Below are 144,179 nucleotides of genomic sequence, written 5' to 3' on the forward strand. Positions count from 1 at the left end.
AGTTTGTACCAAACAATTGATGTTTCCACCAAAGGATATGAATTTAATTACTTCTTTTTTTACAAGGGGAGTTTGTAATTTGTAAGAATAATAGTATTTTTTCTGTTTAACTAAAGACCAAGGTCTCTAACAGCATTAGCTCCATTACAACACCCGTAGTAATTGTGTTGTTTTTTTGTTAACGCGAAAGAAAAAATCAACTTTGCATGCTAATATGATCTGGTAGGTGGAATCTTTAATTTGATCTTCGAATTTACTGATGCGACTAATTCGAATGTCATCCATAATAGCATCTGATGTTTGCAGGTTAAAGTATGATTTTTATTTATTTTGTCTTTTCAGCTGTTAAAGTATGACTTTCAACTTCCCTAAGGGAGTTTTTCGTGACTTGGGAGTTCAAGAATACATACAAATTAAATTACTATATAAAAGTAAGGCATTCAACATATTGTGTCTGAAGGCTGTTGTTTTCGTTGTCTGAATTAATTAAAATTTGTATGGTTTAATTTATCGTGGAATATATATATATATATATATATATATATATATATATATATATATATATATATATATATATATATATATTGTATACGGGTGAAACCGGGCCAATGGGATACCCCGGTTTCCAATAAGGTAAATCGAGCAAGAGATGTGATGATAAGGAACCGGAATCGAGGCAAGGTTCTCATCGAGCCGGGATCTGGGGGCACAACACCCACCCTCGGGAATATCGGGACCATGACCCCGGGATCGGCCCAAATCCCAAAAGACTTCAGAGAGCGTTGTCAGGCAACCGAGCACGATTAACAGAAAGTCGTGATATCTGTGACCAGTCGGGTATCACGGCGTGAATCTCGACACATACCAGCGAAAATTTGGTGATTAGTTAAACGAAAGATTTTTACCTTTTATGGAATTGTACCTAGGGTAGGACTCCCCTACTATATAATGGGGGGTCTGATTATTCATTAGACACACTGTAACACGTATATCAAGGTAATATACTATTATTTTCTGTATTATTCAAAGTTCTTATTCCAATTCATCAGTGCTTAGTCATTGTGAGTCCGACATCGAGGGCAAATATTTCATTAAGGCTATCGTTAAGTCCAGAATCACTCTCTTCAAGTGGTTTGATAATTGTTTACCTCCTTTATCTCTTTAATCTAACGCAATTTATCGTTTGTATCGAATTAATCCACATATCCTTAAAACCACAAACAAATTTAATTGTTATTCATTTTTTAGGGTAAACAGTTTGGCGCCCACTATGGGGCTAAGGATAATAGTGGCAGTTTGATACAAATTTTCATAACACACCCTATTTTATACTTGTTCTTTGAAGTCTTTAATTTCAGGTCAAAGTTTAAAATGTCGAACTCCCAATCTACCCCTTTGAACATGGATGTTAAGTCTGGCCACTATGACGAGAACAACAATGTGGTACCCGGTAATGAGGTGCCCCCTGTCGACCTCAACGGAGTTCCGGCCGCGGACCCGATCTACGCTAACTCACATGTGGCCATCAATGCAAACTTGCCTACCGATCCTGAGAACATCCATGAGGGAGTCCGATCGTGTGATGACCCAAAATATCATCTTTAAATTTAATAAGTAATTCTGTGTTCTAAGACCTCGAAAAGCACCATGTATCATTCCTCAACTTGCGTGCGCAGTCCGTACAATTTTTCAGAAAGTTTTTACATGAAAAATGGATTAAAATATAAAATAGAGCTTTAAAACTTAATTGAGTTGACTTTGGTCAATATTTGGAGCAAACGGACCTGGATCAGTATTTTGACAATTTTAGTAGGTCTGTATCGTGATTTGGGACTTGGTCGTATGCCCAGAATCGAATTCCGAGGTCCCTAACCCAAGATATGAAATTTTGATGAAAAACTAAAAGCTTGAAAGCTTAATGATTTTTAAGAAATTACTGATATTGGATTTATTGACCTCGGGTCCGTATTTTAGTTTCGGAGCCCGGTATAGGTCCACTATAATATTTATGACTTATCTGTCGAATTTGGTGAGAATCAGAGTTGATTTGACGTGATTCGGATGTCCGGTTGTAAAAATAAAAGTTTTAAAGTTTTTTTCAAAATTTCCTTTGATTTGGTGTCTGATTCGTAGTTATTGGTGTTATTTTGGCGATTTGATTGCGCGAGCAAGTTCGTATGATGTTTTAGGACTTATGTGCATGTTTGGTTTGGAGCCCCGAGGGTTCGGGTTGGTTTCGGGTGATTAACGGACCATTTTTGGACTTGGAAAAAACTGCAGAAATCTGCTTCTGGTATTCTTCTTCGCGTTTGCGAGAGGGGGCTCGTGTTCGCGAAGAAGAAACTGGAGGCAGATGGAAATTACTCTTCCCGTTCGCGAAGAGGGGGCCGCGTTCGCGAAAGGAAGAGGGCAGTGTTCATCGCGAATGCGTGGAAGCGTTTGCGTTCGCGTAGAAGGCAAGGCCTGGCCGGGCACCAAGCGATAAAGCTTCGCGTTCGCGTAAGGTGTATCGCGTTCGCGAAGGCCAAATTTGGCAAGGCTTCAAGTCCGCGACATTGCCTTCGTGTTCGCAAAGAGCAAAGTTTTGGCTGCACAAAAATGTGCTTCGCGAACACAAGGCACTGACCGCATTCGCGAAGGGTAAAAATCCCAGAAACAGAACTTAAGTTCTGAAAAATGGGATTCGTCCCATTTTCAACCCTCTTCTATTTTTGAGCTCGGGTAAGGCGATTTTTGGGAGATTTTTACGGAAAAATATTGGGGTAAGTGTTCCTTATCCTATATTAGTTATATTTCATGATTCCATACTCATTTTCATCATGAATCCGTGATTTAGGGAAGAAAAATCAGATATTTATAAAATCTTTCAAAAACGAAAAATTTAGATTTGAAGGTCCATTTGACATCGGAATTGGATAATTTTTATATGGTTGGACTCGTCTCGGAATGGGTGTTCGAATTTCGTAAGTTTTTCTTAGATTTGAGATGTGGGTCCCACTGCCGAATATTTTAATAAATTTGGATTTTTATTCCGAAAATTTATAAATTCATATGAAATTAATTCCTATGATTTGTATTGAGTATAGCGAATTGTTTGTGAATAGATTTGAAGCTTTTGGAGACAAATTTAAAAGGAAAAGTTGTGGTCGAGTAATTGATTGGAATTTGCAAAGTGAGATAAGTATCGTGGTTAACCCTTACTTGAGGGAATAGAACCCTTAAATTATTTGTTATGTGAATTGCATGTGAACGACGTATAGGCGAGGTGACAAGTGTCTATACGTCATCAAATTAATTGTTTGCCTGCTTACTTGAAAAATCATAAATTATTTTAAATCATGAATTAATTATTATAATAATTGTTTCTCTCCTATTCTTTGTCAAATATTAATTCTTGAATTCCTACATTAATTGTTACATGCTATTTGAATTATGTGCCTTAATTGTTATTTGACATTTAGCATATTAAATATTAAACTGCATATTTTCTATCTGATTTCCATAATAATTTGCTATTTGCCTTTGTTTGTTTCATAATTAAATCATAATTATTGTATGCTTGTTGTCTTATAATTTTATATTAATTGTTGCATTTATTGGAGAAATTTCTTCTATAAGAATTGGTAAATGAATATATTGGAGGATCGGGTTGCACGCCACAATAAAATTAATTATAATGAATATATTGGAGGATCGGGTTGCACGCCGCAACAAAATTAATTATAATGAATATATTGGAGGATCGGGTTGCATGCCACAACAGAATTAATTATAATGAATATATTGGAGGATCGGGTTGCACGCCGCAACGAACTTATTAAAAAGTCCATATTGGAGGATCGGGTTGAAAGCTGCAACAGAATTATTTAAAAGTCGACATACATATATATATATTGGGGGATCGGGTTGCACGCCGCAACAGACTTGATTAAAATGAATATATTGGAGGAGCGGGTTGCATGCCGCAACAGAACTGAATGTGAATATATTGTGAGAGCGGGTTGCACGCTGCAACAGAATTGAATGTGAATATATTGTGAGAGCGGGTTGCATGCTGTAACAGAATTGATGGAAATGATAATTGGTTATGACTGTTGAGTTGGCTTCAGTTATTATAAATGAGTTACCTGATTTATTTCTATTATTTTTGTTGTTACCAATATTGCGTACAGGTAATATAAGTGACCCGCCTTAGCCTCATCACTACTTTGTCGAGGTTAGGCTCAACACTTACCAGTACATGGGGTCGGTTGTACTGATACTACACTCTGCACTTCTTGTGCAGATTTTGGAGTTGGTCCCAGCGGCGTACCATAGACTTGCTCGGATTTCAGCTACTCAGAGGAGACTTGAGGTATAACTGCACGGCGTTCGCAGTTCTGAAGTCCCCGTCTACTTTAATTTAGTTGTGTATTTGTTTCAGACAACTTTATTTTATTCAGACCTTTATTTGTATTTATTCTAGAAGCTCGTGCACTTGTGACACCAATTCTGGGATGGTATTTAGACACCGTTATTTTTATGGATTATTCACTATATTTTAGACCTTACTTCCGTATTTATTTCTTTGTTATTAATAAATTTAAAGATTGTTTAAAAATTGGTTAATATTATTATAACATTGGCTTACCTAGTAAGTGAAATGTTAGGCGTCATCACAATCTGAAGGTGGGGATTTTGGGTCATGACAGTTGGTATAAGAGCACTAGGTTACATAGGTCTCACGAGTTACGAGCAAGCTTAGTAGAGTGTGAAGGATCGGTACAGAGACGTCTCTACTTATCTCTCAGAGGCTATGAAGTTTAGGAACAATATCACTTCTTTCTTATTATGTCATGCGATTTTATTCTATCATCGATGATTGAACCATTCTATGCTTATTCTCTCGCAGATGGTGAGAACACGTAATACCTCTACCGATGGACAGGGACCAGAGCCCCCGGTGGCAACTATGGCCAGGGTAGAGGTCGAGGTCGTGCTAGAGGCCGAGGTAGAGCTCAGTCCGGAGCTCGAGCAGCTGCACTTGTTGTAGAACCTCAAGTGGACCTTTAGGAGGAGGTTCCAGTTTAGAATGTACCAGCTGGACCAGTTCAGGTCCCGGAAGGATTCATAGCTACTCCAGTGCTTCAGGATGCTCTAGTCCGTTTGGTGAGTCTTATGGAGGGCGTGGCCTAGAATGGTACATTTTCAGTGGCACCAGCCGTCTCACAGGATGTGGGAGGAGCACAAACTCCCATTACTCCCGCTCCGGAGTAGATGGCTCCCCAGAATCAGGCTCTAGCAGCTCCTCCAGTTGGGGTAGTTTAGCCAGTTGTTACGGCACAGACCGGTGATAGGCCCGCCATGTCTTTTAAGGCCTTATTAAGACTGGATAAGTTTACTAAGCTCTTTCCAGTTCAATTCAGTGGTACACCTTCTGAGGACCCACATGATTATCTTGAACGCTGCCATGAGGTGCTGCAGAATATGGGTATAGTTGAGACCAATGGGCTGATTTTGCTGTATTTCAGATGACGGGTTCCGCCAGGAGGTGGTGGAGGGATTATACATTGACCCGACCAGTCGGAGCGCCTGCACTTACCTAGGAGCAGTTCTCTCAGTTATTTCTGGAGAAGTTCCTCCCTATCACACTGAGAGAGGAATTCCGCAAGCAATTTGAGCGTCTACAACATGGCAGTATGACTGTTACTCAGTATGAGTCCCGTTTTGTGGATTTGGCCCGTCATGCTCTCCTTTTACTACCTACGGAGGGAGAGAGAGTGAGGAGGTTTATTGAGGGACTCACTCACCCTATCAGACTTCGGATGGCCAAGGAGACCGGAAGTGAGATTTCTTTTCAGGCGGCTGCTAATGTCGCAAGGAGGATCGAGATGGTTCTTGCACAAGAGAGAGGGCAGAGGTCTGATAAGAGGCCTCGTCAGTTCTGTGGTTTCGGTGGTGCCTCATCTGGAGGCAGGGGTAATTTTGGTAGGGGTCATCCTCCCAAACCGATTCATTCAGCACTTCATGCATCTCCCGGTGCTTCAGGGAGTCACTGTCCTATTATGCCTTACTCTGGGCAGCCAGTATTCAGTGCACATTCAACTCCTATCAGTGCATCACCACTCCAAAGTTACTACATCGGTTGGGTGTTATGAGTGTGGGAACATTGGTCACATCAGTAGCCACGGCATCAGGATGGGTGTTATGAGTGTGGAAATATTGGTCACATCAGGAGTTATTGCCCTAGATTGGCGAGTAACAAATCTCGACAAGATTCTCATGCCATCATACCGGCACCGGTTGCTCCACCGCCTGCTCAGGTAGCTAAAGGTAGGGGTCAGGCAGCTAGAGGTGGAGGTCAGGCCATTAGAGGTGGAGGTCAAAATGTTAGAGGTGGAGGCCAGCCAGCTAGAGGACGTCCCAGGGACGCAGTTCAGAGTGGTGGGGCCCAGCCCCGATTTTATGCTTTTTCAACTAGGCCTGAGGCCGAGTCATCTGATGCTGTGATCACAGGTATTATTCCAGTTTTTCATAGAGATGCTTCAGTTCTATTTGATCCAGGATCTACTTATTCCTATGTGTCCTCCTATTTTGCTTCATATTTGGTTGTGCCTTTTGATTCTCTGAGTGCTTTTATTTTTGTATCTACACCGGTGGGAGACTCTGTTGTATTAGATCATGTCTATCGTTCGTGTGTGGTTACTATTGGTAATCTTGAGACTAGTGTGGATCTTCTACTTCTTGATATGGTAGATTTTGATGTCATCTTGGGTATGGATTGGTTGTCCCCTTATCATGCTATATTGGATTGTCATGCCAAGACAGTGACCCTAGCTATGCCGGGGTTACCTCAGTTAGAGTGGAAAGGAACTCCTGGTCATTTTGCCAGCAGGGTTATTTCTTATATGAAAGCTCGGCGTATGGTAGAGAAAGGGTGTCTAGCCTATTTGGCTTATATTTGCGATCCCAGTGCGGATGTCCCTTGTATGGACTCAGTACCATTTGTTCGTGAATTTCCAGAAGTATTTCTTGTAGATTTGCCGGGGATGCCACCCAAGAGATGTTGACTTCTGTATTGATTTGGCTCCGGGCACTCAGCCCATTGCTATTCCACCATACCGTATGGCCCCTCCAGAGTTGAAAGAATTGAAAGAGCAGTTACAAGACTTGCTTGATCAGGGATTCATTAGACCCAGTGTCTCGCCCTGGGGTGCACCAGTATTATTTGTAAAGAAGAAAGATGGCTCTATGCGGATGTGTATAGATTATCGGCAGTTGAACAAGACCACTATCAAAAATAAATATCCGTTGCCAAGAATTGATGACTTATTTGATCAGTTTCAGGGTGCCAAGGTATTTTCGAAGATTGATTTGAGGTCTAGTTACCATCAGTTGAAGATTAGGGCATCTGATGTCCCTAAAATAGCTTTTCAGACTCGGTATGGGCATTACAAATTCCTAGTGATGTCATTTGTGTTGACAAATGCCCCAGCAATATTTATGGATTTGATGAATCGGGTGTTCAAGCCTTGTTTGGATTCTTTTGTGGTTGTATTCATTGATGATATCTTGAGTTACTTGTTTGGATTCTTTTGTGGTTCTATTCTTTGATGATATCTTGATTTACTCCAGCAGTTGAGAGGAGCATGAGCAGCATCTTCGAAGTGTGCTTCACACTTTGAAGAATAATCAGTTATATGCCAAGTTTTCAAAATGTGAGTTTTGGTTAGACTCAGTTGTCTTTTTAGGGCATGTTGTATCGGCAGAAGGCATAAAGGTGGATCCTAAGAAGATTGAGATTGTTCAGAATTGGCCTAGACCTACTTCAGTTACAGAGATCCGGAGTTTCCTGGGTTTAGCAGGTTATTATCGTCGGTTCGTGGAAGGGTTTTCATCTATAGCAAGCCCATTGACCAGACTGGCCTAGAAAGGTGTCCCATTCAGATGGTCAGACGAGTATGAGTTGAGTTTTCAGAAACTCAAGACTGCTTTGACTATGACGCCAGTGTTGGTATTACCCACAGGTTCAGGATTGTATACAGTATATTGTGATGCATCTCACATTGGGCTTGGTGCAGTATTAATGCAAGATGGCAGGGTAATTGCATATGTGTCGCGGTAGTTGAAGGTTCACGAGAAGAATTATCCTGTTCATGACTTAGAACTGCCAGCCATTGTTCATGCGCTGAAGATTTGGAGGCATTACCTCCACGGTGTCTCGTGTGTGGTATTTACTGATCATCGTAGCCTTCAATACCTGTTCAAACAAAAAGATCTTAATTTGAGGCAGAGAAGATGGTTGGAGTTGTTGAAAGACTATGATATCACCATTTTGTATCACCCTGGAAAGGCCAATGTGGTGGTCGATGCTTTGAGTAGAAACGCTGTGAGTATGGGCAGTCTTGCATATATTCCGGTTGGTGAGAGGCCATTAGCTGCAGATATTCAGACTTTGGCTAATTAGTTCGTGAGGTTAGATGTTTCAGAACCCAATCGGGTTCTAGCTTGCACAGTCGCTCGGTCTTCTTTATATGAGCACATCTGAGAGAGGCAGTATGATGATCCTTATTTACTTGTCCTTAAGGACACGGTGCGGCACGGTGATGCCAAACATATTGCTGTGGGGGAAGATGGGGTTCTGCGAATGCAGTGTGTGCCTAATGTGGATGGGCTTCGTGAACTAATTCTTGAAGAGGCACACAGTTCCAGGTATTCTATTCATCCAGGTACCGCCAAAATATATCAAGATTTGCTGCAACATTACTGGTGGAGGAGAATGAAAAAGGATATAGTGGCATATGTAGCTCGGTGTCTTAATTGTCAGCAAGTTAAGTACGAGCATCAGAGACATGGTGGTTTGCTTTAGAAGTTAGAAATTCCTGAGTGGAAGTGGGAGCGTATCACAATGGATTTTGTTTGGAATGACCCAACCGGTCATTTTGACTTTTAAAAACCCGTTCCCTAAAATAAAACTCCCCGAATATGCTTTTATTAATTTATGACTTGCGGGAATGGTTGGTTCGGGATTTTGAAGCGTTTGGATTGAAATCGGAACACTTGGTTCCTTAAGTTAGCCTTAAAAGGCCAAGTTTGACTTCGGTCAATATTTTGAGAAAACGACACCGGAATCGGGATTTGACGGTTCCAATAGGTTCGTATGATTATTTTGGACTTGGGCGTATGTCCGAATCGGGTTTTGGATAACCTGGGAGTGTTTTGACGCTTAATAGTAAAAATTAACTATTTGAAGGTTTAAAATTCTTTAAATTTGGTTTGGAGTAGGATTTTGAGTAATTGAAGTTCGTTTGGAATTCTGAGTTTGGAAATAGTTCCGTATAGTGATTTAAGATTTGCACGCAAAATTTCGTGTCATTCCGAGTAGTTTAAGTATATTTCGATGCATTGGAAGTAAATTGAAGAACTTGAAATTCTTAAGTTTGAATCAATTTGGTTAGGGTATGATTCTTAGATTTGATGTTGTTTTACACGTTTCGAGAGTTCGAGCAAGTCCGTTTTATGATTTCAAAGCTTTTGGTATGTTTGGGCGGGCCCGGGGGGTCCCGAGTGTTAATCGAACGAGGTTCAGACCAAGTTGGAAGTTGGGAGCCAAAACTGAGCTCCCAGCTACTGTCAGAATCGCACCTGCACTTGGCCAGCCGCAGGTGTGACACTCGCAGGTACGGTAGTAGCTCGCATGAGCGAACCTCGCAGATGTGAGTCCTTGTGCGCAGAAGCGGAAAGGGGGGAGGGGCAGTGGACCGCAGATGCGGAGAATTTGCGCACCTGCGAATGCGCAGGTGCGAAGCTTTGTGCGCAAATGCGAGAATTGGCCAGGCAAGTGGAACTCGCATTTGCGAGGACTTTCCGCAGGTGCGGAGCCGCATGTGTGTTCCAACCTCCGTAGGTGCGAAAGACCTGTTTGGCAGAAAGCTTAAAAGAACGAGAATTCACCATTTTGCCCATTTTCTTCTATTCTTGGGCGATTTTGGAGCTTTTTGAGAGTAGATTTCAACTAACAACTTGGAGGTAAGTTAATTCTACACCCCTTGAGTTAAATACATAGATTATAAGTGTAAGCACGTAATTTTTGACCATATTTTAATTTCTTATCACTTTTTCGTATGTAAATATATTTCAAGTTTATCTACATATTTTAGCCTTTATTTCACCTTTTAGTAGTTTTATTTGATAAAATTAAAAACAAAATACAAAAAAAGAGTTATATTTTTAAGATTATTAGTTTTATTTTCATTTACAAAGAAAGAAAAGTTTCAAAAAATATAGTTTTATCTAGTTTAGAACAATTTTTTAAGTTAGAGGTTTGAGTGTAGTAATTTTACCTTATTTTTTATTTATTTAGTAGTAACAATATTTTATTCTAGTATTTTTTAATTCATCTTTTGTTTAAACAAAAAAACAAAAAGAATTAAGAAGAGAACCAAACAAAAATTGCCACATGTCAAAGATTTCTCTTATCTTTAGTAACAGATTTTGGCCTCACCTGCATACTCCACACACGACACTCCACACAATTGAGAAAGATGCTTTCAACAATACACCCATATCCTAATTATTCATTCACTCCAAGCAATGACCTTACAACTATAAATACATAAGGACCTAGAGCTAAGAGAACCTGAAGTGCCGCTGCCTTCTCCAGGAGGACGCTATCTGCCTTAACAAAAAAACACCAGCGATCCCAATTAGATCTCTGGTCCTCAAATTCTTGGAAAACCCAGCCGCACCCTGCAAACAAAACAAAAACAGAAATGAGAGAAGATTGAGAGAGTCCGCTTGAGGCATTTGGAGTTGACGAGTCTGAGGTGCCGATCGAGGTCCGTTTGTGGCTTTTAGTTCTTGTTACTGCTTTGTCGCTTTTCGAACTTTCGTTGCTGCAATTGCGCATGTCATTCTTCAAACAGCAAATCAATTAAGGAATCATTTTCAAGGTCCATATCTTTTCTCCTTACTTTTACCATGCCTTTGTTGTTGATTATTATGTGATAGAATCACGTTTGAGGGGATTTGAATTCTTTACTTGGTTTTGAGTGAATCTGTCTGGTTTAGACACGCCAGATTGCGATTCGATTTTATTTTCTGATCATTGATTTGGTATTTGACTTCTTGGAGTTTTCCACATGAATATGTAGCCTATTTGGTTAATCTTCTTGTTTAAAATTCATTGTTTGAAGCCGTCCTAATTTGTTTGTTGATAAAAGATTGTTCGTGCCTCTTGAACAGGGTTTGAATTGATTGGTTTAATTTCATGTTTTATAATTATGGTTGGTAAGTTATGCTTTTACTATTTTACCTACAGTGAGGTTTCCTTTGCTGGTTGAAGGCATAATTCTTTATTCATTTAGCTAAGTCACAAATGGGGGCATAAGAGAATTCCTTCACGTATTCTTTAGAATCCAAGCCTTGAAACATAAATCCAGATTTTGATAAGTATTTTCCTTCCGTTCTTGGCGTTTGCCTCTTCTAGCTTTGTGTAAAATTTGAAGTACTCTAGTGTTCTGTCCTTTTATAAATGGTTTTAAATATGTTGAAACGCTCTGTTAAAGGAAAAGGTGTTTTCATAAGAGTATTATCTTAAGGTTTCGACGTCATATGGTTTGGAGCTTAAAATCGCAATGTCAGTGACGTTGATATGTTGATATTCATTTCTAGTCTTGAATCTTTCTTGTAGGGTAGTTTTAAAAATGGAAATTTTGTAGTTAACTTTGCCAAGGTTGTGATTATTTTCCTCGCTTTGTGTTAGCGGGTCATTACGAGAAATTTTTCAGTTGGGCATTGCCCATTCCTTGTTTGCATTTAGATATTGTATTTACGTTTTAAGTATGCCTTTTATTTGCGCCTTTATTTCTTTTGTGTTTTTGTCTGTTCTGAATGCCATGTATCACGTTGTGTGTATTTCTTTTTATTGATAAATACGGGTTATGGGGTTGGGTTTAAAAGGTCAAGAGAATTTGAGCATGATTTAGAATTTTCCTTTTTCTTTACTTCCCTATTATTTGTTTATTTTGTTATAGTGTCCCCTAGGAGCATGCTAGGTCGTTAACGCTCGGGTAGGAAAACTTTAAAATACTTTAAGCACGATTAATAATAAATCATCGTGACTATGGGTACGGTTCCCGTGGCATGGTCACGATACGTAAATCCCATTCGGGTGTGCATTTCATGTGACCTGGTTATAACTTCGAATAATAATAAAAGTTAACACATTGTAAATCGCGGATGCGTTTCACGTGGCGCGATTCGCAATGTGCACAAAAATAAACGAGTACGCGACATCGCGACTTGTTCAAATAAATTTCATAAATACTAAAAGCGATTTAAAAGTAAAGAATGCACAATATGTTTTAAACATGTATTAAATCAAATAATTAGGCCAAGTATTAATTGTTAAGCCACCGTGCTAAAATCATGGAACTCAGGAGTGCATCACACCTTCTCCCGGGTTAACAGAATTCCTTACCCGGTCTTCTATATTCGCGGACCGTAAAAATAGAGTCAATTTTCTCGATTTGGGATTTAAAATAAACCGGTGACTTGGGACACCATAAATTATTCCAAGTGGCGACTCTGAGCTAAATAAATAATTCCATTTCGATTAATGTCACTTAAATTGAAAAAACTCTCATATCCCTTCGGGAAAAAGGAGGTGTGACAATAAGCAGATTATAACTAGTAAATCTTAGAAATCAAAGATTTAGATGAAAAACCTAGATTTTATAAAAGTGAGATTTTAACCACGAAAATAGTTATGGAATTGGGTAAAATTATATATTCAAGTTTTTGTGATTATGGGTAACGTTTTCATCCGAAAATTTCAAGAATTCGAGTACGTGGGCCCGGGGTGAATTTTAGGAATTATATCATTTTGGATAGAGTAATTTATTTAATAGATGAATTTCGAATTATTGAACATATATTAATTATTTTATATAACTTTTGGATAGTTTCGGATTTTTCGGCATTGAATCAAGAATTTTACGCGACGCGATAATCGGAAAGTGGACTTTGAGACGAGGTAAGTCTCTTGTCTAATCTTGTGAGGGGAAAATTACCCCATAGGGATTAAATTGAATAATTATTGATAATTGCGGGGGCTACGTACGCACGAGGTGACGAGAGTCCGTGCGTAGCTACTATTATTGCTAAAGTCCGAGTAGTTTAGGACTCAAAGCATGAATTACTTGTGTAAATTATATTCTTTGTTTAATTAATATTATTTGATATATTTATATATATATTGTGAATTGTTAGATAAAAATATTAAAGGATGGAAAACTCATATGTTTGATTTTCTGTTTAAATTAATTAATTGTTAAAAGAAATTGTTCTTCCTCCCGAATTTATCTTATAATAAAATATACTCTCCTTCCGGAGGTACATAAGAAAATATCCTCCTTTCTTGTGGAGCGGGCCGAACGCCTCGGCAGGATAGATGCATCTATGGATCGCGCCACACGTCCTTCGGCAGTGTACACGACACTCTGGATCGGGTTGTATGTCCTCGGCAGAAATCGTGCTTAATAATAATAATTACACGATACTTTAATAGTTTATTTCAGCTTGTGAAGCTTATTGATAAATTGGAAAATCCTTGAAATTTAATGAATTATTATTCTTGCTTGTTAAAGATTTAATTGTTATTCCTGTAAATGATATTTAATTGAAAAATTAGAAATTATTTGAATTTAAGAAATTTAATTAATATATTGAGAATTGTTGCATTTGAAGGAATTTGATTATTTCCTCTGATTAAATAAATTATTTTAAATTCTGTAAATCATGCTGATTTAAATATCCTAGTTGTATTTCAATTATTATTATTGACCCATAGTAGGTGTCAAAGTCGGTCATCCCGTCTCTACCACTTCGAGATTAGGCTTGATACTTACTAGGTACACGTTGTTTACGTACTCATACTACACTTGCTGCACTTTTTGTGCAGGACATGAGACAAGTACTAGTGGAGGACCTATCGTCTTACACCCACGTTATCCAGGGGCATAGTGGTGAGCTGCCTTTCTGATCCGTTCTGCAGCTACTAGTCTCTCTCCTTGTATTTTTCATTCTGTCTATTTTTATTTCAGACAATATTTGAGGTTTTATACAGTCTACTAGATGCTTATACACTTGTGACACTAGGTCTTGGCACACATTGGTAGAATTTGGTGTTTTATTATTTTTTTGGTTTTAAATTTTGTCAATGTATGCTTAATTTATTAAGTTGGCTTGCCTAGCTGTAGTGTTGGGCGCCATCACGACCTATAGGTGAAATTGGGTCGTGACAACATGGTATCAGAGCACTAGGTTCACGTAGGTCTCATCAGTTATGAGCAGGCCTAATAGAGTCTTACGGATCGGTACGGAGAATTTGTACTTATCTTCGAGAGGCTATAGGGTGTTAGGAAATTACCTTTCTTCATATTCCATCGTGCAATTGATGTAGTTCTAAATGTCCTTCTCTTATTCTCTCTCAGATGGTGAGAACGCGCTCAAATGAGGTTCCAGACCAGGGAAGGGTTACTCCCCCAGTTGCTAGAGGCTGAGGCTGATGCTGAGGGAAGGCTCCAAACCGTGGTAGAGGGCGAGGACATCCCAGGACTGTTCCAGTTATGCCGCCAGTGGGTCCAACAGAGAACCCCATTGTTGAGGAACAGGATGAGGTGCCTGTGGCAGAGCCAGCTTCGGTGGATTTCACATCTGCACCAGGATTTCAGGATGTCATGGGTCGTACGCTGCGATTCATGGACAATATGACTCATGCCGGTTTATTTCTGGCAGACCCATGCACATCTCAGGCGGACGGGGGAGCACAGACCCCTACCGCACATGCTCATGGACAGGTAGCTGTTGTATATCAGACCCAGGGTGCACTACCCGTGGGTAGAGCCCAGCCAGTGGCAGCAGCTACACCCGAGCCCAGAAACTATTGGACCGATGGACTAGACTACATCCTCCTGTCTTTGGGGGTGAGCGACATGAGGATCCACATGACTTCATTGATCGTTGCAAGGACAGACTGCACAACATGAGGATATTGGAATCTCATGGGGTTGACTTCGCTACTTTTCAACTAGAGGGCAGAGCCCGTAGATGGTGGCAGTCTTATGTTCTTGGTAAACCAGCAGATTTTCCTCTCATGACTTAGGACAGGTTCACCAGTATCTTCCTGGACAGGTATATTCCACCCTCCCAAAGGGAAGAGTTGCGATTTCAGTTTGAGCAGCTCCAGCAGGGTCAGATGTCAGTGACTGATTATGAGGCGAGGTTTTCTGAATTACCTCGCCATACACTTATGATACTCCCTACTGAGGCGGAGAGAGTGCAGAGGTTTGTAGCCAGTTTACATACTGGTATTCAGGCCATTATGGCTCGGGGGGTTGAGATGGGTACTTCTTATGAGCGAGTTGTAGAGATAGCCCGGAGGATTGAGGGTGTACGTCAGCGGAGCATATTATGAGAGATAAGCGATTTAGGTACTCTAGAGAGTTCAGAGGTGCTCCGTTTGGGGGCAGAGGTCAGTCCGTGAGGGGGCAGTCCAGCAGACCCCGATTTCCAGCACCACCACCTCCTCGAGGTGCTCCAGTGCGACCTTATCTCAGTGCTATACCAGAGAGTTCCTACCGCCCACCAGCTATTCAGGGTCCTCCCAGTGGGTATTCAGTTCCCCAGGGCCAGACACTTAGTCAGCAGCTTATCACACCGAAGAGTTGTTACGAGTGCGGGGATCCCAGTCGCATGCGGAGGTTTTGCCTCAGGCTGCGGGGTAGACCAGTACAGCAGGGTCAACAGCCTATGCTTACCGGACCAGTTGCTCCACCAATAGTCCGACCACCAAGAGGTGGAGGACAGGTGGGTAGGGGCCATCCTAGAGGTGGAGATCAGCCAGGCGAAGGCCAGCCAGTTGGCGCTCCAGCTCGGTTCTATGCTTTTTCGGCCAGACCAGATGTAGAGGCCTCCGATGCTGTGATTACATGTATTATTTCTGTTTGCGGCAAAGATGCCTCAGTATTATTTGATCCAGGATTCACCTATTCATATGTGTCATCTCTATTTGCTCCATTCCTAGGTATTTCTCGTGAGTCCTTGAGTACTTCTGTTTATGTGTCCACTCCTGTAGGCGATTCTGGTGTTGTGAACCGTATCTACCGGTCTTGTATTATTACATTCTGTGGTTATGAAACTAGAGCAGATATCATGTTGCTCGAGATGATTGATTTTGAAATTATTCTGGGTATGGACTGGTTATCTCCATATCATGTTATTCTAGATTGCCATGCCAAAAATGTTACCTTGGCTATTCCATCTTTGCCTAAGCTGGAGTGGAAGGGCTCGTCGGTTAGTTCATTTAATCGGGTTATTTCTTTTATAAAGGCTCAACACATGGTTGAGAAGGGTTGTTTGGCTTATCTAGCCTATGTTCGGGATACTATTGTAGAGACTCCGGCTATTATTTTAGTGCCAGTAGTTCAGGAGTTTTCTGATGTATTTCCTTCAGATCTTCCAAGTATGCCACTTGATCGTGATATTAATTTTTGTATTGACTTGGCTCCAGATACCCAGCCTATATCTATCCCACCGTATCGTATGGCTCCGAAAGAATTAAAAGAACAACTTGAAGAGTTACTAGCCAAAGGGTTCGTCAGACCGAGTGTATCGCCTTGGGGTGCACCAGTATTATTTGTGAAAAAGAAGGATGGAACAATGCAGATGTGTATTGATTATCGCCAATTGAACATAGTCACTATTAAGAACAAGTACCCGTTGTCGTGTATTGATGATCTATTTGACCAGTTGCAGGGTGCTAGGGTGTTCTCTAAGATCGACTTGAGATCGGGGTATCATCAGTTAAAGATTTGAGATTCGGATGTTCCGAAAACTGCTTTCCGTACTAGATATAGTCATTATGAGTTTCTGGTAATGTCTTTCGGTTTGACTAATGCCCCGGCAGCGTTTATGGATCTGATGAACAGGGTATTCAGGCCATATATTGATTCGTTTGTCATTGTCTTCATTGATGACATTTTGATCTACTCGCGCAGTAAGGAGGAACATGAGCAGCATATGAGAGTAGTGCTTCAGACATTGTGGGAACAAAAGCCATATGCTAAGTACTCTAAATGTGAGTTCTGGCTTGAGTTTGTAGCATTTTTGGGACATATTGTATCAGGTGATGGTATTAAAGTTGATCCCAAAAAGATTGAGGCAGTTCAGAATTGGCATCGTCCCACTTTGCGACTGAGATTAGGAGTTTTCTGGATTTAGCAGGTTATTATCGTCGGTTTGTGGAAGGTTTTTCATCAATTGCAACACCTTTAACCAAATTAACCCATAAGGGTGTTCAGTTCCGATGATTCGATGATTGTGAGTCAAGATTTCAGAAGCTCAAGACAGCATTCACTACAACACCAGTGTTAGTGTTACCTTCCGGTTCGGGGATGTATATAGTGTATTGCTACGCTTCACTCGTTGGTTTGGGGTGTGTATTAATGCAGGAAGGGCGAGTTATTGCATATGCTTCACGTCAGTTGAAGCCCCACTAGCAGAATTATCCGGTACATGATTTGGAGTTAGCTGCGATTGTTCACGCCCTTAAGATTTGGAGGCATTATCTTTATGGGGTGTCCTGTGAAGTTTATACTGATCATCACAGTTTGCAGTATTTGCTCAAGCTTGAGGCAGCGCAGATGGCTGGAATTACTAAAATATTATGATATTACTATCCTATATCATCCAGGTAAAACAAATGTAGTTGCAGACGCCTTGAGTAGAAAGGCAGAGAGTATGGGTAGTTTGGCTTTCATTTCAGCAGAGGAGAGGCCATTAGCTTTGGATATTCATTCCTTGGCCAACAGACTTGTGCGGCTGGACATTTCAGAGCCCAGCTGAGTTCTTGCATGTGTTGTAGCTCAGTCTTCACTATTTGAATACATCAAGGCTCGCCAGTATGACGACCTACACTTAATGGTTCTTCGAGAAACGGTACTACGAGGTGGTGCCAAGGAAGTTACTATTGGTGCCGATGGTGTTTTGCGACTCCAGGATCGTCTGTGTGTTCCTAATATGGATGAACTAAGGAAAAAGATCCTGGATGAGGCACACAGTTCTCGGTATTCTATTCATCTAGATGCTACGAAGATGTATCGTGACTTGAGGCAGCATTATTGGTGGCGACAAATGAAAAAGGACATAGTTGAGTATGTAGCTAGGTGTCTAAATTGCCAGCTAGTTAAATATGAGCACCAAAGGCCAGGTGACCTACTTCAGCAGATGACTATACCAGAGTGGAAATGGGAACTATTTACTATGGACTTTGTAGTTGGGTTGCCGCGGACCTTGAGGAAGTTTGATGCAGTTTGGGTGATTATTGACAGGTTGACCAAGTCAGCACATTTTATTCATGTTGTGACTACGTATACTTCAGAGAGGTTGGCCCAGATTTATATTCAGGAGATAGTTCGGTTGCACGGTGTGCCAATTTCTATTATATCAGATAGAGGCCCTCAGTTTACTTCACATTTCTGGAGAGCAGTACAGAGTGAGTTGGGGACCCGTGTAGAGCTCAACACAACCTTTCATCCGCAGACCGACGGGCAGTCAGAGTGGACAGTTCAAATTTTGGAGGATATGCTCAGGGCATGTGTGATTGACTTTGGAGGTCAGTGGGATCGTTTCCTGCCTTTGGCCGAGTTTGCTTATAATAATAGTTACCAATCCAGCATTGAGATGTCTCCATTTGAGGCTTTATATGGCCATCGATGTCGTTCACCTATCGTATAGTTTGAGCCCGGTAAGGCTAAGTTATATGGTACTAATTTGGTAAAGTATGCCTTGGAAAAAGTGAAGTTGATTCAGAAGCGACTTCGTACAGCACAGTTTAGACAGAAGAGTTACGCGGATCAGAAAGTGCGTGAGTTATCCTTATGGTAGGTGAAAAGGTTTCGCCGATGAAGGGAATTATGAGATTCGGGAAGAAGGGCAAATTGAGCCCAAGGTTTATAGGCCCATTTGAGGTGTTGAGACGAGTTGGGGAGGTTGCTTATGAGCTTGTATTGCCTCCCAGTCTATCGGGAGTTTATCCGGTTTTTCATGTATCTATGCTCCGGAAGTATCATGCTGACCTATCACATGTGTTGGACTTCAGCACAGTTCAGCTAGATAAGAGTTTGGGTTATGAAGAAGAGCCATTTGCCATTGTTGATAAACAAGTTCGCCAGTTGAGGTCCAAGAGGATTTCTGCAGTAAAGGTCCAGTGGAGGGGCCAACTAGTAGAGAAAGCGACTTGGGAGGTCGAGGAGGACATGCAGAGCAAATATCCACACTTATTTAGCACTCCAGGTATTATTCTAAACCCGTTCGAGGACGAACGTTTGTTTAAGAGGTGAAGAATGTAATGACCCAACCGGTTATTTTGACTTTTAGAAATCTGTTCCCTAAAATAAAACTCCCCAAACATGCTTTTATTAATTTATGACTTGCGGGGGTGGTTCGTTCGAGATTTGGAAGCGTTTGGGTTGAAATCGGAACACTTGGTTCCTTAAGTTAGCCTTAAAAGGCCAAGTTTGACTTCTGTCAATATTTTGAGAAAACGACCCCGGAATCGGGATTTGACGGTTCCAATAGGTTTGTATGATGATTTTGGACTTGGGCGTATGTCCGAATCAGGTTTTGGATAACCCGGGAGCGTTTTTACGCTTAATAGTAAAAATCAACTATTTGGAGGTTTAAAATTCTTTAAATTTGGTTTGGAGTAGGATTTTGAGTAATTGAAGTCCGTTTAGAATTCCGAGTTTGGGAATAGTTCCGTATAGTGATTTAAGACTTGCACGCAAAATTTCATGTCATTCCGAGTAGTTTAAGTATATTTCGGCGCATTGGAAGTAAATTGAAGAACTTGAAATTCTTATGTTTGAATCAATTTGGTTTAGGGTATGATTCTTAGATTTGATATTGTTTTACACGTTCCGAGAGTTTGAGCAAGTCCGTTTTATGATTTCAAACCTGTTGGTATGTTCAGGCGGGGCCCCGAGGGTCCCGAGTGTTAATCGGACGAGGCTCAGAGCAAGTTGGAAGTTGGGAGCCAAAACTGAAGCTCCCAACTACTGTCAGAATCGCACCTGCGCTTGGCCAGTCACAGGTGAGACACTCGCAGGTGCGGTAGTAGCTCGCAGGAGCGAACCTCGCAGATGCGAGTCCTTGTGCGCAGAAGCAGAAAAAGGGGAGGGGGCAGTGGACTGTAGATGCGGAGAATTTGCGCACCTGCGAACGCGCAGGTGCGAAGCTTTGTGCGCAAATGCGAGAATTGGCCAGGCAAGTGGAACTCGCACCTGCGAGGACTTTTCGCAGGTGCGGAGCCGCAGGTGCGTTACAACCTCTGCAGATGCGAAAGACCTGTTTGGCAGAAAGCTTAAAAGAACGGGAATTCACCATTTTTGCCCATTTTCTTCCATTCTTGCGCGATTTTGGAGCTTTTTGAGAGAAGATTTCAACTAACAACTTGGAGGTAGGTTAATTCTACACCCCTTGAGTTAAATACATAGATTATAAGTAGATTATAACTAGTAAATCTTAAAAATCAAAGATTTAGATGAAAAACCTAGATTTTTATAAAAGTGAGATTTTAACCACGAAAATAGTTATGGAATTGGGTAGAAATTATATATTCAAGTTCTTGAGATTATGGGTAACGTTTTCATCCAAAAATTTTCAGAATCCGAGCATGTGGACCCGGGGTGAATTTTAGGAAATTATACCATTTTGGATTGGGTAATTTATTTAATAGATGAATTTCGAATTATTGAACATATATTAATTATTTTATATAACTTTTGGATAGTTTCGGATTTTTCGGCATTGAATTAATAATTTTATGCGACGCGATAATCGGAAAGTGGACTTTGAGACGAGGTAAGTCTCTTGTCTAATCTTGTGAGGGGAAAATTACCCCATAGGGATTAAATTGAATAATTATTGATAATTGCAGGGGCTACGTACGTACGAGGTGATGAGAGTCCGTGCGTAGCTACTATTATTGCTAAAGTCCGGGTAGTTTAGGACTCAAAGCATGAATTACTTGTGTAAATTGTATTCCTTGTTTAATTAATATTATTTGATATATTTATATATATGTTGTGAATTGTTAGATAAAAATATTAAAGGATGGGAAATTGATATGTTTGATTTTCTGTTTAAATTAATTAATTGTTAAAAGAAATTGTTCTTCCTCCCGAATTTATCTTATAATAAAATATACTCTCCTTCCGGAGGTACATAAGAAAATGTCATCCTTTCTTGTGGAGCGGGCCGAACGCCTCGGCAGGATAGATGCATCTATGGATCGTGCCGCACGTTCCTCGACAGTGTACACGACACTCTGGATCGGGCCGTACGTCCTCGGCAGAAATCGTGCTTAATAATAATAATAATTACACGATACTTTAATAGTTTATTTCAGCTTGTGAAGCTAATTGATAAATTTAAAAATCCTTGGAATTTAATGAATTATTATTCTTGCTTGTTAAAGAATTAATTGTTATTCCTGTAAATGATATTTAATTGATAAATTGGAAATTATTTGAATTTAAGGAATTTAATTAATATATTGAGAATTGTTGCATTTGAAGGAATTTGATTATTTCCTCTGATTAAATAAATTATTTTAAATTCTGTAAATCATGCTGATTTAAATATCCTAGTTGTATTTCAATTATTATTATTGACCCATAGTGGGTGTCGAAATCGGCCATCTCGTCTCTACCACTTCGAGATTAGGCTTGATACTTACTGGCTACACGTTGTTTACGTACTCATACTAAACTTGCTGCACTTTGAGGCAAGTACTAGTGGGGGATCTATCGTCTTACACCCACGTTATCCAGGGGCATAGTAGTGAGCTGCCTTTCTGATCCGTTCTGCAGCTACTAGTGTCTCTCCTTGTATTTTTCATTCTATCTATTTTTATTTCAGACAATATTTGAGATTTTGTACAATCTACTAGATGCTTATACACTTGTGACACCAGGTCTTGGCACACACATTGGTAGAATTTGATGTTTTATTATTTTCTTCGTTTTAAATTTTGTCAATGTACACTTAATTTATTAAGTTGTCTTGCCTAGCTGTAGTGTTGGGCGTCATCACGACCTATAGGTAAAATTGGGTCGTGACATTGTTGTTGGGTTCCCACGGACTCAAAGAAAATTTGACGCAGTTTGGGTCATTGTGGACAGGTTGACCAAGTCAGCATATTTCATTCCAGTGGCAGTTACCTATTCTTCAGAAAGGTTAGCTGAAATTTACATTTGTGAGATTGTCCGCCTTCACGGTGTGCCCGTGTCTATTATTTTAGATTGAGGTACGCAGTTTACCTCACATTTTTGGAGGGCTGTACAGCGTGAGTTAGGCACGCGGGTGGAGTTGAGTACAGCATTTCATCCACAGACAGACGGACAGTCAGAGCGCACTATTCAGATATTGGAAGATATGCTTCGCGCTTGTGTTATAGACTTTGGAGGTTCTTGGGATCATTTCTTGCCACTTGCGGAGTTTGCTTATAATAATAGCTACCAGTCGAGCATTCAGATGGCTCCATACGAAGCATTATACGGAAGGCGATGTCGATCGCTAATTGGTTGGTTTGAACCGGGAGAGGCTCGGTTATTGAGTATCGATTTGGTACAAGATGCCTTGGATAAGGTCAAGATTATTCAGGATCGACTTTGCACAGCTCAGTCTAGGAAAAATAGTTATGCCGACCGTAAATTTCGTGATATTGCATTCATGGTTGGAGAAAGAATATTGCTCTGAGTTTCACCTATGAAAGGTGTAATGAGGTTCGGAAAGAAGGGCAAGTTGAGCCCTAGGTATATCGGACCCTTTGAAATTCTTGAAAGGGTGGGTGAGGTAGCCTACAGGCTTGCATTACCACCTAGTTTATCAGCGGTTCATCTGATGTTCCATGTGTCTATGCTCCGAAAATATCATGGTGATCCGTCCCATATGTTAGATTTCAGCTCAGTCCAATTGGATAAAGATTTGACTTACGAGGAGGAGTCGGTGGCTATTCTAGCCCGGCAGGTCTGACAGTCAAGGTCTAAGAGTTATCCTTCAGTTCGGGTGCAATGGAGAGGTCAGCCGGTAGAGTCATCTACCTGGGAGTCCGAGTCGGACATGCGAAGTAAATATCCACACCTTTTCTCCAGCTTGGGTACTTTTTCTAACTCCGTTCGAGGACGAACGTTTGTTTTAGAGGTGGAGAATATGATGACCCAAAATATCATCTTTAAATTTAATAAGTAATTCTGTGTTCTAAGACCTCTAAAAGCACCATGTATCATTCCTCGACTTGCATGCGCAGTCCGTACAATTTTCTAGAATGTTTTTATGTGAAAAATAGATTAAAATGTGAAATAGAGCTTTAAAACTCAACTAAGTTGACTTTGGTCAACATTTTGAGCAAACGGACCCGGATCAGTGTTCTGACAATTTCGGTAGGACGGTATCGTGATTTAGGACTTGGGCGTATGTCTGGAATCGAATTCCGAGGTCCCTAGCCCGAGATATGAAATTTTGATGAAAAATTAAAAGCTTGAAAACTTAATAATTTTTAAGAAATTACTGATATTGGATTTAATGACCTCGGGTCCGTATTTTGGTTCCGGAGCCCGGTATAGGTCCACTATAATATTTATGACTTGTCTGCCGAATTTGGTGAGTATCGGAGTTGATTTGACGTGATTCGGACGTCCGGTTGTAAAAATATAAGTTTTAAATTTTTTTTGAAAATTTCCTTTGATTTGGTGTCCGATTCGTAGTTCTTGGGGGTATTTTGGCTATTTGATAGCGCGAGCAAGCTCGTATAATGTTTTAGGAATTGCGTGCATATTTGGTTAGGAGCCCTGAAGGCTTGGGTTGGTTTCGGGTGATTAACGGACCATTTTTGGACTTGGGAAAAACTGCAGAAATCTGCTTCTAGTATCCTTCTTCGCGTTCGCGAGAGGGGGCTCGCGTTCGCGTTCGCGTAGAAGAAACTGGAGGCAGATAAAAAATTACTCTTCGCACTCGCGAAGAGGGGGGCGCGTTCGCGAAGGGAAGCGGGTAGTATTCATCGCGAACGCGTAGAAGGCGAGGCCTGGCCGGGCACCAAGCGATAAAGCTTCGTGTTCGCGTAGGGTATATCACGTTCGCGAAGGCCAAATTTGGCAAGGCTTCGCGTTCGCGACATTGCCTTCGCGTTCGCGAAGAGCAAAGTTTTGGCAGCACAAAAATGTGCTTCGAGAACGCGAGGCACTGACCGCGTTCACGAAGGGTAAAAATCCCAGAAACAGAACTTAAGTTCTGAAAAATGGGATTCGTCCCATTTTCAACCCTCTTCCATTTTTGAGCTCGGGTAAGGCGATTTTTGGGCGATTTTTACGAAAAAATATTGGGGTAAGTGTTCCTTATCCTGTATTGATTATATTTCATGATTCCATACTTATTTACATCATGAATCCGTGATTTAGGGAAGAAAAATAAGATTTTTATAAAATCTTTCAAAAACGAAAAATTTAGATTTGAAGGTCCATTTGACATCGGAATTGGATGATTTTTGTATGGTTGGACTCGTCTCGAAATGGGTGTTCGGATTTCATAAGTTTTTTCGAGATTTGAGACGTGGGTCCCACTGTCGGATATTTTAATAAATTTCGAATTTTTATCCGAAAAATTTGTAAATTCATATGGAATTAATTCCTATGATTCGTATTGAGTATATCAAATTGTTTGTAAATAGATTTGAAGCTTTTGGAGATAAATTTAAAAGAAAAAGCTGTGGTCGAGTAATTGATTGAAATTTACAAAGTGAGGTAAGTGTCGTGGTTAACCTTGACTTAAGGGAATAGAACCCTTAAATTATTTGTTATGTAAATTGCATGTGAATGACGTATAGGCGAGGTGACGAGTGTCTATACGTCGTCAAATTAATTGTTTGCCTGCTTACTTGAAAAATCATAAATTATTTTAAATCATGAATTAATTATTATAATAATTATTTCTCTCCTATTCTTTGTCAAATATTAATTCTTGAATTTCTGCATTAATTGTTACATACTATTTGAATTATGTGCCTTAATTATTATTTAATATTTAGCATATTAAACTGCATATTTTCTCTCTGATTTCCATAATAATTTGCTATTTGCCTTTGTTTGTTTCATAATTAAATCATAATTATTGTATGCTTGTTGTCTTATAATTTTATATTAATTATTGCATTTATTGGGAAAATTTCTTCTATAAGAATTGGTAAATGAATATATTGGAGGATCGGGTTGCACGCCGCAACAGAATTGATTATAATGAATATATTGGAGGATCGGGTTGCACGTCGCAATAGAATTAATTATAATGAATATATTGGAGGATCGGGTTGCACGCCGCAACAGACTTATTAAAAAGTCCATATTGGAGGATCGGGTTGCACGCCGTAACATACTTATTAAAAGTCCATATTGGAGGATCGGGTTGCACGCCGCAATAAACTTATTTAAAAGTCGGCATACATATATATATTGGGGGATCGGGTTGCACGCCGCAACATACTTGATTAAAATGAATATATTGGAGGAGCGGGTCGCACGCCGCAACAGAACTGAATGTGAATATATTGTGAGAATGGGTTGCACGTTACAACAGAATTGAATGTGAATATATTGTGAGAGCGGGTTGCACGCTGCAACAGAATTGATGGAAATGATAATTGGTTATGACTGCTGAGTTGGCTTCAATTATTATAAATGAGTTACCTGATTTATTTCTATTATTGTTGTTGTTACTAATATTGCGTACAGGTAATGTAAGTGACCCGCCTTAGCCTCGTCACTACTTCGTCGAGGTTAGGCTCAGCACTTACCAGTACATGGGGTCGGTTGTACTGATACTACACTCTGCACTTCTTGTGCAGATTTTGGAGTTGGTCCCAGCGGCGTACCATAGACTTGCTCGGATTTCAACTACTCAGAGGAGACTTGAGGTATAACAGCACGGTGTTCGCAGTTCTGAAGTCCCCGTCTACTTTACTTTAGCTGTGTGTTTATTTCTTGACAGCTTTATTTTATTTAGGCCTTTATTTGTATTTATTCTAGAAGCTCGTGCGCTTGTGACACCAATTCTGGGATGGTATTTAAACACCGTTGTTTTTATGGATTATTCACTATATTACAAACCTTACTTCCGTATTTATTTATTTGTTATTAATAAATTTAAAAATTATTTAAAAATTGGTTAATATTATTCTAACATTGGCTTACCTAGCAAGTGAAATGTTAGGCGCCATCACGGTCCGAATGTGGGGATTTCAGGTCGTGACAGATCGGTAGCCTAAAATACACACGACGGTGAAGGTGATGGGATCAACTTGCGAGTGATTTTTGAAATGTTGCAGGCTCAACAATCAGCGATAGCCCAGTTGCAGCACTAGAGTCGCGCCCCTAGCAAAGTCGAGCCCGAACCATCCCGGGAAAACGCTCGCAAAAATGAACCAATCATAGTGTCACACCTCCTTTTTCCCTAGGGATAGAAAGTTTTACCAATTAAAGTGACATTATTCCCAAGTCATCGATTTATTTTAAATCCCAAATCGAGAAAATTTGACTCTGTTTAAAGCCTGCGAAAATCGTAAGACCGGTTAAGGAATTCTGTTAATCCAAGAGAAGGTGTGAGGCACTCCCGGATTTCGTAGTTTTAGCACAATCACTTTAATCATACCTGGTTTAATTAATTTGCTTAATACATATTTTTAGAACCTATGTGTATTTTACCTTTTACCGCTTTTAATTATAGAGTTATGAATTTATCTTTAAAACGGATCACATGTGCGTAGATATGTTTTATTTAGTGCGCTAAAATCATGTCACGCGTACGTGTATACAATTAATCAAGCTTTATTAATTATTAAGATTGTTTGACCAAAGTCGCGCGAGCGCGTACTTTGATTTTTTTTTTTTTTTTGGAAATCATAATTATGTCACGCGAACATATACATTATCACGATAATTGATTTAATTAAGCGCGCCTAAAGCATAGTAATCGTATTCATAATTTGTTGTTTTCCTACATTTGAAATTGTTGTGAGGCTCGAGAGTTATGAAAATTATTGGAGCTATTTAAGCAATTATCTATTATGTAAAATAGGCCAACGTACCTACTTCAAACCAAAAGTCAATAACCCAAATAGATATTAAAGGATAAGAATAAACTAAGGCCCAAATTATATCAATTCCCATAAACCCAAAAATTTGCAAAATCAACCACGATTTATCGTCCTAGGCTTCCAATGAATTCAAACACCAGCTTCTTTAATCAAACATATTCTAATGTATGAACACTAACGAGGGGAAGACGGGAAATCAACGTACGACAAATATTAAATTGTAAATAATGAACAGGAGCATAAACGTCACAAATCAAGTCATGGCATAAAATAAAAGACTAACCACTAAGACTACTAATGCGATACAAACTAACGCATAAGAGCAACAACTGATCAAACCATTTGCAAAAATATCAAGATGAGGCAAAGAAAGGAACTTTTATTTGAGCTTTTCCACTTTCAAGTTTTACAGCAAACTTGTTTAAAGCAAGACGGGATCGGCATAATAGCAAAGTTGAAAACCGACGCCCCGACTGAAACTAGATGACTTTGAACGGGAACACCACCAAGCAGAATCAACCTCGACCTCTTCGAGTAAGTATTTGGAGTTATTTTTCAGCTAGATCGGGGCTTTCTGTGAGCTTATTTTTGGTGCCTGTTTTGCTACATTTTTGGACAGCCTTTCACGACTATTTACAGAGGAAGAAGAGCTGGTTTCGTTCAAGTTTACATGGCAGCGTTTTCATGGTGTATGCGAGCTGGTTTTTGAGTGTTGAAAAGGGTTGTTCTTGGCTAGTTTCTCACGGTCACTGTTGCTGCGTTTTTTGCCACAGTTACAGCTGATTTTTGGTGGTTTAATGGAGGAGTTTTTTTATGTTGTTTCAGCTGGATTTTAGTGGTGCTCACTGCTGGTTTTAATGGAGGTTTTCAGGTGTGTTTCATGGAGAAGAAAAGGGGTAAAGTGATGGTGAGAAGACGATGGGCATAAGTGAAGGCTGAAGAACTGTGACTACTCTATTTTCTTGCTGCTGCACCGCTTTTTCTCCTAGAGCTCTAGAGTTTCTCCTCTTTAAGATGAAGCTTATATGTGGGGTGTGGGAGTTAGTATGGAACATTGGATTCTTAAGGATGGAAGGCTAAGATTAAAAGGGTCTGGTGGGTTGGGTTGATGGGTCTTGAGTTGTTCGAAATTTGGGGCTCAATTTTGGCTAAAAACATCAAAACTTGGAAAAAATTTGGGCTATGACTCAAGAATTCTAAAAATAATAAAATACTACTACTATTAATTCATGCTAATTAAATAAGATTGTTCTAATTGCAAATATACTAAAATTATACATTGAGGTAACAAATAAGACTATTTTTGTGTTCTTCTTCTTCTTTTTTCATAGAAATTATATTAAGACAAAGATAGAGATAAATATGTTAAACCATAAAAAGATATGGAATAATACTAATGACTTTAAGAAAAAATAAAAATGCATAATAGGATGAAACTATTTTTGTAGTTTTCAATTTTTATGCTTTAAAAACAAGAATTAAAATTAATAATAGAGTGAAATCCTATAGAAATAAACTCAAAGAAATATTCTAAAAGTACTAAAACTACTAAAGACAATTCTAACGTGCGGATCAAAAATTACGTGCTTATAGTAGAAAGGACGAGTGAAGTTGAACCCGGGACCAACCCCGATATCATAAAAATGCTTGAGGAACTGACAAAACGGGTAGAATCGAGAGAAAAGAAAATCGAAGCCAATGACAAAAAAGTAGAAACCTACAATTTCAAGGTCGACCAAATCTTAGGAGCACCGCCGATATTGAAGGGCCTGGATTCCAAGAAATTTATTCAAAAATCTTTCCCTCCGAGCACAGCTCCAAAGTCGACCCCAAAGAAGTTTTGCATGCCCGAAATTTCTAAGTACAACGGAACAACTGATCCAAATGAACATGTGACCTCTTACACGTGTGCCATCAAGGGGAACGACTTGTAAGATGATGAGATCGAGTTCATCCTGCTGAAAATGTTTGGAGAGACCTTGTCAAAAGGAGTTATGATATGGTATCAAAACTTACCACCAAATTCTATTGACTTGTTTGATATGTTTGCAAACGTTTTCGTGAAAGCACACGCCGGGGCTATAAAGGTCGAAACAAGGAAGTCGGACCTTTTCAAATTGAAGCAAAGAGATAATGAGATGCTCAGGGAATTCGTATCACTGTTTCAAATGGAACTAATGGACCTGCCTTCGGTCGCAGATGATTGGGTCGTTCAGTCCCTCACCCAAGGACTCAATACTCGAAGCTCATTGGCTTCACAGTAGTTGAAGCAAAATCTGATAGAATATCCGGCGATAACCTGGGCCGACGTCTATAACCGGTACCAATAAAAAATTAGGGTCGAAGATGATTAGCTTGGGGGCCCTTCCGGGTCCGTTTATCCCGTTAGAGCTAGTGACAGATCCAAAAGAGACATTGATCGTGAACCAAGATCAAATAGAGATCGGTATCAACCATACAATGGATACCAAAGAGGTAATGGGTCTAGACAAACCCCTGTGAGAAGTGAAATGAGAAGAGACCGAGGTCAAAATAACAGGGGATTCATGAGCTAAAGCGGTTTTGACAGGCCCATCGGGCCTAAGGAAGCATCGAGGTTATCGGAGTACAACTTCAACGTCGATGTTGTTGCCATCGTATCTGCCATCAGACGCATAAAATACACCAAGTGGCCTCGACCTTTACAGTACGGTCCTACCCAAAGGGACCCCAACCTAATATGTAAATATCATGGCACTCACGGCCACAGAACTGAAGACTGCCGACAACTTTGAAAGGAAATAGCCCGGTTATTCAACAACGGACACCTCCGAGAGTTCCTGAGCGATCAAGCCAAAAATTATTTCAGGAAGAGGGACTCCAATAAGCATATCGAGTAGGAGAAACCTCAGCACGTCATTAACATGATAATCGGTAGGGTCGACGTCCCTCAGGGGCCGATGTTAAATCGCACCAAAGTGTCCATCACAAGGAAAAAACAGACTCGAGATTACGTGCCAGAAGGAGCCGTATCTTTCAAAGACGAGGACGCTAAAGGCATTGTGAAACCACACAATAATGCACTGGTAATATCTGTACTCATAAATAAATTTCGTGTTGAGCGTGTGTTAATTGATCCAGGTAGTTCGACCAATATCAGTAGATCGAGGGTCGTAGAGCAGTTGGGTCTACAAGACCAAATTATGCCTGCAATCCGAGTTCTAAACGGATTCAACATGGCATGTGAGACCACTAAAGGGGAGATAACCCTTCCGGTAAATACCATCGGAACCGTTAAGGAAACAAAGTTCTACGTGATAGAAGGAGATATGAGATACAATGCTCTATTCGGGAGGCCATGGATTCACAACATGATGGCAGTACCCTCAATACTACACCAGGTGTTGAAATTCCCAACACTGGGAGGGATTAAAACAATTTATGGAGAATAACCGGACGCAAAGCAGATATTCGTGGTCGATGAGGTGGTCCTGATATCCGCACTCTTGACATCAAAGAACCCGAGTTTGATCACCAAGGAAGAAACCAAATAGCAATAACCGATGCCGGCCCCAGTTGAGCCGGAAAAGCAGGGGACGAGCGAGGATGACCACTACGGTTTTTTGAGGTTTTTCATAACCCCGACGATTCCGATGCCACCAAATCAATGGTCGAGGAGCTGGAGCAAGTCATATTGATCAAGCACCTGCCCGATCGGAAGGTATACCTGGGCACGGGGTTAAGTCCCGAGCTCAAGAAAAAACTCATTGAATTCCTTATAGCTAACATATATTGTTTCTCTTAGCCCCACCTTGACATGACAGGGATCCCGCCGGAAATAACTACTCACAAGCTGAGCCTGAATCTGAAGTTCCACCAGATCAAATGGAAAAGAAGGCCTCAGTCCGAAGTCAAGCATGCATTCATCAAAGACGAGGTATCTAAACTCCTTAAAATAGGATCTATTTGGGAAGTCAAGTACCCGGACTGGTTAGCAAACATAGTAGTAGTCCCTAAGAAGGGGAATAAACTAAGAATGTGTGTAGACTACAAAGACTTGAACGAGGCATGCCGTAAGGACTCTTTTCCTTTGCCCAATATCTATCGCATGATTGATGCGATGATCGTCCACGAGATCCTCAACTTTTGCGATGCCTATTTCGGGTACAACCAAATTCGGATAGACCCGGGCGACCAGGAAAAAACATCCTTCATCACTAAATACGGCACATATTGTTATAACATATTGCCATACCGACTAAAAAATGCCAATGCCACTTATCAACGCCTAGTAAATTGGATGTTCGAAGAGCAAATAGGAAAATCAATGGAGGTTTACATTGATGACATGTTAGTTAAGTTCCTGCGAGCAGAGGACCATTTAAAACATTTGCAGGAAAACTTCAACATATTGAAGAAATACAATATGAAGCTGAACCCGGAGATATACGCATTCGGAGTCGGGTCCGGGAAATTCCTCAGATTCATGGTGTCCAACCGGGGAATCGAGATCAATCCCGATAAGATAAAGACCATAGAGGACATTACCGTGGTGGACAATGTCAAGGCAGTTCAAAGGTTAACCGAGCGCATAGCCGCCTTGGGTCGATTCTTTTCAAGGTCCTCTGACAAGATCCATCGGTTCTTCTTGTTATTGAAGAAGAGGAATAACTTCTCATGGAGCCCGGAGTGCCAACAAGCCTTGGAAGAACTCAAGCAGTACCTTTCGAGCCCGCATTTGCTTCATACTCCGAAGGCAGACGAGCAGTTGTACCTGTACTTAGCGGTATCCGAGAGAACGGTAAGTGGAGTCTTGGTCCGGGAAGAGGAAGGTACGCAATTTACTATCTATTATGTTAGCAGGACTCTAGGCGAGGTCAAAACTAGGTATCCTAACCGGGAAAAATTGGTGCTTGCTTTGCTAAGCGCCTCTAGGAAGTTAAAACCGTATTTTCAATGCCATACCATATGCGTCGTGACTACAAACCCGCTGAGAAACATAATGCATAAACCCGATCTCTCAGGATGATTGGGCAAATGGGCCTTGGAAGTCAGCGGGTAGGATATCGAATATGGACCCCGAACTACCATCAAATCTCAAATTTTGGCGAACTTCGTGGCCGACTTCACGCCGGCCCTAATACCTGAGGTCAAAAGGGAATTGTTGTTGAACTCGGGGACTTCTTCGGGAATCTGGACCCTCTTTACGGATGGTGCCTCGAACGCAAAGGGGTCCAGACTTGGCATCGTGTTAGAACTGTAAAATTGACTAACAACGAGAATGAGTATGAGGCCATGATTGCATATATCGAACTGGCTAAAAGCCTAGGGGACAACGTGATCGAAGCTAAGTGAGGTTCCCTCCTTGTGGTGAACCAAGTCAACGGGACATTCGAAGTCAAAGAGGAGCGAATGCGAAGGTACCTGGATAAACTACATGTAACACTACATCGGTTCAAGGAGTGGACCCTGAACATGTACCTCGGGATCAAAACAGTGAAGCTGATGCTTTTGCTAACTTGGGATCATCGGTTAATGACGATGAATTCAACTCAGGAACGGTCGTACAACTCATAAAATCGGTAGTGAAAGAAGGCCACGCCGAGATAAAATCGACAAGTTTAACCTGGGACTGGAGAAACAATTATATAGATTACCTGAATACCCCAATGTTTTCATTGGATCCTAAAGAATCGAGAGCTCTGCGCACAAAGGCCGCCAGGTTCAGCCTGTCCGAATATAACACCCTATTTAGGAGAACGTTCGGTGGCCCACATGCCATATGTCTTGGACCGGGAGATACCGAATATGTCTTGAGGGAAGTTCACGAAGGCACCTGTGGGAACCATTCGGGTGCCGAATCGTTGGTTTTTAGATAATCTGAGTCGGCTACTACTGGATCGACATGAAGAATGATGCGAAGGAGTTTGTACGAAATTGCGACGGATGCCAGAGGCACGCACCGATGATTCATCAGCCCGGGGAGCTACTGCATTCGGTCTTGTCACCCTGGCCATTCATGAAATGGGGAATGGACATCGTCGGTCCCCTGCCATGGGCACCCAATAAGGATCAATTTATATTATTTATGACTGACTATTTTTCTAAATGGGTGGAAGCTCGGGCATTTGAGAATGTCAGGGACAAAGAAGTTATTGATTTTATTTGGGACAACATAATATGCCAGTTCGAAATACTAGCAGAGATCATTTGCGATAATGGGAAGCAGTTCATCAGCAGTAAGGTGAGCAAATTTTTCAAACCACAAGATCAAAAGGATCCTATCGACACCTTATCACCCTAGTGAGAACGGGCAGGCGAAGTCTACGAACAATACCATACTCCAAAACCTTAAGAAGAGATGACCGACGCCAAAGGAAAATGGAAGGAAATTTTGTCCGAAGTCCTGCGGGCATATCATACGACCTCAAAATCTAGTATCGGGGCTACTCCATTCTCGTTGGTATACGTTGTCGAAGCGCTAATACCGGTCGAAGTAGGAGAACTGAGTTTCAGGTTCCGATATGCAATCGAAGAGTTAAACGATGAGGCCATGAGCATGAGCATGAAACTATTGGACGAGAGGCGCGAGGCCGCCCTCGTCCGGTTGGCCGCCCAAAAACAATGGATCGAAAGGTATTACAACCGGAGAGAAAACCTCCAACACTTCAATATTGGGGACTTTGTGTTAAGAAGGTGACACTAAACACCCAGAACCTGAACGAAGAGAAGCCGGACCGAATTAGGAAGGTCCATATCGAATTATAGAGATTACCGGCAAAGGATCATACAAACTCGAAGTAAGGAACGGTGAGCGAATACCGAACAACTGGAACATAACCCACTTAAAATGATACTACTACTAAGGTATGACCTCATCCATTCTTTTCGTTACATATATTACGAATTGGACTGACACTTGCAGGCAACGACTAAAGAATGATGCAGCTATTAGGCCTGAAAGCACGCGTTGCACTCTTTTTTTCTTGAACCTATTTTGTCCCAAATGGGTTTTCCAGTAAGGTTTTTAACAAGGTAATAGTGGATCGTGTTAACTTAGAATTGAAGACCGGTTATGAACCACAATCGAGGGTCGCATCAACAGTACCTGAGCCCTCTCTACGATCGACCTCGAATACCAAGGGTCATCACCCTCGGATAGTGGTTTTAGCAAGGAAGGAAACTTTGTGCTTGAACAGTCTCGGCTCGGTGGATAGGATTTATTGTAAGGGCCAAATGGTCAAATGAATCGTGCCCAAATAGACCACTTAAGCCATAACATGAAGCTTGTACACATTTGCAATCTAGTGCATCGCGCACAGAAATGAAAGAAAATTTCCACCTTGCAGACACATATTTTGTCCCTTAAAACTATTACATTTTGTTTCTTAAAGGATATCGAGCCGAAGGTCTGCCTCTATCTAGATCCAAGAGATCACCCCCGCTTTGGGACTGTCGTCCAAAGAAAACTCAGACGGCTCGGTCTATCGAAGCCCGGGGGCATAGAAGCCTATTAGGCAATGCCTAAACTTAAAAGGCTACGGCCACCTCCACTCGGGGACTGTCGTCCAAGGCAAGTTCGGACGGCTCGGGCTATCAAAGCCCAAAGGTACAAAGCCTATTAGGCAATACCTGAAATTAAAAGGCTACAGTCACCCTAGAAACGGCTTGGAGACGTCTGAAACCAGTAATCAAAACATAAGGCCTTCAAAATTTCCAAACCGGTTCAAAGGCTACCATCGGCAAAACTATAATCTAAAAACATCTAAGTAAGCACTTGGGGAAAGCTTCCTGTCATACCAAGCCCCCACGAGTTTCAAACAAAATTACATCGAGAACGAGCTTTGTTCGAACCTCCTTACAAGATCTTATTACTGCGTTTTATTTCATGCTAAGGCATTTGAAATATTTGCAATCATAAAGAAGAAGCCAAAAGAAACAAACTCGAAAATTGCCAAAGGGAAGAAAAAAAGCCTTATATATATATATATTCCAATAAAGATCTTTACAAAGGCCAAACGGCCTCAACAAAATGAAAGAAAAAATCTCTAAGGCACCTAAGCCTGATCTTCACTAGAGCCCGCCTCGTCACTGAGGCCATCACGGTCTTCTCCGTCCTCGGGCTCGCCGGAGCCCTCAGGGCCTTCCTCGTCCTCGGGGTTAGCCAACTTCTTGACCTCGGTCTTGAGCCTTTTAGCATCTTCAATCTCGGCTGACAGGTCAAAACCCCGGGCATGAACCTCCTCGAGAGCCTCTCTTCGGGACTGCCACTTCACGTACTCAACAGTGATTTTCAGGCGGTCCTGGGCTACCTCAGCATCAGCTCTGTACTGGGCCACCATCTCCTCAACATCAACCCTAGTTATTTCTGACACGTACCTCGCTGATTCGAGCTCCTTGCCAAATGAATCCCGCTCCTGTACCAGAGGTCTTTAATTTGTTGAGCTCGTGCTTCAGTTTTCTCTTTTGCCACTCGGAGTTGGACCTCCACCGATGCCATCTGCTCCCGGTAAGTCTCTTTTTCCGAAGCCAATCGGTCCATTTTTCCCTTCCACTCTTCGGCCATGACCTTGACCACGTCCATCTCTCCTCGTAGTTGGTCGATCTGGTCAACCTTCTGCTGAACCTGCGGGTTTTGACCGTTAGTCGCCATGTCTAACTCGTCATCGCTAACTTCAAAGATATCACTACTAAAAATTCGGCAAAAACCGACCAAGGTCGACCGACCAACTTTGGTCGGTCAAAAAACCGACCAAAAAACCGACCAAAGTTGGTCGATTTTTCAAAATATTTTTTTTTAATTTTTTTTTTACGAAACCGACCAACTTTGGTCGGTTTTCTTTGGCGCAAAAATGCGGGAAACTATTTTTGAGTCCCGTAAAATTTATGTTTCAAGAAACCGACCAACTTTGGTCGATTTTTCAATTAAAATAAATAAAAATTAATATTAAAAAAACCGACCAAAATTGGTTGGTTAATTCGGCGGGTCATTTAAAAAAATCGACCAACTTTGGTCGGTTATTTTCGTGCGAAAATAAATTAAAGAGTATAAATCAAATAAAAGACAATCTTAAAACAAAATGTACTAATGGTCTAGTGGTAGAATAGTATCCTACCACAGTACAGACCCCGGTTCGATTCCCAGATGGTGAATTTTTTATTAGATAATTAAAATACCGACAAACTTTGGTTGGAAAAAACCGACCAACTTTGGTCGGTTTTTTGTGCATTTTTTTTTTTGAATTTAATTGACCGATCAAAGTTAGTTGGTAATTTCCGACCAACTTTGGTCGGTATTCCTTTCCGACCACAAAAATACCGTCCACATATAAATGGTTGCGTTTTGGTCGGGTTTTGGCCATTACCGACCAACGTTGGTCGGTATTTTTGGTCGGTTTTTACCGGATTTCTAGTAGTGTATTTACCCGTTCCACTAGGTCGGCATGTTCCTTCTGAGCTGCGTCCTACTCAGCCCGGAGATTGTTGGCCGGTTCTTCGCATTGCTGATTGAGAAGCTTATGCATGTCCCTCTTCTCAGCAAGTTCCTTGAAATCAGCCTTGAGCTGGTTAACCTCAGCCTGGTACCTAAGAAAGGCTTCATGATGAAGTACCAAGTCCTGCAAAAATATGAAAAGGAAAAGTCATGAGGGATATCGAAAACTAAATTCGAAGACAAAAGAGTGTAATGAAACCTTACCCGGTTCAGCGCCTGATGTACTTCGTTGAACAAGCACGGCGCATCTACCTCATTCATTTTCGCCTGATTTTCTTCGGTTACTAGGAACTGGAGGTAGATAGCTACCCCGACAGGGGCAGAAACAACCCGGGCATCCTATGGGATAGTGATGATAACTGACCACTTTCGGCTGGGATCCATGGTGGGGGCACGAAATCGGTAGATCAACTTTGGGCTCGAATTTGGCCCACAGACCTTCGAGGGTGAGCTTTTTCTCGGCACCTCTAAATCACCCAACCCGGAGGAGTCTTCTAGAGTGGTTGAGTTCACACCATCAAAAAAGCAACAGAGGGGATCGTCCGCACCATAGGCCCCTTCGTTGGATCTCTCCTTCGTCGTTTGGGCTTCATCGAACATAGACTCTGTAACGAAGGTGACCCCTAAATGTCTATAACATCAGGAGGGGCAGAGCCGGCGTCTCGAGAGGTCTCGACCCTCACTTCTGCACCAGCCTCCTAAACCTGAGGGGGATTAGCCTCCGTTGTTTCCCCCTCGGCTGCCACCCGCTCCTCGAGGACGGACGGCTCGTAGGCCACAAAAAGGTCGTCCTCCTCGGGCTCACCCCTGAGCCGATAAAGAGATCCCGAGTGAGACACTCAAGAACTGGAGTTTTCCTTTGGTTTAGGATCCAACCTTCTCCTTGGCTTCTTTTTCTCCAAGCTCGGGGAACTCAGAGCCCTCCTTCTTTTCTTCTCTCATGTTGCGGCCCCGGGCTGCCCCGAAGCAGAAAGATCAGCAGGGAGGTCTTCGCCCCCTACTAAGGGCCTAAGTTCAATGGTCTTAGGCAAGCCTGCAAAAGAGAAAAGAAGGAATGAGAACATAGTGCTGAAAAAGAAAACCTAGTGCTACTTATTTAGGAAAATAAATCTTACCGTGGGAACGGGTCTCCCAACGACCCTTCCAGAGATCTCGCCACGAGCGCTCGATATAAGGCATGTACGAACAAATAGAGAGCATTTCCAAGCAGTCAAGCAAGATTAACAGAAGGTTGTGATGTTCGTGACCAGCCGGGTATCACGGCGTGAATCTTGGCACGTGCCGGCAGAAATTTGATGATTAGTTAAACGGAAGATATTTACCTTTTATGGAATTGTACCTAGGGTAGGACTCCCCTACTATATAAAGGGGGTCTGATTATTCATTATACACACTGTAACACGCATATCAAGGCAATATACTATTATTTTCTCTGTTATTCAAAGTTTTTATTCATGTTCATCAGTACTTGGTCATTATGAGTCCTGGATCGAGGGCGGATATTTCATTAAAGTTGTCGTTAAGTCCGGAATCACCCTCCTCAAGTGGTTTTATAATTTTTTTACCTCTTTTATCTTTTTAATCTAACACAATTTATAGTTTGTATCGAATTAATCCGCGCATTCTTAAAACCACAAATAAATTTAATTGTTATTCGTTTTTTAGGGTATATATATATACACACGGGGGTTAGACCAAGCCTAGTCGCACTCAACGTCCGACTCATATGATTATTATAGATTATAAAGATTGAATAACCAATTTTTGACGTTTTCCAAAAATAACAAGCTGTAGTTAGCATCAATTGAAATTATCATTGTTAGTGCATATATTTCTGTATGTTAATTTTCTTTTCTTCACCATGAAAGGAAAAATTATTTCTTTTTGCAATGTATTTAATTGTCAATTCATTTAAATGTAAGATAGATTATTTACTATTAGAAATTACCGAATTTGCAAGGATCTTCCAACGGAGAATAATCTGCCGGAAGACCGACAAATATTTCTGACGAAAAAATGGTCATTGAAGTGAACTATTAAGCAGACATCGGAATATCCGTCATTTTCGTCATATCGTGGGTTGAAAATTTAATTCCCAACAACGAAAAGGAAAATAGGAAAATGAAATTATGAGAACAATAAGATCGACACACACAGAGGCGGATCCAGGATTTTAACACGATGGGGTATAGTATTTTGCTCAACCAATGTCCTCTAAAGACTTTTAGTATTTCGGGTGCTAAAAAATTTTAGTTAACCATTTTCAAGGTATATACATATACATATACAAAATTTTTGTCAATGGTAATCGATGGCCACTCAATATTATATATATAGGTCCGCCTATACTATTTACATAGTCGAAAACTCAAAGACGAAACAACTATATATATATATATATATATATATATATATATATATATATATATATATGTCCCCACATCATAAAGTACTACTCAAAATCTTCAATTTTACATAGAAAATGGAACCTAAAGTAAACTCAAAAATGAAGAAGTTTCTTCTAGTTATGAACTGTATATTTCTAGCTATAGGAAATTGTGGTGGCCCTTTAATCTCCCGCCTTTACTTCATCAAAGGAGGCAAAAGAATTTGGCTATCAAGTTGGTTACAAACTAGTGCTTGGCCAATTATTCTCATCCCTTTAGCCATCTCCTACTTCAATCGTTGCAAATCCCAAGGTAAAATATCAACGACAGTTGAGAATAACAATAACAACGATAACAACAATAATACAAAGTTTATTTTGATGACTCCTCGGATTTTTATAGCTGCCGTCGGGATGGGAATCCTAAGCGGAATCGACAACTATCTCTCCGCTTATGGCGTGGCGAAATTACCCGTCTCCACATCAGCACTTCTCATTGCCTCTCAACTTGCTTTCACGGCCGGCTTTGCTTTCCTTCTTGTGAAACAAAAGTTCTCTGCATACTCCATCAATTCCATTTATCTTCTGACACTTGGTGCGGTTGTATTGGCTCTCCACGCAAAAAGTGACAGGCCGAAAGGGGAGTCGAAAAAGGAGTATATTTTAGGGTTTGTCTTGACACTTGGAGCTGCAGCTTTGTATGGACTTATTTTACCTTTGTTTGAGTTGTTGTACAAAAAGGCAAAGCAAACAATCACTTACACACTTGTGTTGGAGATTCAAGCTGTGTATTGCTTTTTTGCTACTGTGGTTTGCACAATTGGGATGATAATAAACAAAGACTTTCAGGTAATCTCTCTTTTCCTCCCTCTGTAATGAATTTGAATGCTCTTCATTTACCTTCTCTCCATTTGTTGTGCATACATACCACGCAACTTCAACATAATTATTTATCATGATAATTAAGCTGTCCCAAAAATCAAATCAATCTGGCTAAGTTTATCATTTTAGTTTGTTGTGGTTGATTCTTTCTGTTTAGAAGATTTTTTTTATTAGATTTACTCCTTGAAATCATTGCAGTCTGGTTATAGATTAACCCCTTAATGGTTTCACTATTACACATAGAGACACACACAAATCCGCAAATATACAAACAGTAGCGTAAATTTAGGTATATTTGTAATTATTCAGATTAGTATATGTATGTATTGTCGAGACAATACAAATGCTTAAATTTTAGATGAATTAGTCACATAGCTTCAGTATGATATTATAGCAGTCGAGATCCTGATTCAAACATCATCTAAAAAGCGAAAAATATTTTTCACATTTTAACTTACGGAAAAAAAATCAGACTCATACATAAGAGGCTTGTTGAGATAATATTTGTTCTCTCTAATTTTGCTTTTACATGAGAGAATGTGCGCATGCATGGACATAAAATAGCCTAAATTTAGGTAATTTTTACCTAAATGTTCATATTTCTTTATTTGTATAAGATGGTTAGAAAAACCTGGTTCTCTCTCCCACATACAGACACAGAAAAACTAAACACACATGCATAATTAATTAATTAGATACACTGCCTAAGTTTAGGTAATTTGTATCTAAATGTTCATATTACTGTCTGCATAAGCTGGTAAGGGACAAAGATCTGTTGCTTTTTTGAAAATTTTGCTTTTATTTCGTTTAAATTTCTATCAAAATAAATCCATTTTATTTTTTCTCAATAATTATGATGTCGACAAGGTCCTCACCTTGGTTCTCAGGTTACCAGACATAAATGTTTATAGTTGCAAATTCGAAATACTTTGTCAGAACAATATCTCGGTGTATTTATATATATATATATATATATATATATATATATATATATATATATATATATATATATATATACACTTTGAAATAGTATATTTGCATTATCATTTAGTTTATAAACCTATACAATATATATATATATATGATATGTCAGTATTTGTGCATTTATGTGTCTGGTACGATTATATCATGAAAATTATTCTTTTTTGGACTGGTGAATAAGAAATATTTTTGGAAAAAAAAATGTTATGATTAATAATACTGGTAGCAAATCAAATAGTGTTCTAATTAAGCTTTTTGATGTTAAAGATTGATAATGATGTCTAGGTGTTGGTTGGAGGAAGTGACGTGAAATTAAAAATAATATAATCATCACGAGAACGATATATATCCATAAATTAAATGACAAAAGTCATTTTCTCCCTCTTGACTTTGAGAAACAGATATAGAAATGAATTTCTCAGAATTAAAAATCTAATTTTTCTTTCGCCTATATACCAAACGCACATAATGATAGTGATAATAATTAATCTTTAAATACATTGACTAATACATTTCACCCAAGTCCCCACCTTGAAAGTAAATCAAAGCAATCCCTAATAAAAGTAGCTTTATATCCCAAAAATGTAAGACAAAATCCGTTAGACATGCCAATATATTATTATAAGGGTGTTCCCTAATAATTACTTAAACCTGCAGGCAATGTCAAGGGAGGCAAAAGCATTTGAACTTGGAGAAGGCAGATATTATATAGTGATAGTATGGTCTGCAATTATTTGGCAATGCTTCTTCTTAGGCGCCATTGGAGTTGTCTATTCTTCTTCTTCTCTGGTTTCTGCCATTTTGATTACTGTTCTACTTCCTGTCACTGAAGTTTTAGCTGTCATTTTTTATGGCGAAAAATTCACAGCAGAAAAAGGTGTTTCTCTTGCACTTTCTATGTGGGGCTTCATTTCCTACTTCTATGGTGATATAAAAGCAAGCAAGAAAACAGAAAATCAATCTACTGATGATTGATTAAACTTCCACTCCTTGAATGAAAAGAATCATTATTGCCAAGACCAGTACTCATGAATATTGAAATTTCTTTGTACTTAATTAGTGAAGGAGGATTTAAATTATATGTATATATTTATACTGATGGTGAAAAAAAATTCCACTATCAGTAAATTTTAAATTGTGATATCAAGTTACATATCATCTTTACCATATCAAGTCATGAATATCACATCAGTTCGATATTAAAATATATATAAGTTAATTCGCACTCAGGTTAATTTGGATCAAAGCATGAAGATCAGCTGCATGCAAAATCAACAGGGAAAGCTTTGAGTTTTTGCATTAGCAAAGACGGTAAAGGACAAAGTTTATAATCAGTTGGACCGAATTGTATAGATATCTTTTCCACGCCAATGCATATTACTTAAACTTACGGACGATAAAAAATAGACTAAGGTCGGCCTTACCCTGACAACAATATATAGGTTTCAGTCTCACCATCGAAGTACGAAAATCAGAATGACTAGAGAAACACCTTTTTTCCTTTGAACTTAATTTTAATTTGTAGACTGATCATATAAAAAAATTACTCCATCAGTCATTCAAAAATAAATGCAGGTAATTGTATATACTAAAATGGTAATTTAAAATATGTTAATTGACATGTTATAACTCGTTAAATTAAAATATAACTTAAATCCAAAAATAAATTATACACTAAAATAATTGTAAAAGGAAGTAGAATAGTTATTCCTAACTTATTATAGGTATGAGGAGTCGTTATCATCGTCGTTGTAATAGAATAGTTTTAGTGCCAATTAAATAGACGAAGCACTACAATTAGTAACTCTAAAAACTTTCGGCATCTACTTCATTAACAAGAAATTCTATTTTACTTTGTACATTTCGTGATACTCTTCCATTTTCCTTAAATACTTAATTTTATTATCTCGAAAGTCAGAAGATAAATTGTACGTTTTTTCTTTTTTTTTCAAGAAGTTTCTTGGCAGTTTCTTAATTCAGCTTTATAACGTAGTATATCAACTTTTTACCACAAAGCAAAAAGGAACAACCAATGCCAAATAAATGTAGACAACTTGAAGATCGTAAACACGAATCAAGTAATCTAAATGTAGACGAAAGAATTGAATGATAAAGAAGATGACCAATCTTGAGGTCATTTTGTATAATCACTACTAAAAAATTAGGAATTAGCGACGGATAAATTATGTAGCTAAACAGTAAAATTCTTCGTTATTCCTACTTAGCGACAAATTAACGATATATTATCAAAATAATTATGTTAACTACGAGCAATATACAGACTAGCGATGAAATTCGTAGCTAATTCCAGTATTTTTAGTAGTGAATTGGCACGCCACTAGTGCAAAAACAAGTAAAGTATCGCAATCTGGATCAATCTCTAACACGTACAAGTAATGGCCTTTTAATTTGCCTTTTTAAATCAAAGTAATTAGAGAAAGAAACCCATTATGGTGAGCTAGTTAGGCCGCAAAACGTAATTACCAATTTAGGCAGTCTTGTCGTTGCATATATATGCAGCAAAGTAACTATCGAAGCCTGTTAGGACGGCATTATTGGCAATCAAAAAACCTGTGGTGAGATAAAAACGAGAGGTTAGTTTGCTATTATTGTTATTGGTATTATTATTATTATTATCGAAAACTGTTGAATTAAGACGACAGTAGTGAGACATAATGGGAGGAGCGGACATGATTGGCCAGCAGCTACCAATTTCTAATCAAGGGGTAAAATTAAATCAAAGTTAGATAGCACGTGAATATGTTGAGTTGCATAACTATTCTAGATAAATTGTGTAAGAGCTTTTTAAAAAAATTATAAGTACAGAGCGTTCTCCATTCATTTTTTTAAAAGGTTTTTGTGTTCGAGCACCGTGTTTTTACATGATATCAGAGTAACCTTTGAAAAGATTGTTTCTCACCTTAGAACAACAATGACGACCCAGTAAAATCTCACAAGTGGGATCTAAGGAGGATAGTGTGTATGTCATACTTTACCCCTACTCCGAAGGAATAGAGAGCTTGTTTTCGAGAGACTTGTTTCTCACCTTAGTAGGTCCATATTTAAATCCACGTGCGTACGCTAAAGTGGGATCAAACGATGTTGGAAAATGTTGAATTATATATATATAGTACTTTCTTAAATGCAAGTGTTCTAACTTTGTTTTCTTCTTTGAACGAGGTAAATCATATATGCTTGATGTTTTTTTTTTTTTTTTTAACTATCAACTTTCATTAATTATCAAGTAAAATATTTACAAATCCAGCTAGACTTTATATTCAATCTACTGTTCATATGACAAACACATCCACAGTAATAGAAACTATCCTATACACCTTAACTAGAAATTCTGAAATTCTGTAGAGTCATCTTAAGATTATCAGCAACACGAACATAACAGGTATAGGCTATTTCTCTAGCTACAGCATCACTTGTTTTCGCTTTCTGCATAAAAACTTTGTTGTTTCGTTCAATCCATATTGCATATATGAACTCTGTATATACCAGTATTTTTGCTTGCTTTATCTTTCCTCTTGGTTCTCTGTTCTATCCATCTTTGCATTTGCCCCCATGACATCATTGATGGCCAATCAGTTTGTATCCATGCCATTAATTTGCTCCACACTTGTCTGCTAATTTCACATTCAGCAAATGGGGTATGGGCATATTTGTTAACTGCTTCCCTTTTATATAGTACACATGTATCCATTTGATCCAAAGAGTATCTTTCTTACTATGTAATTCCCAGCAAGTTTTAGCTATATCTTCTTTGTTCCAGATCTTCAAATTTGTGAGGTTAAGACTTCCAGCTGACTTTGGCACACACATTTTACTACAAGAAACCAATGCTTTTCTAGTTATTTCATTTGCTCCTGACCAAATATAGCTTCTGCAGTAAACTTTTATGGCCTTCATCACTTTGACAGGTATTATGAACAGATGAGCCCGGTAAGATTGAACTCCAAACAGAACTGATTTCACCAACTGGACTCAACCAATATATGCTTGATGTTTAATACTTAAGAAGTATCACTATGCATCACCAGTGTCGTTAGTTTCCGTATCTTTTTTTCATGTTCTTATAGAGAGGTGGGTGGGACTCAAAAACTAAAAGAGGGTTTTAAGAAGGAAATTGTATAAGTAAACTCTACATACTTGTATAAGTCAAAATTCGTCTTCAGAATATTTAGCGTAATGTGGCATTAAAGAAAGTTATCGGTCGAGCTCGTCCAAGACGCTGCAAGGTCAATGGCCGAGGTGCCGATATGAGTCTTGGTCAAGATATCGACGGTTATCGTAATCAAGATGTCAGCAAGGGTCGAGATCGAGATCGACTACTGATGATAAGACTTGTAACGGCTAATTTGTCAAGATAGGGTATTAAAAGAGAATATTCTAGTGAATATTCCCCACATTTGTACTATTAGGGTTTCCTAGGAAAAAGGTCTCATATATATAGAAAGAGGGGACAATGATAGAGGCATGTAATATTGATTCTGATAAGAACACTTTTGAGAAGAGGACTTTCCCTCTGGCAAAAACATAAATATTACATTTTTACGAAGATTCTTGTTCATATTGTTCCCCACTTTTCATAAGATCCGAGGACCGTTCATGTGAATCTTGGATCTATCTGTCATTCATCATTGTCAGACAAAATATTCGCCCAACTCATCCATTATTGGGTGAATCATTCTCTCTATTTACTTAAACGTCATTCATTGACATTTATTGTAGGATATATCTCCCTTAATGCTCCTGCTTTAAGAGAATTCAATATTTATTGTCACCAACCACATACGGAATCTGTCTCATCTAATATACATCTTTGTGCTTAACATTTAGAGTTATTATCCTTAACTAGATCTAACCCCTCATTATATAAATTTAATATTTTAGCCAGAAATTATACTTTTTGGTCAAACTATTTGGCGCTGTCTGTGGGGATTTTCTAGCTAAGTTTTTTAGTTTCTTCTAGATCTACAACCAACACTGATTACTGACGCAAAAAAAAAAAAAAAAAAAAAAAAACCCAAAAGAAAATTTTCCTTCTCTATGCATGCATAGATCTAACATGGCAGGTAACAGAGAAGAAAGAATGAAAATAATGAGTGACCTCCCAACCAACCTTATAGATGTCATCCACAAAAGCTCTGAAGTAGTGGACGAGGGCACAACGCCCAATGCCTCCCCTAGATGAGGTGGATCCCCCCCCCCCCAAACTACAACATTAAAAAATCACTCGGCAAGACAGCGTCCACGTCCGTGGGAGAGGAAACACCGCCAGCGATAAAGAAACTCCTTGAGGTCTGGCTGACTGATACACTGACTAGCGTCCTCCATAAGCCTGTTCAGGACGCGGCCGCAACAAATGCGAGAACCTGTGTTGCACCACCAGCGAACGAGCAACATGATCAACCCCCTCCCCCCTCCCCCCCACACCTGCGACAACAGGTATCACTCACAATGTTGTAAACAATGCAGGCGATGTCGCTCTCATAACCATTCTGAAAAGGATGGAGGAAATGAAAAATGAGAACAAGGCACTTCTGGACCAAATGAGAGAGCACCAAGAAAGGGTCGATGAAAGATCGGGCGCTCCTAAGTTATTGCCGAAGAAAGATGCATGTCGGTTCGTCGAGCAGCCGTACTTCTTTCTGCATTGGGTCAATCCTCTGTCCAACTTTCTTGAGGTTCTTTTTGAATGTTTCTGCAAAGAAATGCAGGAAAACGGAATGAGTTTGTCATATTAATTTATCATGATATTAATCATTGCGGTTTATTTTGGAATTTTTCTAATATTGCTAATGACGTCTGTTGCGTTAATTTGCATAAAAGACCATTTTACAAATCTTTAAAGGCATCTTTTCCACTTTTGTTGTGAAATTATTGATGCTGCCATCTTTTCTCGTTTGATAGTGTAATTATTTCATACACGGTTACTCTCCCTCCACGTCGATTTTAATGTCTTATTTCATATATTGAGGCAGGGGCGGCTCAATCGATATGGTGGCCTAAAGTCAAACCTTAATAAGAGGCTTAAAATATACTCAATGAAATTCTTTTATATATTTATGTGAAATGATAGTTTAAAAAATCTTTCTATCTTTTATATATAAGGAACAATAAAAAAAGAATATGCAACTCATATTATCAATACCCCTTGTTATTTGGCAGAATTGATATATGAGTAGGAGGAGAAAAAAAAAAGAGAAGTTGATTTTATAAAGAATAGGAATTGAATTAACTGAATATTGAATATAGCAACAAAAACAAATACTACAATTTGTTTCCTTTTTAGTCACTTGTTGTCTTGACTGCCTTCCAATTAAGACATGAGAACTAAAAAAACTTGATTTATGTGAGGAAAAATGAACGAGTTGGAGTAGTTTTGATTACAAGATATATGTGATTGAATTACTACATCTATTAATGATAAAAATTGAAGTATACAAAATTTATTTAGATATATAGTAATGTACTAATTTTGAGGCCTTAAATTATTGGGGCCCTAAAGCAAGTGCTTGACTTGCTTTAGGCTTGAGCCACCACTGGTGATAGTGCTGCCCCCCGCACGCCATCCTGAAGATTTTCAAAATGCCGCCTTACCTGAAAATATGCGACGGCACGACCGACCCCGAGGATCATGTGACTCACTACGTCACCGCTGTGAAAAGCAATGACCTCGCCAAAGAACAAGTATCCTCCATTCTGCTGAAAAAATTTAGCGAAACACTCACGGGAGGGGCACTAACCTGGTACTCGCAACTACCAGCTCGTTCCATCGAAACTTTCGAGGAAATGGCCGATAAGTTCGTGACAGCCCATGCCGGGGCCAAGAAGGCCTAGGCGAGAGTGAATGATATCTTTGCTCTCAAACAGTCCCCGAGAGAAGGACTGAGGGACTTCCTGACGTTCACACTAACAGGATTTAACAATGCAGTTGAACGAACATCTGGCGAGATCACACTCCCCGTCCTGGAGGGTGGCGTCACTCTGGAGACTACATTCCACATCATGGACTAGGACACGACATACAACGCCATAATAGGGCAACCCTGGATACACACCATGAGGGTCATACCCTCTAGCTTGTACCAAGTCATCAAATTCCCAACTACATGGGGCATATTCAACATAAGCGGGGAACAACGCACATCCCACGACTGCTACCGCATCGCCCTAGACTGCACGACCGCCCAGCAAATGAGAGACAAAGAGAAGGAAGCATAGCAATCAACAGGGTCGAGGTAGGTAGTCGACGACATCGAGGACGTCATCAGAGACCCCGATGTGGCCGAAGTCGCTGGATCGACCATAGAGGACCTCGACCCCGTTCAGCTAGACGTCAACGACCATAGCAAAAAAGCTTACATCGGCTGCAAACTCCAAGAACCGGGTAAGTTTCGCAAATTTCTAATTGCTAACGCAGACTTGTTTGCTTTTAGCCATGCAGATATGCCAGGTATCCCAATGAAGATCGCCACACACAGATTGAACGTCGATCCACTCTACCCTCCGGTAAGGTAGGTTCGACGTAAATTCAACCCCGCAATTAATAACACAGTGCGCGAAGAAGTGGAAAAACTATTGGAAAATGGTTCCATCAGGGAGTCGAAGTACCCCCAATGGGTCACCAATATGGTCATGGTTAAAAACAAGAACGGTAAGTGGCGGATATGTGTAAACTTCACTGACCTGAACAAATCATGCCCTAAGGACTCGTTCCCATTGCCCCACATCGACCAGCTCATCGACACGACAGCCGGGCACGAGTTGCTAACTTTCTTGGATGCCTACTCGGGCTAAAACTAGATCCTTATGGCGGAAGAGAATCGGGAAAAGACCACCTTCATCACTCACCAGGAGACATACTGCTACAGGGACATGCCTTTCGTATGGAGGTATACATCGATGACATGCTGGTCAAGTCCAAAAGGAGAGAATATCACATCGACCACTTAAGAGAAGCATTCGGCATACTCAGGCAATACGGCATGAAACTAAACCCCGAGAAATGTGCATTTGGCATGGCCTCAGGGAAATTCTTGGGTTTCCTAGTGTCGCAACGAGGTATCGAGGTCAATCCTGACCAAATCAAGGCCATCGAGGGTATACCAGAGCACTTGACCACCAAAAAACAAGTCAAGAAGCTAACCGGCCGAATAGCCGCTCTGTTAAGGTTCATCTCACAATCCTCCGATAGGTGCCACAAGTTCTTCGGCATACTAAAAAAGTAGAACAGCCTCTAATGGACCTCTGAGTGCGTCTAAGCACTGAAGGAGTTAAAGGTGTACCTATCCTCGCCGTCGTTGCTCTCAAAACCGGAGCCAGGACAACCTCTTCCCATCTATCTCGCCATGTCCGAAGTAGCTATGAGCGCAGTCTTAGTCCAAGAAAATAAAGGTACGCAATCTCCCATCTATTACATTAGCAAGACACTGGTCGCCGTCCAGACGAGGTACCCCTATCTTGAAAAGCTGGCTCTACCCTTAGTCGTAGCTTCACGGAAGCTTACACCATATTTCCAATGCCACCTCATCTCGGTCGTCACGACTTTCCCCTTAAGAAGCATTTTACACAAACCCTAACTTTCGGGCACATTGGCCAAATGGGCCATTGAACTAAGAGAGCATGATATTACATATCGACCGCGAATGGCGATAAAGTCTCAAGTCCTCGCCGACTTCAGTGCACACATACTGCCCGAAGTAAAAAAGGAAGCCGTCCATGCTCCTTCCCAAATACACGACCTCTGGGTCCTATACACTACGTTGTATCTAACGCGTCGGGGTCCAGGATGGGACTTGTACTCGAAGTACTAACAGGCAAAGTGATTCGCCAGTCCATAAGATGCCCTGACATGACTAACAACGAGGCTGAGTATGAGGCCGTAATTGCAGGACTAAGACTAGCACTCAAATACGGGGAGAAGTGGCTAAGGCTGCGCTGCAATTCTCAACTCGTGGTAAACCAAGTCACAGGGACTTTTCAAATCAAGGAGCAAAGGTTACAAAAATACCAAACCGAAATCTGCAAACTACTACCCGAGTTCGACGAATGTTAGCTCGACCAGATTCTCCGAGCACAGAATATTGAGGCGGACAGCCTCGCCAAATTAGCGGCAGCCACCAAAAATATCACAATCGGAGACCAAAATGTGGTCCACCTCCTCAACTCGTCGATAGACCAAATCGAGGTAAGAACTATAAACCTAACTTGGGACTGGCGCAACCGTATTATTACATATTTGCAGGACGGCACACTCCCCAGTGACAAAAAAGAGGCCAAGAAGCTGCGAATGCAAGCGGCCATGTACAACATCGTTCACAACGACATGTACAAAAGGACATATGGAGGCCCCCTAGCGAAATGCTTGGGCCTAAATTAGACACGATGCGTCCTTGAAGAAGTGCACGAAGGCCACTGTGGAGCTCATTCCGGCGATCGAGCTTTGGTCAGGTGCCTCATACGAGCAGGATACTATTGGCCCACCATGTAAAAGGAGGCCGTAGATTTCGTGAAAAAATGTGAGCAATGCCAGAAGTACGCCCCAATGATCCACCAAGCAGGCGAACACCTACACTCAGTAACTTCCCCTTGGCCATTCATCAAATGGGGAATGGATATCGTGGGCCCCCTCCTGGCCAGACGAGGTAACGTACAATTTCTCTTAGTTTTAACTGATTATTTCTCTAAATAGGCGGAAGTAGGAGCATTCGCCCAAATACGCGAACATGAAGTAATCGCCTTCATATGGAAGAGCAGCATATGACGTTTTGGTCTCCCCAAAGAAATCAGTTGTGACAACGGACCTCAATTTGTAGGAAAGAAGGTCGTCGACTTTTTCGAAAAATGGCACATCAAAAGAATACTATCAACTCCTTACCACCCCGCAGGTAACAGGCAAGCGGAATCCTCCAACAAGTCAATATTGAACATCATGAAGAAGATGCTCAAAGACGCCAAGGGACTGTGGCCGGAGATATTACCAGAAGTACTCTAGGCCTACCGAACAACGCCAAAAACGATCACAGGGGAAACGCCATACTCGTTAGTCTATGGGACTGACGCAGTAATACCAATCGAGGTCGGGGAGCCCAGTCTAAGATACTTCCACGAAAGCGGACCCCAGAACGATGACAGTAAAAGGCAGAAACTCGACGAAGTCAAGGAACAAAGAGATATGGCCTATGTGAGAATGGTCGCCCAAAAGCAGTAAGCAGAACACTACTATAACAAAAGAGCAAAGATCAGGCCACTTAAAGTCAGGGACTACGTGCTGAAAGCTAAAACACAAGCAAGCAAAGATCCACGGGAAGGCAAACTACGAATAAACTGGGACGGTCCCTACAAAATCACGGCAGCGGCAAGCAAAGGGTAAGTCACACTAGAAACAATGGAAGGAAAGCGACTACCAAACAACTGGAATATTACACACCTCAAGTACTTCTACTTTTAAAGGACGAGGTCCCCAAAGTTGCACTCTTTTTCCCTCACTCGAGTTTTGTTCCACTTGGGTTTTCTCGATAAGGTTTTTAACGAGGCGAGGACGGGGATACTTCGGGATTGAGGTGCGCATAGACGAAGGCACTGGACGACGAGTTCATTGCTCGATCTCTCACTATTTTTCCAGTTCAACCAATGAAGGGACTAGACAGACTGGGACTGGGATTGACCTAGCCAACCAGCCCCCGGAAAATATATAAATCTCTCCAAGAATATGAATAAAGCATAGGCACATGAAGGTTATCCCCGCTCTCCCCAAGCGAAGGTTACATTCGACCTCGTCCGAATTAACACCTATCCGGCCCACGGTCTCAATTAATCAAAGGTTACATTCGACCTCGTTCGAATAAACACCTATTCGGCCCACGGCCTCAATCAAGTAAAGGTTACATTCGACCTTGTTTGAATTAACAACTATTCGGCCCACGGGCCCAATTAATTAAAGGTTACATTCGACCTCGTCTGAATTAACACATGTTCGGTCCACGGCCTAAATTGATTAAAGGTTACATTCGACCTCATTCGAAAGAACACCTATTCGCCCTATGGCCTCAATTAATTAAAGGTTACATTCGACCTCGTTCGAATTAACACCTATTCGGCCTATGGCCTCAATTAATTAAAGGTTACACTCGACCTCGTTCGAATTAACACATATTCGACCCACGGCCTCAATTAATCAGAGGTTATGTTCGACCTCATTCGAATTAATACCTATTCGACCTACGACCTTAACTAAAACGAAGGCTACTTTCAACCTTGTTCAGCTTACTCAAACAAATTGGTTACGACAAAGGCAATCAAGCAACAAAATCAGAAAAACGCACAAACCCGAATAAAGAAAAGGAATCAGGTACGAATAACAAAACTAACACTTCATACTATAGAATAGTTTTTACAAAATTACACACTAATCTGCGGCTAAACCAAAAAGAACAACAACTAATCACCGCCTGACCCAGCGGCGCTACCAGCTTGATTGCCCAGACCGTCTCCACCTACCTCCTCGCCATCGCCATCACCAGAGGGATATTCATTATCATACCAGGCATCCTGTTCGATCCGATCCACGCTCACAACCTCCTGTCGCCGGCTTCCGGTGTAGCGGGATCATAACCACAAGCAAACCGAGCTTTACGTGCCTTAGCATGAGCGTCCTCAAAGTTGGCTTCTGAAACAGCCACCGTCCCCATCAGGTCCCTGAATATATCTAGCTGGGCCTCAGCATGAATCTATTCCTCGTACAAATCCCGCAGAACGTCAGGAAAGGCAGAAGTGCGCGACAAGGACGACTGAGTCAACAACTGTGCCTTCTCGGCCTCTAGAACTGCGACTCGATCACTAAGGCTCGAAGAATCTCTCTCCAGCTTCCCTATCCGCTCATCAAGCCGCTCCTCCCTAAGCCTGGCCATCTCCAAAGCACTCTCCCTCTCAAAACGAAGAACGCGGATCACGATTGTGAAAGCCTCCGCCTTCCTCACATCTGACAATTGGGCTTACTCCGCCCTCTCTAAGACCACCACCTTATCTGCAACCTCTCCACTCAGAGCATCCACTTTGAGTTGACACTCATCGAGCTCGGCGTGCAATAAAATCACCTGGGCTTGAAGATCGGCGCATTGAGCCTCCACCCCTTGCTTACCTCGAGTTCCTCTTCTTTGTCCCTCAACGCCCCCCTCGATTTTGCTACATTTTCCAATGACCCTCATCAATTCGTCATCCTTCTCCTTCAGTTCACTTCGGAGAGCCTGGAAAATGCTGATTCCACCGAACCGGCTGCAGATCTTGCGGTGCTTATCACGGTATTAGCGATATTTCCTCTTTATCTTCTGGAAAATGGCCTTACGCCTCTCCTCTCGGCGGGCACTCTCGATCTCCAAGATCACGGTCTGAAAGAAAGACAGAACGAGTAAGAATAAAACTGGATTCGACATTAAAAAAATGAAGAAAACATTAAAAAAATGAAGAAAGATCAAATGTTTACCCTAAGAGCGAGGCCGACTATACTCCTCGACAGAGTGGCGTCTTTTAACTTCTTAAGGGTCTTACCCTCCACATCGGAATAGAGGGGACCAAGGGAAGGGATCATGTCCTCCGTATCAACCAGCAGATCCCGGTCCAAGGGGATCGCGATAGACCGCGTGTTCCCCTCCAATCTCACCTCGAGTGGGGTACGTCCTTCCCCCATCATCCTCGGCGTCCATATCAGAGCCCGTCTCGTAGCCTTCTTCTGCTACACTTTTTCCCTTTATGTTAACCCGGGAAGAAGGATCATTGGTTGATAGCAAGGTCGATGGCTCGCCCTCCCGTAAGACGTCAGGGACTCTTGCCGACGGCCCTTCAAAATACATCACTACCTCAGGGAGAGACGTACATTCCTCGGCCCACGATGACGGCGGAATCGTGGCCGGTAACTCGACGCCATCTCCAAGTTCTATGGTCGCCGTCTCTCGGACGACGAAATCCTCCACACCGAACTCCCCGCACGGGCAACTCTTTCACTGATATCTACAGATCGCCTCTTGCGGAGAAGCAAGTTATTGCCATTCAGCGATGATCCTTCCTCATCGTCCTCATCTACTAAATGACGCAAAGGGGAAGTCGAAAGCCCTGATGCAGGAGTAGTCGATGACCGAGCAGACCTCATCGCAGCAGAAGGAACAGAAGCGGCCTTCTTCTTACGGAATGCCGGAGCAGGAGCCTTCTGCCTTCTCGAAGGTCCCCGAGCTGAAAAAGAAAAATTAGAAGACCATCACTTCCCGCACAAAGCCACAACGAGCAGATAACCACGAGGTCAAAACAGTATAGACGAGATAATTATGCATGCATAAATAACTACGTATAGACGAACTCACCGGTCGCGGAAGGCGTAGGCCCGAATTTCTTGATAAAGGTCGGCCATTCACGAATCCCTACTGTGTGAGGCAAGAACTAGCTGACCCAGTCATGAATGTCCCCGACCAAGGAAGGGGGCGAAGTCTCAGCTACACGAAGAAGGGACGAAATGTTAGACTGCAACTAAAACAGGAAAAATGAATGCTCGGCAAAAAGATACTTACGAGCGTAATTCCAAGCCTCGGGGAACCTGCTTGCGTTGACCACCACATCCTCGGTCTTGATGAAGAAATAGTTGAGCCAGAACTGACGATTCGCCTTATCGTCCATCTTCACTACCAAACTTTTACTTCCTCGGTGGCGAAGGTGTAGCATTGTCCCCCTATAGAAACTAGGGGGGAAGAGATGCATCAAGTGGCAAAGTGAGACCCCACGGCCAGCCAACTCCGCATATTTCGTCAGCATACGGATAAACTTGTAGATATAGAGGGAGAGTTGGGTCGGGCAGATGCCGTAGTAGCGGCAAAATTCCTCCGCCAACGGGAAAAAAGGAAAAGAATAGCCCAATTAGAACGGATACGCATAAAACGCGCAATATCCTGGACGATGTATCTGTACAACATCGTGCCCCGCCAGAACCAGATCGATATGAGCCGAAATTTTGAACTTTTTCCTAAACGCAGCGAGGTCAACCTCGTTCATCGTCGACTCCGAGATATCAGGGTCATCATCAGGCAACTTCGAAAAGTCAGATCTAATCTTTTTACTGCGAGGAATTATTTTCTCCACCGTAGGGAACCCCTCATCTTTAGGGGCAACGGAAGCACCGTCGCTATGAGGAGGCATGTGCACCGCCAAAGGGGTAGGGTTAAGCGCCATACTAGAACCAGAGGGTGCGTTAACCATATTCTTGAGAGGATATCTTGAGCACAGAAAAGTCGAGAACAACTGAAATCACTGGAACCAAGGGAGCGGATACGCAGTGACGAAGCAAGAAGGAGACAGGGGTTTGATATGGAGAATAAAGAAAGGGATACAGGGATTCGATAATGCAAGTATGTAAAACAAACATAAGGAACCTCAGGTCCATATTTATAAGATTTCAAGCACCAAGACCTAGAAATCAAGCCATCATTGCCCAGCGCAGGTATCGAAACTGCAGAGGCGCGGGAAACGACGCAGGGCATCGGGAAGGCGCGGCACAGTGACGTATGATGTCATGACGTCATTCTGAAACAACGCATCCCCAAAGTTTGTAGCTCACGAAAAGTCATGTCGCCACCTCGCCTAAAGCGCCGCTACCCATCTTGCTCGCCTCATTTCGTCAACTGCGACATGCGGAGTCCGCTCATCAAGGCAGTCTGAGCTCGGCCTTAATAAGCGGAGGGACTAACTGTATAAGCCAAAATCCGTCTTCAGAATATTTAGCGTAATGTGGCATTAAAGAAAGTTATCGGTCGAGTTCGCCCAAGATGCTACGAGGTTAATGGCCGAGGTGCCGACATGAGCCGTGGTCAAGATATCGACGGTTATCGTAATCAAGATGTCAGCAAGGGTCGAGGTCGAGATCGACTACTGATGATAAGACTTGTAACGGCTAATTTGTCAAGATAGGATATTAAAAGAAAATATTCTAGTGAATATTCCCCGCATTTGTACTATTAGGGTTTCCTAGGAAAAATGTCTCATATATATAGAAAGAGGGGACAATGATATAGGCATGTAATATTGATTCTGATAAGAACACTTTTAAGAAGAGGACTTTCCGTCGGGCAAAACCATAAATATTACCTTTTTACAAAGATTCTTGTTCATATTATTCCCCACTTTCCATCTGAATCTTGAATCTATCTGTCATTCATCATTGTCAGGCAAAATATTCGTCCAACTCATCCATTATTGGGTGAATCATTCTCTCTATTTACTTAAACGTCATTTATTGACATTTATTGTAGACTATATCTCCCTTAATGTTCCTGCTTGAGAAATCAATATTTATTGTCACCAACCACATACGGAATCTGTCCCATCTAATATACATCTCTGTGCTTAATATCTAGAGTTATTATCCTTAACTAGATCTAACTCTCATTATATAAATTTAATAGTTTAGCCGGAAATTATATTTTTTGATCAAACAATACTAAGATTAAAAAACTTAACTACATGTAATAGAACAAAGGAATTAATGAACAAAAAATGTTAACTTAATCAACGATAATTTAATGTCCCTCCCCCAATGTAATAAAAAATTTAAAAAGAAATTAATTTAGTTAGTCGATGGTAGAAATGAAACGTGAATGACCACGTAAACTGTTGATATTTATTTGATGTCGATTAGTTATTAGTATTTCCACAATGCAACATTTCTTTCCCCATTGGTAGCACCTTTCTATAATAAAATTTAATTAAGCTAATGACTTACATGCATTGTCTCAAAAAAATACGTGGTCCTATTGTCATTTATAAATAATTTTGTGGCAGTAAGCAAAACCAAATGAGGATTCAAAATATCTTACACAAAAAATTGGGAACTCAAATTGCTACACAAAGCACAACAAATACAGGATGTCTCCAGATGTCTCAGAAACCAGAGGATACTGGAAATTTTCTGCTCATCCTTTTGCTAGAGAGCCATGTAAGAGTCCGATATAATTCACATCCAAAGATAACTATCAAGTTGTTCAGCAGGCTAATCTACAGGTTATCATATGGCGCTTTTGTGCTCATCCTTTTGCTAATGGCAACCATTCGCAGCTTCCATTTCCATGGAGTTGCACATCCAAAGACGGCAATCACTTTGTTCACGGACTAATCTACAAGTAATCGTTGGGAGATGTCCGCACATCCTTTTGGTAAAGGCAACCATTTGGGACCTCCAACACAAATTCACATCGAAAGACAACCACCACTTTGTTCTGATGACTAATCTACAGGTTGTCATTGGTGTCATTCAACCAAGAGGACCATGGCAAAATTACAGAGCTTAAGGTATAGCGTCGACCGGATAGGGCTAACCAGCTCAAGCAGCAGCAGCCAGAGAAAATACACGCCAGACCGACCAAGCAGATGTAGGAACCCAAAACTGGAAAAAAACTGTTATAGGATGTTGGATAGCTTGTGAAACCTTTGTACAACAGCGTGAAGATCATGCACTTCATACACCTCGATGAGTGACCTAACAGCTCTGAATATTACATCTTTCTTGTGGTTAACAGAAGAGTAATATTCGGCCTCAAACTGGTTAGGTGATTTCTCAAGAGACATGCAGACCAACTTAAACCACTCCTCGAGAAAGGATGATTTCTACAGCAACATAAACAGAATGAGACACAAACCTGAGAAAAGATATAGTAAAGCAAATACAGATTTTATGGACTAGAAATCTGGAAAGAGAACATGTACAGAAACCTCGACATTAGCAACTCAAGTATTTTGGTATAACCTTGTATATTAAGATTCTTGATTTATTTCTTCAAGTTCTCTTTATGTGTTCTCTTTACCATTAAAATAATAAGAAACACCATTAGCTATTAAAGATGCTACTCAATCCCCTTGCATTGGAATTAGAAGAAAAAAATAGCACGCATCAGATAAAATATTAAGAGAAATAACTAAAATCTCAACCCGGCTCCTATCATTCCCCCCTCCCCCAAAAATAATCTGGAATTCTGTAGAAAAGATGCTAAGACAACTATCGTATATGAAATTTAAAGAACATAGATACTATTGAGGTTGAGTGGAAGTTTTTCAATGTAAACTTTTTAAGTACTCAGAGGCGGATCAAGGATTTGAATTATATGGGTTCAGCTTTTAAGGTTTTTAACATTAAACTCATTATATTTTTAAAGATAAGGATTCATAACCTTTTTTTTTTTTTTTTTTTTGCAATTTTTATGAATTTTTACACGTAAACTTATACTTCACATATAAAGTTATGGGTTCAATTGAACCGGTCACTAGAATACTCCATCCATCCCTGTAAGTACTTGACTCTTTACTAAAGTAAAATACAATATTTTGTGTAAACATATTGAAAGACACATGCATGGAACCTAGTGCAGTATAAATTTATGAAAGGCTAAAGGGCCAACTACGTACATGTGCATGTTTATCTGCTTGCATAATAAGGACTACTCTCACGAAGCAGTTAGCACCGTAGTACTTGCTCTTAACTGGTGACTCTAACGGCTGTTACTAACATACTTGACCAATATTGAAAGGCTCAAAGTAAATCCAAAATACTAATGACTGCACAATTTTTGTTTATGCCCACCAGAAAATAAAAATTCATCTACAAAGGGAAATAACCTTTCGTTCCATACATATCTCAATCATGTCTGAGGATAGATGCTAAACAAATCCATGATCAGCCTGATTCTATCATCTTAAGAAAATTCAAGTCACAAGAAGATCCAATTGACAACCCTTTCACTTGTTTAAGATAGACACACAGACTCGTTCATTATCCACCATTCCAATATTGAGACGCAGCAAAAAATAGTTTCAATGGCCTTTACTTGATATATCGACACTATGAAGCAAACAATTCTATCTATCTATCTATTAATGAAGACACTTTATCTAATGAAGCAGGAAGAAGAAAGCAATTACAAGTTTCACACTGCTAGGGAAGCAGCCCGGATGCTGCATCCTAAATGGTGAAAATCCAGTAGCCGAAAGCATCACTAGCTTACTTTCTGACCAGAGTTGCATGGACCGCGGAGCTACTTCAACGATTCCCATGTTTATAGTTTGAAAGGAAAAGGATCCCAGGAAATGTATTTGAACCTAATTCTTCCGAAATTTTCTATTCCAATCAACGGCGTCTTACCAGGTGATATTGGTAACCAATTTATGATTCTGAGGATTCTAATCTAAGGGGAATCCAAAAATTATAAATTGTAACTGCTTGATAAACATGGGTGCAACTTCAGACAGAACTGTTAGAAAAACATGCCTACCAACGTTTCAGGTTTGTGAAGACAGGCTAGAGGTGGTGGAGTAATAGTAAAGAGATTTGGCATATCAAAAGCAACTCAAAATATGGCCCATCAAAAAAAAAAAGAGTGGCAGTAGTTGGAAATTAGGATATATATGGCGATGGAGAAAGACAACATAGTGATGTAGGAACATCATGTGGCAATTCCAAGAGGACACACCAAAGGACAAGCATGCCGACAACTTTGGATTACAGGTCTCAACATCAGCGCAGAGAACTTGAGTTCTAAAGTCTTTATACTGCCTAAAAAAAGTTGATGCACGCAACACAGATGGGAACCAAAGCAGCAACAGCAATAAACAGAAAGTAACGGAGTAGTACAATATCACCACATAAATCATCTGCCATGAAACCTCCTTAAAATACAACAACAACAACAATAACAAAATACCCAGTGTAATCCCACAAATAGGGGTTCGGCGAGGGTAGTATGTACACAGCCTTATCCCTACCTTGTGAAGGTAGAGAGGTTGTTTCCAGTAAACCCTCGGCTTCAAGCAAGCATGCAAATCCTTAAAATACAAAGGTGCTTTTTAAATTTTATTTTATAAGGAGATTTTTTTAAAACAATCTGTAGATTCTCAAGCATTGAATTAATATTATAAGTCTTACCTTCATTAGAAACTCATGGACACGGCGATCATCCGTTTTGGAAGTGAGGCCAAGCAAATGCAACATAGTTGAGGTAAGCTGCAAAAGAAAAATTCAGTAAAAAGCAGTTGGTGAAAATAATTGATACAAGAGTGGTCAACTATGATAAAGAGGATCGAACTTATCAAAACATTGAACTCATGTCATGGGATTGCCCCAATCCACCAAATACGGAGTGAAATACTTTAACCAACATGGCAACACCAATTAATCAAATTATGGCATATATCTCAAGTTTAAGTTTAAGTAGAAAAGTGTTCAGCTTTTATTTATTTAAATAATATAACCCTTTAGCTGGCAGTTTCAACATATGCTTCAAAAAGAGAATCCTAGTCAAGAAGACTACAGCCCCAGCCCACTACTGCAACAATGTCATATCGTAACATTTATAAATGGAAAGTAGACAAGAAAGCGTAAACAACTTTTTCATCTTTCGATAAGAAGGGGTACAAAACTTGACTTCTTCTATATGAAAAGATAAAAAATGTTCAGCAGACATTTCAAAGCATGAATATTCATACTCCTTGTTGGCTATACTTCTAATGTCTTGCGTGTCTAAGTAAAATGGTCTAGGAGCTCAACCTGCTTTTCAAGCGCCAACCTATATTTCAAATTTGATGGTGATGAAATCTCATCAGAACTCAGACTCTCGACAACATGCTGCACACCTTGAAGAACACTAAAGAATGATCCGCCATAATCTGCACAAAACGGGTCTCACATTATGAGGTCAAATAGGAAAGAGCCAATAGCTTGAAGAAATACAAATGAACATGACTAACAGTTGACTTCATGATGGAAAAAGAGCCCTTCCACCCTCCGACTTTTCAACCTATATCTGCACCACATGACTACATAAAGTATGTCATATCCACAAACTTCTTCTATTGTAAAAAATTCTTGCACTTACCTTTAGCATGGGCTTCCCTGTTATGTTAGTTTCATTTTTTTTTTCTTTTGGACAATGGTAACAGTATATTCATCAGCATAAAGATTGTGCTGGCAGCGATATTTACAAATTATGTCTTGTCCGTTAGTTTATTTTGGCTGTCCTTTAACACAGGTTAGTCCTACTTGTCAAGTAGCTTTTTCCAGCACCAGTATGCAAGTTTTAACAACTACTACTACTATGCCACAATCGCAAACTAGTTAAGAGGAAATGCAAACGTGATCCAAAGGAACAGGAAAAAAACCTTTCCATAAGCCAACTGTGAGATGAGATATGAAACAATAGATAAAAAAGAAGAATTCACCATTTGAGGATGCTGGAACAGCCAAAGCAGCAGCTGCTTGTATCCTGATCTTAAAATTAGAAGAATCACGAAGGAGTAGCAACAAAATGCTAAAAACTGATGATGCCCTGCAATATTAACATGCTAGTCAATACAGACAATATATTATGTGCGTTAACAACATATGTAGAAACTCAAATACTGCAAACATATAGAAGTGTGAGAATATCAATACAAAATGGAGTAAAAGAGAAGAATCATGCACCACTCAAGAACAGAATTAAGTTGGTGGATTGCATTCGGAGACTGTACCAATAACCCCACAATAAGAATTTTCCAGCCGTCAATCAATAAAAAAAAGAGAAAAAGAATTATGCATCACGTGACAATCCAGCTATCCTCGTTTACATAATGCATCTTAAGGTTTTGTCAATAACTAAAAATGTCACTACCCTTCGAAATCCCTAAATATTTTCTTTTTCAAACTGTAAGCATAGTTTAGTAAGATGACAACTCCTATAGTCCTGTGCAACCTATCTGCTTCAGACTATCATCTCTTAAAACAAGTTTTAAGTGACTATCAATTAGCATGGTCAAGGCGACAAAGAGAACAAAAATAAGACAGGTAATATAGTTCTATTAATGGTATATTTCTATGTAGCTCTTACAAAATGGGGATTACTGTAAATCAAGATACACCTATTGCCAGCTGGACTACTAGGAGAGCATGCTCGGTCGAAATATAGGTTTTGAACTGGATTTTCATTTTACTCCCAAAACTTTTTAATTCTTTCCATTTATTGACTCCATGTTTTAGGGAATTGAGTCTTCTCTGATCCTCAGGCATGTGCCTCTGCACCTGCATCATCTTTTACTTTTCTTAAATATTGTTTAAATGGTGATTGAATTTGCTAATATCTACTTATATAATCAGACGCATAGAAGTAACCAGGTCCTCTCTTATGAAACTTGTAGATGTTATTTTCGTCTATACTCTCTTCTACTTGTGGCACTGAAACCCAAAAAAAGCCTTGGATGAGATTCATTAAGGAACCCAAGAGATGAGATAATCAACTTGGTCCTCATCTTTATCCATTCATCCTCTTTGGCTCACCAGGTTGGATATATCCAAGTAACTCCCAGAATCTGAAACCAATTTACCTAGCAATCTTTCTGTTAAGTTGACATGGGTTTTTGAGGACGAGGATGTCAAATACTGAATCGTGTAACAAAAGCCATCCAACATCTCTAGGCATAATCACGTGGCCATCCAACATCAATAGAAAACAAAGACATGCTAAATAGAGGATTGGGACAAGGTTAGGAAGTACTCACCAAACCATGTTTTCCAGCTTCAATGTTGGATTGGAAAACAAGTTGCTCAATGAGTAGCAAACATTCCATTGTACCTGATAGCAATGCCAACACTTTTAAGTATGCAGTTATTGTACTTGGAGGACACACGTTAAATTCAGGGTTTGATATCTACTATTCCTTTTCATTCTTTCTTTTTACCTGATGCGCACTATGAGGGAGAAGAAAATACCTTAACGTTTCCAGTTGTAACACAAGAAATAAATGCCTGCACCATCTTCTCAAGCCATTTAAAATTTTCCAAGGGAGTGTTATGTGCACTTGAACAACCTCCCAGATCCTCGGAGACGGACAAATTTTTTGTGGGCTTGCCCCCAGAAGATACGACCATTGGATCTGCTTGCCTATCATAAGCACACGATCGACTTGAAAGCCTAACAACTCTTGAAAGGTTACCCAATGCTCTTACAGCATTTGCTTTGACCTGATATCAGAAAACATGAGAAGTAAATGGTAAATGGCAATAGCTAACATGACAAAACACGTCAAGGTATAAGAACTGGAAGTAGTAGATATAGCTAACTGCATGGCTTACCTTGTCATTATCGTTTGTAAGGTGCAAAGCACAGTTCATCAGCAAGGAGATAGACTGTGAGCTCACTGTTGAATAATTCATATAGAAGAACAATAAGACATCTGAAAGTATTGTTACACAACAAACAGATCTAAAAGCATTCAGAAGTTCAAAGGACCTGAAGAGAAGTTCTCAAATCCATGTACATCAACATGGTGGCGAAGTGCATCACATATATTAGCTAAAGCCCACGAGGCTGTTATGCGTACCTGAAAGTTAGCACATTAAGCTTGCCTGTACCTTTTTACTAGGTTAATACATTGGAAAGGAGAAGGTATGCAAAAACAGGAATATAGAAACCAACCGATACTGAGGAATCATTACTATTGTGCACAGCAGGAGAAATGAACTTGTCAAAAAGCTCTGCACTGCCAAGATTGGAACATATATTTACTCACTAACAAAGAATGTGCATAAATGAGTCTGCTGACTAGCAAAATATAAATAAATTAAAATGTTTTCTCTCTAACTGTTTAAGCTTAAGCTTTTAGATGAGGTGGACACACAAATTCAACATGGTATCAAAGCAAGCAGAGGGCCAGAGTTCAAATCTCACTGCTACCGGAAAAAAGAAAAAAAACATATTCATGTGTTTGGCCCATGAAAAAAGAATCAGGCACACATGAAAGAGCCTATCGAGACAAAATATAATAAGTAAATTAAAAGTGTACTCTCTCTCTCTAACAGTTTAAGCTTAAGCTTCTAGATGAGGTGGTCACACAATTCAAATGAGTTCAAATAATGCCTCCAACGAGAAACCAAGGCTAAATGACTCTAGTACCTCTGGAAAATGTGTGGAAAACAAGCAATTACACCAATAGCACGACAAGCAGCTGATCTAACATTTGGAACCTCATCACTTCTTGCAGTTTTAACCTGAGAAGATTTCACAAGTACAACTTAAATCGCCATGATCATTCTGTATACTTGAAAAAAGGATAAAGCACCAATGCACTAATTAGTTGTGTAGCAAAAACTTACACAAGTGCTCAGGATGAAGTCTTGTTTATCCTTTGGCAGAGAAAAGAAAACTGTGGAAGTTATTCCAGCAAAACAAGTAACTGACGCAGCCCTCACCTAAAGGAGCAAAGCAAAGTAATTAGAATAAATGAGTCATAGAGCAGCAGGCTGGCAACTTCTATGAGAGAAACCAATACAAGATCTCTATGCATTAATTGATTTTGATGATTAGCATGCATGCTCTAAAGTATTCTGGGAGAACAAATATTGTTGAATTATGTGATCATCTCATCTAAAAGCTTATATTGTTATAAAGGGAACATCTACACCATAGGTAGCTTTAACTTGTTAATCTTCTTGGACACAAATAAGTACCACCATATGAGAAACAGCCACAACTCCCACAGCACTTTACTTGAGCATGACATATATTGACCTAAATTATTAGGCATATTCAACTTTGGGAGCTGTCATTGTGGGTAAAATATGTATATATCTCCCTATGAGAGCAGCAAACAAGTGCCCTTAACTACAGTTCTGAACATTAACAGCTCCAATTCATACAGTTAGCTAGCAGCTTTCATTGGGTTCTCCAATAACAAGGCAACAAATACTAACAATGAGTCGCTTGAATGTTAAAAATCATAAAAAGATTGTTTTCTTGAACTTATACATGAAATCTGTAAGTACTTGAGTAAGCAGTACAAGTAGTTCAGAGGCTACTTTCGCAGCAATCAGAATTCAAATGAGCCTTTTAAATGTGCAACTTTTTTTCTTTTTTCTACTTCACTAACTTCTTATAATATGGTATAAGTAATAAAATCTAGAGAAATTGGAAAAAAGTATATATGAACTAACCATTGGAGAAGAATGCTGAATGATAAGAGGCAAATGCCTAACAATTGCTTCCAGCCACTGCTCCCTTCCTGACAGCTTTTCAGCTCCATCATTATTTACTGCACAATCATGTGGCCCATAAGATGGAGCCGACGAGATTGTTTTTAATTTGACATAGTCAGATGTGAAAGGGCTATCAAGTGATATATCACTCGAAGGATCTTCAGTCCCCTTAAATCCAGAGATTGCACGAAGACATTCATCCAAAACCTGCAAAACATTCATGTCACACTAACCTCCAGAGAACATAATACAATTACCAGTTAAGAAATCGGCCCCTTCTAAATGCAGCATTTTGTTCTTTTTTTCAGGTGGAACTTTAGCTGCTAGTGCTAAACAGAATACAACAAAATGATAATTTTCAACTAACAGATTCTGAAACAAGGATCAAAATTAAACAAGCACTTAGATTCTAATTAACTGCACGCCCTTTTATCAATTCAAATGCTAATGGTTTCAGAAAGCTTCATGCAGCTTGATGCCTTCTCTCGCTATCCTACCCATCTAATGTTGATTAGCATGATTCAAGGAGATTTAATATAGGAGTATTGATTAGCATAATTTCAGGAGATTTGATTATATTTAGGAGATCTGATTTTATTTGATTTTATTTAATAGTTGGATTGATTGTATAGATTTATTTTATTTCCTTAATTAGTATTAGGAGCTTTGTATAAATTTCCTTGCTCATGGATGTAAACACACACAAAAAAAATAAAAAGCCTTTTCTTCTTCTGAAAATCTACATGGTATCAGAGCCATTGCTGCCTTTTGAGGTGAGTTATCTCTCTCGCAGCACTAAGGTTCTGTTTTAATCAAAGAGGTCGAGTTTTCTCTCTCTTTGTGGCTGTCCGCAACACAAACTCCTTCTAGTCAGTTTTGTTTTTGAAATTTTTTCTATTAGGGTCGTTGGAACATTTCGAGCCTATCCCTACTAGTTTTTATTTTTACTTTCACCGGAGCTAAGGCTCGCTCGAGACAAATTTGGTTTCCAGCGAGGCGTTTGAGCAATTTTCTTTAGATTTTCTTCTAATTAGGCAGAAATATAGAGACATTCAAGGAGACAGTTTCTTGAGAAATCTTGTCTTCGGATGAAATTCAACTTCTCTGTCGCCTCCTAGCCAAACTTGACTCCGCTAATGTTGCCACATCCAATCATGTGCAATCAGGTACTGCCTTTGCTGCTCACCTTAATTCTTGGATTGTTGCTTCTGATGCAAATAGACACATGACAGACTCTTCTAAAGGAATTCAAAACTATTCTCCGTGTCCCAAATGAGATAATGTTAAAATAGCCAATGGTTCTTTAACACTTATCTCTGGAACAGGTTCTGTCGTTTGTACTCCTAATATTAAACTATCAACCGTGCTCCATGTCCCTGAGTTCCCTGTCAATCTTTTATCTGTTAGTGCCGTCACCAAAGCTCTAAACTGTAAAATCGAGTTCTTTCCCGATCATTGTATTTTGCAGGATCTTCAAACAGGGAAAAGGATTGGCAGTGGTAGAGTGCGTGATGACTTGTATATATTAGATGTAATTCAAAACTCTGGTCAAGCCTTTTTTGGGAAAAGTAAGGATGTCAACCAAGAAATAATACAGAAGCATAGACGATTAGGACACCTATCATTCTTTGTTTTGAAGAAGTTATTCCGATTTGTTTTCAAGGACTCGATTTAAATATTTGTTCGGTGATGCGTGTGAATATGCCAAGCATACTAGAAACTCTTATCCCGTGAGTGATAATAGAAGCACAACTCCGTTTATGACTATTCATTCTTATGTATGGCAGTAGCGAGCTGCTACAGGCACTCATTAGTTCGGATTGGGTAGCGTGAAGGAGATAATAGAAGGACTTACTATAATAGGCATTTACGAGTGTTTGGATGCACATGTTTTGTTCATATTCCTGCGCAGTTAAGAGCAAAATTGTCCCCAAGGCGACCACTTGTGTTTTTTTTGGATATGCTCATATCGTTTCTACTTTTTCGGGAATATCGGTTTTCGGGTATCTAGGCATGGTTTATGCCATGATCAATATATGTGTTCTTGGATTTCTTGTTTGGGCTCATCATATGTTTACTGTGGGCTTTGATAGAAGCAGGTTAAGAAAGATAGCTGAAAGTGCTAGCATAAGGAAGAGATTCTATGGATGGAAAGAGGCCCTTCCTTACTTTCAAGGTTTCAGCATTCAAAGTCAAACGATTCATTGTTTCTTTGTCTGGTAGTCGATGGTTTCTTACTTTCATTGATTGCTGCACTAGGATGACTTGGGTATATTTGTTAAAAGCCAAAAGTGAAGTTTTCTCTTGTTTTCAGTCATTTCATATGATGATTTGTACTCAGTTTGATGCCAATAAAAATCTTGAGAACTGACAATGGCAGCGAATACATGGATAAAAGATTTGGTGCTTATTTGTAGTCCAATGGGATAGTCCATCACATTAGTTGTCCTTACACTAGTGCACAAAATGGGGTCGCTGAAAGAAAAAATAAGCATCTGTCAGAAGTAGCAAGATCTCTTATGTTCACCATGCATCTACCAAAACCTTACTGGGGATGGTATTCTAGTAGCTGCCTATCTTATCAACATAATGCCACTTAAACCCCTCAATTTTCAAAGTCCTCTAGAAGGGTAAGAATGAATATACAGTTCCTCCAAAGGTGTTTGTGTGTGTTTGCTTTGTCCACACTAGAAATTCTAGGAAACTTGATCCTAAAGCTATAAAATATATTTTCATTGGGTATTCTCCGACACAGGAAGGTTACAAATGTTATCATCTTCCGTCAAGGAGATCTTTTGTTAGCATGGATGTTACCTTTCGAGAATCTGAGCCCTATTTCAATATTACCTCATCATCTCTTCAAGAGGAGAGCAGTAAGGAGGAAGAGGTGATTCTACCTAATTCCATTGTTGGACCTCTTGATGACATTATCACAAGGGGAAAGTGAAATTGGAGAAAGAATTCAGGGGGAGACAATTGGGCGTTTGGATAGGCCTTATTTGAAAACTTACTCAAGGAGAAATAGAGTAGAAGAAGCCATCATGCAATCTACCAAAGCTGAACCTTCTTCTACTAGTAAGTTATCTACATTTCCTAATGAGTTAGATGTGTCTATTGCTCACAGAAAAAAAGTCAAATCTTGCACCACCAAATACCATTTATCTAATTTTGTCTCCTATAATTCTTTGTCTCCCTCCAATATAGCCTTTGCCTTGTCTATTACTTCTGTGTCTATTCCCCAGAATTGGAGGGAAGCTTTTGCAGACCCTAAATGGAAGCAAACTATGATTGAAGAAATGAAGACCTTGTCAAAAAATGAGACTTGGGAACTTGTCACCACCACGAGATTGGTAGTGAAGCTCAAAGCTGATGGCTCAATAGAAAGATTCAAAGCAAGAATGGTGGCTAAGGGATTCACTCAGACCTATGGAGTGGATTATCAAGAGACATTTTCCCCTCTTGCTAAGATAAACACTATTAGAATTCTTTTGTCTTGTGCAGCTAATCTTGATTGGGACTTGCAACAGTTTGATGTGAAGAATGCATTTCTTCATGGAGACTTAGAAGAAGAGGTGTATATGAAGATTCCTCTTGGATTTGATACTGCAGAGAGTCAAGGAAAGGTATGCAGATTAAAGAAAGCCTTGTACGGACTGAAGCGATCCCCCAGAGTTTGGTTTGATAAATTCAGCAAAGCAATGATCTCCTTCGATTACCAACAAAGCAATGTTGATCACACCCTCTTCATAAGACATCAAACGGGTAAACTCACTCTTCTCATAGTTTATGTTGATGACATAGTAATGACAGGAGATGACAAAGAGGAGATGGCCCGATTGAAGAAGTTGTTGGCACATGAATTTGAGATCAAGAATCTAGGAGAATTGCAGTACTTCTTCGGAATTGAGGTTGCTAGATCCGCAAAATCGCCCATTGAAAACAATCACAAGTTACAAAGCGGAGTTGGAGAGCCGGTTGATAAGGAAAGATATCAAAGATTGGTTGTTAGACTCATTTATATCTCCCACACTAGACCAGACATAGCCTATTCAGTTAGCCTGGTGAATTAGTTCATACATGATCCCCGAGATTCTCATATGCAAGCTATCTTTCACATTTTGCGGTATCTGAAGTCTGTTCCAGGGAAAGGTCTACTTTTCTCCAAACATGATCACCTCCAAATAGAAGCCTTTACAGATGCGGATTGGGCTGGATCTCTAGATGACAGAAGATCAACATCTGGTTATTGTACGCTCATAGGAGAAAACTTGGTTAGTTGGAGAAGCAAGAAGCAAAGTGTAGTTGCTAGATCAAGTGCGGAGGCAGAATATACAGTTGTGGCCTAGGGTTGCGAACTGCTTTGGCTACAAGAGCTACTACAGTAATTGAGATTGTCTGAAAAAGAAAAACTTTCCTTGTACTGTGACAATAAGGATGCCATCAGTATAGCTCATAATCCAGTCCAGCATGATCGAACAAAGCATGTGGAAATTGATCGACACTTCATCAAAGAAAAAATTACAACTGGTGTCTTAAGTTTGTTTCATGTGCCATCGGAAAAACAGCTAGCTGATGTGCTTACCAAAAGTCTCAACAAGCGAACTTTCCATACTTTGAGTTGCAAGTTGGGCATGTGCGACATCTTTACACCAACTTGAGGGGGAATGTTGATTAGCATGGTTCAAGGAGTGTTGATTAGCATGATTCAAAAATATTTGATCTAGGAGTATTGATTAGCATGATTTCAGGAGATTTGATTATATTTAGGAGATCTGATTTTATTTGATTTGATTTGATAGTTGGATTGATTGTATAGATTTATTTTATTTCTTTAATTAGCATTAGGAGCTTTGTATATATTCCCTGGCTCATGGATGTAAACACACAAAAAATATAAGAAGTCTTTTCTTCTTCTCAAAATCTACATCTGTGCATTTTGCTTTGCCCTTTGCTCCGATAAGCATACAGTCTTACATTATTTGCTGACTAGCAGAATGGGAAGAGAATGATTATCGTATTCTTGTAACACAACCGGAATTGCAGGAGGAAAAAATTATAAGGGAGTAGACCATGAAATTTTTTGAAAGAAAGCCAAGAGCATGTGCAACCTGGAATCTAAAATATGCAACTACCAAACGCCATATTAACAAGAAAAGGCAATCGGACCCTAGCAAATAGGAATTCTATTGCTGGAGCACATTAAACAGCTTTTTCCATTGCTCATCCTAACTGTCAAGGAAAGGTAAAAGAGCACCTGAATTGGGAAGGGGCCAAGCAAGAGAATCCTCACAGTAGAGTCCTATAGAGCTTCACTAAAAAGAATTATCAGGACTGTTTCCTAGGTCAAGTTTAAAGTGCAGGAAACCCCTACAAACGAAATTTCTTGTATTGAGTGCATGGTGTGCCATATTAACAGCTGAAAATCTAAGAACGAGAACTTTCCGGTGTTTTGGTGCTTCATGTGCAAAGAAGGTAAAACTGTAACCACATTCTAATACATTGCAGAATAGCCATAGAACAGTTTTTGGTCTTCAAATTGTTGGGAGTTAATCGTTGGAAAGTTTGAAGAGTCACGAGAAACAGAAAACAAGCATTCACCGGAAGTAAATTGACAATGTTGGAGAGAAGATAACGGAAAATAAGAGTGCTTGATAGATATGAAACTATTTTCCTCCAGTTTCAGAGGTTGTCTTTCTTCCCCTACATATATTTTTGGAACGCCCATGATATCCCTATTTGCATAGATATTTGGTTGAACTTCTCAGCTGGGAACTACTTGTTAAAACTAATTTCTCAGATGGGACCCTCTTTGCCATCTTGCTTATGCATATACACCTTGAATCTGCGATTCTTCCTATGTTTTTGTCACAATAAAATACCTTATCGTCAAAGAGAAATAATAGACAATTATTCTCTCGACTCGAGCAATCAAGTATGTTAAAAAGCCACTAATAGCTTAAGAAAACAAATAGACGCCCTATTTTTTTCCTGAAATGTACAACAAATGTGAATAATGATTTTAAGAAAAATCAAAAGTGAATAGGAGTTGTTTTTGTTGTAAGCAAAAATAGTTAGAAGATCCTGAATCTACTTTTGATGTACTAGAATCCTTGTGAGAAGACAAAGGATTAGGAATTGTTTTGCCTCTCTTCTTCCTTGTAAATATGGGGGACTACACACCCTTTGTATAGTTATTATTAATATACAAATATGTTACCTTCTCAAAAAAAAATATCAAAAGTGAATATTACCTAAACGTTGCATCGCACAATGAAGTGATAACCCATAAAGAAGATATATAATCTTTTACTCTAGCTCCATAAGCTATTTGAATCACGGTAAATTTCAGGGACAGATAGGATTGGGATAAGTCACCTAATTCCTGTTGACTTTTCATTTTGTTTTCATCCGATTGCAGGAAACAATTGCTTCAAAAGGAATTAATTGCCAATTGACAACAAGATGCCACTTACCAGCCCCCACCGACACCCCCAAACAAAAATAGAAAAAAGAAAAATAAGAACTTTGTGTTCAAAGAATATAAAGCCACGGTGCTTTCAGACCCCTAGTGTAGCACAAAGCAGGATAAAAGAAGCACAAAAAGGGGAAAGAAAAACCAAAACATAAGCAGGCATCTCACCTTGATTGAAGCGGTTATGACTTTTTCTCCAATTGGCTCATTTAAGTTTCCAACATTGTCCCTCCACGACCTCGTCTCAGGAGAGAAAGTCAAGAATCCATGAACTAAAAGGGAAACCTTTTCCCAACACAAGACAATCACGCTAGGATAGTTGTGTGCCACAGATCTGACGGCCTAGAAAAAGTATGAAACAGAAACATTTCAATGCACTCAACTAAAGTTTTCTTTAGGATATCCTACTGTTACAACTACTTACTTTTATCAACCATCTCTGTTTTACTCTGTATTTATTAAGTAAAATTATAGCAGACCATAAATTAAACAAAAGATGGGAAAAAAAGGGCGCAGAATTGGTAGAACTTCATACAGCCAAGAAAACCTAAATCAGCGGTGAACCACTTTCTGGATTGACTGATCAATTACCTGAAGTGCCTCAAAACCCACAGACGGGCTTACTCCTGGTTCACAATATCGAAACAACGTAGACAAAATGCCCGACTTCGATTGAGAACTGATGAAACCTGAAAGGCCAAATATAGAGGCATACTATCAATAGTTGGATCCGTAATCAGCCAGTTCACTGAAATTATTTAAAAAACAATTAGGATTTCCCAAGCAATATCCTATGTTAGCATACACATTTTAGCCAGGGTAGAGGTTTAACTAACAAATTAGTTTAGGAACCACTTGCACTGTCTTACTTAAAACAGAATTTCCAACATTTTGACAAATTAGATAGCCTCCAATGTAAAGCTCTTGATCAATATAATATACAGTAATAAAGCTTACTACAGTAGTTACAACCTGAACCCATGCAGATTGTTGTACTGATTATTCAGCCAAGGGAACAATGAGACTACCTGCTGATACTTCTGCCATAAGCATGTCTCTGACTTCAACTGAAAATGGTGAGACTGACAAGGCTGCACTCAAGCAGTTGATTGCTGTCGCCTGCAGACAAAACCATGCATTTGAATAACACAGCTACATAGACACTTTTGTTTTTTGTTCGGTAATATATTGTTACAGAGTTACTCTAACATCAGTTTCAGTAGATTTTAAAACAACGAGAAGCTCAACTAATTGCTTCATGAAGCTGTCTGTCTCAACTTTCGTTGGATTTCAGATGATGCATTTAAAGAGTAATAGAGGGTATATATCAACAGAATATGTCCAATGGAGCTTTTAATATTGCATACTGTAACAAATTTGAGAAAGAAGAATCTGGGAATGTTTCCAAATGAAAAGTATAACACAGAAAGGTGTAGCTTGGGTTATACCGTCAGATGTTAAGAGCTTGTTGGAGAGCTGGAACGGGCAGAGGATTGGAAGGATACAAAAGCAGATCTGGAGAACTATCCCTTTATGCGTCTTCTGGACTATTTGGACAGAGAGGAATAGTGCTTGTTTCGAGAATAAGAGGAACCACATCTCTAGAGTCAGGAACCTTAGTTTGCAAAATCTGTTTTTTTGGTGTAAAAGGAATATACTAGAGAGTATTGATCAGTATATGGAATTTTTAGACTCACTTGGAAATATGTAACTAGAGATTGTTGTAGGGTCTGTCTTGTTTGGTTGTAATTTTGAGTACCTTCTTGGTACCTTTATTAATAAACTTTTATCTTATCAAAAAAAGTATAACAGAAAGGTTAGAAAATGTTTACTATGGCTAAAAAGAAATTTGACTTCAAAGTGCTTCACTATTTTCTTCAACTGGGTTAACAGGTGAAAAGAAAACTCAAGAACTTAATTGTTCAAATAGGGGGGCTAAAACACCTAGGGTTCTCAAATTCTGTTATAGTCTTTGAAGTAAGTCTGAGACGGTAACAGTAGAACTTGAGAAAATTCACTAAATAGTCATAGGTAAAATGTGCATGCGTGAATGCAAAATAATAGTTTTACACAATCCAAAAGAGCGGTAAGACAATAAGTGAAATGGACAACTAAGGTGCCAAAGTTCCAATATTATGGACACAATAACCCGTACACGGCCTTAGGATTGAGGATATTATAAAACAGAAGAATCCAGTTAAGTAAATCTAACTGAAGACGAATGCAAATAAAAAAATTAGAAAGGTAAGTTTTGGAGTCATTCATGTGCGTTGATGGGCATCAAACAAAGTTAAACAGCCTTGGATTTTAAGAGATTATAAAACTAGACATGCAATCAGAAAAACAATAGTACCTCTTTTTTTAAAAAAGTAAATAACTACTCCCTCTGTTTCGCTTGTTACCTTTCTCAAAAAGAAAGTACTCCCGCTGTTTCAATTTATATGGCATAGTTTGACTGGGCACGGAGTTTAAGAAAGAAATGGAGACTTTTGAAAAGGTCTTAAATATGTCATAACATTAGTGTGGCTATAAGACTTTCGAAGTTTGTGGGCTTAAACATGCCAAAAATACAACGTTGCAAACAGAACTATAAAAGCTTGTCATTAGGTTAAAATGGAAAGTTCAAGTTAAATTGCTTCCAAATTTAGAAAAACGCTTTTTTGGAACGGACTAATAAGAAAATACTGTCATTCTTTCTAAAACCGAGGGGAATAATAAAGAAGACACCAAAAAAAGTTGAAGAAAAACCAAACCCAAAAAGAAAAGAAAAACATAAATACAACTTTGCAAACAGAACTATACGATGGAATAGGTTAGACATGACTGAAATAAATCGCTCAAGCTCCAATATTCAACCAAACAATTCCTAGTTGTTCCTCGGATATCATTTTTGGCAAAGTTTAGCTGAATCTAAATGATTACTCATTGGTGCCTGTAAATTGACATCTCATAAATGATTTTCAGCATTCCTTGGATAAGCAGTTCATAAAAAATGTACAGCTCATAACTCCACTGGGACTAACCAATAGGATATTTTGGTCACTTCTGAACAAAAAGCCTACTTCAATCCTAGCTTGAATAGAAGAGAGAACCGTTGGCAACAATTCCCGAGGCATTCTAGAATACCTGCAAAAGGATCACACAGAAACATGCAAGTTTCCACATATTAGAAATTCATTGATTGTTAAGACGCGTATACAAATTCTGGAAGATATCTTCATAGAGATTATAGCAACAACAACAAACCCAGTATAATCCCACGAGTGGGGTTGGGGAGGGTATTGTGTACACAGACCTTACCCCTACCTTTGAGGATAGAGAGGATGTTTCCGATAGACCCTCGGCTCAAGGAAAGAAAAAGAAAGCAGTAACAACAGCAATACCACCAGCAAGATAATAAGAAACAGGCAGTAACCATAACAGGGTAATAAGAGAGCAGGCATTATCAACAGCAATACAATAAGAAAACATGTAGTAACCAAGGCTGTCAATAACCGAAAAGCAAGGCTGACTAACTACTACTACCGGTATGGGGAAGACACACACTCGACTACCTACTAACCTTCTACCCTAATCCTCGACCTCCACCTCTTCCTATCAAGGGTCATGTCCTCAGTGACCTGAAGCAACACCAAGTACCTCTCCCCAGTACTTCTTTGGCCTACCTCTACCCCGCTTCAGACCACCCAAGGCCAACCTCTCACACCTCCTTACTAGAGCATTTGTGCTTCTCCTCTTCACATGCCCAAACCACCTAAACCTCGCTTCTCCCATCTTGTCCTCTACCGAGGCTACGCCTACCTTCTCCCGAATATCTTCATTTCTAATCTTATCAATCCTGGTATGTCCGCAAATCCATCTCAACATCCTCATTTCCGCTGCCTTCGTCTTTTGGACATGAGAGTTCTTGACTTGCCAACACTCTGCTCTATACAACATGGTAGGTCTGACAACCACTCTATAAAACTTACCCTTAAGTTTAGGTGGCGCATTCTTATCACATAAAACACCGGATGCGAGTCTCCATTTCATCCACCCCTCTCCAATACGATGAGTAACATCCTCATCAATCTCCTCATTTCCTTGGATAATAGACCCAAGGTACTTGAAACTAGCTCTCTTATGGATTACTTGTGTATCAAGCCTCACTTCCACGTCCGCACCCTCAGTTTCGTCACTGAACTTGCACTCTAAGTACTCAGTCTTGGTCCTACTCAATTTGAAACCTTTGGACTCCAGGGTCTGTCTCCAAACCTCCAGTCTCGCGTTAACTCTGCCTTGCGTCTCGTCAATCAAAACATCTTCATAGAGATTATTTTTTTATAAAATAAAATAAAAACCCACTTTAATTTCCTACACTTCAAATGTTCACACCTGCACATTAAATAAAGAATAACATCAACACTGAACTCCTGAACCAAATAATTATAGATTATAAGGCCCTCAAAATTGCCAGGTTAGACACTAAATACATTTTGATAAATATCAATGTCTATGGTACATATAAACAATACAAATATTTCAAAACCACCCTTAAATTAAGTCCATAAATTTTCATAGAAGGACCTCATGCATATAAGTCTTAGCTTAGCAGACTTCTCCCTCTCGGTCGGGGAGTGGCAGTTTGATACTCCAATTTGGTTTCGATAAGAGGACAAACAAGATATTTTCACTAGTCTTTCCCTTCCCCAGCTTTTCTTAGTTCCTCTCTTTTCTATTTCTTCCATCACCCAGCTGGTAAGCCTAGTGCGCTCTCCCCTCCAACTCACTCCCCCCCACCCCCCCAAACAGAAGCACCCCCTTTCTCCCCACCTCTGCAGCCACCCAGCTCCACCCTCCTACTATCTTCTTTTATGTCTTATACTCTACGCCCACACCTTCTTGCTTTGCCTCAGCACACAATCTTCTTACACACTCCTCTTTCCAACCTCCATCCAGTCAGCATTAGATGTCATCCCAAGCACCTCTCCCTCCTTCCCACTGCTGAACATGAAGAAAAAGGAATGGAGAAAAACAAAATGAGATACCAAAGAAGGATAACAGAAGACAAAATGGTAGACGAAATAGATTGAATGTCTGGACAGGAAGCTAAGAAGGATAGAGTGCAACGGGTAAAATTAGATAGAAGAGAAAAAACACAAGGATTATAAAACGTTGTTGCTCAATGAAGTTGGTTTATTATAGGAAAAGAAGTAATCATAGTGATGGTGAATATGCTATTATACACCAAACATGATGCTGTTCTAAGAATGCTATTATGCACTAGACGTGATGTCGTTCTGATGGAAAACTTGTAGAAGGAAGGGGTTAGTTGCTATTTGAGGCAGAAGGGTTAGAGCAAAGTAAAAAAAATTGGGGTCAATTACCATATTTCGAAGAAACAATAATTAGAAGGGCTCTAGAGCACCTTATTATAAACTATCTCTGGATCCGTCTGCTTTCTCTTTTTATAGTGACCTCCTCTTCCATGTTTCTTCTCTAAACATTCCATCCCAGTCCCTCACCTTGTTTCTCTACACTATGCAATATTCAAGCTTTGATTTTTCTCCAAAAAGACAAAAATCTTTCTTGACTGTTATTGGTCCTTTTCACTAATCACTTCATCCCGATACTGAAAAAAAAAACTAATCACTTCATCCAGATTGGTAAATATCATATTGTAAGGCGTGGAGTAGGTCGATTTTAACTTTAGACTCCTTCACCTCTCCACACTGAAGTGAAGAAATGGAAAGTTATTCCTAATTTATGTCACAGGTCCTTTGATTGAATGCTTAAATGGTCACCTCTACCCACCACTTTCCTTTCTCTCCTAAAATTCTCGACCAATCGCATTTGTTAGTAATTGCAGTGTTCATAGCAGCTAGCGCAAGCCTGCTCTCTTCTTCATCTTCCCCTCATCATCTGTTCATCTCTTCGTTATTATTAACTTCATCTCTATTCATTATCTTCATTATTATCATCTCTTCATCATTATCTTTCAACTTTTATGTAGAATTAAAGGAAAAAAGATAAAAGATTATGATTTTATCAGATTTGTATGATCTTTAGGACATATAGGTGTAGATATTTTTAGGAAAATGGTTAAACAGAAAATCCCTTGAAATCAGGAATCTCCTTGAGTCAAGGGATTGTTACCATCTTTTGTAGAACTCTTTTTTGTATAAATTCATGACTCTTGTACAGATTTAAATCATTGAATATAAGAATTTTTTCTCCTCAAACTTTCATGGTGTCAGAGCCATGAAAGAGACTGCTGCTGCAGATTCAACTCAGGCCATCATGAGCCTAAGCAGAGATACATCAAATTACTCATTCCAGTTACCTGTCCACAAGCTGAATGGACAGAATTATCTGGAATGGGCTCAGTCCGTTAAACTGGCTATAGATGGAAGAGGAAAAATGGGGTATTTGACGGGAGAAACTAAACGGCCAAAAGCCGAAGATTCAAAAGTAAGCACGTGGAAGTCTGACAATTCACTCATCAATGCGCTAATTAATTCTATGGAGCCATCTGTAGGTAAACCTTACCTTTTCCTTCCCACAACAAAAGATATTTGGGAGGCTGAGAGAAACTTACTCAGATTTAGAAAAAATTTCAGAAATCTTTGAGGTAAAAACAAAATTGTGGAAGTCTAGAGAAGGGGAGCATGAGGTTACTGATTTTTATAATGAGATGATGTCTCTTTGACAAGAGTTAGATCAATGCTATAATGATGAGTGGGGTTGTCCAACCGATAGTGTTAGGTTCATGAAAAAAGAAGAAAATGATCGTGTATATTTATTTTTGGCTAGGTTAAATAAGGAGTATGATGAGGTTAGATCCCGGATTTTAGGAAAGAAACCATTGCCAACTCTTAGGGAAGCTTTTTCGGAGATAAGGAGAGAAAAAAGTAGGAGGAAGGTGATGCTAAAACCAAATTCAGATTAAGATTTCAAAATGCTAGAAAACTCTGCGCTAGCTATAGTAAGAAACGAAACTGAAGGGGATAAAAAGAAAAAAACTTGGTGTGAGCATTGCAGGAAACCATGGCACACAAAAGAGACATGCTGGAAACCTCCAAATTGGAAGAAAAAGGGAATGATGGTCGATTTGGCCAGCCACTTGACAATCGAGCATTGCAGGTTTTCGGGGATGACAAGGGCCAACAGACTACTTCAGATTTACCTCAGTTCAAAAAGGAACAGTTAGAGTTGTAATCTCCACAAATTCAAGGTGAAAGCACTCCAAGCCAACCATCTTGCTCATTTGTCCAAAGAGGTATCCTACCCTCAGTCTTCCTTGGTAGTAGTACCCTGCGAAAATTCCCTTAAATTGTTGATTCCGGAGCAACTGATTATATGACCAGTTGTTCCCAATCTTTTTCCACATATGTCCCATCTGCAGGAAATAAAAAGATTCGGGTGGCAGATGGTTCACTCTCGACAGTAGCTGGGATGGGGACAGTTAAAATTTCACCCCGTCTTGTCCTACATGATGTTCTTCATGTTCCTAAGTTATCATGTAATTTATTATCAGTAAGTAAACTTGTCCGTGCCCTTCGTTGTCGTGCCATATTTTATTCTTCCCGTTGTGAATTTCAGGAACCAATCTCGGGGAAGACGATTGGCAGTGCTAGAGAAAGTGAAGTTCATTAGGTCTTCGAGGATAGATCTAATTTTAGTTTTCAATCTCCAAGTACCTGTTTGAACTCTAATTGTATTTGTAATAATGTTATGCTTTGGCATTATAGGTTGGGACATCCTAGTTTTTTCTATTTAAAATATTTGTTTCCGAGTTTATTTAATAATTAAAGTCCATCTCTTTTCAATTGTGAAGTTTGTGAAATTGCGAAGCATCACCGAACCTCTTTCCCATTTAAGTCATATAAAGCTACTAAACCTTTTCTCCTAATTCACAGTGATGTTTGGGGACCATCTAGGATTCCTACCATGACAGGGAAAAAATGGTTTGTAAGCTTTATTGATGATCATACGAGACTTAGTTGGATATACTTATTGAAAGACAAATCTGAAGTCAAAAAGATCTTTAGAATGTTTTATACTATGATTGAAACACAATTTCAAGTGAAGATACAAATATTTAGGAGTGACAATGGAAGAGAATACCTTAATGAAGCATTAGGGGATTTTTTCATAGAAAAAGGCATAGTACAACAAAGATCGTGTCCAGATTCTCCCCAACAAAATGGGGTTGCAGAGAGAAAAAACAAACATCTCTTGGAGGTTACTTGCCTTCAAAAGTTTTACAGTTCAAGACACCCCTAAGTGTTTTTCAGGAGACTTTTCCTTCTTCTAGGTTGATGAATGATTTACCTTTGAAAGTTTTTGGATGTACTTCTTTTATTCATAACCGAACTCGAAGGGAAATTAGATCCTAGAGCCAAAAAAATGTGTGTTTGTGGGATATGCACCAAATCAGAAGGGGTAAAGTGTTACGATCCACATAAGAGAAAAATATTCACTACGATTTATGTAACCTTCTTTGAGTCTGAACCTTTGTTTTAAAAGGCGTTCTGGGGCGAGCCCCGGGGCGAGGCGTACCAAAAACGCCCCGGGGCGATGGTGTGGGGCGAAAGTCTCAAGAGGCGTACGCCCGGGCGTTCGGGGCGCATTTTTTTAGTAAGGAGTAAGCCCCAGAGACTTTTTCAAATTAAAACAAAATTTGTTGAATTAGTCTTTCATATAATACCCAAATTCTCAAAAGTCAGTTTGGTAATTACTCAAAAGGTTTAAAAAGGAACTCAAAAGTATTAAATTTAAAAGTAAAGACCTTTTTTATTGATTTAAGCCCTAATTCATGGTTTTCTCAATTTTTTATCTTTTCCGCTAGTCTGCTAATATCTCCCAAAAGCAACGAATATTTAATTTTTTTTTACAAATACAAAGAGAACTACATTCTTCTTCATAGCAGCAAATTCAAAGTTTAAATTGCAAGTTAATCATACTTTTTATTCCTCCATATAGAAAACTTTATTTTTTGACTCAAATTACTTGTGCTTGTAAGTAACGTATAATAGATTATTTTGATTAGTTTTTTGTGGGGATGGAACACACATATATATAGTTTTCTTCAATATTTATGCAATTTTAACTGTTTATAAATATTTACTGTCATTATATTATTTTATAAAATATTAAAAACTAAATACCTATGGGGCTTACGCCCCGCTGAGGCATATGTAAAACGCCTCGCCTTACGCCCACGCCTTTTAAAACACTGGTCTGAACCATATTTTAAGTCTCATCCTCAGGGGGAGAAATTAAGAGAAGATTCGCTCTTTCTGAACCTAGGAAAGAATCAGATTATAGAATTTATTCAGATAAGGACTTTAGTGTTTTATCACCGGAATTAGATGTTTTAAATAGTGAAAATCTGGAATCTAAATCTTTAAGAAAAAATCATGACGTTGATACAAATAAAGCAAATGATCAAACAGGTACAAAAGAGCTTATTGTCTACTCGAGAAGGAGCAATAATCAAAGACATGAAACTGGAACTACTTGGCACTGTCAAGGATCTAAACCCCAAGATTCTACAAATCCTCAAGATAACTCCCCTATAAACTTATCCGAGTCTAGTCCTGTCCAGTCCGATTCTAGTGATCTTGACCTTCCCATTGCCTTGAGGAAAGGTGTCAGACATGGTGCAAAGTATCCCATATCCAATTTTGTGTCTTTTAAAAATCTTTCCCAAAAGTTCTCTGTTTTCTGCTCACAATTATCTAGCGTGGAAATTCCAAGAAATGTTCAGGATGCTCTAAAAGTTCCCAAGTGGAAGGAAGCAATTCTTGAAGAAATGATGGCTCTTGAAAAAAATAAAACGTGGGAGGTAGTAGATTTGCCATAGGAAAAGAAGACTGTTGGTTGCAAAATGGGTGTTCACAGTAAAGTTCAGATCAGATGGGTCCTTAGAGAGATATAAGGCACGTCTGGTAGCCAAAGGTTTTATACAAACCTACGGGATTGACTATCTGGAGACATTTGCGCCGGTGGCAAAACTAAATACTATTCGAGTTTCTGACAATTGCAGTGAACTTGGACTGGCCTCTTCAACAACTTGATGTAAAGAATGCATTCCTTAATGGCGACTTATTGGAAGAAGTCTACATGGACCCTCCTCCAGGATTTGAAAACAGGTATGGCTCGAGAGTTTGTAAATTGAGGAAATCTTTATATGGGCTAAAGCAGTCTCTGAGAGCATGGTTTGAAAGATTCACCGAGTTTGTGAGGAAGCAGGGATATGCTCAGGGACAAGCAGACCATACAATGTTCACAAAGCACCCAAAAGAAGGGAAGATAGCAGTTTTAATAGTGTACGTGGACGACATAATTCTAACAGGGGATGACTCAATAGAAATAGAAGCCTTGAAGAAGAAACTAGCCTCAGAATTTTAAATCAAAGATCTCGGACTATTGAAATACTTCTTAGGTATGGAGGTAGCTAGATCAAAAAGAGGACTTGCAGTTTCTCAACGTAAGTATGTACTTGACTTGACGAAACTGGGATGAGCGGATGTCGCCCAGCAGAAACTCCAATAGATCCCAACTTTTTGGGATGGAGGGAAAACCGGTGGACGTAGGACAATATCAAAGACTAGTTGGAAAGCTTATCTATTTATCACATACAAGACCAGATATAGCTTTCACAGTAAGTTTGATAAGTCAATTTATGCATTCTCCTCGTGAAGAACAATTGGAGGCAGTTTATAGGATATTAAGATACCTTAAAGGTTCACCAGTGTGAAAGGATTATTCTTTGGAAAAGGTGTACATCAAAGGATTGAAGCTTATACAGACGCTAATTGGGCAGGCCCGATCTCAGACAGAAGGTCTACCTCTGGGTATTGTACCTATGTATTGGGTAATCTTGTAACCTGGAGGAGCAAAAAGCAGAATGTGGTAGCCCGGAGTAGTGAAGAAGCAGAATTCCGTGCTATGGCCAATGGAGTATGTGAGATAATTTGGCTCAGGAGAATTTTAGAGGAGCTGAGAAGGCTTGTTACAATGCCTATGAGACTATATTGTGACAACAAAGCTGCAATCAGAATTGTCACAATCCAATTCAACATGATAGAACAAAACATGTTGAGATAGATAGACATTTCATAAAAGAAAAGGTTGAAGATGGAGTAATCTGCATGCCCTTTGTTCAGACTTCTCAACAGATAGCCGATATTCTCACTAAGGGACTATTCAAGCCACAGTTTGAATCTCTAGTTAGCAAGTTGGGCATGATTGATATCTATGTACCAACTTGAGTGGGAGTGTAGAATTAAAGGAAAAAAGATAAAAGATTCTGATTTTATCAGATATGTATGATCTTTAAGAGATATAGGTGTGGATATTTTTAGGAAAATGGTTAAACAGAAAATCCCTTGAAATCAGCAATCTCTTTGAGTCAAGGGATTGTTACCATCTTTTGTAGAACTCTTTTTTGTATAAATTCATGACTCTTGTACAGATTTAATTCATTGAATATAAGAATTTTTTCTCCTCAAACTTTCATTCTATCAAAGTCAAACTGAAGTTAGAGCCAACATACATACATACATACATACATACATACATACATACATACATACATACATACATACGAACATACATACATATATGTACGTACGTATGTTATATATTTGAAATTTAGAGATAAATGAAAGTGATACCACTTGACCGAACAAAGCTTCCTGATCCACTAGTTAAGCGCATCATTTGGCTTCTTGAGGTTGGAACTCGAACCTCAACCTGGAAATTCTTTTTGCAAATATTGAGCTAGCCTTTTTTGTGCTAAAAACAATAGGTGGAGCAGAATCAAACCCTACCTACAACAAAGCCAAGGCTCCTCATGTTTACTAAAGTGATATAATAATTTGATGTTCATTAAAGTGGTTTGTTTATCTTTTTTCCTCGTATAAATGTCGCCACCGATTATGAAAGATCCTGCATTCGCCACTGCATGAGGGTCCCAATAATTAGTTTATTGCTCGATGCCTGAGTTAGTTCATGGATGATGTGTACTTGTTGATCTGTCTTATAAATATTTCTTTTTCCTATATCTTTACAGTCCTTATTGCTCAAAAATAAAAGTACTAGAGAAACATTTAGCTAAATCAAAGCACTAGAAATTGAACCCCTGCCTCTCAAATCAACTTGGCACTGATAGTATGAACCTTTGTGCTTTCATCTTTTTAATACACTTGTGTTCACCAAACTCTATCAAGTCAACTGGACATAGTGCTTCTGTTTCTACCGATATTAATATCTTCCAGAAAGGAGTAGTGAAGATAAGAGCTAATATAACTGAATGCCAAGATAGAAGAAAATTAAAGGCCGTATTTAGATTAGAGACTCTTACGGTGTGGATGATAACAAAAGCATCAAAATTTTGAACAAGGACGCTAGCAATCCACTGTGCGTTTCACTTTTGATCAAGTATAAAGTCCCTACCATCAGACATTCAAAAAACAACAGTTAAATTCAGTTAAAAAAAACATGCCAAGAAGGCATCTTGAAAATTAGAGACAAAAATAGAGACCTCCCATGAGATCTCCTTAGTAACATGAAATTTGGATGATAATCCACTTAGTTTAACTTTTAGCCCACCCTGAAAGGATAAAGCATCACCACCACTGCCACCCCTGGTTTCAATGCTCTTGTTGAAGTGTGGTGACCGCCTCATTTAAAAGCCAAACGCTTAGAGAGGATACACTTTTATTTAGTTAATCATATCTTCAACAACCCCCCTCATGAGCAGTCGAATTCTTTTGATGGGTCAAGTAAGTGAAAAAATTTCCTAATGAAGGGTGTTGGTGAAACTTGAACTCAAGCTTAGATACCATATTGAAATATGTGAATGCCTCGTCTAAAAGCCAAAGCTGTTAGAAAAGACACACTTTTATTTAGTTGAATATATCTTCAACAATTATAAAACTCCCTTATTTTGACTTCATGTAACCGAACACATTTTTAACTTCATCAAAAAAAAACTCATCAATCTTGCATAAACATACCGTTCCCCTTTGGTAACAATATTTTGAGAAATTTAGAGGACAAAAAGATTTGTTCAACTTCAATGCATGTTATTAGAAAAAAAAAATTATGTGTATATTATATAGTAACAAATAGTCTAATGGTCAATAAAGTAGGTGCAAACTTTGGAAACCAGGGTTAAAATGCGGGCAGAGACAAAATACTGGGTTACTTTCCTCCCGTCTACCTAAGTTTTAAGTTTTGGCGGACAGAGTTATCCGATTATCCGGTACATGTGCTTGTGGGAGGTAGTAGATACCCGATAGAGTAGTCCAGTTGTGCACAAGCTGTCCCGACAATGACCGTTATCAAAAAAAATTGTATCGTAATCTTCAAGGATTTTTTAGGAATTAGGATACACGCACACACATATACGTATATGTACACGCGCACAAATACGTATATGTGTGTGTGCATATATGTAGACGTGTGTGTGTACATATACGTATGTGTGTGTGTGTATTTTTGGGTTGAATAACGGCAGCCAATTGAGATATTGGGTTCTCTTATTTCTTTGTATATCTTTTAGAACAATTTCCTAGAGATGTTTTTGATTAATTAAATAAGTGTTATTAGAATCCAAAGGGCAAGCTTTTCAATTCATGTAAAATATGTTTGGTTGCTGAAAAAAATAAAGGGGATTTCTATAATATTTAAGATGATACGGAAGGTATCTTGTTACAGAAAGAAGCATAGAGAAGCCTGATAAAATAACCTAAACAATTAAAAAGAAAACAAGACAAGAGCGCAAATTCATATCAAGCTAAAACCTCAAATCAAGCAAAATTCATGATGTACCTGAGTGTAATTGCATTAAAATCTGCCCAAGAGAGCTGGAGAGTGCCATAAATGACCCACATTTAGTTGATTCCTTGAATTCTGCAACTTGAAGAAAAACAGATGACGGAGCATCCAGCATAGCCCTGATGGCAGAGGCAGCTGCAACCCGTGCCTAGAGCAGACCCAATACCAGATATTAGTAGCAGAAAAACTGTGCTAAACCTCGGGTGATGCTTTACAGGACAGGTTATTAGAAAACTAACTTAACGAGTAGCTGTCGAATAAATATTCTTCTTTTCCTTTTTTAAGAATAATTATACTTCTCCTTTAGTTGCAAGTAGTACTTCTCCTTTTAGATGAATCCCCCACCCCCAAACCCTCCCCCCCAGGAGGGAGGTGGTGAGAAGGATAAATGATAGCAAAAAATATCATTTTGGATAGCAAAAGAATATATACTTTCTTTTAGATGCAAACAGTACTCCTCCTTTTCCAACAACCTCTCCTTACCCTAGGACAGAGCTCGTAAGGAGGATAAATGATAGCAAGAAATATAATAAAATAGAAATACCTTTAGAAATGGATCAAACAGCAAACAACTCATCAGTGTTGCCTCATACCTCCTGCAAATAGCAACAGAAAAGTGGGAAAAAGGCAAGAGCAGGTACACCAAACAAAGTTGGAAAGGAAAATCAGAGACGTGAGCAGATGAAAAAGCAAAAATCTTAACCTTGGCAGTAGGACATCACTGGATGGTAAAAGCATTGTCCACTGAGCCGTAAATGATTTGGGATCAGCTAGACAAAGGTCCTTCAAGGAAAATTCAATTATTCAAATAAATTAGCATTACGCATAACAAAAAGAACAAAGAATCATGTTTTTGCCATGAGATATCCATGTCAACCATGGACAATCAATTGCCAAATTGCTCATTTGTGATGCCCCACACACAAGGCTCTGTGAAAAGCACATCAATTAAATAGCTACTAGCAGACTTAAAACAATAAGCAAATTCATCTTGGAGATATCACCGACTTATATAAATAAAAACACATGTATGAAAACTATTGCACAATCATACTAATTACAACAAAAGATATTGCTAACAAAGTTGCTTGTTTCACATGCCTTTTGGCAAAAGAGGCAGTCTTGACACTGGATAACCTTATTAAGAGGGAATTCCAATTTATTTTTTTTGATAACCGTCAAATAAGTACATGAAAGAAAAACGACAACAACAACAACAAACCCAGTGTATTCCCATAAATGGGGTCTGGGGAGGGTAGTGTGTACGCAGACCTTACCCCTAGTTTATAGAGATAGAGAGGCGGTTTCCGATAGACCCTCGGCTCAAGGAACAGTGGAGATAAAGCAACAAGTAGCAAGCAATAATAACAACAATGTATTATGGTAACGGCGCCGAATGACACAACAAATAATATAGTAAAGAACCATGAATAAGATAATACAAAAATAGTCCTAGTTCTACTGTAAGCCTAGGAGGAACACACTACTATCTGTCAACCTACAACCCTAATACTCGACCTTCGCACCTTTCTGTCGCCAGGTCATATCCTCGGTAAGTTGGAGCAATGACATGTCTTGCCTAACTACTTGTCCCCAATACTTCTTAGGCCCACCCCTTCCCTTCCTCAGACCCACCATGGACCTCTCACACCTCCTGACCGGAGCATCTATGTCTCTCCTCTTCACATGTCCGAACCATCTCAACCTCGATTCCCGCAACTTGTCCTCCACATATGCCACTCCTACCTTGTCCCTAATAACTTTATTCCTAATCCTGTCTTTCCTGGTATGTCCACACATCCATCTCAGCATCCTCATTTCGGCTACTTTCAACTTCTGGACATGGGACTTCTTGACGGGCCAGCACTCAGCCCCATACAACATAGTTGGTCTAACCACCACTCTGTAGTAGCACATTCTTATCACACAAAACCCCTTAGCCGATCCTCCATCTCATCCGCCCCGCTCCAATACAATGAGTAACATCCTCGTCAATCCCCCCGTTGCCTTGAATAATTGATAAGAGAAAATACTATGTATAAATTAAGTTGTTATCTTTGAATTTCAATACTAATATTTTCTTCTATTTTTTTTGTAGGAAATAATTGAAGTAATAAGAAAGTAATAGACAAAGAAGAAACTTGGCAGCAAAAGGTCAATTTCCAAATATTATAAGAGAGACCAAGACAAACAAAATAGAAGAAAAGAAAAAAGAAAAGATGATCAAAAGTTGTGAAGGTTTGGAAGGGAAAAAAAGGCAATCGTTCATTGTAGCTACTCTAAAACAAGTTGGCAACTAGCTATGGAAAGGAAGATAAAGTTGTCAGAACCAATTTGAGCTCAATTTCACAACAAGACATTACTACTTGCCAACTTTGTGCAAAGTGCCTTGAAATTTGCCAAATCTAGATGAAATCCGTTATGAAGCCAAGCAACTTGCAACATGAAATTTGCTAAATCTAGATGAAATCCGTTATAAAGCCAAGCAACTTGCAACATGAAATCTGCCAAATCTAAAGATCACATGGCTTTGAAATCTATAAATAGGTTCATTGGGAGCTGCTCAAAGGGAGAACGGACAAGAGAATAAGCTAGAAATACATTTGAAATCTCTCTTTCTTCAAGTCTTTTTCTTTCTTTCTTTCTTCTTCAGTTATCAAGTGTAGGAAATAACTCTAGTTCTTCTTTTTAATTAAATAGGGGGAACTATTCTTCTTGAATATTTCTTTCTATTTTCTTATTTAATGGACAAGGATATTTCCATTGTTAGTACTAATTCCGGTGTCTAAGGGTTTCGAGTTGAGCAGGACCAAGACAGAATACTTGGAGTGCAAGTTCAGCGGTGTTACTCAGGAGCCGGACGGGGATGTGAGGCTCAATACACAAGTCATTCCCAGGAGAGAGAGTTTCAAGTATCTGGGGTCTATAATTCAGAAGGATAGGGAGATAGATGAGGATGTCACACACCGTATTGGAGCAGGGTGGATGAAGTGGAGGCTCGCTTCCGGTGTCTTGTGTGATAAGAATGTGTCGTTGAGACTTAAGGGCAAGTTCTACAAGGTAGTGGTTAGACCGACTATGTTGTATGGGGCAGAGTGTTGGTCAGTCAAAAACTCCCATGTCCAGCAGATGAAAGTAGCAGAAATGAGGATGTTGAAATGGATGTGTGGGCATACTAGGTTGGATAGAATTAGGAATGAAGTTATTCGGGACAAGGTGAGAGTGGCCCCTGTGGAGGCAAAGATGTGTGAGGCGAGGTTGAGATGGTTCGGGCATGTTAAGAGGAGGAGCACAGATTATTACAAGGTGCATCTTATATCACAGATTATTACAAGGTGCATCTTGCACAGATTACTATTGTGCCTAAGAAAGAAGGTGCATCTTGTATCAGAGACTACAGGCCTATTAGTCTCGTGGGGAGCATTTACAAGATTATTTCTAAAGTGCTTTCCAACAGATTTAAGAAGGTACTTGACATGACTGTTTCGTCCTCCCAGAATGCGTTTGTGGAAGGTAGGCAGATACTGGATGCTGCCTTGGTGGCAAATGAACTTGTAGACTCCAGAAGGAAAAATAGAGAACCCGGCTTACTATGCAAGTTGGATCTTGAGAAGGCTTTCGACCATGTCAATTGGGAGTTCCTGGACTTCATTATGATGCGGATGGGGTTTGGGGAAAGATGGAGGGGATGGATAAAGTTCTGCATTTCCTCAGTCAGATTCTCTATCCTGGTTAATGGTAGCCCGTGTGGTTTCTTTGGCAGCTCCAGGGGTCTCAGGCAAGGTGATCCCCTATCCCCCATGTTATTCATTCTAGTGATGGATGCTCTGAGCAAAATGATGGATCGTGCGGCGGGCGGAGGTTTCTTGAGAGGATTCTCAGCTTCGATTGGGGTGCCCAGTGCCCGAAGAATCTCACATTTGCTTTTTGCGGATGACACACTGGTTTTCTGTGATGCCGACATGAATCAGTTGACCTACCTGAAGCAGGTCCTGCAGTGGTTTCAGTTAGTATCAGGACTCAAAATCAACATCGGTAAGTGTGAGATTTTTCCGGTAGGTGAGGTTACTAATATTGATGCCTTGTCTGGTGTTCTCAGATGCAAGGTGGGCTCCCTTCTCACTACTTACCTGGGCCTCCCTTTGGGCGCTTCATATAAGGATACTACGGTTTGGAATCCAGTGATCGAACGGGTTGAAAAAAGATTAGCAGGGTGGCAGAAACGGTATTTGTCAAAAGGAGGTAAGGAAGCGCTTATCAAAAGCACTTTATCGAGTATGCCCACCTATTACTTATCATTGTTGCAAGCACCGGTGAGTATCACAGAAAAACTGGAGCGACTTCAAAGGAACTTTCTGTGGGATGCGGCGGATGGAACTAGAAAGTTTCATCTAGTGAATTGGCAGACAGTCACTTTCCCCAAAGAAGTGGGGTGGACTTGGAGTGAAAGATCTTAGGGTATTTAACAGAACTTTAATGGGAAAGTGGTTGTGGAGATTCGGGGTAGAAGAGCATGCTCTATGGAGGGAGGTCATAGTAGAAAAGTACGACTCAACGGGAGGAGGTTGGAGGACCAAGGCGACCACAACACCTTTCGGGTGTGGCATGTGGAGGAGCATCATGAAGAATTGGGAAGCATTCAGTGGCAACATCACTTACAGGGTGGGAGATGGAAGGAGAATCAGCTTTTGGAATCATAGGTGGTGTGGAGAGGATACTCTGAGAATCTCCTTCCCCACGTCTTCAGAGTTTCAAACCAGAAAGAACTGATGGTCCAACAAATTCGCAAGGAGCATGAAGGGGAGTAGTATGGGACCTCTCATTCAGGAGGAACATGCAAGATTGGGAGATTGCGGAGCTCCAAGTTTTGTTGGCACTGCAATACGGGCAAGACAGGCTTCAGCCATCCTGTGACTCTTGGAGATGGGGCTTGCGTGGCGATGGTTTCTTCACCGTAAAGTCCTTTTACCAGAGTATGTTGGTGAGAGAGGAGACCACTTTTCCATACTCCTCGATCTGGATTCCTAGGGCGCCCACGAAGGTGTGCTTTTTTGCATGGCTAGCGGCAAGGGGAGTGATCTTGACTGCTGAAAATCTCCGAAAGAGGGGAAATTACACTTGTTAGTTGGTGCTACATGTGCAAAAGCTCAGGGGAAGAAGTTGATCACCTTATGTTGCATTGCCCTGTGTCCTCTACTTTGTGGAGGGCAATCCTGAATCTTTTTGGTGTTCAATGGGTGATGCCAAGCACTGTAAAGGAAATGTTACATAGCTGGGGCGGCTTTCGTAGAAGAAGAAAGCAGAAGGCGTGGAAGTTCGCCCCGTTAGCTCTCATGTGGGTAGTATGGGGGGAGAGAAATAGGAGAGTTTTTGAGGAGATTGAGTCTCCTTTTTCACATCTTAAGAATAGTCTTTTATCTTTGATTGCTTTTTGGTGCACTCATTTAGCCCCTACTTGTATAGAAGATTGGGCGTTTTTTGTAGAGAATCATGTTCTGATGTAAATTCTCTACGTCTTTGGTATACTTCATGTATACGGGAGTTCTCTCCCTTTTGATTAATACAATTTACCTTATCAAAAAAAAAAGAGGAGGAGCACAGATGCCCTAGTCAGGAGATGTGAGAGGTTGGTCTTGGGAGGTGAGAGGAGGGGTAGAGGTAGGCCAAAGAAGTCTTGGGAAGAGGTGATCAGGCGGGACATGGCGCAGCTTGAGCTAACCGAGGACATGACCCTAGATAGAAGGGTGTGAAGGTTGAAGATTAGGGTAGAAGGTTAGTAGGTAGTCGTGCGTTTCCCTTTGTCTTCTCTAGTTTGGTAATATTAGTGCTAGTCCGGTACCCTTTTTTCCTTGGTTTGCTATATTCGCATGTCTTGTTCCGTTATTACTTGTCATTGGTAATTCCGTAGTTTGCTAGCAGTACTTCGTTCATATTCTCGTTTGCTGCCTTGGATTTAGTTTTCTAAATATATTGTCGTATTATTACTTGTTATCAGTACCTCTTTCATATTCTTTGTTGCTATCTTCGATTTAGTTTTCTAATTATTTGTCTTGCTATTACTTGTTATTACTTGCTATCAGGGCTTCTTTCACCTTTTTTAGCCGAGGGTCTATCGGAAACAGTCTCTCTGCCCTTCCAGGGTAGGGGTAAGGTTGCGTACATCCTACCCTCCCCAGACCCCACTTGTGGGATTATACTGGTGGTTGTTGTTGTTGTTGTAGTACTAATTCCGGTATGGAGTAACTTTTCTTGTGTTGGGAGATAGACGGATCTTAATATTTCTATATAATAGTAGATATTATTCCTCAAATTCACATGATTGAGCTAAAAAATTTTATTTAAATTTTATCTGCTTTTACAGTTACATTATTTGATTTATTAACATCTATCTATCTCATACTAAATATTAAATGTTTATTAATTCTGTAATCGAGAGAGGCGGAAGAAATAATATAGTTAATTGTAGTATTGATAGATGTTAATATTTATTCACTAACATCTATCTCTTTTATGTTATAACTAATTTTACACTTATTTGTAATCGAGAGAGGCGAATAGTGTAATAATCAGTTATAAATAGTAGGGTAACCGAAAGGGACTTACTAACAAGAGCATGTTTTAGTTCAATCATATATTTCTGGTTCTTTAATATTACTATTTTGAAGATTAATTTGTATAACCGAGAGAAGTGCAATTAATTATTCAACTTGAGTAATATATATATTTGTAATCGTGAGAGGTATTTATACATTTTTGAGAAATAGAAAGTGAAGAATAATAATTCTACTATATAATAGAAATATTAAGTGAAATCAAAATCCCAACATCTTTTATCATATTTGTAAAAAACAAAAATACTTTTTTTCTACTGTTTGTTTGTTCATTATTTGCTAGTTAACTCTCTACTCAACTTTTCGGATTCTCTCAAATAGTAATTAAAACAAGAACCATTTGTAGAATAGATAAACTAATCTCTGTGGGATCGACATCTTTCTATACTATAATTTGACAGAGTACGAGTTTAAAATTCATATACGCTGGACACTCGTCAAATTTTTGATAGCGTATATAAAATTCTAACTCATACTCTGTCAAATAATAGTATAGAAAGATGTCGAACCCACAGAGATTGGTTTATCTATTCTACAGACGTTTCTTGTTTTAATTACTATTTGAGAAAATCAGAAAGAGTTGAGTTGTGAATTAACTAACTAAAAATGCACGAATAGAGCAATAGAAAATATTTTGTTTTTCACAAATATGATAAAAAGGTGTTGGGATCCTGACTTCACTTAATATTTCTAATATATAGTAGAATTATTATTCTTCAATTTTTATTTCTCAAAAATGTATAAATGCCTCTCACGATTACAAATATATATTATTACTCAAGTTGAATAATTAATTGCACTCATCTCGGTTATACAAATTAATCTTCAAAATAGTAATACTAAAAAACCAGAAATATATGATTGAACTAAAATATGCTCTTGTTAGTAAGTCCCTTTCGGTTACCCTACTTGTAAATAATAGACCTAAGATACTTGAAACTATCTCTTTTGGGGACGACTTGAGTACCAATCTTCACTTTCACTCCTTCATGCATCCCATCAACTTGCACTCCAAGTTCTCAGTTTTTGACCTACTCAACTTGAAACCCTTAGACTCCAGCATCTGTCTCCAAACTTCCAACCTAGCGTTAACTCCGTCCCGCGTCTCGTCAATCAGGACTATGTCATCAGCGAATAGCATACACCATGGCACCTCTCATTGTATGTGTCGCGTCAGCAACTCTAACGCTAAGGCAAACAAAAAGGGCTAAGAGTCGATCCCTGATGCAACCCAATCTTCACTGGGAAATGATCTGAGTCTCCTCTTGCAGTCCTCACCCTAATGTACGCCACTGGAACACCGCTAGCCTCCATATATCTCCATAGGACCTCTTACGGGACTTTATCATTGGCCTTCTCTAGGTCTATGAATACAATATGCAAGCCCTTCTTCCTCTCCCTATATTGCTCCACTAATTTCCTCACAAGGTGAATGGCTTCTGTAGTAGACCGTTCCGGCATAAATCCGAACTGGTTCTCGGAAATAGTAACACTACGCCGCACCCTACTCTCCACCACCCTGTCCCAATGAAGCACTTGAGCCATTGCATTGGCTAACTTGTGAAACAAAAGTAAAAAAAAAGGGCATCCTGGTGCAGAAAACATCTAGCAATCACGCAAGGTCCGAGGAAGGGCCGCACCCCTAGGGGTGTGATGTAGACAGCCTAACCTAATGCAAGCATCAGTAGCTGCTTCCACGGCTCGAACTCGTGACCAATAGGTCACACGGAGACAACTTTACTGTTGCTCCAAGACTCCCCTTCTTATGAAACAAAAGCACATATACAAATCATAACTGTCAAAGATAGGCTTATTAGCAGGCCAACAGCAATACGGCAGTCGCGCATATTGGCACTTGTTCACCAAGAAAGAAACAAGGAGGATAAGAGAAAGGCATAATTATGGAATATGCATGAAAAATTAAAAAAGAAACTGAATACAATTTCCACTGTCAAATTACCTGTACATTTTCTTTTTTGCGTTTTTGGTAAGTCAAACATTCCATTACTACATACCAAGTTGGTATCGGAAGTATATACGACTCAAACCAATTGATCTACTGGAATCTCTCTAATTTTCCAGCTATCTATACAAGTTAATATTTAGAAGAATTTGCGCTGTCAATCCATGTAGATTTTCAATTTTTGGAGTAAGTCAAACATTTCATTACTGTACACCAAGTTGGTGTCAGAAGTATATACAAAATTGTTTGCATGACTCAAACCGGGTCATCCACTGGCATCTCACAAATTTGACAGCTACCTATACTACAAGTCCTTGCTTTGCACCGAAAACATTGTCGCATTGTAATTGACTGTTTGTACATTTTCTTATTGCAGCATAATAGCTAAATCATGCAGATAATGCTTACCTGCCATATATCCTCCCTTATTACTATCCAATATCATTAATATATATGCTCTTTCATTCTGTTTGTTAGCAAAATCTCACAAAAATCATACAGTTCAAGAAGTAGGATATGCAAAAAAGGAGTCTTTCACGAATTAAGTGGAATTGAAACAATTCCAAAACCCCAACTATCAACAACAAGAACCATAAAGGTTTTTGAGCAGAACCTTTCAGAATCATCTCAAATAAGACAACTTTAGAATTTGATGTGATGTTCAGTACATACAAGATCAAGGAGGATATAAGATATTGAGACCATGAGGCAAATTGCAAGAAAGAAGTTAGTTCGGAAATACCCGGATACAGATGATCGCAGCTAATCTAGTCTTAGCATAGGGTGTATTGCAAGTACCCCGCCCTGATCCATCACTATCACTGTTTTCTGAATCAGATGATAGTGTTAGAGATTTCTCATCCTCCAACTGAAAATTTTTCAGATTTTTATTTCGTAAGTGTGGAGGCCTATATCGGCCCGTTTGTGATTTTGTTGATTCTGCCAAATCTGGCTTCATGCTAACAGAAGTAATCTGCTTCTTATCAGCAATGGCAAACATATCGTGTGATTTATTAGTAAGGCCATAATGAATAAAATTCCTCAAAGCCACAACAAGACCTGCCACCTAAGAAATAGAAGTACATGGATTACAAATTCGAAAGTCGCAGTCTATTAAAAAAATCGACTTTATCTATCAAAGAAAGGGGGAAGAAAATAAAGCAAGAATCTCGTCAACATAATGCAGTCCTTACATGGCCAGACAACGATCCCTTGGCATCTGTAAGAACCAAGTGCAGGCAATGTAGAAGCGAGGTATAAAACCTGGAGAAAAGATCTGCCACCATGTCATTGATAAGAAAATCAAGACATTATATACAAAGTACAAACAAGCAAATACTAAGCAAGAATGAACAACCCAGCCCTCTACCTGGTACCGCAAAAGTAAACAAAAAATAAAAAGCAAAGGAATAAGAGGATACCTGGCAGTGGCTCCATCTTCCTTAATATGGCCTTTAGATGCCACCGTTTCCAAAATATGTCTAAGGATCTAAATTCACAACACAAACTCCCAAATAAAAACCTATAAGCAAATTTTAGGAGGCACACAAAGCAGTCTAAAGTAGAATACTCACCTCAATTGTTGATTGCCAAGTATCAACTGGTAAAGAAGATGCAAATCTCGAATATAGTTCACCAATCATAGTAAAAGCTACTATTTCAACTTCCCATGAACTGTTATAACCAGATATTTTTTTCTTGCCTCTTGATTTTGACAAATTACTTGCCTCGGGATGAAGACTGGAAACAATTCTGAGGAGGAAATTTAGCAGCTGCAAGTGTTCAGCTAACAAACCTGTTCTTTCACTTGCAGCCAAAAGACATCTGAAAATAGAAGATGGCAGATACAAGAATCAGAAACATCAACAATCAAAATCTCCAACGTGGTGGATTTGAAATAACAGAATTTGTTCTAATGAATAAGTGAATGTTTATGCAACCCTAAGAAAAAATAGGAAGTAACAATGGCAAGACAAAATTGTAAGTTATACTAAGCAAGTGCTTCCTCTATCCCAAATTTGATACGTGACGAGACTGATTGTCTTTTGTTTGAAAAGTAAAGATTAAGGGAAGAAGGAAAAGATGGAGAGAAAAGGATGAACACAACACAGGAAGGACAGAGAACAGACCTTGAAGTCTCAGAACATTGTTTTATGGCTCCAACCACGGAAACATCAGCAGTATTAGCTTTCTCAAGAGTTTCCACTAAGCTCCTTAAGGAGTCAAATAAAAGAGGCCAAGAACTAGAACTCATTTTTCAGAAACCGGGATTATTGGGATAATATATCTGCAAAACAGCAAAAGATATTAGTCAATATAACTTAATGTTTATCAATCTTTGATCAAAGGAACATTTCTTTTTATGATAAAATGAGAACAAAATAAAGAGAGAACTCTCATAAACTGGACTCATGGTACTGAAGATTATTTTCTTCTCTTGGTAACATTATCAACGTTCTCGTGAGCTTTCTCGAGTTCATCAAGCACCAATTATGTACTTCATAGATGGGGAGAACCCCTTGGATTTTCATCTTCAAGAACCTTAACAGTGAGGCAGAAGACCTTGCAGCCTTTCCATTTGTTAGGTTCATGTCCATAGATAAACTCCCGGAAAAATTTGAGCTAACCCCTTTTGGTCTTGAGTGTCTATAGCTTTCCCTTTTGGCTTTACTTTTTTGGAAAACTAAATGCCCCTTGGTAAGATCTTTAGCATAGTCCCCTCGTTCATGAAAGACTCGATATTACAGACATGTTGTTGACGTATAGGCCTAACAAGGCATTATGGAAAATCTGCTACCATTAGTTCTCGCAATGCTCCTGACACATTATCTGTGGCAACATTTACATGGCATATTTGGTGACAACTTGGTTCTCCCAAACCATTTATCATCTCCATGTTACAAACTTATAAGGCTTCACTAATCGGGAAAAAAAAAATTATAAGGCTTCAACTTCGGATAGGACTAGGAGGCCCTTCATAGATCTTCATATACTGAACTTGATCTTGCTTCTAGAAATTGTGTCGTATAGACTGGTTTTTTTGGTGGCACAAAGATAAAGGTCTTTTCATAAATGACAAATTCAGTTAGAAAATCATTGATTTTATTCAGTTAATCTTGATTTCCCTGCTTAATCATAAAGATCTTCTATTCTTTATACAACCTCTTTGTCTCTCCATTAATAAAGCTTTTCATTATAAATACACAAGATATACTTGAGCAGTTGCGCTGCACAGAGAGATAGCTCATTACTCAATTACGGATCCCACAAGCACCCCATTTTCAAAAGAAGATACATTAACTCAACTATCTATCTAATACAATATAACATTAAAACTTGCCATACTTCTAAACCAATGGACATCTCATAACCTAGAAAATTATCGCCCGCTTCATCATAACATAATTTGTTAAGATATAACTCATGTATAATTCAACCATACTCAAATTTAACATGTCACTGCTTGAATTAAAAATCCAATTGCCTCTTTAGTTTTCCCCCCACCAAACTTTGGGAGTCATTTAATTAAGCATCGACATGCACTGCAAATGCAGCAGCGGAAGAAAATATTAAATTAATAATTGAAAACTAGTTTGATAGAAAATAAGTTTTTTCAGTTTATACAGTTAAAAGGGGCAGCCTGGTGCAATAAGCTCCCGCTATGCGCGGAGTCTAGGGAAGGGCCGAACCGCAAGGGTCTATTGTACTCAGCCTCACCCAACATTTCTCCAAGAGGCTGTTTCCACGGCTTGAACCCGTGACCTTCTGGTCACATGGCAGCAACTTTACCAGTTACGCCAAGGCTCCCATTCAGTTTATACAGTTAAATGAATTTAAATTCCTCAGACTTGTAATATTTGTTTAAAATAATAATTTTAGTAGAATGCATCGATCAAGAATGCCCTTTATTCAAATTTCAAAAATAGATGCATACATGAACACGTCCATCCCTCTTGGGCATGGGGACGATGTTCGAAATCCAATCAGAATAATCTACTATTCCTTAATGAAATCAGTATAGTAACAAGACAGCTACATAAATTGAAATTGTGGGAGTAATATACAACCTTCAATCAATCAATTACGCCTCAATCTCGTATTAGTGGGATCGGCTTAGTCCTCTCTGTTTACACCGATGTAATTTGGATGCTAAACAATGCGGCTATTAAGGCACAGCTCATAAAAAATAGTTTTCTTAAAGCAAGCTAGAGGTTTTGGAAGTTCTTTAAATCTCATACATATCCCTACAAGTACATGAACTCACGAAGCCTCTTTTAAGAATAACAACCTTGGTAAACAAAAGGCAATAGTACAATAATTGTCAGAGATGTCAATTCCAATGTTCTTTAAAACACTAACCTAAACTCAAAAACCATAATGGACATATTGATCAAAATTAAGGAGTTTTTCAAATCTAATTAAATTCATGCCACATTCTTAATTTGAGGTTAAAAAAAAAATACTACTATTCTTTTTCCAATAAAGTAGGACGAGAACCATGAGGTCTCAAGTTCGCGGAGACAAAGGTGATTTCTTCCGATCTGTCTATGCCTAGTACGCAGAGTTAACCAAGTACCTATGCTAGAGGGAGGTAGCAGGTACCCAGTACAACTATCTGCCTAAGCCTGGTAGGCAGAGTTATACGGTACCTATACTTGAGCAGTTGAGCTGCACTTAGAGATAGCTCATTACTCAATTACAGATCCCACAAGCACCCCATTTTCAACAGAACATACATTAGCTCTACTATCAATCTAAATACATATATCACATCAAAAGTTGTCATACTTCTAAACACATGGAGTATCCCATAATCAAGAAAATAAGCACCCCAATCAAAATATAATCTGTTAAGATATAACTCACGCATAACCAAGCATCTCGGATTTAACATGTCACTGCTTGACATAAAACCAATTGTCTCGTTAGTTTTTACTCCACCCAAACTTTGGGGGTCATTTAATTAAGCATCGAATTTACTAGTTAATTTGACACATGCACTATAAATGTATCAGCAGAAGAAAATGTTAAAGTAATAAGTGAAAGCTAGTTTGACAAAAAATATAAATCTTTCAGTTTTAAATAGTTAAATGAATTTAAATTCCTGAGACTTGTAATATTTGTTAAAAATAATAATATTAGTAGAATGCATCAATCAATAGTGCCACGTAAATTGAAATTAAGGAAGAAATATATAACCTTCAATCAACTATGCCTCGATCTCATATTAGTTGGATCAGCTATACAAAGTCTACATCTATTCCTCTCTGTTTAGGTCCATGTCATTCGAACACTAAACAATTTGATTACTAAGGCACAGCTCATGAAAAATGGTTTGCTCAAGGCAAACTACATGTTTTTGAGGTTCTTTAGATCTCATACATATCCCTACAAGGACATGAAGTCTCTTAACAATAACAACCTTGGTAGAATAGTCTAGGCGCATGCCAGAGGCAGATGCAGCCCTTTAGTAGCGGGTTCATCCGAACCCAGTAATTTCAACGCAGAGTACAAATTTATATGTAAAAAATCATTAAAAATACAAATAAATAGGTATGAATCCATAACTTTAACAATATAATAGGTTCAACGCTAAGAACCTTAAAGAATGAACCCCTCCTCTGGCGCCCGCAAGCTGGACCGAACACCACCGTGATCAAAAAAATATATTCTTTTTTTCACCACTTAGCCAAAATTTGCACCCATTAACCATAAAAGGGAAACCCAATTACTTGAATTAAAGACAGACACATACTTTGCTGCTATTGAATACAAATTGTATTAGCAGTGCAGATAATTGACTGAAATCTATTACTACTTTAATTCCAATTGTAAATGAACCCGAGTATAAGTTTTGATAAGAATCTTTTCTTAATCATTCCTTAATCTCTTTGTGTGTGTGTGTGTGTGTGTGTGTGTGTGTGTGTGTGTGTGTGTGTGTGTGTGTGTTACTCCTAAGACAATTTTTCAGAAATTGATAAATAATATAGCAAGAGGAGAGAAAGGGAACTTACAAGTGGATTTGGAGGAACTTCTTCACATGCGAAGGAGAGTGATTGAAGAAGCTCCGTTATGATTTGAAAATGGGGCCAAACGGAACGGATTCGGGTCTGGCTTCGTGTCTTAAACCCGCTATACCACTTTTAAGTTAGAATTTAGTCGTATTTTAAAATGTTTTGATAAAATAGTCACATTACTAATGCGAAAATACAAATCTGGACAAAAATATTTCTATCTAAAATACATAACAACTCAAGAAATGATTACTAGACTTATAAGTTAAAATCATAGAATTATTCTTCGAGTTTGAATGACCTGAAATAGTAGCTCTTAATTGTTGAAGTATGTGAATTATAAAATCATGAATTGTTTTTGGATTTTTCTGGATTTTGCACTATTAAAGATTCAAAACAAGTAATTTATCCTGGATTTTGTATCTAAAGGTTTAAAATCATTGAAGTATGCTGTGAATTCAAAAACTATGAATCGTTCATGGATTTTCCTGGATTTTGCACTAGTAAAGGTTCAAAACTAAGAATCGTTCATGAATTTTGAATTTTATACAAGTAAAGGTTTGAAATTACTGAAGTATATTGAAAATTCAAAAACCATGAACTGTTTCTGAATTTTGCACTAGTAAAGGTTCGAAAACCACGAATCATTCCTAGGTTTGAAAATATAGCAAACTTTTGATTTCCAATATATTTTATTGGGTTCCACTTGTCAAAGTTTTGAATTCTAGTAATAATTTCTGGAGTTCTGTTTCGTATTTAATTGGGGGCAAATACGTTAATTTAACCGGATCAGTGACTACTTTGTCATTACAATTTAAAATATGGGTAAACTCTAATAGCTGCCCCAAAAAATGGCCAACCCAGCTAATTTTGAACCGAATTTTTTTGTCCACAAATGGCCCTTTATCTTTCTTTTCTTTTTTTGTCTTAAGTGAACTAGTCTTAAGGTAAGCGCGTCGAGTTGTATCATGTGTCAATGAATACAAAATTTAAAGAGAATTTCATATATTTTATGTTGAAAACTATGTTTTAGTTATAAAATAAAAGTTAAATAAAAGTAATAAAATTTTTGAAAAGACAATTATTGATCTTATTTAGCTAATTACTTAATAAAGGAAAAACATGTGCCCGATAGAAGCTCTCAATCATCACGATTAATATATTTAACTTAATTTTATTTCGCTTTTATAATTTTATTACTTTAATTTTCACAAACTATATATCATGCTTCCCTTTTTGTTTCAACTAGAACATATGACCCTTGAAGATTTAAGAGTTTAACTAAAACGAAAATTTGAAAAGCTATACATTCTTAAGTTCATTATAGAATATACAAACATAATCAGTTAACTGACATAAGATGTGTTTCTTTTTTGTCTCGCGAATTATTGCCAATAGAATAGAATAGAAATCACTATCGCAAAATAGCATCGATTAATCTACTCTTTTTTTGTTCTGAAGAGGCTCTCTTCCTTTATCCAAGCATATAATGCATCCAGATTCTACATTCAAATGCATCAAAAGTTGTATTTTATATAATGAAGCATCATTGTCCATAGCTGTTCTTTTGCTCTTCATGTCAGCTAACATAGTATGAAAAAGAGATTTCTATATATCTTCTAATAGTCGCATATAGTAAAGGCACGTACAGAGAGTCTTAATTAGAGGAACGGGGATCTAGAAAGCAAATTGACCGGTCGGGTCTTTACAAAAACTATGGTGCAATTGCTAGGGGTTAATAAAGAGGTGCCTCTTCTGCAATTTGAACTACTATTAAAGAGCTTGCATATCGGCAAAGATTATGTCACGGCCCCAGTTTTCCTTCGTAGGATGTTGTGATGACACCTAGCCTTTAAGAGTAGGTAAGCCTAATGCCTACTAAAATAAATGACAAAATTCAACCGACAACTATTAAATATGAAATAGAAATTTATATACAAGCCAACAATCCCAAAACCGGTAGTACAAGTCATGAGCTCTACTGAGTTCACTAGAAAATATCTAAGTACAATTGTTCCAAAATAGAAATAAACTAAACAAAAATAACTTCTGAAGGTTACTCCGAGGCCTGCGAACGCGAGGGCAGGTATACCTTGAAGTCTTCGCAGCAATATCTGATCCGCTACCTAACAATCAACAGACTCCGGAGTACCTGAATCTACACAAAAATGTGCAGAAGTGTAGTATGAGTACACCACGATCGGTACCCAGTAAGTATCAAGACTAACCTCGGTGGAGTAGTAACGAGATACAAGTCAAAACACTCACTAGATAAAATAATTTGTACAATATAGGAGTATAAAACTAATAACGGAAAGCGGAAATCTGTAAATGGAAATAAGAACCAACAAGTGATGTAAACCATAAAGCAATAAGAACACCGTGAAGTATCATTTAAACCATATAAGGAAACACAAAGGACAATAAATTATCAAGTCGTTCTAACACAAGTTTCACAACGAAATCACCCCGTGGTACTTCATCTCATAGTCACAAGTCACGGGTCTCAACCCATCATCATATACTCACAGCACCTCGTGCCCACATCTTACATCACAACTGCACGGATAACTCACATGCTAAAATATCAATCCGCCCGTATTGGTCACAGGCTCGCATTCACAATCCGCCCGGCATGGTCACAGGATCACAATCACAATCTGCCCGCTATGATCACGGGCTCACAATCACAATCAGCCCGACATGGTCACATGCTCACAATCTCAATCTGCCCTGGTATGGTCACATGCTCCCAATCATAATCCGTCCGACATGGTCACATGCTCAATATCAACATGAAAACAGATAATACAATAATACATGGGCATGATCGATAAATATCAAGTTTCATACTCCTGAGCTAGTATAAGTGGTATGCTACGATGTATGTTTGTGCGAGTGTACTACTGCAGTCCAAGTCAACAAGTAATATCAAAGACATCGAATAGCTCATCGAGCCAACAAAGCAAGTCATGCAAGGTGTATGACAAACACAAGGGAAAGCACACCATCACACGAAAATCACCAATACAATGTCTCCAACCATCACACATCATCCCTGACATTGGCACCCTTATCTCTCTGATAGCCTCCCGTATCACTCCGCCCTGACATTATCATTAGCCACCCTTATCTCTCATATAGCCATATGTATCACTCCATATAATAGCTACCCTTATCGCTCCTCTCGGACAATAACACAATAGCCAACCTTATCACTCCGTACATTCAACAACAATGAGATGCCACTCTTATGCCTTGCATAACAACAATGGTGAAATACCACCCTTATACTCCACATAACACAACGGTGAAATGCCACCCTTATACTTCGCATAACAATAATCAAACCACACAACAAATCACATGTGTTATCATCACAACAACAAAACATATCAACTCATATCATAAGTGCCCGTAGGCCACAACTTTTCCAAATATTCAACAATGTCAATATTTTCACAACAAATAGCCCGCAGCTCAACACATCATATATAGAATCTTAATAACAACAAAATGAACGGAAAAGTAACTCAACAAGGCACAACACCCCTTTTTAAGCATAACTTCGATTAGAATAGATTAATAACTCTCGATAACTTCAATTTCAATTAATTGTTAAGGATAACCTCGATAGTAATAGTACTTCCATGGAATAGCAAACTTCGGACTCTAGTGTATGAATTAGGCTAATAGTGAAAGAGATGACATGAACTAGTAATACGTCTAAATGCATGAGAGCAACCCGACAACAAAAGGTTATCATGTGACGACAATTTCAACTAAGAGTAGCTCCACAATAAAAGAAATCACATAATGACACAAAGTGATAACAACTCCCAATAAAGCATATAAGAGTAAACTCGAAAAGTAAAGAATGTGATATGTAACGACAATTTCAAATAAAATATATGATAGTAGACATGACAAATAAGAGATATAACATGTGCTAACAATTCCAAATAAGTGCATAAAAGATGCCTAAGGGTCTAGACCAGTCAATTTTCACATATAAGCCCGAGTGCATACTTGTCACCTCGCGTACACGGCTTTCACATGACACAAATAGCACAAACAACTCAAGTCCTAAGGGGTAGTTCCCCCACAAAGTTATGCACGTACTTACCTCAAAAAAGCTAGACCGATACTCTAAAATAACCTTCTCGTGTGAAACAACATACGGACGGCTCAAATCTAGCCAAAATAACTTAACATCATAAATAAAAACCATAGGAAACATTTCCAGATAATAAAGCTTTAGTCTTTAATGAAAACTAAAAAGTCAACCCCGGGCCCGCACCTCAAAACCCGATAAAATTCATAAAATTCGAATACCCATTCTAATACGGGTCCAACCATACCAAATTTATCCAATTCCGACATCAATTCATCCTCCAAATCATAATTTTACATTTTTTGAAAGTTTTCACAAAATTCCCATTTTCCACCAACTCAAACCACTAATTTAATGACAAAAATAAAGATAAAATCATGAAATAAAATTATATCCGGGTAAAGAACACTTTTCCCAATCCAACACGTGAAGAACCCCTCAAAAATCGCTCAAATCTGAGGTCTACAACTCAAGATATGATAAAAATGGTCAAAACCTCGAAATGGAGTTCTTTATATTTCTGCACACGTAACATGCATCGCGATCGCAGAAATTCATATGCGATCGCGAAGAAGAAAATCATCAGCTTCCAAGGATGTGCTACGCGAATGCGAAAAGGGAGATGTGAATGCGATGCACTAAAGCCATAAAGCTACGCGGACACGATAACACTCCGCGAACGTGAAGGCTAACACTCATGGCATGTCACTCACAACGCAATCACGTTCACAATACGCGAACGCGATGAGGTAGCTTCCCAAAGGCATGTGATCACGACCTCTTCACTGTGAACACGAAGAAGAAAATCTGCCAGCCACAAGAACATGCTACGCAAATGCGGCTTGAACCTTGCGATCACATATAAGGGAACACTAGATATCAAATCAGCAATCCAAAACATGAGAAAATGGCTCGTAGCCCATCTGAAACGCACCTGGGGGACTTGAGACCCCGTCCGATCATACCAACAAGTTCCATAACACAATGCGGATTCCCTCAAGGCCTCAAATCACATCAAACAACATCAAAACCACGAATCATGCCTCAAATCGAACTTTATGAACTTATGAACTTTCAACTTCTACAACTTGCGCCAAATCATATCAAATCAAGCCGGAATGATATCAAATTTTACATGTAAGTCCCAAATGACATAACCGAGCTATTCCAACTCTCATAATCGTAAATCCGAACCAGATATCCACAAAGGCAACTCTCGGTCAAACCTCTCAACCTTCTAAACCCTCAACTTTCCAATTTTTGCCAAAATACATCAAATTAACCTATGAACCTCCAAATCCAAATTCAGACATACGCCTGAGTACAAAATCATCATACAAATCTATTGGAATCATCAAAACACCATTCCGGAGTCATCTACACAAAAGTCAAACTCCGGTGAACTCTTACCGCTTAAGTTTCTAAAGCAAGAATCCTTCTTCCAACTCAATCTCAAATCATCCGAAATCCGAACTCGACCACACACGCAAGTCATAATACATAATATGAATCTGCTCGAGACCTTAAGCCACCGAACGAAATGCTAATTCTCAAAATGATCGATCGGGTCGTTACATCCCCCCTCTTAAATAAACGTTCATCCTCGAGCGTGCCAACAACCATTCTGAAGTCATCAAATCACTTAATGAACTTACCATACATATACTTGCGGGTGATCCCACGTCACCCCAATCCACATACATCGAAAACACCATTCAACAAAACATTTCTCCTCCAACCCACACCAATAAGCATTAGAACCAAAATTTTCACCATTCGATCATTTCCCAAAGACCTGATTCCAACATCGACACACGGTATCAGCCTCAACCAGCTGCAACAACACATGCCTACACCCACGAGGTACAAACACAAGACATGACACATCACACATATGCCCATAACAATAACTCTGGCCATAATAGCTGCACATAATCAACTCCAGCACCGGCAATTAACTTCATACCAGATAGAACCCTATTCCAAACCCTCACAACACTGACAACGATGCAAGAAGAATAAAGATCCCATAGCCATTCACTCAAATCAACAAGTCACATTTAATGCCACTTGGGCACACATCTCACAAGCTAAAACCCAATAAGCACAACACGAATGTGACTGAATATACAAAGAGAAACACATGAGAGAACTACCAAACAAGCCCGTCAGGCACAACTCCATATCATTACCATACTACGAATCAATTCTATAAGGGAAAATCAAAACATATGAACTAACCATAAGGATCTCGTCTTAATATAACCCCACCGCGGCACGTTGCCCGGTTCAAACATATCAAATCACATGAAAACGCGAGGATCTCACCTTGAGCTATGAATCACAAGTAGAATACACATCATACCAACTGAACCCTTCCACTAATTCAATTCCGCGAAACAAAATCACAACATGTAACAAACTCCCCACACCGGTATAGCATCTAAATCACAAATCATAATCAAACCATTTAGAAATCATACTAGAACCTACCGTAATGAGTAAAGAAGGTCATTTCTAGCATCATAGCTCTCAATATTGAACAAAACAAAATGATAGACACGGGCTATCACTACAGAATCTACCATCAGGGTAAACACATAATCAGAGTACAAAATCACGAAACTCACCCATATGTGAAGAAAGATAAGATGACTCACCCCGATAAGCAGAATCAAATCAAGATAAGAATGATGCTCCTCCATAATCGAAACCATACATATAAAGACACCATCTGATGCAGCGGCCTCAACCCTATCATAGAAAGCATATCAACGGGTCGGGCCTCCCCTTCTAGGGCGCCCTCTACCCGCATGTCCTCCACCCTTAACTAGTTGTGTAGGTGGAGTAACAACTGGAATGGAGCTCGTAACCTGAGTGCTATGATGAAATCCGCCCTTCCCGAGTCTAGGACAATCTCTCATAATATGCCTAGTATCACCACACTCATAACAACCCCTCTACGGGAGTGGATGCTCGTACCGAGTCTGTGCCGGATAACTAGAATACCGGCTGTAGGAACCTCATGTTGGTGATGCACTAAAAGATGACTGCCCCACATGAGTACCCTGACTAACTAGAGCACTACGAGTAGTCTGGAGTGTGGACTGAGCTGGCCGACTGCCCGAGCCTCCGCCATGATGGGTCATAGCTGAAGAGTAGAATCCATTGAACCGTCCAGAACCTCGAGACCGCTTGGTTTCCTTAGCCTCTCTCTCCTCGCCCTGAATATGCTTTAACATCCTGTCAAACTCCACCACCTGCTGAAATGGAGTATTAGTCTGCAACTCCCGAGCCATGTAGAATCTAAGATCATAACTGAGCCCCTTAATGAATCTGCGAACTCGCTCTCTGACTGTAGGAGCCAAAGTAGGTGCATGGCGAGATAACTCACTGAATCTGATGGCATACTCTGACACCATCATGGTGCCCTGATGCAGTTGCTCAAACTCTGCACGACATGCATCCCGAAGGGTCTAGGGAACAAACTCTATCAAGAATATCTCTGAAAACTGAGTCCATGAAAGTGAAGTTGCATCGGCTGGGCTACCCTCCTCGTAAACCCTCCACCACTAATACGCTACTCCTGACAGCTGGAATATAGTAAAAGCAATCCCACTCGCCTCCACAATACCCATGGTGCAGAGAATACGGTGGCAATCCTTTAGAAAACCATGTGCATCCTCTGAATCCAAACCAATGAAAGTAGGAGGGTGATACTTCTTGAACCTCGCAAGTCTAAGTTGCTCCTCCTCTGATGCCCCTGGCCTGATCTCAGGCTAAACCGGAATAACAGGTTATACCGGCGCCACACCCGGAACTTGACTAATGGGAGCCCGCTGCTATGGAGTACGGGTGGTGGGAGTCTGAGCTTCTCCCCCAATCTGCAAAGTAGATGGTGCAACAGAGATCAATCCCGCCTGAGCCAATGTACCAAACATGCTCAGGAACCGCGCTAAAGTCTCCTGAAGTCCGGGGTAACAACAGGTGCCTCCGGTGCATGTCCCCCAATCGGAGCAACTGCGGCTCCTCAATTGCTGCTTTGATAGGTGCTCTAGCTGCAGCGTGTGCCCCTCCTCGGCCTCTACCTCGGCCCTGGCCTCTCGCATCTTTAGCAGGGGTGCATGTGTCTACTCAGTTGATCCAGTAGTGCCCTCACCATCTGTGATAGAATAGAGATACAATGGCTCAACCTTAGAAATCAACAAATCTGCACGATATGAATGAAAGAAGTGGACATTTTTCCTAATAGCTCTGTAGCCTCTCGAAGATAAGCACAGATATCTCCGTACCGATCCGTAAGACTCTACTAAACTCGCTTATGACTCGTAGCACCTATGAACCTAGAGCTCTGATACCAACTTGACACGACCCCAGTTTTTCTCTGAAGGATATCGTGATAGCACCTAGTCTTTAAGACTAGGTAGGCCTAATGCTTACTAAAATAAATAAAAAAATTCAACCAACAACTATTAAATATGAAACAGAAATTTCTATACAAGCCAACAATCTCAAAACTGGTAGTACAAGTCATAAGCTCTACTGAATTCACTAGAAAATCTCTAAGTACATCTGTTCCAGAATAAAAATAAACTAAACAAAAATAACTTCCGAAGGTGACTCTGAGGCCTACGAACGTGATGGCAGGTATACCTTGAAGTCTCCGCAGTAATATCTGATCCGCTATCTAACAATCAACAGACTCTGGAGTATCTGGATCTGCACAAAAATATGCATAAGTGTAGTATGAATATACCACGGTCAGTACCTAGTAAGTATCAAGACTAACCTGTGTAGTATAGGAGTACAAAACTAGTAATGGAAAACGAAAATCAGTAAATGGCAACAAGAACCAACAAGTGATATAAACCGTAAAGCAATAAGAACACTGTGAAATATCATTAAAACCAAATAAGGAAACACAAAGGACAATCAATTAATCAAGCCGTTCTAACACAAGTTTCACAACCAAATCACTTCGTGGTACTTCATCTCATAGTCACAAGTCACGGGTCTCAACCCACCATCATATACTCACGGCACCTCGTGCCCACATCTCGCATTACAACCACACGGACAACTCACGTGCCAAAATTTCAATCCGCCCGACATGGTCACAGGCTCACACTTACAATCCGCTCGATATGGCCACAGGCTCACAATCACAATCCGCCCGGTATGATCACAAGCTCACAATCACAATCCGTCCGGCATGGTCACACATTCACAATCTCAATTCGCCTGGTATGGTCACAAGCTCCCAATCATAATCAGCCTGACATGGTCACATGCTCAATATCAATATGGAAACAGATAATACAAGAATACATGGGCATGATCGATAATGTCAAGTTTCATACTCCTGGGCTAGTATAAGTGGCATGCTATAGTGTATATTTGTGCGAGTGTACTATTGCAGCCTAAGTCAACAAGTAATATCAAAGACATCGAATAACTCATCGAAACAACACATCAAGTCACGCAAGGTGTATGACAAACACAAGGGAAAGCACACTATCACACGAAAATCACCAACATAATGTATCCGATCATCACATATCATCCCTAACATTGTCACCTTTATCTCTCCGATAGCCACCAGTATCACTCTGCCCTGATATTATCATTAGCCATCCTTATCTCTCCTATAGCCACCTGTATTACTCCGCCCTGACATTATCATTAGCCACCCTTATCTGTCCTATAGCCACCCATAGCACTCCGTATAATAGTCACACTTATCGCTCCCCTAGGATAATAACACAATAGCCACCTGTATCATTCCATACTTTCAATAACAGCGAGATGCCACCCTTATGCCCCGCATAACAACAACGGTAAAATGCCACCCTTATAGTCTGCATAACACAACGGTGAAATACCACCCTTATACTCCGCATAACAACAACCAAACCACACAACAAATCACATGTTCTATCATCACAACAACACAACATATCAACTCGTATCACAAGTGCTTGTAGGTCACAACCTTTCCCAAGATTCAACAATATCAATATTTTCGTAACAACTAGCCCCACGACTCAACACAACGTATATAGAATCTTAATAATAACAAAATAAATAAAAAAGTAACTCAACAAGGAACAACACCCCTTTTTAAGCACACCTTAGATTAGAATATTTTAATGACTCTCGATAACTTTAATTCCGAATAATTATTTAAGGATAACCTCGATAGTAATAGTACTTCCATGGAATGGCAAACTTCGGACTCTAGTGTATGAATTAGGCAAACAGTGAAAGAGATTACACGAACTAGTACTACGTCTAAATGCATAAGAGCAACCCCGAAACAAAGGATATCATGTGATGACAATTTCAACTAAAAGTAGCTCCACAATAAAATAAATCACATATTGACACAAAGTGATAACAACTTGATGGTAGGCTAGAAACTCGTGTTTTAGTCGCTTATTGCACTCTAATTCACTGCACTTTACTTATGTTGAGCTTTAATTAGTAGTGTTTTGCACTTATTGTGTATTTTATGCCGTGTAGGAGTGATTCCGAGTTATTTAGATATTTCGGAGCAAATTCCAACTAATTGGAGCATTGAAGTCTGAGTAGAAGCCCAAGGGATTAAACCGGGATCGCGTTCGAGGGTCAAGGACCATGTTCGGATGTCAAAATTTGGAGAAACAAAGTTACTCGAAGAAAATAGCACAACCGTGACGCATGGGGCGCCGCGACAGTACATATTATGCCCAAAAATTGATTTTTAAATCGTTTTGGAATTCTCCACAAGCGCGTTGCATGGGGCGATGCGGTAGCCCAAAAATGTTTGAGTGACTTCCCAATTCCGCTAAAAAGGGTAGTTTCGTCCGGGGTTTGTTTTGGGGGCGGCTTAAATACACCAAAACACCATTTTAGATGAATGTTTGATAGATTTTCGACCTAAGGAGGCTAAGGAGGAGTTGGAAGAACACAAGCACAAGGATTTCATCATTCCTTCCTCACTCAAGATCTGGTTTTGGATTGAATCTATGTTTTCCTATACTTTAATTACATTTGTGAAGAACTTCTCCATGTCTATGAAGTAGATCCTTTTGGGTTTTGATGGATTTAGTGTATTGATGATTGTTTGTGAATTATAACTCTATTTTTATGTAGTTGAATCGTTTTTGGAATATTTACGTGTTGCATCTATATTCACTTGTTCTTTTAATCGAAAGAGACATAACTTGTGATATCTTTGCATTATATTGTTGGTTGACTTCATAGATTCTTCTAAGTAATCGAAAAAGCCTACTAATTCTTGCATACAGTGCTTAAATTGGTTCATATTGAGAGGTTGAGACTTAATCAAGAGAGGAGTTTATACTAAACAATTGTACTGATAATTAAGTGAATTCGAGAGACTCACTTGAACATTAGAAGTGAATTATCTAGAGTTAAATCTCAGACAATTATCTTGCACCTATCCAAAACCCTATTTTTTCCTATTGATATATTCCTTTGCTTAGACCTTGATTCGATTGTCATTAGTTAATTAGCTCTAGATTCTTAATTAATTTTAGTATTAACCACGTAAATCTAAATTGTTGATCATCTTAGATAGCAATCTAGCTATAAACTACGATAATACTGTTTAATTCCAATCCATGTGGATACGATATTATACTATACTATCTTTGGCTAGCGAGCACAATTTAAGTGTGTGTTTTGCGCTCGTCAAAGTTTGGCGTCGTTGCCGGAGATTGGCAATCAATAGTGTTTGAATATTATCAGCGGTGTGCCACGTGTTTTAAATACAGTGGAAATCATCTATGAGTTGATTGTCAAGTAGGTAGGTATTCTTCCTATGGTTCATCTTTTGAACACTCTTACTTTGTCTCTAGTCCGTACAGGTATGAGGATTCATATGGGTACAATTATGACTATGGTTGGATAAATACCCTTATTATGACTGGAATGAAAGCGAAGTGAGACAATAACCTCAAGAGGAGAATGGTAGTTTAGAAGAGCTTATGTATAAGTTCATAAATAAGGTGGAAAGGACATTTATACAAGATGATGAAGCCACTAACGACCTAACAATGCAAGTGAATCAATTAGTAAATAGACTTAGCTCGTTGCATTGTGATGGTGAATATATGGAAGAGATATCGTGTGAAAATGAGCCTACCCAAGATGATGAACATCTACAGAGAGAGTTTTTCACTCTGCAAGAGGACTCTGTTTGAACTGAAATGATTAAAAATGAGGCATTGATTGATTGTGAAGTAATATAAGAAGAGTTCAAACCCCTATCCACCTATCCACGATCGCAATTTTTAGTAAACGAGAATGAAGAAGCATTGGTCTTGGACATACCACAGGAATATTCACATGACCTTTCTTCTTCATTTTCTTATTCTAACCTTGATCATGTGAATTTTATTTTTTGGTATTTATAGGAATATGCAGGGATTGATCTTGTGAATGAATGTAGAAACAAGTTGAGGATAATTCTACAAGAATAATCCACCACTTAAAATGAGGCCAATAAAGAAAGAAAAGAGCGGGTCTTACAAATATCCTTAAAGGACTTTGGCCTGATGAGCTCCATAAAGAATCTCGAGGAGCAAAAATGAAAAATGAATTCAGAATTAGGGGTGGAGTTCATAAGTTCTCGGAAACGGAAAAAGTCCTGGGGAGTTTTCTTCACCTCTTGCTTTTAATTTGTGTGTCATGGGGACATGCCACAATTTAAAATGCGGGGTGTGGATATAAATATATAAATAACTGTTTGTTTTCGTTTCTTGTGTGTGTTTTTGTAATTCATTTGATTAAAAATTTAAAAAATTTTAATTTTTCCCGATGATGGATGTCATTCGACAGGTTTCTTGAAGGATTAAGTCGAAGAAAAAAAATTTATTTTCTTTAGGTAGTATAATAATTTCCCTTTGGTTTTTCTTTGCGGTGCGGTTCTTTTCCAAGAGTTTTGTTTGAATCGGGTGTAGTTAGTTTTTTTTAGGAGTAGGAAACCTTGTGCTGTGATTTAAAATGAAAGCAATATCTCCTGATTGTATTATACCTTGAGAATAGTAAGTGCTTTAGTTGTGACGCTTAGGCTCAGTTTTTAACTCTTGTATAAGTACCTTAAATTGTATGATCTTAACTTTGCTTAACTATTTTGACTAGAGTGTCTCGATGAGTCAGATCCTGAGTGAGTTATGTGCCATGTGTGTGTGAGGTTTCGTGTATTCTGTGCATTACATTTGATGTCTAGAACTTGTCCCGTGTGTTTGCAAAGCGAAATAGTAGTTTTATTTAGTCTTGGAAGTGATATAGGCATTTCTTTGTTAAACCAGTTATATGTTTTACCCACCTAATTGTTATGTATCTTAGTTAACCCCTTTGAGCCTGTAATCTTATTTTTTTGGCAACCACATTACAAGCATTACCCATTTTACCTCTCGCGAGCACTTGAAATTGTTATGAACTTTGTAAAAGCTAAAGTGTAGGGTGTTGGTTGGTTTTTGAGTGGAACTAATTAAATAAGGAGAAAGGTGCACTGTTTTGAAAAGAAAAATAAGAGCCACGTGAATTGAAAAAATATAGTTTCATTGCTGTGCAAATATTCATTGATAGTGGTAACTTTTGATGTATGTGTGCTTAAAGAAGTGGGGAGTTGGCATATATTGATGTAAGGGTGGAGTTATGGTTTGACAAAAGTGTGGGATTTTGAATATCCAATTGTATGTATTAAAGTGCTTAGGGAGGTGTAGTCAATATATCCTACCCGTCCCGCAGCCTACATTACAACCAAATAAAGTCCTACTTGATCCTTGACTGAATAAGCTCAATTAGTATAGTAGTACACTACGTGCAAGCTTATGATACATTCTTTGTGGTGCATGAATTTTATTTATGAGAGTGAGTTAATTCTTTCTATCTTGAGTTCCTATGTATTCTTGAATTTTATTGTATGTGAAACTACTCTCTATTGTTGTGTGAGGGCACTTGATTCATGAAGGAAAGGTAATGTTATTAACCTATGTGTAAGAGTAAGTGAGCAGGTTGTAAAAAATGCGTGGTGTTGTTGAGTCAACTCTTGAGGCGAGGATGTTACGGTATTGTGCTTAATCTGTTCTATTATTCTTGGTATGATGAGTTAGGAGAGTTGTTTAAAAAGGTCGTGTCTAAGTGAAGTGTAGTTTGATTGCTCGAGGATGAGCAATGGTTTAAGTGTTGGGTGTTGATGGTAGGCTAGAAACTCGTGTTTTAGTCGCTTATTGTACTCTAATTCACTGCACTTTACTTATGTTGAGCTTTATTTAGTAGTGTTTTGCACTTATTGTGTATTTTATGCCTTGTAGGAGTGATTCCGAGTTATTTAGATGTTGCAGAGCAAATTCGAGCTAATTGGAGCTTTGAAGTCTGAGTAGAAGCCCAGGGGATTAAATCGGGATCGGGTTCGGGGGTTGAGGACCACGTTCAGATATCAAAATTTGGAGAAACAAAGTTACTCGAAGAAAATAGCATAGTCGTGCCGCATGGGGCACCGCGACAGTACATATTATGCCCAGAAATTGATTTTTAAATCGTTATGGAATTCTTCACAAGCGCGCTGCATGGGGCAACGCGACATGTGGCGCGGTAGCCCAAAAATATTAGAGTGACTTCCCAATTCCGCTAAAAAGGGTAGTTTTGTCTGGGGTTTGTTTTGGGGGCTGCTTAAATACAACATAACACCATTTTAGATGAATGTTTGACAGATTTTCGACCTAAGGAGGCTAAGGAGGAGTTGGAAGAACACAAGCTCAAGGATTTTATCATTCCTTCCTCACTCAAGGTCCGAGTTTGGATTAAATCTATGTTTTTCTATACTTTAATTATATTTGTGAAGAACTTCTCCATGTCCATGAAGTAGATCCTTTTGGGTTTTAATGGATTTGGTATATTGATGATTGTTTGTGGATTATAACTCTATTTTTATGTAGTTGAATCGTTTTTGGCAGATTTAATTGTTGCATCTATATTCACTCGTTCTTGTAATCGAAAGAGACATAACTTGTAATATCTTTGCATTATATTGTTGGTTAAGTTCATAGATTCTTCTAAGTAATCGAAAGAGCCTAGTTGAATTATTGATTAAACCTAGTTAGGAAAATAATCGAAAGAGGTTTTCCTAAAGACCGATCCACTACGAATTCTTGCATACAGTGCTTAAATTGGTTCATATTGAGAGGTTGAGACTTAATCGAGAGAAGAGTTTCTACTAAGCAATTATACTGATAATTAAGTAAATTCGAGAGACTCACTTGAATATTAGAAGTGAATTATCTAGAGTTAAATCCCAGACATTTATCTTGCACCTATCCTATCAAAACCCCATTTTCTCCCATTGATATCTTCCTTTGCTTAGACCTTGCTTCGATTGTCATTAGTCAATTAGCTCTAGATTCTTAATTAATTTTAGTATTAACCACATAAATCTAAATTATTGATCATATTGGATAGCAATATAGCTACAAACTATGATAATACTGTTTAACTCCAATCCATGTGGATACGATATTATACTATATTATCTTTGGCTAGCGAGCACAATTTAAGTGTGTGTTTTGCGCTCGTTAAATTTTGGCGTCTTTGCCGAGGATTAGCAATCAATAGTGTTTGAAATACTTTGCAGTTTTAATTCAGGAATTAGCTTTTTATTTTTTTTATTTTTTTTATTTTTAGTTTTGTTATGTTAACTTCTCTTCAAGATCTCTTTTGTTGAAGAAATATTGAAGAACATCTATTTGATACTGAACTCTAAATGATGTGAAGATGGAGTACAACCAGCTTAAGAAAATGGTTGAAGAGTTACCAGCTGAATATTATCAGTGGTGTGCCACGTATTTTAAATGCGGTGGAAATTATCTATGAGTTGATTGTCAAGTAGGTAAGTATTCTTCCTATGGTTCATCTTTTGAATACTCTTACTTTGTCTCTAGTCCGTACAGGTATGATGATTCATATGGGTACAATTATGACTCTAGTTGGATGAATACCCTTATTATGACTGGAATGAAAGCGAAGTGAGACAATCACCTCAAGAGGAGAATGGTAGTTTAGAAGAACTTATGTATAAGTTCATAAATTAGGTGGAAGAGAAATTTATATAAGATGATAAAGCCACTAACAATCTAACAATGCAAGTGAATCAATTAATGAGGTGATTCAAATCGCGCCTCAAATCGAACTAAATGAACTTTTGAACTTTCAACTTCTATAATTTGCGTCGAATCATATCAAATCAACCTGGAATGACGTCAAATTTTGCATGCAAGTCCCAAATAACATAACGAAGCTATTCCAACTCTCGGAATCAAAAATTCGAGCCCGATATCCACAAAGTCAACTCTCGGTCAAACCTCTTAACCTTTCAAACCTTCAACTTTCCAATTTTCGCCAAAATGCATCAAATTAACCTGTGACCTCCAAATCCAAATCCGGACATGTGCCTGAGTCCAAAATAACCATACGAAGCTATTGGAATCATCAAAATATCATTCCGGGGTCGTCTACACAAAAGTCAAACTCCGGCCAACTCTTACCGCTTAAACTTCTAAAGCAAGAATCCTTCTTCCAACTCAATCTCAAATCATCTGAAATCCGAACTCGACCATACACACAAGTCATAATACATAATACGATGCTGCTCAAGACCTTAAGCCACCGAACGGAATGCTAATTCTCAAAATGATCGATCAGGTCGTTACAGATTACATATTGCTTGTTCTCAAGGCTTTGAAGAAGGTACAAATAGTCCTTTCTTTAAGTCAAAGAGGAATGTTTTCACATTATAATAATGTGTTTATCAGTATGCGAAATATTCTTCTATTGGATGACTTCTATTATCTTTATATGCACTAGTTGAACTTGTTTTTTTAGGAGTATATTTCTGAAGGGGAAGAATATGAAGTATTGAACAAGATTGGGATGTTTTAGTGGAGGGGACTAAAATTTGATGGTGGAGGGGAAGAAAATTTTAGTGGTGAAAAAAAATAGAAGGGAGGAGTAAAATGGGTTAGGGGGGTGAGGTGGCATGCCACGTGGAATCCACTTCATTAAATGTCAGTGTCATATAGGATTGGATATCCACATTGGACAAACTTAACGAAAGAGGGGTATATTTGAACCAATAATATTACGACAAGGGTATATTTGGACCCAAAGTATAACAACGGGTATATTTAAACCTTTTCTCATAGTAAATGGTATATTTGGCCCTTTTCCGAAATAAGTCTAGCTAATAAGTACTATTAATTACATAACTAAGTACTGAAGAAAAAGATAAACAATTATGCATTTTCATTATAAATCAATGTAAAACTAAGAAATAGATATCCAACACTATCATCATTCCTAGTGTTGAATTGAATTTCTTTTGTTAACATTAGTATTGATTTGAACTTTCTTTGAGTTATTACATTTATAGGCTATAAAATTTATTTACCAAGAATTTTAAGTCCAAACTCGAAATAATACGTTAAAAGATAAAACTGTGAAAAAGTTTAAGAAATATTTATAAATTATATTACAATAAATATTTATATGTATAAAATATTTTAAAAAATTATATAAAAATACTATTGAGTTGGTTTGGTTTCGTTTGGCCATTTTTAGTTAAAACCAAATCAAAGCAATTATGGTCGTTTTTTTTTCTTCAATACCAAATCAATTCAAACTAAATCACAATCGGATTTTTTTTTCGGTTTGACTCGGATTATCGATTTAGTGCTGTTTATCGGTTTTCTTTGTACACCACTAATAGGTACCTTTAAAACTCAAAAGTCATCTCCTTTAAATTTAAATCTGCTAAAACTATTTTAGTAAAATAAAAATGTCTCTATTAAAATAAAATACTAATTAAAAAGATGACTAAAATTTGATTAATTTCGGGGTGCCCAAGTGCCCATCTTTAACTATTTAATATTATAGCCAAATTATGATTTTCCTCCAAAACTTTCCCCAAATTATTCAAACCAAGTAAGACAAGAAGTGTTTAAAAATACTTCTAACTTTCTGCTTCTAAAAATCTATCCTTGCCAAACCTGATCAAACAAAATTCATGGAAATTCACAATACAATACTCCATTATTTACAACAAATTTTGATTTTTCTTGTTGTAATTTTTTTACTATAAATTGGTGTTCTTGGCCAAGTTTGGGAAAGGTCATATTTGCAAATTAAATGGCTTGAACAATTGTCTATTTTTGTGTGACATCTTTTTTCCCATTGTTTTTGGTGCCTTAGGTAGTTAATACCGAATGCGTAGGCTGACTATATATTTCTACAATGGGTAGCAGCTATCAGAACGTCAATCTAAGGCTGTTCGCAGAGGTAGATCATAGAGATCTATGAAGGGCAATATTTAGCATAAATAACATACTTAATTATAGAATAGCGTGATGACCGTAAAAAGATCATAAATAAGGTAAATAGTCTGGAATGAATATTTAGATCAGGGTGTTAGCATTACACATATAGCATGTATGCGGTAAGTGAGACCTATCTATGTGTATACACTTAAAGCTCACCTTCTCACCCGTACAACTCTTGACAATAGAAGAGAAAAGGACCATATCCAATGAGTTTGATTGTAATTGTATAAAATATGAACTTAAGAATTCAAGGTAACCATGTACCAAGCGGACTGAAGGAAGAGGTCTCTTGTACAATCTCTGGCCCAAGACTCTGTATCTCCCTTACTTCATCCCAGCATAGGGGAGTCCTACATATTTATGTCAACGCACTTGGAATATTCTTTAACTTCTTTATTTTATTGCTTTTGTGTCTATTGGAATTGACTTTGATTCTTAAAATAGTAACGCGTTCCTTATAATCTTACGGTCTTACCCTTCTTTTTCTTTTAAAAAAAAAGTTTAAAAAGAATAGGTTAAATCTCCCACTCCATATGAATTTTCCACCAGAAGTAAAGCCGCCACCCCTAAAGACTCTCCTAGAATCCAAGTCACGTAAATTTTTCCTATATACGAAGAGAAGACACAAAACTTCAATATAGCTAGAATACTTGAAACCAGATTCAAGAGAACCACATGGCCATGCACGTAAAAAAGGAAAAGATTGAGAAATTTTGTAAAGCAATTCCATCTCAAATTGTGTCTCAATGTTCTATTGTCTACACAATAAGGCTTTGGACATATTTAAGTGTGTATCAAAATCTTGGTCCTCAATGATTCTCCAGTCTGAATTCATGAAATCACATGGGCCTATCTGGCTGCATACTCCTCAATCGAATCCTTCCGACGGATTCCATGGATATAGACCTCTTTTACGCATCGATACAGGCAGAAGATGACTCTGTTTAGCCAAAAAATATCCATCTTGGTTCAACTAATTAAATTTATACAAATGAGGGTTAATCTTAACTAACAATAATATCTCAAAGTTGGAGTTCTCAAAAGTGCAATAAATACTATGTAGGTATATTTTGGTAGCAGCGGCAGCATACAATCAATACTCAAGAAATCAAAGGCAATAACATAGTATTAAATATTGATGAATAGCAATAAATGTCATTTAAGTAAATAGAATAATGAGTCACCCAAGAAAGGATGAAATCAGTAAATATTTTTTCTCACAATGATGAGTGATGGATAATCCTTTGAATATTTGAGTTATTCTCGGATCTAGTGGAAAAGTGTAGACAAGAATCTTAGTGAAAATGTGATGTTTATGTGCTTACAATGAAATTCGATTCTCTCTCTCTAAAGTCAAAGTGTATTTTTACAAAAGAATATCGCATGTCCCCTATCATTGTGTCTCCATCTATTTATTGGGAACATTTTCCTAAAAACCCTAACAGTACAAGTGCAGAGAATATCCACTAGAATATTCTCTTTTGTGTCTTGTCTTAAAACTAGCCGTTATAACTCTGTCAAGGGTGCTCGACCTCGGCCTCGATGACAACTCCTCGACTTTAGTCTTGATGTCTTTGATTGCGGCCTAGCTGATAATTAGATTACTTCGACGCGTGGCATCCCAGGAATGTTTTATTAATACCATTTTAATTAAAGATGGATTTTGACCCATACAGTTAGTCCCTCCACTTATCGAGGTCGTTCCCCGGACAAGGTCAGTAAGTGGACAATGTCGTTCATTGTTGGAGCCAGGAAGTTTGTTGGAGCTATCTGGTCCAAGAGAAGAAGTGACATCTTGACATCATGTGTCATAATGACACCGTTTCCCGATGCAGCATCGATTTAGGTGTGACCCTTGATTAGCTCTGTCATTTCGATCTCCGTGCCAATCGTGACCCGCCATTTCGATTCTGATGCTTCTTAAACCTTATAAACAGGGGAAGGCTTATTGATTTTGAAACATCTTCCAAACCCTTCCTTCTCTTTAAGCAATAGCTTCTCCTTCATCTTCTCTGCAGAATCCTTTCTACTCTCCGTTTCAACGACTTACATCGTTCCTCATTCCCTCTTGCTTGTTATTCTCCTTCTTTACATTGAATCATGTCTAACCTACCTTTTGAGGTTGGCGAGGGGAGTCGTGTTTCTCCCTTGGCAGTGGTGTTTCCCTCCCATGAGGAGAGTGTTTCTGCCGCCGTTGAGGATGTAAACTTCCCATCGGTGGAGGAGATAATCCCACGCAACCCTGATTCCAGATTTGATTTCACCAAATCACCAGATGCCGAACCTGGAGCCTTCTGCTCAGTGATGATGGTGAAGGAATTGGCAGAGCTTAAGGCTAAAGTCGACCTTCCCAATTACATTGAGTTGGTCCCTGCTAGGTGGGATACGGTACATGTCCACCGTCCTGGGTATTGCACCCTCTATGTCTACCCCTTCCAAGTCGGCTATTCTCTCCCCTTCTTTTCGCTAGCGGAGGAATTCTTTCATCACTACAACGTTTGCCCTGCTCAGCTCGCGCCGTACGCTTACAAAGCCATAAAGATGCTCACTACGTTTGCTGAGCTGGCTGGGGTCGAATTGACATTGCGACATTTAATCCATTTGTTCACTCCTAGCTTTTATAGGGGGCGATGCTGAACCTTTGCCACCAAGGGGGAAAATGCCTGGTGGTGAAATGGACGACAAGGCCAGTCGTCAATTCTGGTTCAACTTCTTTTATGTCAAAACCGAGGACGTTGTGACCAATGTCAACGGCTTTCCCGAGGCTTGGAACTATACTTGTAAGTGCTTTGGTCTCTTTCTCGTGTTTGGTCCTGAATTTTGACTTCTCGCCTTCTTCTTTTGCAGCTAAGACCCCGCCTCCTCCTTTGGACGCTCATATTTCTGACTAGGTCGAGTGGCTCCTCCCTCACATCGTAGGGATTTGTGAATGGCCAAGTTTTTTCAAGAAGTTTGGGCCCGCTCTCCCTTCGACTAGTAATTTTTTTTTACTATTAGTGTTTTAATTTTTTTTTTCTGTTTTCCTTCGCTGATTTTCCCTTTTCCTATTTTTTCTTAGCTTCGGTCAGGGGGGCTACGAGGAGGTCGAGAGCTTCCGCGCCCTGGTTTCGACAGAGGAAGGCTACTGCGTCCTCAGTTTCTGCCCATGTTTCTACCGCGACTGATCCTACCTTTGTACCAGTTACCTCTATTACTGCATTCGAATTTGTTCCCTCTCCGACCATGAAGACTTCGGCTTCTCCTCTATATTCTCTCATGGACGAGGATGACGAAAATTTGCCTAGTGATGAAGATCTATTGCCTCAAAAGAGGAAGTCCATGGAGGTTGGTGACAAAGTCACCCGGGCCGTTGATGTGACGAAAGGTGATTTTTCATTGCGTGAGACGACGACCATTCTTGTGGGGGATGATATTGAACTGAGTTCCGAGGTCGGTGGGAGCCAATGTGGATGTGTCTCTTCCTTCTGCGATGATGGAGACTGAAGGGACGACTGCTGATGTCCTTGACACTTCACAGCGAGATGAGGCATCGACCTCTCGAACAGCTGCAGATACCTCCTTACCGACCAATGAGAGGGGCAAAGGCATCGCTGAGGAGGGCGATGAATCAGGTTCTGACGTTGATGCAGACGACCTGAGGATGATGGAGGAAGGGCTTACCCAGCTTGAGATAAGGTTGGAGGGGTCTACGAGGACTATCACGATCCCCATAGATCGTGATCCGTTGAAGAATACCGAGGACGTAGTCCCTACCCTCAGCCCTCTTTGTTCCAAGATAAAAGGTAAGACCCTTAAAGAGATAGATTATGGTGTTTTGTCGAGGAACATTGTTGTCTTGATCTTAGGGTTAGTGTTTGTGCTTCGACCTCTTCTCTTTTTATTTTTATTTTTTTAGGGCGTCTTTGGTTCTGATTTCTTTATTCTCTTTCCTTTTTATGATTACAAACGGTGATTTTGGAGACCGAGAGCGCCCAGAGGGGGAAGAGGCGTAAAGAGATCTTTTTGAAATTGAAAGACAAGTATTTTGAATATCGTGGCAAGTATCGAGATCTCCGCAGGCAATTCCGCGAAGGCAGCGATATGCAGGCCTTTCGAAACGAGTTGAAGGAGAAAGATGATGAGTTGGTGAAGGCCATCGAGAAATGTAGCGACCTCGATGGGATGTTCAGGAGTAGGGAAGAGGAGCTTGAGGTCACTAGGGGCGTGGAGTCCCAATGCAGCGACCTTCAAGGTCAAGTGGTCGAGTTCCGGGGCAGTTAGAAGAGTGCCGACTTCAGCTGGAGGCCTTTAGTGGTGAGATCGCCGAGAAGTAAAAGGAGCTTGAAAAGGCAGAGTCCTCTCGTTCGGATGCTCGGAGAAAGGAGATGCTTGAGTTGTCAAATAGGACTCTCCGAGCCAAGCGGGAGAACGATCAATCAACGACGAGAGCTAAGAAAGATTGACTTGAGGAGAGGAGAGGAGAGATGGAGAAAGATAACTCCGTTCTTCATGATCGAGTGACCGTTTGGAGGCCGAGAAGGCCTAATTATTTGCACAGCTGTCTTCTTCCCGCACTTCAAATTTTCCCATTATTCCTCGGGAGTTATTGGAGGAATGGATTCATGCTGAGGCCCAGTTAGATGCCTTTCGAGATTTGAATGCGGCGGCATTCGTTTCTGAGGCTGCCCTCAAAGATGTTCGTGTTAAGGTTCGTGAAGCTCGAGTCACTTGTGGATATAATCCTAGTAAGCCTGAGGCCTATGAGGAGGAGAGGGATGAGGGTGTAGATCGGCTTGAGGAGAATGCTTGGTACGATACCGCTTATCCTAAGAGCGAAGGTGGCGATGGAGAGGCGGATCGAGATGGTGAGGGTATCAATGGTCAGGGTGGCGACGCCATTGAGGACCAAGTTGGCGAGAGCAATGAAGGTCGTGATGGCGGCGACCGGTGGTTTTTTTCTTGACTTTTTTGTGTATTTTTGTTGGCGTCTTCACGAGCCTTTGTAAACAGTTTAAGTATGAAATATCAAAGTTGTTCCTTGCATCTTTTTTCCTTCATGTGGTTTGTTTTTTATACTTGTATGTTATTTGCTTCTATTATTTGCTCGTTTTGCTTTTGTCCTTCTTATTGTTGTTGTCTTTTAGCTAGTCTTTGCCTTGGAGCCGAATATTCATAGGTCGCGTGTGTTTCTTTGTGGAGATGTGGCCGATGACCGATATGTGTTTGTTCAAGCGAGGTCAAACATAACCTTTCATTAAATCGCAGCCGCCGGTAGGGGTCATGTTTGAGCTTAGTCGAACATGACCTTTCGTTAAATAGCGGTCGAGGGCCAATAGATGTTTGTTCGAGCATTGTCGAACATAACCTTTCGTTAAATTGTGGCCGATGACCGGTAGGTGTTTGTTCGAGCTTAGTCAAACATAACCTTTCGTTAAATTATGACCGAGGGCCAGTAGGTGTTTGTTCGAGCTTAGTCGAACATAACATTTTATTAAATCCCGGCCAATGGCCGGTAGGTGTTTGTTCGAGCTTAGTCGAACATAACCTTTCATTAAATCGCGGTCGAGGGCCAGTAGGTGTTTGTTCAAGCTTAGTCGAACATAACCTTTCATTAAATCGCGGCCGAGGGCCGGTAGGTGTTTGTTCGAGCGAGGTCAAACGTAAACTTAATACGAAAAATTTCCTGATAAACGTAAGTTTCTTATTGCTTTGACATTGTTGCTTTGGTTACGTACTTGGAGAAAATTACAGATTTTGGTTGTTGGCTGGCGTTCCAGTCCCAGTCCTAGTCTACTTAGTCCCTTCATTGGTTAACTTGGAGAGTATTGACAAGTGAGGCAATGAATTAATAACAATGATCCAACCCTCGCGTACTTCAACTCGAAGTGTTCCCTTCACCGCCTCATTAAAAACCTCCTTGAAAAAACCCAAATGGGACAAAACTCAAGTGAGGGAAAAAGAGTACGACTTAGGGGGTGCTTTTTCTATCAAAACTTGAAGTATTTGAGGTGCTGATGTTCTAGTTGTTTGGTAATACCTTTCCTTCCATTGTCTCTAGTTGGAATGAACCCTTGTTCACTTTGCTTGTGATTTTACACGGACCATCCCAATTCATTCCCAACTTGCCTTCCCCGGTTCCCAGCTTGCCTTCCATTGTCTTTGCTCGCTTGAGTTTTGGTTTTCAATATGTAGTCCTCGACTTTAAGCGGTCGGACCTTTGCTTTCTTTGTTGTAATAGCTTTTTGTTTGTTGTTTTGGGGCGACCATTCTTATGTACGCCATATCTCTTCGTTCTTCAATTTTATCGAGTTCTTGCCTTCTGCTCTCATCGTTACTCGTGTCGCTTTCGTGGGAGTACCTTAGACTGGGTTCTCCAACCTAGACCGGTATTAGTTCCTCGATCCCATAGACCAAAGTGTAGGGCGTCTCTCCTGTGCTCATCTTCAGAGTCGTTCGGTAGGCCCATAATACTTCTTGTAGTATTTATGGCTATAGTCCCTTGGCGTCTTCGAACTTTTTCTTTATGATGTTTAATATGAACTTATTGGAGGATTCTACTTGCCCGTTACCCGCTGGGTGATATGGGGTTGAGAGTATCCTCTTGATATGCCATTTCTAAAAGAACTTGGCGGTTTTCTTTCCTGTGAACTGGGTCCGTTGTCACAGCTGATTTCCTTGGGTATTCCAAATAGGCAGATGATGTCTCTCCATATAAAGGTGATTACCTCATGTTCCCATATTTGGGCGAATGCTCATTCTTCCACCCATTTAGAGAAATAGTTAGTTAAATCAAAAGGAATCGTACATTACCTCGCCCTGCTGGGAGGGGGCCCACGATGTCCATTCCCCATTTGATGAATGACCAAAGGGAGGCGACTAAGTGGAGGTGTTCGCCTGCTTGGTGAATCATTGGGGCGTACATTTGGTATTGTTCGCATTTCCTCATGAAGTCTGCAGCATCCTTTTTCATGGTGGGCCAATAATATCTCGCCCGTATGAGGCATCTGACTAGTGCTCGATTGCCGTAGTGAGTACCGCAATGGCCTTCGTGGACTTTTTCGAGGACGCACCGGGTTTGGTTCGGACCGCCATAGGTCCTCTTGTATAGGTCGCTATGGAAGAAACTCTATCTGACCGTCTGCATTCTTAGTTTCTTGACTTCTTTTTTGTTGCCTGGGAGTGTGTTGTCCTGTAAATATGCGATAATATGATTGCGCCAGTCCCAAGTTAAGTTTATGGTTTTTACCTCGATTTGATCTAGTGATGAGTTGAGGAGATGGACTATGCTTTTATTTCCAGTTGTGATGTTTTTGGTAGCTGATGCCAGTTTGGTGAGGCCATCTGCTTCAGCATTTTGTGTTTGTGGGATCTGATCGAGCTGGCATTCGTCGAACTCAGGCAATAGCTTGCAAATTTTGGTATGGTATTTTTGCAACCTTTATTCCTTGATTTGGAAAGTCCCTATGACTTGGTTGACTACGAGTTTTCACAGCGGAGTTTCAACCGTTTCGCCCCATACTTGAGTGCTAGCCTCAACCCTGCAATTACGGCCTCATTGTTAGTCATATCCGGGCACCTTATGGACTGGCGAATTACTTCGTCTGTAGGGACCTCGAGTACGAGTCCCAGTCTGGACCCTGATGCGTTGGATGCGCCATCGGTATATAGGATTTAGAGGTCTTGTGTTTGGAGGGAAGCTTGGATGGCTTCCCTTTCGACTTCAGGCATTATTTTTGCACTGAAGTCGGCGACAAAGTCGACGAGCACTTGTGACTTTATCATCGTTCGCGGCTGGTATGTGATATCGTGCTCGCTTAGCTTGATGGCCATTTAGCCAGCCTTCTCGATAGCTCGGGTTTATGCAAAATGCTCATCAGGGGAAAGGTTGTGACGACCGAGATGGGGTAGCATTGGAAATAGGGTCTAAGCTTTTGTGAAGCTATGACCAAGGCCAGAGCCAATTTTTCGAGGTGCGGGTACCTTATCTCGGCGTCGACAAGTGTTTTGCTAATGTAGAAGGTGGGAGATTGTGTACATTTATTTTCGCAAATCAAGACTGCGCTTACCGCTACCTCGGAGACGACTAGATAGATGAGGAGTTGCTTCCCCGGTTCGGGTTTTGAAAGAAGGGGCGGTGATGATAGATATGCTTTTAGTTCTTGCAGAGCCTGGATGCACTTGGGAGTCCATTCGAGGCCGTTGTCTTTCTTGAGTATGCCAAAAAATTTGTGGCATCTATTTGACGACCGCGAGATGAACCTTAATAGGGCGACGATTCGACCAGTCAATCTTTGGACTTGATTTTTGGTGGTTAAGTATTTCATTCTCCCCTTGATAGCTTTGATTTGGTCTAGATTGACCTCGATCCCTCGCTTCGACACCAGAAAACCCAAGAGCTTTCCTGAGGCTATGCCAAACGCGCATTTCTCCGGGTTTAGCTTCATTCCATACCGTCTGAGTATGTCTAAAGTTTCTTTCAAATGATCGATGTGATCCTCTGCCCTTTCGGACTTGACCAACACGTCGTCTGTATATACCTCTGTGGTCTTACCGAGCTGGTCTTTGAGCATCTTTGTTACCAATCTTTGATAAGTAGCCCCTGCATTCTTCAGTCCAAACGACATGACCCTATAGCAATACGTTCCTTGGTGGGTGATGAAACGTGGTCTTCTACTGATCTTCTTCCTCCATAAGAATTTGGTTATAGCCTGAGTAAGCGTCCAAGAAACTCAATAGTTCGTGCCCGGTTGTTGCATCGATGGGTTGGTCGATATGGGGCAATGGGAACGAATCCTTTGGACATGCTTTGTTCAAGTCTGTGAAATCCATGCACATCCGTCATTTCCTATTTTTCTTTTAGACCATCACTACGTTGGCGATCCACTTGGGGTACTTTGACTCCCTGATGGAGCCGTTCTCTAACAGTTTTTCCACCTCCTCACGGACTGCATCGTTGATGGCAGAGTTGAATTTATGCCTGACCTGTCTTACTGGGGGTGGAATAGGTCGACGTTTAATTTGTGTGTGGCAAATTCCTTTGGGATGCCCGGCATATCTACATGGACGAAAGCAAACAAATCTTTCTTAGCTATTAAGAATTGACTGAATTTACCTGGTTCCCGGAGTTTGCAGCCAATATAGGCCTTCTTGCTATGGTCGTTGAGGTCCAATTGAACGGGGCAGAGGTCTTCTATGGTCGAACCTGAAACCTCGACCGTGTTGGGATCCATGATGACGTCTCCGGTCTCTTTTTGCTTCGACCTCGACCCTGTTGATTGCTATGCCTCTTTTTCTTTGTCTTTTTTTGGTGGGTGGCCGTGATGTCCAAGTCAGTGAGGTAGCATTTCCCGAGATGTGCGATGTTCCCCGCATATGCTGAATATTCCGCATGGTGTTGGGAATTTAATTACTTGGTATAGGCTGGGGGGGATCGCTTTCATGGGATGTATCCATGGTCGTCCCACTATAGCGTTGTACGCAGTGGCCTGGTCCATGATGTGGAATGTTGTCTCCAGAGTCACGCCGCCGGCTAAGACGGGGAGTGTAATTTACGTGGATGTCCGCTCAACTGCATTATTAAAATCGGTTAACGTGATGCAGCGCGACACTATCTTATCCTCGAGTCTCATTTGGGAAAGGACCCGAGGATGGATAATGTGTGCGCCACTTCCATCGTCCACCATGATGCATTTGACAACGGTATCTAAAATGCATAAAGTAATAACGAGGGCATCATTATGAGGAAAAGTCAAACCGTCGGCATCCGACTCGTCGAAGATGACTCTTTTTTCGAGTCTGTTGTACCGTTCGTGGGTAATAGACCGCTTGAGCTTGTGAGTGGCGGTGAACTTCACGCTATTGATAGAGGCGTCGCCGCCGATGATCATATTGATAGTACGAGTTGGCGATGGCGGCTTTGGTGGGCCTTGATGTTCAGATCCTCTGGCAAAGTTGGTTCTTCCATTATCGCTTAACATCTCTTTGAGGTGCCCTTGCCGTAACATGTTTACGACTTCTTGTCTGAAGGCAATGCAATCTTCTATTTTGTGCCAACGTTCCTGGTGAAACTCACAGAGGGCGCCAGATTTTATGGTGTTCGGGTCTGATCTCATCTTCGGCGGCCACTTCACCTTTGTTCTGAGTTTCTCAAGAGCGTAGACTATTTCTGTAGGTGACACACAAAATTTTTGAGCAGATAATAAGGGGGGCATACCTCTTTAATTGCGGCCAGTTCTCGTCCTTGGCCGGGATGGACCTTCTTCATGGGGGGTATGCGGCCGTCCTGACGTATGGTTGGTGTCGTTCCCTGTTGGGTCGCGAAACTGGGCGATCTCTTCTGGTGTTGTCTCTTCGTTCTTTTCTGGATTCGGCTTGTATCGAGGTTAACCGGTGAGTTGGTCCATTGAGGTCGTCCTCGTCTGCTCGGACCTCAGCACAGTAAGCATTATGGATTTCATCCCAAGTGGTTAGAGGATACTTCATCAATCGGCTCAACAGTTTTCTAGTTGCTCTTGAACCATCTCTACTCAGCTTGTTCTGGAAAGTTACGACCTCCATCCCTTCGGATACATTCGGTAGAGTCATACTTACTCTGTTGAACCGGGCGAGGAAGTCCCTCAGTCCCTCTCCCAAGGACTGCTTAATAGAGAATATGTTGTTTACTCTTGCGTCGGCCTTCTTGGCTCCGGCATGGGCAGTTACAAACTTATCGGTCATTTCCTCGAAAGTTTCTATGGAGCGGGCCAGTAGCTGTGAATACCATGTTAATGCCCCTCCCATAAAGGTTTCGCCAAACTTCTTCAGCAAAATGGAGGACATTTTTTCCTTGGCGAAGTCATTTCCTTTCACGACGATGACGTAATGGGTCACATGATCCTCAGGATCAGTCGTTCTGTCGTATATCCTAAGGTAGGGCGGTATTTTGAAGGTCTTTGGTATGGAATTCGGGATTGCATCATCGCTGTACGGCTTCTCTACGAACCTGTCGACGTCCCTTTTTGGCAGCAGCTTAGGAGCACCCGGTATCTTGTCAACTCGTTCTTGGTGTTCTTTCATCTGGTCTCGAAGTGCCTTGTTTTCATTCTCCATTTCTTCCATCCTCTTTACAATGGCAGCGAGGGCGCTGTCACCTGTACTGTTAGTAATATTGTGAGCTATACCTGTCGTTGGAGGGTTTGGTCCGTTGCACTGCTTATCTGTTTGTTGTATCATGCAAGCTCATACGGTTTCTGCAGTCATGCCTGGAGCGGGTTTGTTGAGGACGCTCGCTAGCGTGTCGGTCAGCCATGCTTCGAGGAGTTTTTTCACAGCTGGGGGCTTCCCTTCTTCTGCAGATGTGGAGGTCCCTTTTCCGCTGGGTTTTGTAATGCTGCAGTGGGGGGCGACCTCCCTCGCCTAGGGGACACGTTGGGCATCGTGTCCTCACATATTGTTTCACAGCTTTCATTGATGACATTCATGAGGTTGGTTGGGAAGTCACTTGTTATTATTATTATCCTTTCTCCTTGGTTACCTGCTATGTAGGGTTTTGTATGCACAAAGAAAGGAGATCTCGAGGTTTTTGACGTTAGTGACTTGTGTCAATTGTAGATCTAGAGGAACTAAAATTTTAACTAAGAAATCCCCACAGACGGCGCTAAATTATTTGACCAAAAAATATAGATCTTGGTTCAATTAATTAAATTTATACAAATGAGGGTTAATCTTAGCTAACAATAATATCTCAAAGTTGAGTGCTCAAAAGTACAATAAATACTACGTAGGTATATTTTGGTAGCAACGGCAACATACAATCAATACTCAAGAAATCAAAGGCAATAATGTAGCATTAAATATTGATGAATAGCAATAAATGTCATTTAAGTAAATAGAATGAATTAGTTACCCAAGAAAGGAAGAAATCAGTGAATGTTCTTTCTGACAATGATGAGTGATGGACAATTCTTTGAATATCTGAGTTATTCTCGGATCTAGTGAAAATGTGTGGACAAGATCTTAGTGAAAATGTGATGTTTGTGTGCTTGCAATGAAATCCTATTCTCTCTCTAAAGTCAAAGTGTATTTTAACAAAAGAATATCACATGTCCCCTATCATTGTGTTTCTATCTATTTATAGGGAACATGTTCCTAAAAACCTTAACAGTACAAGTGCAGAGAATATCCACTAGAATATTTTCTTTTGTGTCCTGTCTTAAAACTAGCCGTTATAACTCTGTCAAAGGTGCTCAACTTCGGCCTCGATGACAACTCCTCGACTTCAGTCTTGCTGATCTTCGACCGCGACCTTCGCTGATAATTAGATTACTTCGACGCGTGGCATCCCGGGAATGTTTTACTAATACCATTTCGACTAAAGATGGATTTTGACCCATACAGACTCGTTGCAACACGAGCAAATCCAAGATTTAAAGACAACGAGTGCATCTCTTTATACATACACAACTATATATACATATACTACTTTTAATTAATAAGATGAACATTTCGCAAGGGCATTCAATGTGCCGGAATTAAAATTATAATGCGTGAATAGGTCAAAGAGGAACTTTTTTGGTTGTATATAAACCGGAGAATCCTCTTGACATAAGGAAAGGCGAACTAGTTTAGAAAGAGAGTTTAAAATTTTGCTTTAGGGCACAAGTTTAAATTTAAAATATGAATCCCCTTATTCATATTCCTGGTTGTGCCACTGTTCTCATTGAAACATATCTCTAACGTGTAAAAGCACCATATTCATTATTTTCAAAATATATTATCTCAAGAGTATTATTAATTTTGAGCTTGGGGATGGAAGATTCGGAAGAAGCTAGTAACCCATTGACTAATTGTAAATCTTGAATCTGGCATACACATGAGTATATGTTAACTGATTGCTTATATGCTGAATTCGTTTCTATTTTGTATTTGTAGGGGAGCCTTGGCATAACTGGTAGAGTTGTTGCCATGTGAGCAAGAGGTCACGGGTTCGAGCCGTGAAAACAGCCTATTGCAGAAATGCAGGGTTATAAGGCTGCGTACGATAAACCCTTGTGGTCCGACCCTTCCCCGGACCCGACCCCGCGCATAACGGGACCTTAGTGCACCGGGCTGCCCTTTTTTTGTGTTGTGCAAAAAACATTTCTTCAACGATTAAGTATGCCCTATCTTGGTTATGAAAATACTATTCCAGAGTTAAATGGAGTTGCTTGCCTTTACACAGGCCATCGAATTTCACTATTTAATATATTTACTAGTGAGATTATGGAGCTTCCCTCTTCAAGTTTAGATCTTCCGCCAATGGCCGCTAAGATACTGACGTGGAGAAAAATGAACTGTTGGGAGAGTTCTTTAATTGATAGGATGCTGATAGAAAACATGGCCTGTCACGAACTCGATATAGCTAGTTAGCTACAGCAAGAAATCAGTACGATCCCTCGCATAAGGAGGCAATACACAACAAAAGAGAAGAACTAATTATAAAGGAAGTTCAGTTTCCTACTGCAACCAGTAGTCGGGAAGAACTGGCAATTGGTTTCTGCCAATTCATAAATATATAAAATAAATAAAATTACTTCAAAATGATTGTCAGGAGGTCCAAGTAATAGATCCTAAAAATTTAAAGTTGATGTCTACAGGTGCTTATTGAATGCACAACTTTATGCTTATTGTCTGTAGGCCAATTTTTCTTTTTCTTTCTTCAACTTATTCAATTTATACATATATAAACTGATAGGTTTGTACTTCTATAACTTTAAAAATATAACAAAATCTACTAAGAAATATTTCTATTTATAGAAGATAATAGACACAAATTGGAAAATTAGTCCTATGCTGGGCAATTATTAATGCTGAAACATGCCTTAAAACTTTAAATTTCTAGCTACAATCCCCCAATCACGTACAAAAGTATAACCGTTAAACATGTCACAAAGGTTTTCTTTTTCCATGAAACACTCACAGTCGAGTGCAGATGGAGTCTTAAGCCAGCTTAAATGTGCTGTTCTACCATTCCAGAGCAGCTATTTTTAAGCAAGGTCGTCAAAAAGTTGAGCCATTGAACCCAAAGTATTGGCGCTGCACACAAAGAAAAGGAATTCCGGTTCAGATATTTCCCTAACATAACTTTACATTGATGTAAACATGGTCACACATAAAAAAGTATGAAATGAAAAATGCAATATCTAAGCAGAAAATGCAGCAATAACTCAAGTTTGTGCCAGTTGAGCATAAACAATGCAACCAAAAAGTAGGTTATAAGCACAATGACTATTCATTATGTTAGGATGATTAGATTCCATTGAAATAGAGCCAATTCCAATAGGACAATAGGAACATCGGTGCATCCAAAACAGGACATTTTAACCAGTCAGTTCTGAGCAGGACTGCATAAATGGTGAACAACCAAATTCCAGCTGAAACAGTATCTTAGGAAACTAATGCTGTTTGGGAGTCATCAAAGGAAGGACATTACTTACAAAAAGTTTTATGCAACATCATCTAACAATAATGTGAAAGTTGTTTTCAAGATGGTTAACTTTCAGTAGTTCTTCTCCACAGATTTCATCTAAGGAACAAACTTTACAGCTACTTCAACTTATCTAGAGTGATCCTTACTATTACACAACATACAATAGGCTCGATACATGCAAAAAACACAAACAAGGTCTAAACTTGGCCAGGGTTGATAGAATTGGTTCTGAGTCCAGGCGTATAATAGGAAGCAGTAGACGATTCTTTTAGTTGTTCAAGACAAAGGATAGTGCATTACACATATCCTAATTAAGACCAACTTGTCGGTCTCCTGTAGTGGCCCAAGGAAGGGTTGGGGTAGGGGGAAGACAAAGAGGTCATTTCCCTCTTTGTTCTTATAAAGACTTACCGGAGAATCATAAAACTTAATATAAAATCTGTTGCTGTCTATTGACAGCTTTGTCTGAAGAATCTCGGCAATGGTTGAACTGAGTTTTCCATTCACACCAGGTCCAAGACCCCCAATGGAAATTAATTCACCGTACGCAGCAGGAGCTTCAGTGCCAGCAAATGCAATAGGAACTCCTCCATTCAACAAGATCATCACATACTGCCGAAAAGAACAAGTAGAGATAAGTTAGCTTAGTTTTAGCTTAGCTTTAGCAATTTTCTGTTTCATCATCTTCATTTGCTTGGGTTCACTGGTTTAGAATGGAGTTCCAAAATTCAGAATGTAACAGAAACACAGAGAATTGGTAAACCCAAGTAAAAGTTCTTTGTTTTCTTTTTCTTTTTACCCCATTTCTAAACATGTTCCCATTTAAGCACCTAAGGGTGTGGCCTTGTGGACAATGCAGCGAAAGAGAGCAAAACAATAAGGTATCAGTTCAAATTCTAGCGGAGGCAAAACACACCGGGTGATTTCTTCCCATCTACTTAGCCTTGATAGTAGTTACTCGGTAGTTGTACTGGTGGGAGGTAGCAAATACCTATGAAATAATCAAGTTGTGCACAAGCTGACCTAAACACCAGTTTTATTTATTTTTTCCAACTTAACCTCCACATGACTCAAAAACCTCTGTTAATTTCACATGACCCCAATTCTGGACCTACTACTAAACCAGTCTCATTTCAATCTCACTTAACTTCGCGACTCGAATTCCTAATATACCCAGTAGAAGTGAAGATGACTTATAATTACCAGCAAAGCAATGCCCGTCTTTAGAGTAAACGAAGTTGATAAACTTTTTGTCAGGGGAATTTCATCAAGCAAGTAACAGTCAATGTAAAATATGAAAACATAACACTAACACTAATGGAAAAAATTGAGGGACTTAACTGACTCGGGTTTGCCAATGATTTTGGCAACAGCTTTAGTAGCATCTTTGAGAATATCAGAAGCTACCACTGCATCTACTGGTACATTTGTAAACAGATTCAGAGTCGGCATTCTTTTTTTGTCACCTTTTCTGAATTTCTTGTAAAGGTTCTTGTGGGGGTGTGTTGGGAAATGGGTGGTTTGTAATTAAGATTCAGTTAATAGATATTGTTGAAGATGAAAATAGGAGAGCTTCTCTCTTGTTTTTGTATTTTATCCCGTTGGGATCGTGACTCTTCCTTTTTTTTCTTGTTTTCATTTCTCAGTTTAAAAAAGAAGATTGAGTTGCTCCAGCGGTGATCACCCTCAACTTGTTGTGAGTTTAAGTCTCCCAAGAGCAAGGTGAAGAGTTTTTGGAGGGAGAGGTTGTGAGTTTGAGTCTCCCCAAGAGCAATGTGGGGAGTTCTTGGAGGGAGAGAGCTGAGAGTCTATCGAAAACAATTTCTCCATCCAAGAATAGAGGTAAGATTTGCGTACACACTACACACTACCTTTCACAGACCTCACCAGTGAAATTATACTGGATTGTTGTTATTTTTTAAATTTAAGGTTTCATGCAAGGTGTAAAAGATATTTAAATTAGAGTATAGTTCTATGTACTGGCACTCTAAAAAAGATTCACCATTACATGTAATTTTTAACACATACATTAATAGGTAATCTTAAAAATAAGGGAAGCAATCCTCTATAAAAAGTCAAGAAACACTGAAAGTGTAATATACTATTATTAGGGGCGTACAGAAGAAACCGACAAACAACACCAAATCAATAATTCGAGTTAAATCAGAAGAAAAAAAAATCGATTATGACTTAGTTTGATTTGGTTTGGTGTTGGAAAACAAATCCGACCATAATTGGATTGATTTGGTTTTAACTAAAAAAAAAAGCCAATTGAAACTAAACCAACCCGACATTACATGTATACAAGTTTTAAAATATTTTATGCATACAATTTTTTATTGTAATGTAATCTTATAAATATTTTTTAAATTTTTTCATAGTTCTATCTTGTAACGTATAATTCCAAGCTTGCACTTCAAATTTTTGAATACTCAAATATGTTTTATAGCCCATAAGTGTTAGTAACTCAAATAAAGCCCAAAGCAAAATCAAATCAATAATAATGCTAACAAAAGAAATTTTATTTAATACTATGAATGATAATAGTGTTGGATATCTATTTTTAGTTTTGCATTGCTTTAGACAGTGAAAATGCATAACTTTTTTCTTAATTGTTTAGTCATATAATTAATATTTAGTACTTATTAGTCGTACCTATTTTAGCATGACTAAGAACTTTTAGATTATGTTCATTTTCATTCTGCCTTATTAATTAGCAACATTTATTTTATGCGACTTTATTATCTTTATTTTTGAATATTTTAGTATAATATCATCATCTCATATTGTTTTGTATTATTTTCTTGAGTAATTGATGTTCGGCCAAAAATGCATATATTTAACCATTGTTGCCTCATATTCTAGTACTTTTAATCATCTTTTGAGTATTAATTATATTACTCTGTGCTTAATACTATATCTTAACTGTGTAGGAATAAAGCGGTGTGAAAATGAAGAGATCTGGAGCAGAATTGGATAAAATATGAGAAACAAAAGAAAAAAAATTAAAAGAATAAAAAAAGGGGACACCCTGTGGGTTTTGTCCCCCCAAGTGGAAGACAAGAAAAAGGATATATAATTCAATTGCATTTACAATGCAATTGATGAAAGTAATACAGCGAAGGAACTGAACGTGAAAACGTACTGGATTCGGCGCTAAGGCCAGCGCCTCGCGCTATTCTGGACCCTGCGTGTGCGAGTTTTCCTATTTCGTCCGGGACAATGTTATTTCAGCCCTACACAGCTTCAACTCGTATAAAACGGGTTCTAAACCTAATTTGGAGGAGATCGAATATACTTTGAAGGAGAATTCACGTGGAGGAATACACACCACGCTTGGAGGAGGCTTCGAACTAGTTTTTCTTCTCTTCTCTTCCTTTAATTCATAGTTTATTTGTTCTAGAGTTGTGGGGTGCTACATGAACGTTGTAGTTTGAAGCTTGAATTGTTCTTATTATTTTATCATATTGGTTTATTTATTCAATCTTGCGCTTAATTATTTGATTGCTTGATCACCAATTTAATACTATCTACGAATCTTGGGTTTTACTCGGCTGAGGGAATTCTAGATTGCATATAAAATTGAGTAGAGCGAGATCTTGAACTCGAGCATTGGGAACGGATTTGCGGTTAGGATAGGAATATACCTAATCGCCTTGCTTGGTTACTATACAGGAATTATTAATATGTTCTTGTTAATTCTAATTCCATAGGAATATAGGCGTTAGGTTAGCTTGAATAGACGAGTAGTACTTCGGAAGAAGGCTACGAGTAATATTAACCATTTCAATCAATAAATTAGATAAATTAATTAGACAATTTAAGTGGACAACTCAACGGGATTGTTAGCCAACCCATAGCTCTAGAATATCGTCGCTCATTGAATTCATCTCTAATATTCGGCAACTTGTTTCTTTTAATTTTTTAGTTTGCTACTCTAGATTAGTTGTAGTTAATAATCTTAAGAAATCTCTTGAATAGATTAATTATCTTAGTTTAGTTTAGTTGATTGTTAATCACAAGTCCCTGTGGGTACGATATCTGGACTTACAATCCTATATTACTTGTTGACCACGTATACTTGCGTGTACATTTGGGAGCAACAAGTTTTTGGTGCCGTTGCCGGGGACTTAGAAATCAACTATTTTACTAGATTGGATTTTTACTTTTTATCTATTTTAGTTTTTAATTTTAGTTTAGTATAGTTAGTATTTTTTTTTTTACATGGCATCTGTGAAAGAAAAGTGGTGGGATAGTAAGTATTCTTATTTTTGTGATCCTTGTCCATATTGTAAAGGACACCACTTATGGCAATATTGTAAAAATATTTTCAGGACCGAGTTGTGTGCACTATCTCAATCCTGTACTATTTGTGGTGGTAATTGGAATAATTGTCCTAAGTGTTGGTATCCTATTCCAATCCCTTCTAATGTTGATTCTAATAATTCTTGTGAGCTTGACAGGAGTAACGAATTGGATAATGTGGAACACGATGTTCGCATTCTTGATATGCACAGGAAATTATTAGAGGAATATGGAGGTTTCCGTGAGAAAATTACAAATGGGATACAACACTTTATAGAAGGAAGAGTTGAACTGGGACAAGAGATCGACCAATTTGGTAGTTCTATTTGCGACTTGGAGGCTCAGTTGAGTGCAAAGGTTGATACGTGTAACGCCCAACAATTTAATGATGAGTTGTGTGAAGTTGAAAAAGATCTTCTAGGCCAAATTGAGGAGCTAAAACGAGAATACCAATCATTAGACCATGCTTTTGTTGATGATGTCGAGGTTGAGGTAGTATATATTATTGAGGATGTCAAAAATAATGCAGTTTTGGAGTTGGGGCGTGTTGGTCCTCATTCTAAATATTTTTTTACATTATGTTTGGATGGAGATATGGAGATCGAGCCTTTGCAGAGATGTATAGATGAAGAACAAGACCCTTACATTCTAAAATTTGCAACACCAAAAAGGCAAAACCACATTCCTCACTTAAGGGCCAAGAAATGCAAGATACGATATCTATTGCTTGGTTCCTTTATTTTCACACCACCTCCCCATGAACGTGACAGAAAAATTGATGCAGAATTGGGGGCGCAATTCATATCCTCAAAGTGGAAGGCAAAATGGTGAAAGTGATGGCGTCGTGCCGCAACGTTAAATCAAGCGCTTGTTGGGAGGCAACCCAATTCTATTTTTTTATTTTTCTTTTTGTTTATTTTTTTAAATTGTGTTTTTCTTTTTGTAGTATTGTTTTTGTGTTTTATAGAAGTAGGAGCATGGAGTCAAAGGCAATAGGCGAGTGAAAAAGTGAGCAGGTGGTTGAAACTAAGTGTGAGGTACTCGCACGAGGGATCATACCTGGGAGAAGTATGAGTATCCCGTGAGCTGCTAATACTTCGGCCTTTGGCCTACTAGGGAGTCTCTTTTACCTTCTTGTTATTTATAGTGTGCATTGAGGACATTGCATAATTTTAAGTGTTGGGTGAGGAGATTGTCTGGGAGATTTTTTGTGCTATCTTAGCTTAGTTGTAGTACTCGTTCTTAGTGTAGTAGTTTTTGTTTAAAAAAAAAAGAAAAAAACGAAAATAAATAAAAAATCAGAATTTTTGGACTTTTTCCGACGATGGATTTTGTGGACAGCTTTCTTGAGGGATTAAGGTCCAATAAAAAAAAAATCAAAAATATTTTATTTTTGTTTCTAGTTAGTTTTATTTAGGTAATAATCCCCCTTGATTTTTCTTTTTGCATCGGTTCTTTTGCAGGGGATGTAACTTGAACCGAGTAAACTTTTTTTATTTTTAGGATTAGATTTTTTTTAGGAGAAGAAAAACTTTTTTGACTTGTTTGATATTAGCACAGTTAGGCCTGAGCTTGAGTAATACTTTCCTCTGAGTGCTTGAGTAATGAATAAAATAGTAGACTTTCTGACACCTAAGCTCAGGGTTGTGACTCTCTATATAGCTTATTCTTATTTTGTTGTTCGCAATGACCATGTCTGTCTTAGAGTAGAATTGATCCATCTTGATTGATACTTGTGCCATGTGTGATAAGGATTTCTTACATATATTCTATGTTTTGCATCTTAGTCTAGAACTTGCCCTGCATGTTATTGAAGCGAAATAAAAGAGTTACTCTATTTAGAAGATGATAATAGGCTTTCTTTGATATGTCTTGTGAATTTTAGCCTTTTCACATATTGTACCACTATTTAGCCCCTTGAGCCTGTAGCCTTTTGTTTGGAAGCCGTATTTTTGCCTTTATCCTTTTGTTGAATCCCTAATTTTTACACCCTGCTTCCTCGAGCATTATTGTTTAGATTGTGATATTAATTGATAAATTTGAAGAAAGGGATGATTAAGTGTAAAATGGTGACCAACAATAGCTGAAAAATGATGAAAGGGCCCTCGTGAAAATAATGTGAAAAGAAAAAACAAAGAATGAAAAAAATTTGCTTTAAAAAAAATGAAACGTTCTTGATACGAGGGAAATACTTGTGAACAATTGATGAAGAGAAGGCTGAAAAATAAAATTAAGATCTGAAAATAATTAGTGATGAAGTCTAAAAGTGCAAAGTGCTTAGGGAAGTGTAAGTCACTAGTATTATATAGTTCTCCTACCTGTCCCTTAGCCAACATTACAACTTGTTAAAGTCCTATTTGATTCTATTCTAACATACTTAATTAGTAGAGATATACATAATAGTCAAGCCTATGGTTCTTTATGCTTACATGTGAATTCGTTTGTGAGTGCGAGAGTTGTTCTTTGATGTTAAGTCCTTAAATTATATTCATTCTTTGATTTGAGTGTATGGACTATTTATTCTTGTGAGGGCACTTGTTTCATGATAGGTGGGTGATGTTATTAGCTTTATTTGACAGAATAGGTGAGCGAGCTTAAAATTGGTGAGTTAGAGTCCCTCTATGAGGTTAGGAGGTTAGAAGTTTGTTGCTTGTTTGTGACTTGTATATCTTGTATGATGATCAGGAAGTGTATATCTGATAATTTGAGTTTCTATAGGGCCTAATTGTTAGTATCAACCGAAGTGGTAGTGTTGCTAGGCTTGATTTATTGAGAGTGATTTTAATACTTACTCAAGGACGAGCAAGCGTCTAAGTGTGAGGTGTTGATGTTCGGCCAAAAATGCATATATTTAACCATTGCAGCCTCAGATTCTAGTACTTTTAATCATCTTTTGAGTATTAATTATATTACTTTGTACTTAATACTATATTTTAACTATGTAAGAATAAAGTGGTGTGAAGATGAAGAGATCTGGAACAAAATTGAATAAAATGCGAGAAAAAAAAGAAAGAAAATTAAAAGAATAAAAAAAGGGGACACTCTTTGGGTTTTGTCCCCCCAAGTGGAAGACAAGAAAAAGGATATATAATTCAATTGCATTTAGAATGCAATTGATGAAAGTAACGCAGCAAAGGAACTGAACGTGAAAACGTACTGGATTCGGCGCTAAGGCCAGCGCCTCGCGCTGGTCTGGACGCTGTGTGAGCGGGTTTTCCTACTTCGCCCGAGACAATGTTATTTCAGCCCTACACGGCCCCAACTCGTATAAAACTAGTTCTAAAACTGGAGGAGGCTTCACGGCCCCACAACTTTGAAGGAAAATTCACGTGGAGCAATACACACAACACTTGGAGGAGGCTTCGAACTAGTTTTTCTTCTCTTCTCTTCCTTTAATTCATAGTTTATTTGTTCTAGAGTTGTGGGGTGCTACATGAACGTTGTAGTTTGAAGCTTGAATTGTTCTTATTATTTTATCATATTGGTTTATTTATTCAATCTTGCGCTTAATTATTTGATTGCTTGATCACCAATTAAATACTATATACGAATCTTGGGTTGAACTCGAGAGAGGGAATTCTAGATTGCATATAATATTGAGTAGAGCGAGATCTTGAGCTTGAGCATCGGGAACAGATTTGCGGTTAGGATAGGAATATACCTAATCGCCTTGCTTGGTTACTATACAGAAATTATTAGTGTGTTCTTGTTAATTCTAATTCCATAGGAATATAGGCGTTAGGTTAGCTTGAATAGACGAGTAGTACTTTGGGAGAAGGCTACAAGTAATATCAACCCTGTCAATCAATAAACTAGATAAATTAATTAGACAATTTAAGTGGACAACTCAACGGGATTGTTAGTCAACCCATAGCTCTAGAATATCGTCTCTCATTGAATTCATCTCTAATATTCTCCAACTTGTTTCTTTTAATTTCTTAGTTTGCTACTCTAGATTAGTTGCGGTTAATAATCTTTAGAAATCACTTGAATAGATTAATTGTCTTAGTTTAATTTTGTTGATAGTTAATCGATATATGGACTTACAATCCTATATTACTTGTCGACCACGTATACTTGTGTGTGCGTTTGGGAGCAACAAGTTACTATCCCAACTACTGGTGGAGGTTGCAAACCAGTATGGGAACACTTACAATCCCAACTACTGGTGGAGGTTGCTCAGCCACCGCCTCTTTAGTTGGCTTCTCTGACTCCTTTGATTTTTCTCATTTTGACTCTATAGTGGTCGGCTTCTCATAAAAGGTCACTTGTTTTCTCTTTTTCGACTAGACTTCTTCTAATTGTCTCTCAGTTCTTCTATAACTTAAAGTATATATATTTATATGTATATCGCCTTATGTTTTACTCATGTTTCGTGGATTTCGGATGTAAAATATGTTGATTTATATTAATTCGCGGTGTTTTTATGTGTAGAAATCATCCGGAAGCAATTAGGGGTGAAAGGTGCGAGATTAGAGCCAAAAGAGTTGAAAAAAGAAAACCCCGGATTTTCAGCGCCACAGGTAGCGTGGAGCGCCACCTGTGGCGCCAGAGGCAGAATGATCAAGAAGCCCAGCACCAGCGTAGGGAGCTGGGCTGGACACTGGCGACGGAAGTTGTCCAATTTTGCCCGGGACAAGGTTATTTCGGCCCAAGACCTACCCAACGCGTATAAAAGCAAGACAAAACATATTTTTAGAGGGGGGAACGCCACTTTGAATAAGGAATACACACGAGAAACATTCAGGAGAGAAGAGATCTCAGTTTTCTTCATCTTTTCTTAGTATTTTCGATTATCCTAACACTTATGAAATTGTTTGATACTATCATGAGTGGCTAAAACCCATAGTTCTGGGGTTGTGATTTAGCCATGAATATTGTTGTTTAACGTTAACTTAACCTTGATTTTAATTCACTAATATATGGTTGTTTCTTTAATTTTGTGATTAATTGCTTAATTGTCTGGCCAGCAGTTAGGTTCTATTTACTATCTATGTTATGCTTGGGAAAGCCATGTTTAGATAAGAAAAGAATTGAAGAGAGCACGATCTTAACTTTGAGGGGGAGAGGGGGCGGATTTATGGTTAGGATAGGAATATACCTAGTCACCGTGCTTAATTAAATATCGTAATATTAATGCATTCTTAATAGATTGATTTCATAGGAATATAGGCGTTAATCTATTTTGAATAGGCGAGTAGTACTTTGGGAGAAGGCAACGAGAGCAATTGTTTGATTAATTAGCAACCATGAGTGAATTGCATGAAAGGGAGAGTTAACTAGAACATAATAGGATTGGTGAACCGATCACAACCCTGGAATATTTGTCTCTATTGAATACATAATAATCATTTTGCTGCTTGATAATGTAGTTACTAGTTAGAATTATTGTTTAGTAAAATCACACTTTTGAACTCGGATTGGCTCGACTGAATAACAATCTTGGTAAAATTAGTGGGTAGTTAATACAAGTCTATGTGGGTTTGATACTCAACTTATCGTTTTATTACTTGCACGATCATATATACTTGCGTGTAAGTTTGGGAGCAACAAATTTTTGGCGCCGTTGCCGGAAAGTTGAATATTGACTACTTTCTAGTTTTTGCTTTAATTGTTTATTTCGTCAAGTCTAATGTTACTTGATTGTTGCTCTGCTCTTAGGAACTTTGATTGAATGCGAAGGGTCAGAAGCCAGGATAGACTTCAAGGCTTTGACCCCGAACCTGAGAGGACATTTCATAGGAGGTTGAGGGAAACAAAGGATACAAATAATCTTCAGGCACTTGTTCAATTTCTTGTGAACATGGCAGAGGAGAAACATATGGTTGTTCAGGAGGTGACGATGCCCAGCATTGCTAATGTCACCTCCAGCATTGTGAAGCCTAGAATCACTGGGCACTTTGAGCTTAAATAGAGCATGATCCAGCTACTTCATATGAACGGGCAGTTTATGGGTCTTCCACACGAGGATCCACAACATCATATCCTGAATTTCTTGGAGATTAGTGATACTGACATCACTAACGGTGTCACTCCAGACTATGTGAGGCTCACTCTTTTTCCGTTCTCTCTGTTGGGCGAAGCAAAGCGATGGCTGAAAGCAGAACCAGCAAACTCTATTACATCATGGAATGATCTGGCAAGGAAATTTCTGGTAAGATTCTTCCCTTCAGGCAAAACTGCAAAAATCAGAAGTGAGATAGTCGCCATCAAACAGAAAGCGGGGGAGTCTTTATACTTCGCTTAGGAGAGGTTCAAAGGGCTGCTCAGAGACTATCCTCATCACAATCAGACAAACGAAGTGTTAGCTCACACTTTCATAGAAGGGCTACATCCTGAGACAAAGATTGTGGTAGATGCTGCAGCTGGAGGTCAAGTGTTGGAGAAAAGCTTTGATGAGATATATGCGTTATTGAACAAATTCTCCAAAAGCAATCCTGATTGGCAAGGAGAGATGGGCAGACACACAGTGCAAAAATCTGCAGGGAGTTGGATGTCGTCTCGGTATTATCGGCACAGATTTCCACATTGACCAACCAAGTCAATCAGATGACCTTGGTTATTAACAAGCAACAAGCTCAGCATGTGCAACAAGTCCAATTGTTTTGCGAAGTATGTGGAGAGGGTCATACGAGCGACTTATGCCCAGTTAATCCTGAGTCTGTCTATTTTGTGGGTAATGCAAATAGTGGCCAGACAAACCAGTATGGGAACACTTACAATCCCAACTGGAGGAACCACCCAAACTTCTCTTGGGTTGGAAACCAATGTGCTCAGAATCAATACTGACCACAAGCACCTCAATAACAATATAGACCACCTCAGGCTGAACAACATGCAAACTCTCCAAGTCACCTTGAGGAAATGATAAAGAAATTGATGGCTGACCAGCAAACCCACACAATATAGATGATAAAGAAAGTGATGGCTGACCAGCAGGCCCAAGCCACAACAATGAGAAATTTGGAGCGCTAAATGGGATAACTTGCTAGTGCCCAAAATACTCAACCAGTTAGAGCTCTTCCAAGTGACACTGAGGCTAATCCTAAGGCATCCATTAATGTTGTGTCATTGAGGAATGGGAGACAATTAAAAGAAGTCCAGTCGAAAAAGAGAAAA

General features: G+C 39.2%; 4 protein-coding genes across 8 annotated transcripts; 1 reads left to right on the forward strand and 3 right to left on the reverse strand.

The window, feature by feature from the left end:
• Window positions 1-39,096: 39,096 nt before the first annotated feature.
• On the forward strand, window positions 39,097-42,081 carry LOC104086151 (purine permease 3-like). Of its 2 annotated transcripts, XM_070188519.1 has the most exons (3): window positions 39,097-39,358; window positions 39,449-39,894; window positions 41,566-42,081. In XM_070188519.1, exons 1-3 carry the CDS (start codon window positions 39,142-39,144, stop codon window positions 41,881-41,883), a joined length of 981 nt encoding a protein of 326 aa, XP_070044620.1. In that variant the 5' UTR covers window positions 39,097-39,141; the 3' UTR covers window positions 41,884-42,081. The 2 variants fall into 2 exon arrangements, with proteins under 2 accessions (XP_070044620.1, XP_009588639.1); XM_009590344.3 differs by having other exon boundaries at window positions 39,099-39,894.
• A 14,601-nt stretch (window positions 42,082-56,682) lies between these two features.
• On the reverse strand, window positions 56,683-99,986 carry LOC104086152 (uncharacterized). 4 transcript variants are annotated; one of them, XM_009590345.4, is made up of 27 exons: window positions 99,836-99,986; window positions 95,951-96,108; window positions 95,396-95,645; window positions 95,243-95,310; window positions 95,015-95,084; window positions 94,564-94,887; window positions 85,951-86,030; window positions 85,792-85,843; window positions 85,242-85,395; window positions 83,770-83,857; window positions 74,441-74,543; window positions 72,446-72,536; window positions 72,009-72,106; window positions 71,586-71,759; window positions 64,904-65,152; window positions 64,067-64,162; window positions 63,867-63,961; window positions 63,390-63,453; window positions 63,204-63,294; window positions 63,047-63,111; window positions 62,684-62,935; window positions 62,473-62,546; window positions 61,159-61,265; window positions 60,688-60,756; window positions 60,488-60,606; window positions 59,867-59,944; window positions 56,683-57,558 (listed from the first exon to the last, which is right to left on the reverse strand). In XM_009590345.4, exons 2-27 carry the CDS (start codon window positions 96,073-96,075, stop codon window positions 57,352-57,354), a joined length of 3,243 nt encoding a protein of 1,080 aa, XP_009588640.1. In that variant the 5' UTR covers window positions 96,076-96,108; window positions 99,836-99,986; the 3' UTR covers window positions 56,683-57,351. The 4 variants fall into 4 exon arrangements, with proteins under 4 accessions (XP_009588640.1, XP_009588641.1, XP_009588642.1 ...); XM_009590346.4 differs by lacking the exon at window positions 99,836-99,986 and adding an exon at window positions 99,422-99,782; XM_009590347.4 differs by lacking the exon at window positions 60,688-60,756.
• A 27,871-nt stretch (window positions 99,987-127,857) lies between these two features.
• Window positions 127,858-128,421, reverse strand: LOC138901149 (uncharacterized). Its single transcript, XM_070188890.1, has one exon. The coding sequence runs from the start codon at window positions 128,419-128,421 to the stop codon at window positions 127,858-127,860; it is 564 nt and encodes a 187-aa protein (XP_070044991.1).
• A 3,636-nt stretch (window positions 128,422-132,057) lies between these two features.
• On the reverse strand, window positions 132,058-134,378 carry LOC104086153 (uncharacterized). Its single transcript, XM_009590350.4, has 3 exons — window positions 134,097-134,378; window positions 133,167-133,367; window positions 132,058-132,361 (listed from the first exon to the last, which is right to left on the reverse strand). Exons 1-3 carry the CDS (start codon window positions 134,205-134,207, stop codon window positions 132,326-132,328), a joined length of 348 nt encoding a protein of 115 aa, XP_009588645.1. The 5' UTR covers window positions 134,208-134,378; the 3' UTR covers window positions 132,058-132,325.
• Between the last annotated feature and the right edge of the window lie 9,801 nt (window positions 134,379-144,179).

Source organism: Nicotiana tomentosiformis, chromosome 11 (genome assembly GCF_000390325.3).
Source record: "Nicotiana tomentosiformis chromosome 11, ASM39032v3, whole genome shotgun sequence".
Classification (NCBI taxonomy): Eukaryota; Viridiplantae; Streptophyta; class Magnoliopsida; order Solanales; family Solanaceae; genus Nicotiana; species Nicotiana tomentosiformis.

Bases quoted from the DNA above. Each gene is read 5' to 3' on its own strand.
- LOC104086151 (XM_009590344.3), top strand. From the start codon at position 39,142: ATGGAACCTAAAGTAAACTCAAAAATGAAGAAGTTTCTTCTAGTTATG. The intron at 39,895-41,565 runs GTAATCTCTCTT...TTAAACCTGCAG, and splicing joins TAATAAACAAAGACTTTCAG to GCAATGTCAAGGGAGGCAAA.
- LOC104086152 (XM_009590345.4), bottom strand. From the start codon at position 96,075: ATGAGTTCTAGTTCTTGGCCTCTTTTATTTGACTCCTTAAGGAGCTTA. The intron at 85,396-85,791 runs GTATTTCTATTT...GGTCTGCTCTAG, and splicing joins TGTTTGATCCATTTCTAAAG to GCACGGGTTGCAGCTGCCTC. The intron at 59,945-60,487 runs GTTGAGCTCCTA...TTTCTTTTGCAG, and splicing joins GGTTGGCGCTTGAAAAGCAG to CTTACCTCAACTATGTTGCA.
- LOC138901149 (XM_070188890.1), bottom strand. From the start codon at position 128,421: ATGAGATCAGACCCGAACACCATAAAATCTGGCGCCCTCTGTGAGTTT.
- LOC104086153 (XM_009590350.4), bottom strand. From the start codon at position 134,207: ATGCCGACTCTGAATCTGTTTACAAATGTACCAGTAGATGCAGTGGTA. The intron at 133,368-134,096 runs GTTAAGTCCCTC...TCTTTTCGGCAG, and splicing joins TCATTGGCAAACCCGAGTCA to TATGTGATGATCTTGTTGAA. The intron at 132,362-133,166 runs GTAAGTCTTTAT...CTTTGTGTGCAG, and splicing joins TTAAGTTTTATGATTCTCCG to CGCCAATACTTTGGGTTCAA.